General features: G+C 38.5%; 1 protein-coding gene across 1 annotated transcript; it reads right to left on the bottom strand.

Moving 5' to 3' along the window:
- Nucleotides 1–65,390: 65,390 nt before the first annotated feature.
- Nucleotides 65,391–66,002, bottom strand: LOC149248317 (uncharacterized). The gene is given in 1 exon segment (XM_089456025.1): nucleotides 65,391–66,002. A coding segment is annotated over 1 exon segment (597 nt). The 5' UTR covers nucleotides 65,988–66,002.
- Between the last annotated feature and the right edge of the window lie 78,177 nt (nucleotides 66,003–144,179).

Genomic DNA, 144,179 nt, shown 5'->3' with positions numbered 1-144,179 from the left:
ATTGGTAGAGACAATGGAGCAAGAGCTGGAAGAAGCGTTGTAGGAGACAAAGAGGGAGCAGCAAAACGAAGTGTGTCACTCACAGGAAGGTGAACTACAACTCCTAGGCAATGCGTATCGCCACAGCGACGAGTGACTCGGGACGAGTCATGATGATTGTGTTGGGGGCTTGTTGGGTAGCGGAGGTCCCGTGTAACAGTTTTGGGGCTTAAAGCCTATAAGTTAGGATAATAATATTGTAAATCTCCAAAAAATGTGGAGCGCGAAATGTAATAGATCGAGTCAAAGGGTTGTCTGCCCAAGAAATAATATAGAATAATAGGAAGTAAGTCGGCCTGCCCATGGTCCGCGGACCATGGGAATGTATAAATAGAGCGAGGCTCTAAGGGTAGAAAGTAGTTCGGGTTTTGGATGAATCTTAGTGCTATGGGTTTGTGAAGATAGTATTTTCTGCATCTGTAAGTCCAAGTCAAGGGTGTGGGTGAGTAGATAGAGGCTCTGCAACTGTGTGCGCAGAGGCCTGGTAGAGTCCGCAGCTGTGTGCGCGGACCCCTGTAGCTGAGTGCACAGGGCGGATCTAGTTGTATTGAAAAGAAGATCAATAAAGATAAGAATTTCTGAATCATTGTGTGTTTTCTTACGAATCTGTTTATTGCTTATATTCTGAATTTATGCATCATCTGTTATAATTGCGCGCATGGGGTTTTAAGTTTAAATGTTTGCTTAAAGACTATAATAAAAGGCTCAGATCTGTAATAATTTGATTAATAAGAAAGTGTGTCTGCGCAGATCTATGTGAGAACCGATAGCAGTACCGAGTGGCGCGAGGCCACAAAACAGGCCGCGATCCCTCCCGACCACATCAAAGACATCCCAAGGGTGTGGAAACCTGGTTCCAGCACCCTCCCCTACTACCTCAGGTGAGACCTTAGCTTGCACTCCACGGGCTGTTGCCAAAAGGGTCAGTAGCTGTAGGATTTGTTTGGCTAATAACTCTTCCGAACCTAGGTCAGGTCCCAATAAGTAGTATATGATCCCAGATAGACAATTGCAAGTGATACGGATGCATCAGCGGCTCGCGTAGAACAGGTACAGAGGATAGCGACAGAGTTTGTTGCAAGCACAAGCAACACGCAGAAATTGTTGATCGACCTCCGCGCCAAGATTACCACACCAGCTGAGTGACTCGGGACGAGTCGTGATGATTATGTTGGGGGACTTTTGGGTAGCAAAGGGCTCGAGTAATGGTTTTGGGGCTCAAAGCCCGCAATTTTGGGAAAGATATGGTAAGGACTCCGCGAAGTGTGCGGAGCGCAAATTGTAATGAGTCAAGTCAAAGGGTTGTCCACCCAAAAATAATGTAAAATAATAGGAAGTGAGTCGGCATGCCCATGGTCTGTAGAGCATGGGAATGTATAAATAGAGAAAGGCTCTATGGATAGAAGTCAGTTTTTAGCGAAATATTTGTCTTGGATATGGGTATTATGGTTGTGTGAAGACAATATTTTCTGCATCTAGAAGCTTGGGTCAAGGGTGTGGGTGAGTAGATAGAGGCTCTGCAGTTGTGTGCACAGAGGCCTGGTAGAGTCTACAGCTGTGTGCCCAGACCCCTGCAGCTGAGTGCATAGGGTAGATCTGGTTGTATTGAAAAGAAGATCAATAAAGATAAGAATTTCTGAATCACTGTGTGTTTTCTTGCGGATCTAATTATTGCTTATATTCTGAATTTATGCATCATCTATTATAATTGCACACATGAGGTTTTAAGTTTAAATGTTTGCTTAAAGACTGTAATAAAAAGCTCAAATCTGTCATAATTTGGTTAATAAGAAAGTGTGTCTGCATGGATCTACACGAGAGCCCAATAGCAGTACCCAGTGGCGCGAGGCCACAGAATGGTTTGCAACACCTCCAGACCACATCAAGACATCCCAAGGGTGTGGAAACCTAGTTCCAACACCCTCCCCTGCTACCTTGGGTGAGACTTCAGTCCACGCTCTAAGACTTGCCTAAGGGATGTTTGATGTCGGAACACTGGAACCCTAGGAAGAAAGAGCTTGAAGAGTGGTTGGATCAGAAGCTTCATGAGTTTGTGGTTCAGGAAAATAGAAATCTGAAAATATCGGAAGAAAGGTGGTTGGATCGTTACATATACATAGAGATCCACGAGATCTTCTTCACGTCATTCTCAACAGAGTTGTACGAGTGAATCGCAAGGTTAGCTGACAGCATGGGAAGGTCCAGACTAGATCAACCCATTGTGTGGACACTAGAATTAGTGCGCAGGCTAGAAGCATCTGAAGACAAAATTGCACACGCAATAGTTCACTGGTTGGATCAAATAATAGGAGGATTTATCACTGAGTTTTCTATAAACACAACTGTGAGTTGTAGTGAAGCAAAAAGGCACTTTCTCCAAGGACCGCGGGGTAAGTATATCAAATCATTGAATACTTGATTAAAATGTTGTTGTGTGAAAAAAGGATTATGCGCATTCATTAATGTCCAGCGTAACACAAAGCGAAAGAGGATACCGAGGAACTAAAGGACTAGAGAACAATCCTCTAATTTCTATTTTGCTAGAAAGCAAGGAAGAACTCGCATGGTTCTCTCCAAGAAGCGCAGTTTGGTTGATTGGGTGGCGCATCCCGTTGATACCACCACCATCCACGCCATCACCTACTTCTCCTACATCGAATCCATCTTCACTGACCCCACCTCCGGCACCACCGAAGGTTACGATGGCAAGTGCAGTCAAGTTGTTGGTATTTAAAGGTGTAGGAAATGAGGAACTAGGTCAGTTATGGTTTGTGGTAAAGGCTGTATGGGAAGCCCAAGGCATAATGGATGATAACAACAAAAAGGCTACCCTAGTTAGTGCGTTGTAGGACCACGCATTGACGTGGTATATATAGTACTCAAGCAATCATCCGAATGCGGGAATAGCAGCGATCCGGGACGCATTGAACAAAGAATTTGATCGGCAAAAATCAGAGACGTAGTCGGTCATTGGGTTCAAGGAGATCACAATGTTACTTGGTGAAACCCCATGGGATCTAGATCAGAGACTGAAAAGCATAATCCATGAGGCTAACATGACATTGACGGATGTGCGGCACTGCACGTGGTTTGTGGCGTCTTTGACACCACATGTGAGGACCGCGCTATCACAACAAAAGATCTCAACCCAAGCTGAAGCATTAGAAACAACAATGAGGTTACACGAAACTCCAATACAGGATCCGGGGTTGGGAGTTCAGCAAATCCATGCACAAATACAAAACCTATGTCTAGAGATGCGAAGTTTGAAACAAGGACAGGCACCGTGGTCAGAAGTGCGTAAAGAGGTGTGGTGTATCAAATGTAAGGGCCAGGGTCATGATAAGGATCATTGTCCACTCTTCACGAACTACGTACTGGCGGGGGGACCCATACCGTCGCGACCAGAGGTACAAGCAGGGCCAAGTACAACACCTGTACTCTGGTGCGCGATCTTTCAGGTAGGAGAAAAGCATGCCATGAACAACTATCATCTATTGCAGATCCTGAGGCAACCCCTCCTCCAGTGGTTATTTTGCAACTTTTGTAGGACAATGGGCCACAATGAAAGAAACTTCCAAAGTTATGAGATGTTGATGGATTAAACACCTGCTTATAGGATGCAGATAGAGGTGCACAGGTAGGATCCTGCCACAGTAATAGCGTGGGGCGGATTCCAAGGACGCGGACGGGGGCGAGGGGGAATGGGACCTGGACGTAGATGAGGACAATTAATTTGCTATAATTGTGGAGGAGCGGGGCACTACGTGCATGATTGTACAAACCAAACCAGAGCCTATTACCCATATTAATACCAATTTGACCACGAAGCAGTCGATTGACCCATGCTAATTGCTCGGATGTGGGAAAAAGGGGTGCTTCTGGATACTCCCGCTTAGAACGTCCAAATGATGAAGGCTGAACCACGTGAGGAAGAACCTAACGTGAATATGATGCTCAGAAGTGGTGCGACTACAGGAGAAGATAAGGGGAAGCAACCAGAGGAGGATGCATGGGTTCGTAAGGCCCCTACGAAACAACTGAAATTTGATTTGGTGCACGCGAAGGAAACATTTATGGAATCTAAGAAGAGCTTCGCGGAAGCTTCTACTTCGGGTAGCAAGGATTAAACGGAGCCGAAGAAGGATACGTCTATGCTAAGTACCTTCCTTGAAACATGCATGAAGCTACTACGGGATACTAACATGGTGAAAGGATTGCAAGAGTTGATAACTAGGTGTGCAGGATTGGATGAACCTTGGGTGGTCCGGAAACTAGACAAGCATGTGTTGCGCACTGGGTGGGAAATGCGATTGACTGCCCAGATTGGTGACTACAAGATGGATCAAATCATTATAGAATTGGGGTTATACTCAAATTTCCTGCCTAAACAGACCTGGGAGCGCATGGGCAGGCCCACACTACAATGGTCTCCTATCCAATTACGGATGGAGAACCAACAAAAGGTCTTGCCTATGGGAAGACTGTAAGGAGTTACAGTAGACATCGATGGTGTAAGCACACATACCGACTTTGAGGTCATAGAAATTTTGGATGATAGTAACCCATATCCTACATTGTTAGGGATAGACTGGGCAACGGATATGAATGGAGTCATTAACCTAAAGAAACGAAAAATGATATTTGAAAAAAGATCTCTCCGCGTAGTGGTTCTGCTGGACCCAGCCGAAGGGGCGTGCTATACTGAGCCAATGCGTGACGAGGGTAGTGAAAATGAACTGGACTGTATCTACCAGATCATAGCGCAGGACCAGGACCGAGTGAATCTGACAGCGGATGGAAGAATCTCATGGGACTGTCACAGTTCCTGCACATCGAACTCAGATGAAGAAATTGAGCGATAGCAGAACCGATTGCATGAGGTAACGACACTAAATTGTAATAGGATGGTTAGGGAGCGACCAGTTGATGAGGATGCCATGTAGAAGGAAGAGCCAGTCGACCAATGTGAAACGATGAATCTGAGACTTCATTCTGCGCTTCATGGGCTGTTGCCGAAAGGGCCGGTAGCTACGGGATTTGTTTGTCTAATAACTCTTCCTGATCTGATAATCACCCTATGAGTGATATTAGTTAATATTTATTAAATGAAGGTATTACAGACTCATGTGTTGGTGTGTGTCTATGTTATTTAGGCAACAGATCGATCAGATTGCAAATACACAGACACTTGAATTGGAAAGCAACAACGAAATATAGTAAGCAAATATAAGAACACAAGAATTTAATAAGGAGTTCACCCTATCCTCCAGGGCTACATCTCTGGTCCAGCTCTTAGTGGTGGCCTTCTTTTATTGTGTCTTAAAGTAGAGAATTACAATGAAGGAGCTCAATGTGAGTCTCCTGAACAGAATTTGCTTGGTAGGGTGGTTCTTGGATTCCCCAAGCCACTAGAGTGCACAGACTCTTTTCCTCACCAGCTTTTTGACCTCTCTGATCTTTGATGGAAAGAGCCTAGTGTGGTGCTCAGTCCTGACAGTTCCTCTTAGGGATGGCTTGAAACTCTCAAGCTCTCGGGTGCTTGACACTTCCTTCGATCAGCTCGATCCTCTGTCTTCTTTCTTCTGATTTTGCTTCACTATCTTCCTTCGCTTTCTCTGTCTTTTGTCTTCTTTCTTTGGTGTTCTGTCCTCTCCTTTTTCTGCTTTGCCTATGCATGGATTTAAGGCAATTCAAGCTCATGACTATTCGCTTCCCCTTCCACTTCCGTCGGTTCACCTGCTACAACTTCGCTTGGAGTTCCCTGTTCCAGCGTCATCATCAGACTCACTGGGAGTGGCCACATGTCCTCCTGTAGATGTGCCAACTCACTTCGTCAGTTCGGTTTTTCCGTTACGTCATGGAATGAGTCTTCTACCACCTTGGCAGTCAAATCGGACGTCAAATTCTTATAAATTGCAGCTTAATCCCCTGTCGATTCCACTTCTCCCATCGGGCACGATCTCAGCCATTAGATCTGGGGCCTCCAGATCCGACGCCATTCGCACGTTTCACACGGTTGACTTGCTCGACCATTAGCACGCGATCAACGATGGTTTTCTCTCTCCTCCACTTGCCATGCATCGGGCGCTGAGTGGAATCGCTCTGTTTTCACCAATTCCACTTACCGCTTGAGGGTGTCCCCGATCAATACCGCCTGTTTTCAGAGCACGGGTCCCGCCTTGACCTTTAGCCTTTTCCCCACTGTTTTCCCGGCTCTCCATGCAACTGAGCACTCAGGGCCTCTCCTTATCAAGGGATTTTGCCCAAAGCGATAATTGCGCATCAAAATCTACCTCTGTTTCCCAATCTGGGCTTCCCAGGGGCTAGTTTTGCCTCCTTCGCAGTCTCCATGGGCCTCGGTCAGCGTGCTTTGACTGAGGTCCTGATCACTCCACGTTGGCTACTAACTGCCACTGTTCAAAGTTGTTTTTGATCCTTGTTTCTTAATTCTTTGATGTTTGTCCCGACCTGATATAGTCATGGTCCTTCTGACAATTCTTCATGGATCCAATTAGAATCACGACCTTCCCACTCAAAAGCTTTTGGACCAAAAAAGTTGGTTTTCAAGAATCAACAAAGTGAGGGTATTGTTTTCTCACTTGCCCAATCTCAATCCACTTTTCACTGCTTGGCTTTGAACCTTTAAGCCCTACTCTGAGGTACTCAACATTTCCCCTGCGTTTCGTCCTCACCTTCTTGTCCAGCACTGTGTCTTCCTGCAATTCATTAAGATATTCAGGTAGCAGGTCATCGATAGAAGGCATTTGACTCTACTCTTCAGGATCGTCAATCATTTAAGGTTCGAACAATCTCAAGCAATCTGCAATTACGACTGAGTAGATGTGCATGTAAGCTGGTAGATCAAGGAGAAAAGCATTCTCACCAATCTTCTCAAGTATTTTGAAAGGTCCATACCTGATAGGTTTTAGCTTTTTACCTTCACCTTGCATCCTGTCCTTGCTGATATACAGCCAGACCTGGTCACCAACTTGAAAACTATGCTCCATCCGATGCCTTTCATGCCTAACCTTATATTTGGCTTGGCTCTTTTCCAGCTATTCTTGTACTGCCTGGTGGATCTCCTAGATTTGTTCAATGAACCTAGTTGCCCTGTCCACATCACTATGTTCATCAACCATGGTATCTTTACTAAAGACAAAATCCAAAGGAGACCTTGGTGTGAAACCAAAACAGGTTTCAAAAGGAGATCTTTGTGTAGAATAATGTTTTGCTCTGTTGTAAGCAAGCTGCACAGAACACAAACGTTCATCCCAAAGCTTAGGATGTTTGCTACAATATCCTCTGAGTAGCTGGATCACTGTCCTGTTAACTACTTCTGTCTAGCCATCAGTTTGTGGATGAAAAGCTGTGCTTTTTTTTTAGTTTGGTGTCCATCAATTCCCACAGGCTTGACCAAAACTTCCCACAAATTAGGTGTCTCGATCAGATATAATGGAAGTGGGTAATCCAAAATGAACCCATACATGTTCAAAGAACAATTTTGCAGTCTGTTCAGCTGTAATTTGTTTATTACAAGGTATCAAAATACAGATTTTGCTTAACCTATCCACAACAACAAATAGATAATCATGACCTTTCCTAGATTTAGGCACTCCTCCAACAAAATCCATGGAAACACTTTCCCAAGGGTGAGAAGGTACTGGTAAGGGAGTGTACAAGCCTAGTTTTCTATTGTTGGGCTTTCTTTTAGCACACATAGTACATCCTCTTACATATCTAGAAAATGTCTCATTCATTTTTGGCCAATAACAAAATATTTTTAGTTGTGCCACTATTTTACTTACCCCAAAGTGACTTGATATCAGAGAAGTGTGTGCTTCTCTAATTATCTTTACTCTCTCAGTTTGTGGAATGCAAAGTTTCCCACAATGGTATAAGAGTCGGTCATTTACATGATAATCCAATTCTTCTACTCTTTTGCCTTGACTCAAAGTTGCATATACATCTTTAAAGTCTATATCTTGAGCATATTGTTCAATGTAGCTTTCATGTAGCACATAATTATGCTCAAGTATAGTAGATGCATTTATAATAGGTCTAGATAACATGGCTGCAACTTTGTTATGTATGCCCCTTTTATATCTGATGACTAAATGAAACTGTTGTAGAAAACCTATCCATCTGTAATGTCTTGATTGCTGCAACTTAGTTTGGGAGTGTAGATATTGAAGTGGTTGATGATCAGTATGTATTACTGTCTCTTTTCCCATTAAGTAATGTTTCCACTTTTTCACACTCTGAACTAATGCATACAATTATTTATCATATGTAGGATAGTTAACTACTGCAGGATTAAAAGTCTCAGAATGATAACATATGGGTTTATCGTGCTATGTCAACACTGCTCCCATGGCATAGTCACTAGCATCAGTTTGGATCTCAAATGGTCTTTGCAAATCACGCAGTGCTAGTACAGGGGCTGTACTAATCTTTTCTTTCAAGGTGTCGAAGGCTTTCTAATGTTTGCCTCCCCACTGAAACACCTTGTTCAATCCTATTAAAGCATGTAAGGGAGCTGCAATTGAGGAAAAGTTAGAGATGAACTTCCTCCAATATTGTGCTGCTCCTAAGAAGCTTCTCACTTCTGTAGCAGACTTGGGTTTAGGCCAGTTTACAATGACTACCACTTTAGAGGGATCTATCTTCAATTCACCACCCCCTACTATATGACCCAAGTAATTTAGAGATGTTTTGCCAAATTCACATTTTGAGAGTTTAACATAAACTTTTTCTCTTTTCAAAACATATAGTGTCTACTTAACATGCTTTAAGTGTTCTTCCCATGTTTTACTAAAAATCAAAATGTCATCCAGATACACAATAACAAAATCATCAAGAAAAGGTCTAAGTACATCATCCATTAATCTCATGAAAGTAGCAGGAGCATTAGTTAAGCCAAAAGGCATAACCAGCCACTCATACAATCCCTGCTTTGTTTTGAAAGTAGTCTTCCATGCATCTTGTTCTGCAACTCTGACTCGATGGTATCCACTGTGTAAGTCCAGCTTGGTGAAATAAACATCTTCCTTCAATTGATCTATAATATCATCTATGCGAGGAAGGGGATAACGATTTTTGATTGTTATCTTATTCAATGCTCAGTAATTAATGCACATTCTCCACAAGCCATCTTTCCTTCTCACCAAAATGATTGGTGACCCACATGGTGATGTGCTAGGCCTGATGAACCCCTTCTCGAGCAACTCCTGCACCTGCTTCTTGATTTCAGCCTTCTCTAACGCTGACAACCTGTACATCCCAATGTTACGCAATGGAGCATCTTGCAGAAAAATAATATCATGTACTATTTCCTTTTTGGGTGGCAGACCTTTAGGTTCCTGAAAGAAGATATCATTTTCTGAAACAACCTTTTCTATATCAGCTTGTTGTTTAGCATTACAGCCCTCAAATACATTGGTTTTATCAGGTTTCTTTTCCTTTACAACCATCAGTAAGAATTGTTTGCATGAATTTATCATTCTTTTCATCTGCCCTAAGTTTATTAGAGTATAATTATTCTTTAGCTTATGAGCCCTTACAAAGCATTCGATTCCATCTTTAACAAGTAGATACTTGTTCTCAGCTCTATAGAAAATAGCCTTTCTATCATACAAGTAAGGAATTCCTAAAACAATTCCACATATATCCAAAGGAATTATGTCTAATTCCACCTCATCTACAAATGTTGACCCAAAAGAAAATTTGAGTTTGCACTGTCTAGTCACTTGTAGTTGTGCTTTATCATTCAACCATCCTAATTGGCATGGCTTCTTGTGAGGTGTGGTTGCTAATCCCAATTTCTTTACAATTGCTTCAGAAATTAAATTTACTTGTGAGCCACTATCAAAAAAAGTATCAATCTTTTGATGTTTGGAAATAACTCAAATATGGAAAATCTCATGTCTTTTTCTCTCATTTTCTTCATCAATAATAGATTGAGAAGAATTACTAGTAGATGCTTCAGAATTCTTACCTTTTATGCCTGTGGCTGCAATGGTTGTCTCATCTCCCGAGTCTGACACCAAATCTTTCTGAATAGCTACAGCAATCTTCTTCTTCTTGCCCTCGAACTTATTAGGTCTCAGCTCTGGATGCAGAATCCAACAATGCTCATCATCATGCCCATCCTTTTTACAGTGAGTGCATGAAGCTTTTCTTTTCTGTGCAGTGTTAACCTTCCTTGCTTTCCACTTCTGCTTTCTTTTCTCCTTACTCTTGCTTGCAGTGGGTTGGGATGGTCTCCCAACTTCTGGATTTCCATTCTTTCCTCTAGCTTCTAGATGAGTAGCTTGTACAGACACCTCATCTATACTAGTGGGATTGAACATGAGGATGGTATGCCTCATGTAGCTATGTAGACCACCAATGTACTTCAACAAAGTTTCTAGTGAGTCTAATGAAATTCCTAGAATCAATGCTCTCTTTCTAAATTCTTGAGTGTACCCTTGCACACTTTGCCCTTTCAACTACTGAAGAGTTTGCCAACTCATCATGGCTTGTTGCATGTAGGCCAATGGGTAGAACTGCTTTTTGATTGCAGAAACAAATTCATTCCAGACAGAGATAGTCTTACCATGTCTTTTCATATCAGCTTGGGTTCTGCCTTCCCACCAAACCAAGGCAGTGCCTCCTAGGCATAGGCTTTCCAGCTGAATCTTGCTCTTTTCTGAGTCGATGTTCTGTACTCTGCAATAAACATCAATTTGTCTAATCCAATTGTCCAACTTTTCTGCATTTAGCTCTCCATCATATATGGGCAAATCAAATTTAATATCTAATTTTATTAAGGATGCTTTCTTGTTATGCATAGGGCTATTAGGAGGTGTAAGAAAGCTTTCCTCTTTCCCTTTTCCCTTAGAGTGGTCATGGAATTGAGACTTATCTTCTTCTTTGTCTTGTTTAGAGCCTGATGATTCTTCATCCTTATGCTTTCTAAAGTCCCTATACATTTCTTCTACCATGGACTTTATAGCTAGGAAACTTTCTATGAATTGAGGGTCTGGCCCCATAGAACCTTCCTCTGACATTATCTTCCGAGGATAGACTCTCCCAATTTCAGGATTAGTTTCCACCAACTCTCCTTCTCCTAATTTGAGCTTTGATCTAGTGAGCATTCAACAGCTAAACCAACATAAGTTTGTCTAACCTTTACAGCCTAGAGCTCTAATACCACTTGATCTGATAATCACCCTATGAGTGATCTCAGTTAAGATTTATTAAATGAAGGTATTACAGACTCATGTGTTGGTGTGTGTCTATGTTATTTAGGCAACGAATCGATCAGATTGCAAATACACAGACACTTGAATTGGAAAGCAACAGCGAAATATAGTAAAAAATATAACAACACAAGAATTTAATAAGGAGTTCACCCTATCCTCCAGGGCTACGTCTCCAGTCTAGCTCTCAGTGGTGGCCTTAATTTATTATGTCTTAAAGCAGAGAATTACAATGAAGGAGCTCAATGTGAGTCTCCTGAACAGAATTTGCTTGGCAGGGTGGTTCTTGGATTCCCCAAGCCACTAGAGTGCACAGACTCTTTTCCTCACCAGCTCTTTGACCTCTTTGGTCTTTGATGGAAAGAGCCCATTGTGGTGCTCAGTCCTGATAGTTCCTCTTAGGGATGGCTTGAAACTCTCAAGCTCTTAGGTGCTTGATGCTACCTTCGGTCAGCTCAGCCCTCTGTCTTCTTTCTTCTGATTTTGCTTCACTGTCTTCCTTCACTTTCTTTGTCTTCTGTCTTCTTTCTTCGATGTTCAATCCTTTCCTTTTTCTGCTTTGCCTGTGCATGGATTTAAGGCCATTCAAGCTCATGGATATTCGCTTCCCCTTCCACTTCCGTCAGTTCTCCTGCTACAGCTTCGCTTGGAGTTCCTTGTTTCGTCATCATCATCAGACTCACAGGGAGTGGCCACATGTCCTCCTGCAGCTGCACCAACTCACTTCGTCGGTTTGGTTTTTCCATTACGTCTTGGAATGAGTCTTCTACCACCTTGGCAGTCAAATCAGATGTCAAATTCTTATAAATCGTGGCTTAATCCCCTGTCGATTCCACTTTCCCATCAGGCGTGATCTCAGCTGTTAGATCTGGGGCCTCTAGATCCGACGCCATTTGTATGTTTTGCGTGGTTGACTTGCTCGACCGTTAGCGTGCGATCAGCGACGGTTTTCTCTCTCCTCTGCTTGCCATGCGTCGAGCGCTGAGTGGAATCACTTTGTTTTCGCCAATTCCTCTTACCGCTTGAGGGTGCCCCCGATCAATACCGCTGGTTTTTGGAGCGTGGGTCCTGCCTTGACCTTTAGCCTTTTCCTCATGGTTTTCCCGACTCTCCATGCGACCAAGCACTCGGGGCCTCTCCTTCTTGAGGGGTTTTTCCCAGTGATGCGCGATTAGTGCTAGCGCTAATCGCGCATCAAAATCTGCCTTTTTTTCCTGATCCAGGCTTCTCAGGGGCTAGTTTCACCTCCTTCATAGTCTCCATGGGCCTCGATTAGCGCACTTTGACTGAGGTCCTCGTCGCTCCACGTTGGCTGCTAACTACCACTATTCAAAGGGGTTTTTTATCATTGTTCCTTAATTCTTTGATGTCTCTCACGACCTAATACAGTCATGGTCCTTCTAACAATTCTTCATGGATCCAATTCGGATCACTTCCAAACCTGGGTCAGGTCCCAATAAGCCTTCTATGAATGCATTTAAACTTGGAATGTGTTTGTCTTCATTGTTATATCTTTCTTGTTTGCTGGTTCACACAGCTGTGTTGTTCACAAACCACGCGTCCACCAACATGGATCAACCAATGTGCCGGTGGCTGCATTGGAAGTATCACTTCACATGAGCAGACCCATGCACCATTAGCTTAGGAGTAGGAGTAGTGTTTTATTTTGGTTTGTTTTCTTGCATGCATGTTTTCTTATTTCTTTGCATGTTTTTTTTTATCCTGCTTGTTTGCTTACTTGCTTTGCTTATGCATTTACTTCTGCTTTTTCTTTGTTTTCTTGTTTACGTTCGTAGGTTAGTTTCACATGAAATCATTTGCAACTCTTGTGTTGTTGGGAAAAGTATCCATTCAGAACGCCCCTATCCCACTCTAAGGTGTGACAGTGCCTTAGCAACAAACAAGGAAAACTACTTGAGTATTCTTCTTTATGAAATGTAAACGAAGAGGAAGGATAAACTAACCTGTGTCTTGCGCTAGTTTGTTGATCCAATCGCTCCTCTCTTCAATAGCTTCCAGCTCCCTGCTCCCTTACCGGCCCAGCTTCGCCAAATTCCTGCAAGATCACAGAAGAGAGAAACTACACGAAGATATAGATTTACATTCATAAAAAGCTTAGGATCAGATTAAGCTAAACATGCAAATATAACAAAACATCATTGATACACAGCATGTAGGAGAAACTCAAATAGTTTTATTGATATGATAAGAAAGTCCAAGAGGAGATACAACCAAGTGAGTCCCGATCCAGCATCTACCTCCCAGCAAAGGAATCCCTTCCTCACCTCCAACAAAGCATAAATCACCCAATGTACTAATCTCAATCTCAAACCAACAGCAATTCTCTGCAAAGTACAAAATTCCAGCCTCTGGATCTCTGGGATGAAGGATCCATATATAGATGTAAGTAGAGAGGATGAGTCAGCTTATGTTTTGACTTGTGGCTTCTCTTTGTTAGTTCTTGCTTCCACTTGGAGACTGAGAGCCTCTTACTCATCACTGGTCGAATTCAGTGAGGCAAGTGTCATTGGAGAAGATTCTGGAAGCTTCCATTGTCTCTCCACCTCGTTGAATGACTCTGCCACTTGTCATTTCCCGCTCAACGCACCTGGGTAGTGCATTCAAGTGCGTTGCAATGCACCTAGACAGTGTATTTGGGTGCTTTGCAACGCAGGCAGCTAGTGGAGCATCTGAATTGATCCTGATTTGACTAGTTTTGAGCAGTTTCTGGTGGAGAACTTCTGGGAGAAGCTGTCATTGGTTGACCTTGTTCCTTTAGGGGCAGGAACAACACTTTTAGGGAATTTGGATCCCTTTTTTTATGGACATTTCATGCTCAGAGCTGTAAGGCACAAAAATTTCTATAACAGTTGCCCCCTAAAGTATGAGGCCGTTTATCGGGTGAAATGCTTTATTAGGAGGATCCGAAGTTCTTTCAATGCTGGGAGGATACCTGTAATAAGATACAATACAATACATTATTTTCATACTGTTTTCATGATCTAGCTGAGGCGGGCATTCCCATGCTCAGCTTTATAAATTCATTTTTATGTACATAGGACAGACAATCGTCTGATGGTAGACTGATGATTCTGATGAAGTCATCATCCTTTTGGTAGGATGATCATCTGTGCTGCAGTGTTGTACATGTCAATGTCTTTATTTTTCTTGAATATATATCGCAGCCCGGATGGATGAAACCAGATCCGGGGTCTTCAATCTCGTCCGATCTTCACTCGAAGTACAAGTCGATCCATGTGAGAAATGTTCTGAAGTCGAACATGGAAAGACATCGCTTGATTACCAGTCAATGATGTAAACTGCTAACAAGTGCGAGAGGAATCACCGATAAGGATGATGACCCTCAAGGTACTGCAGTAAAATTCACGTGGTGTGAATAAAGGACTTGGCGTCGAACACCACGCAAAATCTTTCAGTCGAAGGTCATTGATGTATACCTGTCGTCGGAAGTGAGAAACTTGCCATTGAGGCATGCAAGCTTCAAAGTACTGAAGGGGGTGTTCCTAGATCAAATTCTTGGATAATGAGCTAATGTCGACAAGAAGCGATTCGTCAAAGGAGGGCCTTGATGTATCCCACATCAATGACATGGAACGGAGCAAATGATTTTGATGGAGGTGAAAACGATCTGATGATATATGGTTCAGGGTGGCGGTCATGAAAGAATGAAGTATAATGTATGGTAGTGGATGGGACACGGGTGACTTCTCTGGATGACTTTTCTTGAACATATTGGCGACACTTATATGATGGATTGGCAACATTCACCCCAAAGGTGGATGGTATGGCGAGACCATGGTGATGTGACCGGTGAATGAAACAACCCAACCCGACTCAGGCACGGAGTGGAAGTGTCATGTTCAAGAGCGACTTGCTACCAATAAAGGTTCTTTGAGTTTCTTCCCAATTTTTCCCCAGTCATTGCTGACCAGTACCTCTTTATTTTTTTCAAGCTTGAGGAGGATAACATATGCTTGTTCTATAATTTGCCCTTCGGGCAAACCCATCGCTATGTTTTAACGAGCCTAGCGATAGTGAAACTCGTTCTCGTCTAAAGACAAGTTTGTCGCTATTAATGTTTTTAATGAGTTTAACGACAAAGATAACTCGGTCCTTTTCCTTTTTAGGGAGTCTGAAAAGGAACGTAAAGGTAACTCCGGAAGTCCTTTTTCGTCATCTAATCCCTTAAGTTCGAAAAAGTATAAAACAATACAGAAGGGATGAATTTTCGATAGTTTTAACGAGCCAAACAAAACAAGCGCTTGATCTTTTTGTGCAATAATCCCTCAGGTCCAAAAAGATTAAAATCTAGAGGAGGGATAGCTCTTCTTGTCGCTTTAACGAGCTGGAAGGCCAAAACTCGGCAATCTTTTCATATTTTACGAGTCAAATGAAAAGAGCTTAAAGAAGACTCGTCTTTTGAGGAACAAGTGATAAAATGAGTAGCAGCTGATTCCAGGTAAGGGTTGGAATTTTCCAAGCACGGCAGTGTCACAAGGATGGCTAGTGAAATCACTCTTCACAGCTGTTCCTCAAAATGGGTAAACAATCATATGGAGGTGAATGATCGACCAATGGAAAAGTGGAGGTGACGGTGCAAACACGACCAAGGCTTTAATGGCTGATAATGTTACATTCACGGTGGTTATTTACCGGAAGATAGTTCATTTTTTAACGAGCTTAAACGCGGATTGAAACACTTGCTCGATCTTATGTTTATTTTTTAACGAGCATGAACTATGTGCTAAAACTGCTCGATCTTATGTTTATTTTTTAACGAGCATGAACTATGTGCTAAAACTGCTCGATTATCCAGTCATATGATAAGAATGTCTCATATAAGATGCCATTTTTTATGGAGCTTGCGCCTTACAAAGCTATGCTCCGCATCCTTTCTTTATGCAAGTTCGGAAACGACTAATCCTACGAGTTTAAAGGGTTAGAGGTCCTAAAAATTTAAAAAATAAATAGCCGCCCCTTGCTTGCACTCCAAAAGGTTTGCATGCCCCCAGGTATAAAGTACGATTTCAAGGTTACCCCTCAATTTGCAGATAAAACATTTGCTCTACCAGGAAAGGCCTACCTCTTTCAGGTTATTCAAAGTCTATTTTATTTGTGGTGCAAACAAAACACTTCTTCGATGATGTCTACCAAGATAAACAAAGGTAAGCGGCGCCGACCCAGCTTACATAACTTTTGACAAGAGAATCTTATTCTAGAATAACCCCTCTTCCAATCACGGACGGGGTACAGACTAGTCATATTCTCCCGCGGAAACCTACCCTATACTCGAAGTTTGTTGGCATTATGATACAAGTGTTGTCCTTGATGGCAACTCACTCAGAAGCAGGTACAAGTGATGGCAACTTAATCAGAGGACAGATCTTAGTACAGCAGGTCAAGAAGGTTCATACACGCTGGTTCACTATATACCAAGTCGCGTATACAAGCAGGTTCACTATATACCAAGTCGCGTATATGCAGGTTTGCTATATACCAAGTCGCGTGTACACGCAGGTTGGCTTCAGTAAAAGAGCGTGTATGTGGAAAAACTTATCTTTGGTCCGTGGCGGTTATTCCTTGGAAGTTGTGCCTATGGTTTTGGACCATGTGTCTCGACGGACGTGTTGATCCCTAGTATTGAGTTGATGGTATTGGGTTACTATGGTTTTGGACCGTGGTATTGTGAAGGGCCTAAAGCTATATAAGGAGAAAGATCATTAGGCCAAATGAAGAGTGTGTGAGTGATAAAGATCTGAGGAAGTGTGCTGGTTATGGGTTGGTGATCTGAACCAAGGTTTCACTCATGTGGAGGATGATGAAGGATGGAACGAGATCTCAAGGCTTGGAATGATTATCTTCATATGGTTTGACTGTGAATAGACTAGATCTATTGACGCATGTTTATTGTTATGATCTGGGTATGTTTTGATGTCTGATATAGCTGCGGAGCGTTAAGTTTGAATTTACAGATCTGTACGCGGGTTGTCTTTGGTAAAAGAGCGTATACACGCAGGTTGGGTTTGTTGAAGTAGCGTATACAATGTGAAGTATGAAGATGGAGTTGGATCTGGTTGTTGTTCTGTTGTCTGTGTTCTTGACAGGGTGTCAGTGATTCAGTATTGGGTGATTCAGAGATTGATGATGCAGGTTGTACTACAATGGTGATTGTTTCATGGATCCAGTATGAAAATGTATGAAACGTGGTCCCAGGAAGATCGTAGGCCGGCACCTACGTACTGGTAAACATATCAGCCAGTACAAGAGCCAGGGGGTTGTAGCTGCCTTCCAGGAGCAGCTGGAAAACGAGTAAAGGTTGTAGCCTTCTGTAGGGTTGGCACCTACGTACTAGTAAATGGATCGGCTAGTACAAGAGCTATGAGGGTTGTAGCCCTCTACAGGTTTTAGCCTGCGTGCTGGTAAAGGACTGCACCAGTACATTGTAAAAGAAGTTTCTTATTAAAGAAGAAAGAGACGAATTGCAGCAGGTGGTTTTCACCCACATTGGGTTTCCACCTTATATCATGGTGTTCATGTGTGTGGCTTTTATGTGATGATCTGTTCTGTTATACTGCACCTGTTTACTGTTAATGTGGTTAATAATGTTCTGATGCATTTACTGAAGATAAGCTAACTAAATCATAAGATCTCTGGATATACACTAGTTGCTTTAGACACAGTAGCGTGTACACGCGGGTTCACTTAACTGAAGTAGCGTATATGTTTCTGAGTATGAAATTGGAAAGTTTTTACTGATCTGATAATACTGATTCACCCCCCCCCTCTCAGTATTATTTCCAACAATTGGTATCAGAGCAGGTCCTTCATAGAAGCTTGATCGCTTGAAGGAGATTCGTAGAACAATGGGGAAGAAAGCGCGTCAAAAGAAGAAGACAGCTCAAAGGAACAATGACAACCTGCCGTTGAGTGGAAGCAAGAATTCAGATCCTGAATCACCTCAGAATGAAGATGGACAAGCAAATGAAGCATCATATCAAACCATAGATCAACAAGATCTACCTAGCAAAATGGAGAATGCCCTCAAAGAAGAAATCATCAAATTAGAAGATCAGTTGGAATGTGCCTCCAGAATTCGACAAATGCTGCTAGCGCTGAATAAAGAGCAATAAAACGAGATCCTCAAACTAAGGCATCAGCTGGATGAAGGAAGGAAAGCTGAAGAGACCTTGAAGAAGCAATGTCTTGAAAAAGAAGAACAACATCAAGTTGAGGTAAATATCTTGAAAAGTAAATTAGAAGAAAAAGATAAACTATTACGATTTCAAGATAGTACTAAGATCTTGGATGATATTATTAGTAGTCAAAGGTCCCTGCTATCAAAACTGGTCTTGGTTTTCATGAGTCTATTGAAGGTGAATCTGGTTCACAAAGTAAGACAAGAATCTCTAATGCAAAATCTGAAAGGCTCAACAAGGAGATGAAAGGACAACTCCATCAACAATCAAGGAAAGAGACTCCTCAAAGAAAATCTTTTACTCCTCCCATGAATAATGTTGAATGCCATGTATGTCATAATCTTGGACATGTTGCAGCCATATGTAGAAGAAGAAGGTTTCAAGACCATCATGCAGAAAGATCATCACATTCAAGGTACTTTAATGGATATTGCTTTTCTTGCAATATGTTTGGCCACAAAGCTGCTGATTGCTATAAGAGGAATATGAAACATGTAAGATGCTATGCATGTAACAAGTTTGGACATAAAGCAAGAGATTGCAGGAACAAAGCTCATGATAAGAAGAAATCATCAACATGCTTGAAGATATGGAAGAAGAAGGAAGTTCAGTCAGAAAAATATGGCACAGCACAGGGTACTCAGCACAGCACAGACATAACAGACTCAGGGGGAGCTGAAGGTGTAAAACTTCAGTGTTCTAATTCTCATACGCAAGTTTCATGAAGGAAAGCCGCGTATATACGCGCGTTTCACACTGCAAAGTCGCGTATATGTCAGTTTGTGAAAAAGCAGTGGGGACAGACTCAGAAAAGGGGTATGATATGATTCAGTCCAGTATATGCTCTATTGGTTAACAGTTACAGTCTGCTGAGGATGTCTGGAAATGTCTTGATACTTATGGCGCAGGCTCAGGGGGAGCATATACTTCAAATAATGCATTGTTGGCATTATGGTTAGAAGTCGTTGATAAAGTCTATGAAGCTAAATGATACATCTTGCTGTTTGATCAAAAGAATGGTATTGTAGGCTGATGCTTATGGTATAGATCATGATGCTTCTGGTGGCTTTCATAAGTCTTGATCTATATATTTCATCACTATGTCATGTATCTCTTTTGTGATATCTCTTTTATGATGTCAAGGTCATGTAACGGCCTATGTTGGTCTCCCCACTATGCCTGGGATGAATGATGTAATGTTCATGTCTTATCATGAGTAAACTCTTAATGTATCTCCACATGGTTAGGTGGATGAGTCAATATTGGTATATCCCCACTAGGTTGGGTGATGAATGTATGTATTGAGTCTTTTGGTGATAGGAAGGTCTTCTATGATGTATAAGTCTTTGTTCTTCTTGAAGAACATCTTTTGCAGATCTTGCCTACAGTCAAGGGGAGCATGAATAGCACAATTCAGCAAGAGCAGGATGGATAGATTGGTACACTTTGGCATACACAAAGGGGGAGCACATTTGGAGATTTCAGTAGGTACTCAGGGGGAGTATTGACAGCAGAAGGTATACCAAAGAAGAGAATATCTTGGTCCGCCCTTTGCCCTTGATGTCAAAGGGGGAGAGTGACTTGGTGTAGTGGTTACCATCAAGTCCAAAGGGGGAGATTGTTGGCATTATGATACAAGTGTTGTCCTTGATGGCAACTCACTCAGAAGCAGGTACAAGTGATGGCAACTTAATCAGAGGACAGATCTTAGTACAGCAGGTCAAGAAGGTTCATACACGCTGGTTCACTATATACCAAGTCGCGTATACAAGTAGGTTCACTATATACCAAGTCGCGTATACGCAGGTTTGCAAGTCGCGTGTACACGCAGGTTGGCTTCAGTAAAAGAGCGTGTATGTGGAAAACTTATCTTTGGTCCGTGGCGGTTATTCCTTGGAAGTTGTGCCTATGGTTTTGGACCATGGTGTCTCGACGGACGTGTTGATCCCTAGTATTGAGTTGATGGTATTGGGTTACTATGGTTTTGGACCGTGGTATTGTGAAGGGCCTAAAGCTATATAAGGAGAAAGATCATTAGGCCAAATGAAGAGTGTGTGAGTGATAAAGATCTGAGGAAGTGTGTTGATTATGGGTTGGTGATCTGAACCAAGGTTTCACTCATGTGGAGGATGATGAATGATGGAACGAGATCTCAAGGCTTGGAATGATTATCTTCATATGGTTTGACTGTGAATAGACTAGATCTATTGACGCATGTTTATTGTTATGATCTGGGTATGTTTTGATGTCTGATATAGCTGCGGAGCTTTAAGTTTGAATTTACAGATCTGTACGCGGGTTGTCTTTGGTAAAAGAGCGTATACACGCAGGTTGGGTTCGTTGAAGTAGCGTATACAATGTGAAGTATGAAGATGGAGTTGGATCTGGTTGTTGTTATGTTGTCTGTGTTCTTGACAGGGTGTCAGTGATTCAGCATTGGGTGATTCAGAGATTGATGATGCAGGTTGTACTACAATGGTGATTGTTTCATGGATCCAGTATGAAAATGTATGAAACGTGGTCCCGGGAAGATCGTAGGCCGGCACCTACGTACTGGTAAACATATCAGCCAGTACAAGAGCCAGGGGGTTGTAGCTCCCTTCCAGGAGCAGCTAGAAAACGAGTAAAGGTTGTAGCCTTCTGTAGGGTTGGCACCTACGTACTAGTAAATGGATCGGCTAGTACAAGAGCTATGAGGGTTGTAGCCCTCTACAGGTTGTAGCCTGCGTGCTGGTAAAGGACTGCACCAGTACATTGTAAAAGAAGTTTCTTATTAAAGAAGAAAGAGACGAATTGCAGCAGGTGGTTTTCACCCACATTGGGTTTCCACCTTATATCATGGTGTTCATGTGTGTGGCTTTTATGTGATGATCTGTTCTGTTATACTGCACCTGTTTACTGTTAATGTGGTTAATAATGTTCTGATGCATTTACTGAAGATAAGCTAACTAAATCATAAGATCTCTGGATATACGCTAGTTGCTTTAGACACAGTAGCGTGTACACGCGGGTTCACTTAACTGAAGTAGCGTATATGTTTCTGAGTATGAAATTGGAAAGGTTTTACTGATCTGATAATACTGATTCACCCCCCCCTCTCAGTATTATTTCCAACAAAGTTTTCCTGCCGAAGCAGACAAGGACGCATGCCCCCTGGGTTCCAGTCATATCCCTCCGAATTACTCGCGCTCATCGGGAGGACGGACCGTCGGTTGAGACATTTCTTGCATGAAGAGACCATTTAGGGATGGTATATGACTATTTGCGATGCATGATCCGGGAAATGAAAGCTGGTCCACGAGCTTGACCACTCTTCCTTCGTGCGGAAAACACATTACTCTAAAGAGTGAGGAGACGATGGCTCCCATGCAATAAATATAGTCTCGTCCAAGGAGTAGGTTATAATCCAAGGGTCCTTGAACGACCATCACGTTCATTTGAACGGTCTTCCCTTTCAATGTTATGGGCACATTGGGAAGGATCCCTAAAGGTCGACTGGTTCCTTTATCGAAGCCTGTCAGATTTCTCATTTCAGGCAAAAGCGACGGCGAACCAAGCGCTTTCCAAGCAATAGAGGAAAGGATACTCACAGATGCCCCCTCATCAATGATGGTGCCAGCCATGACCATTCTGTATATTTGAACGATAATTCAGAATGGTATGCTTGCCGGAAAACGGGGTCTGCCTAGTTGGTTCCAGTCGAAGGATACAACTAGGTTGCTTGGTGGTGGGACCGAGTAGACGGCCGGGTATGGCTCTGACGAACTTCCTTCCTGCGATAAAGGAATGGGTGGATTGCCCCCATGTTCGTCGGAGTCTGTGTTGATGAAGAGAATTTGGACGGTGTCATCCTTATCCTCTTCAATGACTGTGTCATTCAAAGATAAATCCTTTGAAGGCAAGACCGGGTCAACTGCCGCCTCGACCTTTCGACTTTCGTTGGGTATGGATTCAGCTGGTTCATCTTCAATGACCGACATTTCAGCTGACCACTTGAGCGGGCTAGCTGGATTCTCAACTAACGAAGGACTCGGCAAGAGTTTTTTATATCCAGGAGGAAGTCGTAACGGTGAAACCGGATGATCATCCAAAACTCTTTTAGCTTCGTCTAAGAAGGGACAACGGTGGATGGTGTGATTGCCTTCGCACAGTTTACAGGGAGATCTAGCTCTCCCTTTTTGTCCTGGGGCTTCACTTTCGCTAGTTGACGGTGTGCTTTCAACATGGCAATCAGAGGTTGACGCCATCGGATTGTGCAAACGGGGAGACCAGTCCCTTAGTATCCTAGGGATGCAAGGACAATCTCTGTGAAAGTGGTCTCCCTTGCAAATGACACATGGCGATTTAGGCCTGGTCAGTGCAGTGTGTGGATTTTCGTTAGACGACACTCATTTGCCCCCATTCACCTTTGGCTCCTTCTTCTTCTTCTCTTTCTTCTTCTTTTCCGTCTTCTCCTTAGGAACTTGACTTTTGGCTTTGCCAGCCCCATCAAGCGAAAAGGAAGGAGGAGAGGAAGAATTAGAGGAAGTAGAAGGTTGGTGGGTAACTCTGGACTGGTCTAACTGCTGATTCGATTGTTCAGGAATAATGGTGTTCTGAACAACATTGGTTGAGAAGAGCCAGACTGGCAAGCCAATTGTCAGTCCTGGAAGCGACAATGTGGCCATATGGGGCGCACCAACATCTCCCCAAGAGGAGAAGGGACTAGGATTTCCACCAAGGGGAATTCCTTGGTTGGTAGGCTCCATTTTCTCAACCTAAAGATCAACGCGGGAAAAAGGGTATGAATATTTCGTTTAAAATAAATTTTAACGACGCTTGGACACAACTTGCTTTTTCAATTTTAAAGAGTCGAGAAAAAGCAAAAGATGACTCTAGTCTCCTTCGATTTTTAATGAGCCTGAAGTGACAAGTGCTCAGATGGACCTTTTCTGTTAAGGAGTCTGAAAAGGAACGAAAGGGACTGCTCTGGAGTTCTAGGTAGAGGGTGTGCCAAACCAATCGCAAAACCGCAGAATACTTTTTAGGGTACGGGCGGTCAATCTTCCTGAATGCTGTGTTCAGTGCATTGCGATCAGTAGGGCGGCCGACACGGCTTCCTATGGATAAAGGTTTTATGCCTATAGGGGTCTCCCAATATATACTCGACGGTACGTGGGAGCACAATCCGTACTGGCACTTATCGTCTCACAGTGGAGGAATCACCCAACCAACAGTGAGGACAACAGTTACCAGGCTTTACGACGCCGAAACATGTCTCTAGCCTAGACCACTATGTTGTGCATTAAGTTACAAAGCGTTGTTAAGTTCATTCAATTTATTTTAGGTTGATCTTTCTTAGAAGTTTTCCTTTTTGGATCACCACGAGATGTAGATATAATTCCTAAATGCAGTCTAAAGATGATAAGCAAGCTTTTATCTCTTTTCAACAATGAAAATCCTAGCCACAAGGGGAAAAGAAAGACATAATCTTTTCTCAAAGAGCATAGGGCACACTATAAATGCACTTTTCCTAAATCAAGCCATACAAACTGTCAAAATGCAAATGCACTTGTGCATGTATTTGTTTTCACTTTCTTAATATTGATGCCTAAAAAGAAAGTTGTTGTACAAATTTGAATTCGATTTCAAGTGAAAACACAAACAAGTTTCTTTTTGAAATCAAAAAGACGATTACGACACTTTATGATTTTGAAGTAAACACTTGTTTTGCCACTAGAAATTCACAAATTCAAATCAAAAGACAAAAGTAAAAGTGCAATCAACTGTCAACAGCAAACAAATTTACTCCTAAGATCAAAACGACACTTACGACAGGTCTAGATCTAAGGGCGACAGTATGACTAGTTTACTTTTGTAATGGGAAACTGCAAATGATGTAACAAATACACAAAAACAAATACAATTTCTTTTATACAACTGAGGCAGAATTAAGGCAAAGAAAAGGGGTTTTCAGATAGGTACACACACTGATAACAGGCTGCAAAAATCAGAGATAAAACTGAACAAAATGAAGCAAAGGACCACAGCTGCACAGGGCATAGGCTGATCGGCGCACCTGTTGCACAGAGAAACTGAATTGCAGCGTAGGTAGCCCTCTCGGGACCTGTGTTGAAATGCAGAACCTCCTCACAGAGCCTGCGCTGAAGCAGAAACGAGAATTTTCTCTGGGTTTTGGGTCACGGTTTGCAGTTTAATCTATGGTTTTTGGCCGAATAAAAGCTATCAGTAAGGTACAATTAGAGGGATGATTTAAAGGAGGACTAAGAGCTATCACAAAGGGCAATTAGAGCATTTGTGGATCAGCTGTTCAGATCATAAACAGGCCCAGTGAATGGACTAGAGTAGCAGATCTCTACTTTGCATTTGTAAATGGCAAATGCAGTTCGATTCGCCACTCCTAAGTTTATGAGAAGAACAACAATAGAAACACAAATAAACTAACTAGATACGATCCCCAGTGGAGTCGCCATTTTGTTGTTGGGAAAAGTATCCATTCAGAACGCCCCTATCCCACTCTAAGGTGTGACAGTGCCTTAGCAACAAACAAGGAAAACTACTTGAGTATTCTTCTTTATGAAATGTAAACGAAGAGGAAGGATAAACTAACCTGTGTCTTGCGCTAGTTTGTTGATCCAATCGCTCCTCTCTTCAATAGCTTCCAGCTCCCTGCTCCCTTACCGGCCCAGCTTCGCCAAATTCCTGCAAGATCACAGAAGAGAGAAACTACACGAAGATATAGATTTACATTCATAAAAAGCTTAGGATCAGATTAAGCTAAACATGCAAATATAACAAAACATCATTGATACACAGCATGTAGGAGAAACTCAAATAGTTTTATTGATATGATAAGAAAGTCCAAGAGGAGATACAACCAAGTGAGTCCCGATCCAGCATCTACCTCCCAGCAAAGGAATCCCTTCCTCACCTCCAACAAAGCATAAATCACCCAATGTACTAATCTCAATCTCAAACCAACAACAATTCTCTGCAAAGTACAAAATTCCAGCCTCTGGATCTCTGGGATGAAGGATCCATATATAGATGTAAGCAGAGAGGATGAGTCAGCTTATGTTTTGACTTGTGGCTTCTCTCTGTCAGTTCTTGCTTCCACTTGGAGACTGAGAGCCTCTTACTCATCACTGGTCAAATTCAGTGAGGCAAGTGTCATTGGAGAAGATTCTGGAAGCTTCCATTGTCTCTCCACCTCGTTGAATGACTCTGCCACTTGTCATTTCCCGCTCAACGCACCTGGGTAGTGCATTCAAGTGCGTTGCAATGCACCTAGACAATGTATTTGGGTGCTTTGCAACGCAGGCAGCTAGTGGAGCATCTGAATTGATCCTGATTTGACTAGTTTTGAGCAGTTTCTGGTGGAGAACTTCTGGGAGAAGCTGTCATTGGTTGACCTTGTTCCTTTAGGGGCAGGAACAACACTTTTAGGGACTTTGGATCCCTTGGTTTATGGACATTTCATGCTCAGAGCTGTAAGGCACAAAAATGTCTATAACATCTTGAAACAAGCTGGGTAAAGTACAAGAGTACTTGTGAAGTTATCAATAATTGGTTATTTGTCATCCTACATTTGCATGAAGAACTTGTTTTCTTCATTCCATGATACATCAATGGAAAATACGTACTGCTCAAAGTGAACCTTGGTGAAAACACAACACTTGCGTGCTAACTAGTGTCACCTACTATAGTCGGTTGTTTTTGGGTTAACCCTTGTCAGCTCAGTCAAGTAGAGTAAGGTGAGGGGGAAACCTTAATAAGCACATCAGAGGCATATACAAACTACTTCTCTGAAGGAACAACCTCTTCTGCTCTCAATAAGTCGGGATCCCTCTTCCGCCTCTGAAATGAATAAGTGTTATGCACAGTTATGAAAAATGAAAATGAAAATATGAAAATGTGAAAAAAATTCAAAAAAATGAAAATGAATAAGGTGAAAGAAGAGAAAGGCTTCCTGCATAGAGAGGTGACGCAAGTACCTCCATCGGGATACTAACTAGGCTCGCTAGCATTAGAGCGATGCTTGTGTTTCTGTGTGACTCCACCAAGGTACTGTCCAGGCCTGCTCACAGCCGACCAACACTAGAGATGAAACTAAAAATATGGCGACCATATGGCTTGTGCACCAATATACCCCTCATCCCAAATTGAAACAACTATGTTGGCTTGGCTTGGAATGTGTGTCGATCGACCAAGAGCTTGGCAGATGCTACATCTTACAATCAAGCAAGTGTGGAAACCAAGATGAATAGAGAATTGAACAATACTTCTGAAGGTGTTAGACTTGATTTTCACAAACAAGGTTCGTCTAGAGAGTTGGAGTTCTACCAGTGTGTCGCCAAGTGTTGTAGCGGCTACAACCACCCTCAAAATTTTTTCCTTCGATTCATTTTGGAACCTCCCTACCAACTATCATTAGCAGCATGTTTTGCACTGTCAAGTACATAGGCTTCAGCTAAGTTTCAATGGCCCGCCAGCCTATGCATGTCAACTTGTTTGTCTCCCTCCTGTAGGCCGACCTTCTAGACTTAGGCTATTTTCTCACTAAGACACTCCCCTAGAAAATTGAGAAATTCCGAAGGGGAACTAGACTTCCCTCCATAAATTGCGCAAATGCGCTGGGTAGCCTACTGGGCTCCAGAATTGCGCAGAACAGGTAGGCAGTCCTCCTTCAGAAAACTACAGAATCTGACCTAGCACTGGGCCTCAGCCCAGAAATTGCGCAATTCTTGGAGGCAGTGACCTGCCCAGCCCAGAAATTGCATAATGCCTGATAGGTAGCTAGCTCTTCTCAGCCCAAAAGTTGTGTAAAACTGCTAGGTAGCCTATTGAGCTCCAAAATTGCGCAGAACAGTCAGACATGCTGATCCGAATTGGATCCATGAAAAATTGTCAAGTGCCATGACTGTATCAAATAAGACAGACTTCAAATTATGAACACAGAGCGATCAGGAAGACCTCTAGACAGTGGCAGTTTATAGCCAACAAGGAACAATGAGGACCTCGGTCAAAGCACGCTGACCGAGGCCCATGGAGACGGCGCAGGAGGAAAAACTGGCACTTGGGAAGCCCAGATCGGGAAAAGGAGGCCATTTCTTAACCGCGATCACTGGGCAAAACCCCTCGAGAAGGAAAATCCCCGAAGCGCTCGGTCGCATGGAAGCCAGGAAAACCGTGGGGAAAGCGCTAAGGTGAAAGGCAGGTCCCACGCTCCAAAACCAGCAGTATATCGAGGGCATCCTTGGGCGATAAGCTGATTTGGAGGAAAACGAGCGATTCCATTCAACGCCCAATGTGTGGCAGGAAGATGAGAGAGAAAACCACCACTCATCGTGTGCTAATAGTCGAGCAAGTCAACCGCGCGAAATGAGCAAATGTCGTAGGATCTGGGGGCTCCAGATCTGACGGCTGAGATTGTGCCCAACGGAGAAACCGAATTTGATAGGGATTAAGCCGCGGCATAAAGAAATTCTGAAGTCCGATTTGACACTAAGATGGGAGATGAGTCATACCATAGTGTAACTGGAAAACCGAACCGACGAGGAAGAGTTGGCATAGTTCGCGAAAGGACAAGTGGCCACTCCCTGTGAGCCATTGGCGATGATGCAGAGACAGGGAACTCCAAGCGAGCAGCAGCAGGCGATCTGACGAGGGCGGAAGAGGAAGCGTGCAGTCAGGGATAGATTGGCTTTAAGCCATGAACATACACAAAACAGAGGACATGGAGAGGAGAACGAAGACAGAGAAAGCAAGAGCGAAGAAAATACAATAAAGTAGGAAGCAGAAATAGAGTGTCGACCTGACCTAAGGCAACATCAAGGAAACAGAAAGCTTGAGAGGTTCAAGCCATCCCTGAGAGGATCTGTCGGGAATTGAGCACCACATTGGGCTCCTTCCATTAAAGACCAGAGAGGTCAAGATTTGGTAAGGACAGAGTCTGTGCACTCTAGTGGCTTGGGGGATCCAAGAACCACCCTACCAAACACTATTTTGTCTCAGGAGACTCAAATTGAGCTCCTCATTGTAACTCTCCACTTTAAAGACACAATAAAAGAAGGCCATCACTGAAATTTGGACTGGAGATGCAGCCCTGGAGAATAGGGTGAACTCCTTATTAATTTTTTGTGTTCTTGTATTTTCTTACTGTGTTTCTCGTGCTTTTTTCCATTTTCCAGTGTCTGTGTATTTTGCAATCTAATCAATCCGTTGCTAAAATAGCATAGACACACACTAGCACATGAGTCTGTAATACCTTTGTTTAATAATTATTTAACTGAGATCACTCAAGGGTGATTTTCAGATCAAGTGGTATCAGAGCCTAGGCTATTAAGGTTAGACAAGCTTGTGTTGGTTTAGTTGTTGAATGCTAACTAGATCAAAGCTCAAGTTAGGAGAAGGAGAGTTGGTTGAAACTAATCCTGAAATTGGGAGAGTCTATCCTTAGAAGACAATGTCAGAAGAAGGTTCTGTAGGACTAGACCCTCAATTCATAGACAGTTTCCTAGCCATAAAGTCCATGGTAGAGGAAATGTATAGGGACTTTAGAAAACATAAGGAGGAAGATTCATCAGGCTTCAAGCAAGACAAAGGAGAAGATGAGTCTCACTTCCATGACCACTCAAAAGGAAAAGGGAAAGAGGAAAGCTTTCTCACACCTTCTAACAGCCCTAAACACAAAAAGAAAGCATCTTTGATGAAACTGGATGTTAAATTTGATCTACCTATATATGATAGAGAGTTGAATGCAGAAAAGTTGGACAATTGGATTAGAAATTGATGTTTATTGCAGAGTATAGAACATCGATTCAGACAAGAGCAAGATTTAGTTGGCAAGCCTACACTTTGGAGGCACTGATTTGATTTGGTGGGAAGGTAGGACCCAAGCTGACATGAAAAGGCATTGTAAGACCATCTCTGTCTGGAGTGAATTTGTTTCTGCAATCAAAAAGCAGTTCTACCAATTGGCCTACATGTAGCAAGCCATGATGAGTTGGAAAACTCTTCGATAGTTGAAAGGGCAAAGTGTGCAAGGGTACACTTAAGAATTTAGAAAGAGAGCATTGATTCTAGGAATCTCATTAGACTCACCAGAGACTCTGTTAGAGTACATTAGTGGTCTACACAGCTACAAGAGGTATACCATTCTCATGTTTAATCCCACTAGTATAGATGAGGTATCTATACAAGCTACTCATCTAGAAGCTAGAGGAAAGAATGGAAATCCAGAAGTTGGGGGATCATCCCAACCCATTGCAAGCAAGAATAAAGAGAAAAGAAAGTAGAAATGGAAAGCAAGGAAGGCTAACACTGCACAGAAGAGCAAGGCTTCATGCACTCACTATAAAAAGGATGGGCATGATGATGAGCATTGTTGGATTCTGCATCCAGAGCTGAGACCTAAGAAGTTCGAGGGCAAGAAGAAGAAGATTGCTGCAGCTATTCAGAAAGATTTGGGGTTAGACTCGGGAGATGAAACAACCATTGCAGCGACAGGTATAAAAAGTAAGAATTCGGAAGCATCTACTAGTAATTCTGCACAATCTACTATTGATGAAGAAAATGAGAGAAAAAGACATGAGCTTTTCCATATTCGAGTTATTTCCAAACATCAGAGGATTGATACTTTGTTTGATAGTGGCTCACAAGTAAATTTAATTTCTGAAGCAATTGTAAAGAAGTTGGGATTAATAACTACACCTCACAAGAAACCATACCCATTAAGATAGTTGAATGATAAAGCACAACTACACGTGACTAGACAATGAAAACTCAAGTTTTCTTTTGGGTCAACATTTGTAGATGAGGTTGAGTTAGACATAATTCCTTTGGATATATGTGGAAATGTTTTACGAAGTCCTTACTTGTGTGACAGAAAATCCATTTTCTATAGAGCTGAGAACAAGTATCTACTTGTTAAAGATGGAATTGAATACTTTGTAAGAGCTCATAGCTTCAAGAATAATTATACTCTCATAAACTCAGGGTAGATGAAAAGAATGATAAATTCATGCAAACAATTCTTACTAATGGTTTTAAAGGAAAAGAAACCTGAAAAAACCAATGTATTTGAGGGTTGTAATTCTAAACAGCAAGATGATTTAGAAAAGGTTGTTTCATAGTATGATATCCTTTTTCAAGAACCTAAAGGTCTACCACCCAAAAAGGAAATAGTACATGATATTATTTTACAACAAGATGCTCCTTTTCCTAACATTGGAATGTACAGGTTGTCTACTTTAGAGAATGCTGAAATCAAGAAGCAGGTGCAGGAGTTGCTCGAGAAATGGTTCATCAAACCTAGCACATCACCATGTGGGTCACCAATCGTTTTGGTGAGAAAGAAAGATGGCACGTGGAGAATGTGCATTGATTATAGGGCACTGAATAAGATAAAAATCAAAAATTCTTATCCCCTTACTCGCATAGATGATCTTCTAGATCAATTGAAAGAAGCTATTTATTTTTCCAAGCTAGACTTGCACAGTGGATACCATCAGGTCAGAGTTGCAGAACAAGATGCATGGAAGACTGCTTTCAAAACAAAGCAGGGATTTTATGAGTGGCTGGTTATGCCTTTTGGCTGGTTATGCTCTTGCTACTTTCATGAGATTAATGAATGATGTAATCATACCGTTTCTTGATGATTTTGTTATTGTGTATCTGGATGACATTCTGATGTCTAGCAAAACATGGGAAGAACACTTAAAGCATGTTAAGCAGACACTAGATGTTTTGAAAAGAGAAAAACTTTATGTTAAGCTCTCAAAATGTGAATTTGGAAAAACATCTCTGAATTATTTGGGTCATATAGGAGGGGGTGGTGAATTGAAGATAGATCCCTCTAAGGTGGCAGTCATTGTAAACTGGCCAAAACCCAAATTTGCTACAGAATTTAGAAGCTTCTTAGGAGCAGCACAATACTGGAGAAAGTTCATTTCTAACTTTTCCTCAATTGCAGCTCCATTATATGCTTTAACAGGATTGAACAAGGTGTTTCAGTGGGGAGGCAGACAACAAAAATCCTTCGACACCTTGAAAGAAAAGATTAGTACAACACCTGTACTAGCACTTCCTGATCTTCAAAGGCCATTTGAAAGCCAAACAGATGCCAGTAACTATGCCATGGGAGCAGTGTTGACACAGCACGGTAAACCCATATGTTATCATTCTGAGACATTTAATTCTGCAGTAGTTAACTATCCTACATATGACAAATAGTTGTATGCATTACTACAGAGTGTGAAAAAGTGAAAACATTACTTAATGGGCAAAGAGACAGTAATACATACTGATCATCAACCACTTCAATATCTACACTCCCAAAACAAGTTGTAGCAATCAAGACACTATAGATGGATGGGTTTTCTACAACAGTTTCATTTAGTCATCAGATATAAAAAGGGCATACATAATAAAGTTGCAAACATGCTATCTAGACCCATTATAAATTCATCTACTATACTTAAGAATAATTCTATGTTACATGAGAGTTACATTGCACAATATGCTCAAGATATAGACTTTAAAGATGTATATGCAACTTTAAGTCAAGGCAAACGAGAAGAAGAATTGGACTATCATGTAAAGGACCGACTCTTATACCATTGTGGGAAGTTATGCATTCCACAAACTGAAAGAGTAAAGATAATTTGAGAAGCACACACTTCTCTAATATCATGTCACTTTGGGGTAAGTAAAACAGTTGCACAGCTGCAAAGATTTTGTTATTGGCCAAAAATGAATGAGACGGTTTCTAGATATGTAAGAGGGTGTACTATGTGTGCTAAAAGCAAGCCCAGCAATAGAAAACTAGGCTTGTACACTCCATTACCAGTTCCTTCTCACCCTTGGGAAAGTGTTTCCATGGATTTTGTTGGAGGACTGCCTAAATCTAGGAAAGGTCATTATTATCTATATGTTGTTGTGGATAGGTTAAGCAAAATGTGTATCTTGATACCCTGTAATAAACAGATTACAGCTGAACAAACTGCAAAACTGTTCTTTAAACATGTATGGGTTCATTTTGGATTACCCACTTCCATTGTATCTAATCGAGACACTCGATTTGTGGGGAAGTTTTCGTCAAGTTTGTGGGAACTGATGGACAGCAAACTGAAGAAGAGCACAACTTTTCATCCACAAACTGATGGCTAGACAGAAGTAGTTAACAAGACAGTGATCTGGTTACTCAGAGGGTATTGCAACAAACATCCTAAGCTTTGGGATGAACATTTGTGTTATGTGCATCATGCTTACAATAGAGAAAAACATTCTTCTACACAGAGTCTCCTTTTGAGACCTATTTTGGTTTCACACCAAGGTTTCCTTTGGATTTTTTCTTTGGTAAAGACACCACAGTTGAGGGACACAGTGATGTGGACAGGGCAACTAGGTTCATTGAACAAATCCAAGAGATCCACCAGGCAGTACAAGAACAGCAAGAAAAGAGCCAAGCCAAATACAAGGCAAGGCATGACAAGCATATGATGGAGCATAGTTTCCAAGTTGGTGACCAATTCTGGTTGTATATCAACAAGGATAGATGCAAGGTGAAGGAAAGAAGCTAAAGCCTATTAGGTATGGACCTTTCTAGATACTTGAGAAAATTGGTGAGAATGCTTTTCGCCTTGATCTACCAGCTTACATGCACATCTACTTAGTCGTAAATGCAGATTTCTTGAGATTGTTTGAACCCTCACTAATTGAGGATCCCGAAGAGCAGAGTCAATTGCCTTCTATTGATGACCTACTACCTGAATATCTTAATGAATTGCAGGAAGACACAATTTTGGACAAGAAGGTGACGACAACGCGCAGAGGATATGTTGGGTACCTCAGAATTGGGCTCAATGGTTCAAAGCCAAGCAATGCAAAGTGGACTAAGATTGGACAAGTGAGACAGTTGTACCCTCACTTAGTCGATGCTTGAAAACCAACTTTTAGTGGTCCAAAAGCTTTTTTAGTGGGAAGGCCATGATTCGAATTGGATCCATGAAAAATTATCAAGTGCCATGACTGTATCAAAACAAGACAGACTTCGAATTATGAACACAGATCGATTAGGAAGACCTCTTGACAGTGGCAGTTTTCAGCCAGTAAGGAACAATGAGGACCTCGGTCAAAGCGCATTGACCGAGGCCCATGGAGACCATGCAGGAGGCAAAACTAGCACTTGGGAAGCCCGAATCGGGAAAAGGAGGCCATTTCTGATGAGCGCTTAGTGCTAATCGCGCATCCCTAGGCAAAACCCCTCGAGAAGGAAAAGCCTCAAAGCGCCCGATCGCATGGAAGCCAGGAAAACCATGGGGAAAGTGCTAAGGCGGGTCCTGTGCTCCAAAACTAGCAGTATATTGGGGGCATCCTTGGGCGGTACACGGATTTAGAGAAAAACGAGTGATTCCATTCAGCACTCAACATGTGGCACACAGATGAGAGAGAAAACCACTACTCATCGCACACTAACGGTCGAGCAAGTCAACCGCGCGAAATGAGAAAATGTCGTAGGATCTAGGGGCTTCAAATCTGACGGCTGAGATTGCGCCCGACAGAGAAACCGAATTTGACAAGGGATTAAGCCGTGGCATAAAGAAATTCTGAAGTCTTATTTGACACTGAGATGGCGGATGATTCATACCATAGTGTAACTGGAAAACCGAACTGACGAGGAAGAGCTGGCGCAGTTCACGAAAGGACAAGTGGCCACTCCCTGTGAGCCACTGGCGATGACACAGAGATAGGGAACTCCAAGTGAGCATTGGCAGGCGATCCGACAAGGGTGGATGAGGAAGCGAGAAGTCAAGGATAGATTGGCTTTAAGCCATGAACAGACACAGAACAAAGGAGAGAGGAGAACGAAGACAGAGAAACCAAGAGCGAAGAAAAGATAGTAAAGCAAGAAGCAGAAATAGAGAGCCGAGCTGACCTAAGGCAACATCGAGCAGACAGAAAGCTTGAGAGGTTCAAGCCATCCCTGAGAGGATCTGTCGGGAATTGAGCACCACATTGGGCTCCTTCCATTAAAGACCAGAGAGGTCAAGATTTGGTAAGGACAGAGTCTGTGCACTCTAGTGGCTTGGGGGATCCAAGAACCACCCTACCAAACATTATTCTGTTTCAGGAGACTCAAATTGAGCTCCTCATTGTAAATCTCTGCTTTAAAGACACAATAAAAGAAGGCCATCAGTGAAAGCTAGACCAGAGATGTAGCCCTGGAGAATAAGGTGAACTCCTTATTAATTTTTTATGTTCTTGTATTTGCTTACTGTGTTTCTCTTGTTGTTTTCCATTTTCCAGTGTCTGTGTATTTTGCAATCTGATCGATCCGTTGCCTAAAATAACATAGACACACACCAATACATGAGTCTGTAATACCTTTGTTCAATAATTATTTAACTGAGATCACTCAAGGGTGATTTTCAAATCACATGCTTCCTTGAGAAAACTACACAATCTAGCCCAGTACTGCAGCTCAGCCCAAAAATTGCATAATTCTAGGAGACAGTCACCTGCTGACCCCAGAAATTGTGCAATCCCTCAGGGAAAGCCATCCCACCTTAGCCCAAAAAATGTGCAAATCCCCCTCCCAGTCTTGCAGGTTGTTACATGTGCCTTTGGGTTGACCGATTCCCTCCGGGACCGAGCAAAACTGATTTGCATGCATGGCTTTCTCTTCCAAAAATAGAAAACAGTAGCATGCAAAAGGCATTCCTAGATTTAGGGATCTATTTTTAGCAGCTAGAGGTTACATGCAAAGATCATTTTAGAAACCTCTCGCATCATAACCTTGATCTTATCAAAACTTATGAATTGGGCACTGCAGAGCTCATTCCTCACATCGACCTCATAGCTCTGACATCCCACATCACACCTAGGAGTCTTTGACACTTTCATCTTAGTTGTTTCAAGGTAAGTCTACTTCTCATGTCTTGCACTGTGATTTTGTCGCTTTTTGTGTTTCGCTTTGTGTAAGTGTTATCTGCTTGATTTCAATGAGCACTTACTATCGTTTTGATGTATGTTAGCTTGTAGAAGCACTGTTTCAGTTTTTGTTTGCATCTCACTTATGTCGCATGCATGACATTACTTTTGCACCAACGGTCACCATTGCAGTTGCCCGCTTTAGACACATGCATGTTTTCTTGTTTCCTGAATCCTGCACTTATTGTTTGCATGCATGACCGTTCGCACTTGTTTACACTCAATTTCACCATGCTTTCAGACTTCTGATGTTTTTAGTCGCCCGTTGGCGGGTATGGGCTACCCTAGCCCAGACCTTGCCTTGCATGTCTAGCATTGCGCATTTTTGGAAGTGAAGGCTCTGCCTTCCCTCTAGAAATTGAGCAATTATAGCCCAAAACTAACCTCTAGACTTGCATTGTGTAATTCTAGTTTGCATGTCACTGCTGACTGAAATTGCACATTAGGTAGTTTCGATCCTCAGCAGGCTAGGCTAGACTATGCGTTACGCAGTTCCAGTAGTCAGCTAGCCTCCTGATAGCCCGAACTATGCCTTGCACATTTTTGTTAGTTATTCTCCCAGCCTCCCAGTGAAAATTGCATAATCTTCACATACAGTCACACAAGTATGTTGCATTTCAGTCCTCCAGTTTGTTTTGGTTTTCAACTGACAGATTTCTTTCCATGAGTGTTTTTATGTCTGTAGGTATCACAGTTATTTTTCTGCCTCTAAGCAGCATAGGTACAATGGATTCCAGGAGAGCAGAGTAAAATACACCATTGAGAGCGCAACTGGGGATGCAGTCGATCAACTGCTTATGAACTTTACTATCCATGAAGACATCAAGTTGTTCATAGACAAGGATATCAAGTTGAAATGGCAATGGTATCACAATGAGCAACACCATCAACAGCAATAGAAGGTAGTAGACCTGCATGCAAAAAATTCAAGAGGAAGATTGTTAACAGCGCAAAGGCGGAGAAAAGTTGCAAGTTCAAGCAGATCCACCTGTGATGAAAGAAACTTTGGAGACTGAGGTTATCAGGCGATGGCACAACAAGAGGATCACGTGAAGGTAGAGAGAGAAATAGTGAAGGAATTGCAGTAGGAATAGGTACAACAGGAGATGTAACATGCACGGACTGATGAAACTATGCCCATACAAGTTATGGACCTAGCCCAGCAACTTGCACGGAGCAGACAGGGTGAGAAGTGTCAGCAATCACATGCAAGGTTGTTCAGGAGCATGGATGTCATTATGCGCACACATTCAATCCCACCCATTGGGACACTCACCAAGGCGAAGACAACAACCAAGTTCGACTGGGGCTGAACATGTATTTCAACAAGTTGATATGCATGGTCATGTTGTGGTCACCAACAACCCCCCCTTTTTTGTTTGATATTAGCAATAACACCAAGCAAAGGGGGGACCCTGAATAAAAAATCCAAAAAATATTTTTGTTAAAGTTTTTGTGTTTTAGACTCCCTAAGGCTTGATCGCATCGCAAAGAGAAAGTGAAGCGTTTCCTAAGCGCAAAAAACAAGCTACGAAGAAGCGACGCGAAGTTCATCGCGTCGCATACATTCAAAGCGCTCTTAAAAAAGGAAAATCTTAAGGAATCGCCGATCGCCGATATGCGACGTCGCATATCGCAACGTCGCTTGAAACAACATAAGTAACTGAATGAAAATCTGTGATCTGCGATCTGCGATATCAACGATCTGCGATCTGCGATATTGGCAATTTGCGATAACACTTAATGACGTCGCAGTCCTCGATACTGTGATTCCAATCGCATAAAGGACTCATCGCAAGAATTCTCCGACATAAACGGTAAACCCAAGATTGGCACCCACCTTAAGGGAAATTAATGATCGCATGCTTGAATATCCAAGAATGATTGTATCGCGTTTTTCGAAGAGTCAAATCATGATGAGTGTCAGAATTACACATTCATTAGAACTTAATGCTTTCATGTCAATCTTTTCGTCATTTCTCTTCTTCTTTGTGTAAACTGCAAGACATGTAACTGATATAAATCTATATGCAGGAAACATCTAAGGAAAAGAGGAAAGCGCCAATGGGGTAACAGAGAGAAGATGCCTCCGCAAATGGATGCCACATGCAGCAGGACCGCGGATTCCAGAGTATCGCCCAACAGGCGCTGATGAAAATAGACTATCTAAGACTCAGAGTCAAAGGCACACAAAAGCAGCGTGTTTGCAAAAGATCTTGAAGCTCAGACTGGGTAAAGCAAAAAGAGAAACGCAAGAGAAGGAGGACGCTCCAAAAAAGCCTGGAACAAAGAACGGAAGCAATTCTCGACACAGGGGATTGTCCAGACAACGCGACTCCTAACTCATTGAGTCATTCGCACGACCGGAAACCGAAATAGCAACAGAAAAATTAGTTCGAAAGGAACCTGGGTTGTACTAAGTATACACGCCTTGAAGACACTCCTCCAGAAGAAGACTTTCAAAAATATCTTCTAGTTTGTCAGAAAGAGGTGCCAGCTCTTGTTATTTCTAATTTTCAAACTTGAACAAAAGGAAAGGACAATCAGCCGACTCTTTCAAGGCGAACAGCGCATCGCTTACAGCACTAAGGAGCAGATACAGAAATGGTTAGAAATTAGATTCAGTTTTTAGAAATAAATTTGTTTTAGTAAAAGGGCAGTCATTTGAAGCCGTTCCCTAAATTTGTGTAATTAAAATTAGCCGGTTAGTAGTATTTAACTCTTCTCATGGCATTTGGAGAAGGGTCCGGAAATTTGTCAAAAAACTTGTCCTCAGAACATGCACTTTTGCACCCTCAGAGGGGGTTTTTGATGAATGGATGGATCGAGATTTATTTATGTTTACATTTTAATATCTGCTACTGATGTTGCACTTCTGTACTCTTAGTAGATGTTAGAAGTAAGTAGAGATAAATCGTTATTGCTTGAAGTTTGTGAGTGAAGTCAGTCATAAATGGTACTTTTATCTCTTGATTAATTTCTGCTCATATTCTTAGAGTGATATACAGCTGATTTGCTTATATGTTAATGTATGAATGTCTGGATTACTATTTGGCACTTTTGTACGGTGGAATCATTTGTTTGTGCTTGACATATGAACAACTGATTATGCGATATGCTGTTCACAACTGTTTTGCCTAACTTCTTATGCAGAATGGTTCATCTTAATTGATTTATATTCTTATGATAGCTGAATGATCTTTATTACCAGTTATTGTATGAAATCTTTTTAGATCGCATAATGAAAGAATTTTACCCCGGGTTAGTATAGATTAGATGTGCTGTTTTTGTTAGATTACAGTAGCATAGAGTCAGTTTAGAGTCTAGAATTAAATTAGTTTAAAATTACCTTTTCATTAGTATCTTCAAAATCTACACACACACACACATCTTTTAGATTGGGAAGCTGGTCCCATCATCCCCAGTTGGACCCGCTACACCAAATGGGCACGGAGCCACCAACCAGGTTCCCGACCGGGTGGGTATCACCCTTGTTGTTGACCCGATTTCGGGGCCCTCAACATATTTGGCACTAGAAGGAGGGCACGAGCTATGAATGGCATCTAAAGCAATATCTAAATACCATTCTGAGATCAAATCACCCTCACCAACTCCCCCGACTTCTCCGGTATGATTAAACTCGGAGCTAGAAGTCGCTCGAGCATCCCCGCTGCTTCACAACCCAGCGAGGAAATAAGATGTGAATGGTACATTATGGCTTTACCTTCAAACTTGGCTATCTTCGTAGATAGGGCAAACAAGACCACCTTAGTTGACAACTTGACAGAGGCGTTAGCAGTGGAAAAACGCGTGGTAGCCCTAGAAAAGAGATCCGCTTTAGAAGAACGCAAATCTAAGAAAATCTCTTTCAAAGAAGACACCAAGAAGAAGCAAACGAAAGATCCTTTCGATTTGGAAGGATTACAAAAAGTGTTGAAGGCCATGTCCAATGAGATGATGGACATTAAGAAACAAGTAGCAGAGACTTCTTCGAAAAAACCCTATAGAACTTTTAAAAGAAATCCTCCCATGGAGGTAAAGCCACCCAGTGCTGTCTCAAACGTTGAATCTGAAGATGAAGAAGAAGAAGAGAATGCCACTGAAGGGCAGACCGACGATGAAGAAGTTGTGGAACTACAAGGAATGTGGGACTTCATCCTCCCACAAGAAGAAGATCAAGAAGCATTTCCTGTTAGCACAAGAAGCAAAAATCAACTTGATCCTCCCCAAACTACCCCTAAACAGAAGGGCGCAAGCCCTGCAACAAAAGATAAGGTCGCAACAAAAAAGACAACTGCTAAAGCGACCCAGCTTAGCCCAGTCCAATCAGATCAAGCACCTCCATCAAGAACACTGATAGTGTCGGATGAAATGGAGTATAACATCATTGATGACATGAAGAAGACTAGGGCTAATATTACTCTGTATGAATTGAGCAAATTGAAACATCAACAGAAAATAATGATGAAAGAATTACATGCCGTGCCTACTACACCTTTACCTACGGCTGTAGCTTCCCACAATGTGGGAAGACCTCCAATCAACACGATCAATAAGATTGATCCAAATGACATCGCCTTAATTGGAGGAAGATCTAGATCTCATACTCCTCCTTTTCTTCTCACCTATGAAATCTTCAATAAAAACGTGCACAATTGCTTGGTCGATTCTGGTGCTTCAACGAATATTTTACCCAGGTCAATATGTGCCAAATTGAATGTTCAACCTCAAAAATCCGTAGTACGTATAGTTCAACTTGATCGATCCCAAGTCGAAGTGATTGGCGAACTTAATCAAGTGACCATAAGATTGTCGTCTAACCCAAAAGTGTGTCAGGTTATCGACATTCTAGTAGCTGATATCCCTGAATTCTATGGTTTGATTCTTAGCAGGGATTGGTCGGAGAAACTCCACGGATATTTCTCAACCGACTGGTCGCACATGTGGTTACCATACAATGGTAAACCAAATCAGATAAAGGTTGAACGAGAGTTGCACCAAAAATACATAGTGACAGAATTGGAAGGAGAAAATGAAGCCATAACTTACAATAGCAGCATTGTAGGCAATTACTCAGTAGATTCTTTCCTCGGCAATTTCAATGCTCATATCTCACCTTACTTAGAGGATTCAGTTTTATCCCAAGTTGAAAATTTCTCCCAAACTGATGACTCAAAATGTTTTAGTTTTTTAGATAATTCTGTAAATACATCTTTGTTTTGGAAATTATATTTTGACGGCTCTAAATCCAATGAGGGAGCAGGAGCAGGATGCGTTCTGATTAGCCCAGACGGGAACAAGATTATGCTCACATGCAGACTTGAGTTCGATTGCACGAACAATACAGCGGAGTACGAAGCCTTGGTCCAAGGCCTATACAAAGCAATCGGATTGAACGTTAAGCATCTTCAAGTCTTTGGAGATTCTGAGATCGTCGTCAAACAGGTACGTAACACCATACATTGCCTGTCAAGTCATTTAAAGCACTATCAATCTTTAGTTCAAGATCTCACTGCACATTTCATAGCATTCAACATCTCGTCAATTCCAAGAATTCAAAACGCGAGCGCAGACCTGTTAGCTAACGTAGCCTCTAGACTTATTCCCTCCGAGGATTTTAGTCCTGATAGGTTTTCGATAGAATTAATCTTTAGACCATCCATCCCTGACAACATCACCAATTGGAGAGTATTCAACGATGACCCTGACATCGTAAATTTCCTTACTTCTGAAGGATCCTACTCAAATCAAATAATTGACGAAGACCATCATGATCGCCAAATACAACCAAATGGCACTGACAATGCTATACCGAAATCAGTGGTCAAGTTAGAAGATTTATATGATTTGAAAAGTCGGTTTAAAAGGTCCGCCAATGCTAAACTCTACAGTTCTACTTTGAACTATGAATTAGTAAACCTAGGTACCGATCAGAAGCCACAAAACGTTAACCTAGGCCACGGCCTAGCCCCTGAAGAGAAATCAGCATATATCCGTCTCCTGAGACAATACAAAAACGTTTTTGCCTGGAATTACGATGAGCTAAAAACATACAACACTTCTATCATTCAACACGTTATCCCTATGATTGACAATGAAAAACCTGTCCAGCAGAAGCTCAGGAAAATACACCCTAACTTAGAAAATCAAATAAAAACTGAGCTAAATAAGTTGTTGAGAGCCAGAATAATTTTCCCCGTCAGACATTCCAAATGGGTATCCAATATGGTGCCCGTTAGGAAGAAAAACGGAGACATTAGAATCTGTATCGATTTCCGAAATCTCAACAAAGCCTGTCAGAAAGACAACTTTCCCCTCCCACCTATGGAGCAAATATTACAGGCAGTAGCAGGCTCAGAATTAATGTCTTTCCTGGATGGATTTTCAGGATACAATCAAGTACTGGTGCATCCCGATGATCAGTTAAAGACTACGTTCCGAACCAAATGGGGCACTTATGCATATCAGAAGATGCCATTTGGTCTGATCAATGCCGGAGCTACCTTTCAGAGAGCCATGGACATCGCGTTTAAAGGGTTAGTCAATAAATCAGTAGTGATTTACCTGGATGATATAACAGTGTACTCCAAAAAACGAAACGACCATCTCAAAGATTTGAAGCAAATCTTTCAAAGATGTTTGAGGTATGGGATCTCACTTAACCCGAAGAAATCTTTTTTCGCATTAAGTGAAGGGAAATTGCTAGGATTCATAGTGTCAAAATCTGGTATTCACATTGAACCTAACAGAATCAAAGAAATTTCTGAGATATCCATGCCCCATAACAAAAAGACCATGCAATCTTTCCGGGGACAGATCAATTTTGTAAAAAGGTTTGTCCCGGATTTTTCACGTATTATTTCTCCTTTACAAAAAATGATAAAAAAGAATTCAAACTTTAAATGGGGTCTAGACAAGCATGAAGCATTCAACTTGATCAAACAAGCCATCATCAACGCTCCATCTTTAGCAACCCAAAATTTTTCAGAACCTTTTATCTTATACACGTTTGCCTCAGAAAAATCTTATGCTGCGATTTTAACTCAAGCGAATCAAGAAAAGGCAGAAGCTCCAATCGCATTTTTTAGCTCGAACTTACAAGGTTCTGAACTCAATTATTCAGACGTGGAGAAACAGGGATATGCTGTTTTCAAAGCAATCAAATATTTCAGACCTTTCTTGCTAAAATCCCATACCAAAGTCATAGTACCGTTCCCAGCGGTAAGAAACCTCCTGATACAGAAGGATGTGGGCGAAAAGAGAGCGAATTGGATCACCGCCTTACAAGAATACGATCTTGAGATCAAGCCAGCACACATCGTGAGAGGTCAAGGCTTCTGCAAGATGTTAGCTGGAGCATCGCAAATTCCTGAGAACTCGTCTGAAGAGGTACACACGTATGAGGTAAGCCTAAACGACGCAGAATCATTATATGCTGACACCATTTATTTTCTTAATAACGGGTATGCTCCATTTCACCTGGATCACACCAAGAAGAGAGCCCTGAGATTGGAAGCTAAACAATACCAGCTCATAAATGATGTTTTGTTTAAAAGAAATTACAATTTTGTGCTTCTTAGATGTCTTGAGAAAACTGAAGCCGAAAAGGTTTTGCAGGAACTTCACGATGGACCAGCAGGTGGACACTATGCTGGAGAAGCCACCGCTCATAAAATCTTGCGTGCAGGATATTACTGGCCCACGCTGTTCAAAGACTCATACAATTACGTAAGGAAATGCCAAGTCTGCCAGACTGCTGCAGGGAAACAAAAGAAGTCATCCATGCCACTGCAGCCGGTTAACATTGAGCAACCGTTCAGTCAATGGGGCCTGGACATAATAGGTGAGATCGTTCCTCACTCTTCTAAACAGCATAGGTATATCCTCGCGGCAACTAACTATTTTACCAAATGGGTAGAAGCAGTTCCTCTCAAGACAGCTAATTCTGAAAACATTATTGAATTCATAGATCAGTTTATCATCACTAGGTTTGGATTGCCAACGGCCTTAATGTTTGATAATGCATCATATTTTTCTGGAAATGCAATGACTGAGTTTGCGCTCAAAAGAGGGTTCAAACTGAAGTATTCTGCCAACTACTATCCGCAAGGTAACGGGTTGGCCGAATCAACAAACAAGAACCTAATCAGGATTATTAAAAAGACAGTCGACCAAAACCAAAAGAATTGGCACAAAGCGCTGGTAAATGCCTTATGGGCAGATAGAATTACAAAGAAAGCTTCTATCGGCACTTCTCCCTTTAATTTAGTTTATGGGAGAGAAGTGGTTCTTCCTACTCACTTAGTCATCCCCTCTTTGTCCTTAGTTCAATACATCGATGAAGTACCTACTTCCTCCTTACAATTAAGACAAATGGAAATAACCAAACTAGAAGAACGACGAGAACAAGCTAAGAAAACCCATGCTCACCACCAAGCGCTAATAAAATCCTCTTTTGACTCAAACATAATGACCAGAAAAAACTTTCAGATGGGTGATTTAGTTTTAAAATGGGATAAGGCTCATGAAGAAAAGGGCAAACATACGAAATTTCAGAAGCTGTGGCTTGGCCCTTTTCAGATTGTCGAAGTCGTAGGCCCGTCTACATTTGTGTTGCAGGATTTGGCAGGGAGAAGAGATTCTTTACCTGTCAATGGACAGATTCTTAAAGTATATTTTCCATAGAAGAGCGTTCTTCTATTTTTTGTAGGATAGTCTTAGTTTTTATTTTGTTTTGTTTTTCTCCTTTATGAATAAAACCGGTTGTAAATGATCATTTAGAAGGATTCATGAAGGAGCACGCCAATTCTCTATCAGATTTTGATTTCGCTTGTACAAATAGCAAAATTTTTGAAAAATCTGAATTTTATTATTGACAAATAGAGTTAACTTCACCCTGATTACGATATTAGTTTCAACCTCAAAAAACTTTGACGAAAGCAACCTTTGGTAAAGAATTGTTTTTGTATCAGCACAATGAAAGGTATCATCAATAATAAAATAAATATTCTCTGCAAAACTGTTGTTTTCAAAAACTCTATTATTGTCGTCCAGAGCTTTCTTAAGGAAAAACAATGACTTCCTCCCTGCTAAAAGGAAATCGCAGCATTCAGAGAAACAATCCAAAGCAAACACTATATCTCAAAGAATAAGAGGTCTCATCACGAGCCGGCTTATCATGATCACAGATATTATAACTTGCTGACTTTGCCAATACTGTCTATCAAAACAGGGCAACGACTTAAGATTGTTGCAATCAAAAGACAAGAGGTCTCATCACGAGCCGGCTTGTTCAGCAAAAGTGTAAATCAAGTGAATGACTGTGTCATAATTTGGCCACCAAACCAAGACATTGTTCTTTAGAGAATAAAAAAGGAAAAAGTGTCAAAAAGGATTTTTCTCTGGAATGTTGCGAGTAACCTCAAGCAGGAAAAAGGATCATTACTGGATAACGTGGTAACCCTGTCGAGGCTATGGACGCTTGCAGGCAGCAGAGGCTCTACCCACGACAAATGAGTATACTTTTAAGCCAGTACGCAGAGAAGACCTTATTTTATCTTTAATAAAGACCGAGTAATGTCTGGTGTGAATGCAAGGAAAAGCCTGAGGAAACAAACAATTGGAATATAAAAAGGGTTGAGACAAAGTATCGTTGACAGGGTGAGGGGTAATCTACTCTATCTGTCCATAACAAAATTTAGACACGTGAAAATTTTGCTGTTTCGGAAGTGAACGGTCAATAGAAAAGCAGAGATAACTGGTTCTTCACAGTGAATCGCCATTGTTGTGGTCACCAACAACCCCCCCCTTTTTTGTTTGATATTAGCAATAACACCAAGCAAAGGGGGGACCCTGAATAAAAAATCCAAAAAATATTTTTGTTAAAGTTTTTGTGTTTTAGACTCCCTAAGGCTTGATCGCATCGCAAAGAGAAAGTGAAGCGTTTCCTAAGCGCAAAAAACAAGCTACGAAGAAGCGACGCGAAGTTCATCGCGTCGCATACATTCAAAGCGCTCTTAAAAAAGAAAATCTTAAGGAATCGCCGATCGCCGATATGCGACGTCGCATATCGCAACGTCGCTTGAAACAACATAAGTAACTGAATGAAAATCTGCGATCTGCGATATTGGCAATTTGCGATAACACTTAATGACGTCGCAGTCCTCGATACTGCGATTCCAATCGCATAAAGGACTCATCGCAAGAATTCTCTGACATAAACGGTAAACCCAAGATTGAGCGCGCACCTTAAGGGAAATTAATGATCACATGCTTGAATATCCAAGAATGATTGTATCGCGTTTTTCGAAGAGTCAAATCATGATGAGTGTTAGAATTACGCATTCATTAGAACTTAATGCTTTCATGTCAATCTTTTCGTCATTTCTCTTCTTCTTTGCGTAAACTGCAAGACATGTAACTGATATAAATCTATATGCAGGAAACATCTAAGGAAAAGAGGAAAGCGCCAATGGGGTAACAGAGAGAAGATGCCTCCTCAAATGGATGCCGCATGTAGCAGGACCGCGGATTCCAGAGTATCGCCCAACAGGCGCTGATGAAAATAGACTATCTAAGACTCAGAGTCAAAGGCGCACAAAAGCAGCATGTTTGCAAAAGATCTTGAAGCTCAGACTGGGTAAAGCAAAAAGAGAAACGCAAGAGAAGGAGGACGCTCCAGAAAAGCCTGGAACAAAGAACGGAAGCAATTCTCGACACAGGGGATTGTCCAGACAACGCGACTCCTAACTCATTGAGTCATTCGCACGACCGGAAACCGAAATAGCAACAGCAAAATCAGTTCGAAAGGAACCTGGGTTGTACTAAGTATACACGCCTTGAAGACACTCCTCCAGAAGAAGACTTTCAAAAATATCTTCTAGTTTGTCAGAAAGAGGTTCCAGCTCTTGTTATTTCTAATTTTCAAACTTGAAAAAAAGGAAAGGACAATCAGCCGACTCTTTCAAGGTGAACAGCGCATCGCTTACAGCACTAAGGAGCAGATACAGAAATGGTTAGAAATTAGATTCAGTTTTTAGAAATAAATTTGTTTTAGTAAAAGGGTGGTCATTTGAAGCCGTTCCCTAAATTTGTGTAATTAAAATTAGTCGGTTAGTAGTATTTAACCCTTCTCATGGCATTTGGAGAAGGGTCCGGAAATTTGTCAAAAAACTTGTCCTCAGAACATGCACTTTTGCACCCTCAGAGGGGGTTTTTGATGAATGGACGGATCGAGATTTATTTATGTTTACATTTTAATATCTGCTACTGATGTTGCACTTCTGTACTCTTAGTAGATGTTAGAAGTAAGTAGAGATAAATCGTTATTGCTTGAAGTTTGTGAGTGAAGTCAGTCATAAATGGTACTTTTATCTCTTGATTAATTTCTGCTCATATTCTTAGAGTGATATACAGCTGATTTGCTTATATGTTAATGTATGAATGTCTGGATTACCATTTGGCACTTTTGTACGGTGGAATCATTTGTTTGTGCTTGACATATGAACAACTGATTATGCGATATGCTGTTCACAACTGTTTTGCCTAACTTCTTATGCAGAATGGTTCATCTTAATTGATTTATATTCTTATGATAGCTGAATGATCTTTATTACCAGTTATTGTATGAAATCTTTTTAGATCGCATAATGAAAGAATTTTACCCCGGGTTAGTATAGATTAGATGTGTTGTTTTTGTTAGATTACAGTAGCATAGAGTCAGTTTAGAGTCTAGAATTAAATTAGTTTAAAATTACCTTTTGATTAGTATCTTCAAAATCTACACACACACACACATCTTTTAGATTGGGAAGCTGGTCCCATCATCCCCAGTCGGACCCGCTACACCAAACGGGCATGGAGCCGCCAACCAGGTTCCCGACCGGGTGGGTATCCCCCTTGTTGTTGACCCGATTTCGGGGCCCTCAACAGGTCACTAGCACACACTTCGAGATCAGCAGAGACACTATGCATCAGTATGTTGCTAGTCCAGCTGCACTCAAGATGATGATGCACATGCGATCAGATGAGTTGGATAGAGGATCCATATCAGCATACCCAGATGCAACAGACGCAAGAGTTTGCTTACAGCAAGATGTCACCATTGAGCGCGTGGACACCATCATGGACGAGTAAGCTTGGCATCAGTTTTCCACCGTCGACCATCATGATGATGTCAAAGAGTTGGTCTTCACACAGTTGTCCGAGTCTTAATGATGTCTTGCATGGCTTGCTCAAGCCATTTTGTCTCACATGGGTACATGTGCAGATTGTATGTAACATCTTGTAAAGTGGAAGTTCAAGTGTTGATAGTGGAATGTAACAGTAATAGAGTAGTCGAAGAGTCATGAGGGTAGGTGAACAATCACAAAGGGGAATGTCAAGGGTCACCCCACCCTTTGTTATTTATAGTACCTCATAACTCAATGTAGAGGCTTTTGATCATCCAAGTTTTTGATAGGAGTATCTTAGATAAAACTTGGAGAGTATTGTAACGAGCCTTGGCTTCTCCACAGTGTAGAGCTAGTACATCTCTTTGGAGGAGTAGGCGGCAGTGACTATAACATTCCGTTATCGAGACTAGTGGTTGGTCATGGTTGCACTGTATGATTGGAACTTTCACTTCTTAATATAACAAGATCCAACATGTTTCATGCTTATGTTGTTATTGTATTTTAGCTAACTTGTTTACTCTAATGATATATGTATCTGTTTTCTTATGCATGTATGTATAGACTCTTTCTGTATATGTATGTATGAATCTTACTTAAATGTGTTGTTGGATTAACCATCACTTTGGATTGTTGGTTCACCTTCCTTCCATATTGTGATGCATCTTTGCTCGTTTGTTCCCTTCCAATCTCCGTGTTTACACAGGATTCCAAGGGGCACACTCATTCCACCTTATGTGTGTTAGAACCATTCATGCACCTTCCTTGGCTTGCTGCGCATGTCACACCCTTGCTACCAAAACGGAAATCTTACTTGCCTCTGCATGAAACCGTGGTCAAGGTGATACTATACGACCCACTGTTGGGAATCCTACACCAAACGGTCTGAGGTCTAGTTCTGACTTCTTACTGGGGAGATCCCCTGACACGTTGGCGAGTTCAGTACTGTCAACATACATGTACATTGATTTTGATATGATTGTTCATGTACATTATACCTTTTCATATCATGTTTATGTTAATGTTGTTTTATCTATAAAATGTAATATGTTTATGTTAATGATTAACATTATTAATGGTTTCTTTGGTTTTAAACTTAATTTGAGATGTACCATTGACTTTAAGTTGAGATGCCATATAATGTTTAACTCTAGTTATCTGAAATGGAGTTAGAATCATAGTATGTGGAAGAGGGTGCTAAAAATAAAAAGTGTTTCACAGGGAAAATTTTAAGGGCTAATATTATTAGGTGTAATTTCTATGCTTTTTCCAAAAAAAAAGATTCGCTAATTTCAATTTTTTCTAAAAATTATTCGCCCAAATTTTATGGTATAAAATTACTTTACCTCAAGAATCATTAAAAGTTTATATAGAAAATATATAAAAATATTAGAAATTTGAACATTTTTTACAAAAATATTACAAAACATTTTACACATTACATATTATGGACTAGTGATATTCACCAAGGTTTCTAAACTTTAAGACAAATTTCCATCCTTAAAATTTTCCCTGGTGCCTCAAGTTTTAGGGTTAGGTAATGATGGGTTAGTTAGTTCATTTTAGAGTTCCAAGGTAGAATATGACATTTTTTTAGTATCTTTAATGCAATAATTTCCTAGCTAGGTCTATACATGCACCCCTTTAAATATGAAGTCATGGGGAAGCAAAATCAAATCAACCAAAAATGGAAATGGGTGGGTAGGAAAGAACCCAAAGGATGAGGACTCTTATGAAAAGGAGGATCTATAAAAAAAATGTAAGGACAACAAGCTTCAAAATGGATGCCTAAGTAAAAATGAAATCTAATCCAAGGTATGAGGTCACAACCCCAAATATTGGTAATCACATTCAATATATTAAAGACCATGCAGGGATAGGTAAATTCATGGAAATCTAGCCTTTTAAGAAAGACCTATTTGTGTGGGTAAACTATAGATAGAAACCCAAAGCCAAATAGATCTAAAAGTATGATCCAAGGGATTCTTCATGGCCATTTTTTACTATATTAATGACAAAGATAGGATCTTTGAAGAAGGGCCATATTTACTCAACATGGTGGGACTACATTTATGTTATTGAATGAAAATATTTATCCTTAAGAAGGAGTATTTCAATAAATCCATGATTTGGATTAGTATCTAATCCATTCCATAGGAATTCTAGGAGAAGGAAACTGTAGATGGGATGAGTAATACCTTATGATGATTTTCAAAATATCAAAAGTTGTCAAGTATAGTAGGTATAACTCCTACACAAGGATCTGCATTTATATGAATTTCTTACAAGCCCTACTTGAGTTGATAAGCATAATATTTTAGGACTTTGAAAGGATATGGGATTTAGAATATGGACATATCCTATTAGATGCCACAAATTCCATGACCATGGTCACCTATTCAAATATTCTCCACATAATGCAAGAGTGAAAATAGGTAAAGATACATATGTTATAAACAAGGAGAGCTTCATCATGAGGTCTCAATAAAATGTAAAGCAAGGAGAAAATCCATCAACCTCAAAAAACCATGGAAAATTCATCAACAAGCTTCAGATTCTAACCTATATAGAGGATTTAGAGCCACAAATGAGGGAGCTATCAAGAGTTAGTAGCGATAAGGACCTGTTGTTCTATTCAACAAACCCCATTTATTAATAGTAGTGGTTAATATTACATTAATAAATGGGGACCCTTTAAAAAATCCCTCCAAAAATAAACTTAGCATTTAGGCATTTTTCTTATTTAATTTTGGAATAAAGCAAGATATCAATCAAACCCCTTTTTCAAAAGAACTACTAAATGCTTGCCTTCCTGCATATCGCATGATTAAGCATCATCAAAAACCTTGCTAACCCACCAAATCTAGTGAAAAATGATTAAAAGAGGACTCTACACTTTATACCTCGAAACTATCATATTTTTTACATAAACTAGGTCCTAAAGCTTTTCTCTTCAAAAACAAGTCTCGCATCGCATATCGCTATTTATGAAGAGCCCGCCTTAAAAGGTTATCTCAAAACAAGCGAAATGCAAAATTGCGATGGCATCATAACCTTTATCGCATCACATTTCGAGCATTTAAAAGAGTACCACAAACTTACCATCAGTCGATATTGCGAAATGTGATCAAGACCTAGACCCACTCCTTCAATACATCACGAACAAATGTTTAGGTCCACCACTTATTAAAAAATGTCTTTACATAGGAAAAACCTGACAAGTAGCTATGATTTGAGGCAGTAAACTAGCGGCTCGCATCTCACATCTCGCAAAAATGTAAGGGAAGGTAAGAAAAGCGAAAAGGCACAATGTGATATTGCGATCTGTGATATTACTTCGAAAATCACAAATTGGCATTATCGCAATTCAAATGCTTACCAAGCTAGAAGCTTTCTTCCCGAATTACGATGCAGACATTTATGAGCATTAAAGCTAAGGGATAACAAAGCATTAGTAGGCATTTAGTAAGAGTTAACTACATTTATGTGTGAAAAGCCACTTAACGTGATATGATATCTTCTTACATGTGTTTGAATAAAACTCCTTTTATCACCTTTACAAGTTATCCACATTATTTCATTTCACGTTCATTTTCATCTTTGTGTATCCGATAGTTGTTGTTCTTCACTTTTAGGGAAAATCCACAGAGCAAATTGTTGGGAGAAATGGTGAATAAAGGCGAGGCAGTCATCTCAGAGAAGTTAGAAATGACTCCTCTATTTACGAATACTACATGCAGCAGAGAGGGAGGAACCTCTACGTGGGAAGCCATGTATAATATACTGGAAGAAGAGAAACCAAGGATTCTGGAAACAAAGGTTACAGTTGACGAACGTGATTCCTTAGACACCTCCATGTTTGATACAACATGCTCATTTTTGCATCACATAGCTGTGCGTCCAAAGATAATCCCTTATACATACATGGTTAAATGGGTTATTGATGAAGTCAACATCTCAGATAGAGAATTCAAGACAAGAAGCCAAGAGGTTATGGGATCTTTTATGCCAGACAACCTGCGGCTTATGTACCACCTACTAGAGCCACAAGTCATCTACAACAAGCAGTTCATTGAGAAGTTTTCCAAAGAGAATGAGGACCCAACAGATTGCACCTGGACCTAGTCAAATAATGAGGGAAAAATCAAGAAAGAAAAGAACAGTATGTACTCTACTGCATCTATTTGTCCCCCTCATAGTTTTGTAGCGGCCATGCTATGTAGACTATTTGGCAAACCCGATAGTACTAAATTCTCCCCAGAATGACTTCCATTAATAGATGCAGCTGTAAACACAACTATAATGAATTGGGCACAAATTATGTCTGATAATTTAGCAAAAACAATAATGGAGTATAGAAGAAAAAGAAGTGTTGCTTTGAGGGTTTACCCTCCATTTCTTATGAAACAATGTAAACTTTGAAACGGAAACTATAAACTCAAAATGGGAACTCTGGCCCAAAAACCCCAAAAAAACCACAAAAACAGTGCTCAAAACGAAAAGTGTGTATACTGGAACGATGTTTTTTTTTTTAGGTGTCAATTTTGCGGCTGTTTTAAAAATGGCGGTGAAAACCAATTTTTTGCGCAAAAATTATCCAAAAAACACCCTCAAAATGAAAAGGGTTGATTCTGGAAGAAGACTTTTTTTTTTCAAAAGCTAAATTTCAACATCTCGAAATAATGGCATGAATAAAAAAAAAAAAAAAAATTATCATGACCCCGAAAAACATTAAATTTAAAAAAATAAAAAAAAAAATAAAACAATGAAAAAAAAAAAAAACCAAAAAAACAAAACATAGAATAAAATATCTATTAAAAGAAAAATATAAAACAAAAATAAAAAATGAAAAAAAAAAATCAATCATAAAATGTAAAAAGAACGAAATTAATGATAAGAACTAAAAAACTAAAAAAAAAAAATTATAAACAATTAAATAGTAAAAAAAATATTTTAAAAAAATAAGGAAAAAATGAGTAATCTTGTAAACCAAAAAAAACTGGCAAAATAAAATATATATGGAAAAAAAAAAAAAAAAAAAAAAAAAAAAAAAAAAAAAAAACATTTAAAAGAAACAAAAAAATTAGTGGGTGAAAATAGAAAATAAAAATAAAAAAAATAAAAACAAAAAAAAAACAAAAAAATTAAAAATTAAAATTAAAAACAAACTAAATTTCAAAAAAAAAATAGAAAATTTAAAAAATATATATATAAGCTACTAAAATTAAGATGAAAATGTTAATTACTTAAAAAACAAATATAAAAATATATATAAAAGAAAAAAATAAAAAAACAAAAAATGTTAAAAAAATTATCTCACAAACCATAAAAGGATTTGGAAAATAAAAACAAAAAAAACACAAAATTAAAATATATATATTAAGTAAGTAAAAATAGAGAAATAAAAAAAAAAACATTAGAAAAAACCCGGAAAAAAAAATTAAAAACAAACTAGTTAAAAAAAAATAGAAATTAATGAAAAAAATTTAAAAACTAATAAAATTAATATTAAAAAAGAACAAAAAAAGTTTCAAATTATAAAAAAAAAAACCAAAAAAAAAAATATTTTTTATTAAAAAAAAAAATGTAATTAATTTTTATTAAACATAGATATTTTGTTAAAAAAAAAAAATCAAAATTTAATTTAAAACCAAAAAAAACGTTTTTTATTATTAAAAACAAATTTAACTTTTATTTATATTTTTTATTTAAAAATAAAACTATTCAACAGATCTTTTATATTTAAAAAAAAAAAATAAACCTATATTTTATATTTAAAAAAAAAAAATACATTAATTTTTTTTTAAACAATGTTTAAAAAAAAAAAAAATATGATTTTTTTTTTTTTTTAAACCATTATTTTTTGCTATAATTAAGAATAGTTTTTTTTAAACCATTTTAAATTTTATTTTTTTTTTTAATTTTAAAAATTATTAAAAAAAAATTAAAAACTTTAAAAATGAAATGGGTTTTTTTTTTTATAAAATTAAAAATTTTAAAAACTAAAAATTTTAAAAATTTTAAATTTTAAAAATTAAATAAATTTTAAAAATTTAAAAAATTAATATGGTTTTTTTTTTTTAATTAAAAACTTTAAAATTAAAAATTTTAAAATTTTAATTGTATTTTTATTAATTTAAAAAAAAAATTGGCGCCCCCGGGCGGCCCGCGGCAGCGCAGCCCGGGGCGGAGGGGCTGCACGCAGGCCCTCCGCCCCGGGCCGCGCCGCCGCGGGCCGCCCGGGGGCGGAGCGTCGATTCCCGGAATCGACGCTCCACCCCGGGCCGCGCCGCCGCGGGCCACCCTGGGGCGGAGCTTCGATTCCTGGAATCGACGCTCCGCCCCAGGGCGGCCCGCGGCGGCGCGGCCCGGGGCGGAGGGCCTGCGTGCAGCACCTCCGCCCCGGGCCGCCCGGGGGCGCCAATTTTTTTTTTTTTTTTTTTTTAATTAATAAAAAAACAATTAAAATTTTAAAATTTTTAATTAAAAAAAAAACATATTAATTTTTTAAATTTTTTAATTTTTAAAATTTAAAATTTTTAATTTTTAAAAGTTTTAATTTTATATAAATAAAAAAAACTATTTCATTTTTAAAGTTTTTAATTTTTTTTAATAATGTTTAAAATTTTAAATAAAAAAAAAAAATTAAAATCGTTTAAAAAAAAAACTATTCTAAATTATAACCAAAAATAATGGTTTAAAAAAAAAAATTTCAAATTTTTTTTTTTTTAAACATTTTTAAAAAAAAAAAATTAATGTAATTTTTTTTTTTAAATATAAAATATAGGTTTATTTTTTTTTAAATATAAAAGATGTGTTGAATAGTTTTATTTTTAAATAAAAAATAGAAATAAAAGTTAAATTGTTTTTAATAATAAAAAACGTGTTTTTTTTTTTTTTTTTTTTTTTTTTTTTTTTTTTTTTAATTAAATTTTGATTTTTTTTTAAACAAAATATCTATGTTTAATAAAAATTAATTACACTTTTTTTTTAATAAAAAATACACTTTTTTTTTGTTTTTTTTTAATTTGAAATTTTTTTTGTTCTTTTTTAGTATTAATTTTGTTAGTTTTTAAATTTTTTTCATTAATTTCTATTTTTTTTTTAACTAGTTTGTTTTTAAATTTTTTTTTTTTTCGCGGTTTTTTCTAATGTTTTTTTTTATTTCTCTATTTTTACTTACTTAATATATATATATATATATATATATATATATATATATATTGTGTTTTTTTTTGTTTTCCAAATCTTTTTATGGTTTGTGAGATAATTTTTTTAAATATTAATTTTACTATTTTTTAAATTTTTTTCATTATTATTATTATGTTTGTTTTAGTTATTTTGTTTTTAATTTTTTTCCCTAGTTTTTGCTCATGTTTTTTTATCCCTCAATTTTTACTGACTTATATATATCTATATTAATTTTGTTTTTTTTTTCCAAATTGTTTTATGGTTTATAAGATATTTTTTTTAACATTTTTTACTTTTTATTTTTGCCTTTTTTTATATATAATTTTTTATTTGTTTTTTAGAGAGAATTATTTCATTTGGATTGAAAATTTAATTAACAATGTATAAATATGTAAAATATCGAAAATGAAAAATATCGACCTTCTTCTTTAAATATACAAATCAATAAAAACCTCACTACAACAAAAAAAAAAAACAAAACAAAAAACTATGAAGAGGAAGACCACTTCCAAAATTATTAAATTTACAAAATAATTGTTTACATTTCATACATTAGAAAAGTTAAAGTCAAGAAAACAGGCTTTTTAAAAAAAGGGTCTGATGCAGAATAACCATTTTTTTAAATCGACATGAAAATCACTACCATTCTAAAACGCAATGTACATAACAAGAATTTAAAAAAATTAAAGTTCCAAAAACCATGTTCTAAAAAAAACATGTGTATTATGCATCACCACTTTTGAAAATCAGGTCATTTTTTTGCCACCTCTACGAAACGGGTAACAGTATCAGTTCCCGTTTCAAAGTAAAGTTCCAAAAACCATGTTCTAAAAATAACATGTGTATTCTGCATCACCACTTTTGAAAATCGGGTCATTTTTTTGCCACCTCTACGAAACGGGTAACAGTATCAGTTCCCGTTTCAAAGTTTACATTGTTATGAGCGCCTATGTAATGGATGCAATTTGTTTTGGTTCGAAATTTCCCATAATGGGATGGAAGTGGACTATCCAAAATCCACTTTGCATTCACATATACCATAAAGACATGTGGGAATCTCACTTTCAACCACATTTTTACAAAATTTGTCATGGAGTTATGCTCCCTATCCACAAATAGATTTATAACCGAGATGCCCCCAGGTTTTCCAAAGAAGTCGAGGTAGATATTCTCCCAATCGCCAGATGGTTTGGGGACGAAAAATTTACGTATATCAGGGTATTTGGCAGCATCACCTCCCCCAATGTCCTCCAATACTATGTTCCAGACAAACTGATGGCTAGAGAGATAGCCTATCAAACAACTAGTGAGGGAGGGATGAGAAAAACATTAAAGGAAGCAAAAAAGGCCATTTGGCCTACATTCCCTTTACAATGTGGAGCATTTTCATTGCACGACCTGGGGCATGCATTTAAAGAAGTAGATATTATGTTATCTCTGCAATTACCTAAATTCCCTGGAAGGCAATATGACCCATTCGGCACTGTCAAAGACTTTACCACCATGGTAAAAATAAAAGTATTCAGTAATGAGGAAGATGCATTTGATGACATCTTTTTGCAGAAGAACACCTTCACAGAGGTGAAGCATATGGCACAATTACTTTTTGACCATGAAGATCTTGAAACCTTTTACGAGTACAGAGAAAGGAGGCTAACAAAGGTCCCATTTGACCAATTATTGATTGAACCAATAAGGGAGCCTACTCCCACTGTAAGTCTATAAGGAGATTCCAAAGAAAATTCTAAAACTAATTCTGAAGCAGAATCCTAAGAGAAATCTACCAGGGATTCAGAGAAGTCGTCACAAAATGGGAAAAGCAGAAGCAGGGAGTTGGAAAAAGATACAGCCCAATATACAAAAAAGACAACTAAGCAAACTTTAGCTAACAGACAGGATGAAATCCATTCCACCTCCACCCAGCCAATAAAACCCCTAGTGATTGATTTGGAGGAAGAATTGGACAACTTTAATAAAAGGATCCATACAAAGCAACAAATGCCAGAGTTGCAAACTCCACAACAGAAAACAACTCAAGAAATTACAGCAGAGGAGACTGTAAATACTCAAGACGTAGAGCATATCCCTGTTACTCCCACCTCTGAAATTATTTTGAGAATTAAGGATATTCCCCCTCTAGATGTGTTTTATAGCCCAAAACACAAAGAAATTGTTAAAAGACAAAGGAAGAAAATGAAGTTGGATTCTATAGTTGTTGCTACCCCTGATAATGAACCGATGGATGTCATCTGGAAAGACTCACCCATCGACCCATCCACCAACCTTACTAGACTGTCACAGTTTGCAAGTTCCTATGCTATAGCGACCATCGACAAAGCAATAGAGGTGAAAATGTTGCTTAAGGAAAAAGAAAATAAAATTTTGTCGCTTGAACAACAACTACAACAAGCAAAATCTGACCAGCAAGCTTCAACAAGAGTTTGAGCAAATGCAAATAAACATCAAGCCAGCTTAGCAGAGAAGGAAGCGCAAATACAAGGAATAATTGATCTACATAAATGATCCAAAAATTGATTAGTTTATTACTGAAGCGCTCAGCCTTAACTCCCAACTGATGCACCAAAAAGAACGATTATGCCAGAAGATTTCGCAATGGAATTGTTATTGCGAAACAAGCAACAAATTGACAAGTTAAGTCGTGGAAATGAGACTTGAATATGATGAAATCTTGAAAAAGATCTCCGACTTCATCACCTGGCAGAATTCAAAATATGGGAGAAAATCCGACTTCCCTAAACTAGAGGAGTCACACAAAGAAATCTTATTTGCAAATCAGGATTCTTGGCTTAGAGAGGCAAAAAAGGCAATAGCAGACGCGGCAGCAACAACAAACATTGTTATCGAAAATATTAATGAAAATTTACATAGCGCCAACCTTGTGGCAGAGTCCATTTCGGGTTTTCTTCCTAATGTAAAATAGCTTGAGCTACAGTGGAGACAGGCAATAGAAGAAAAAGTAGAAGCAATTAGGCAAATGACTAGGTTAAACTGGGAATCATATTGGCAACATTTAGTGAAACCTCACAGCCAGTGAATGACCCTGCGATGCCTAACCACTTCTACGAAGAAAATGGTGCTAGCAATGACCGATGCCATGTTCACTAGGAAGTTGAAAGTTGAAATCGGCCAACCGACACAGCTCAAACCCATGACAGACATTTGCGATCTAAAGGATCAAATGTAGAACAGTTAGTCACCATGCTCATTTCTATTTTTGTTTTATTTTTGCATAATTTGAGGAAGGTCATTTAAACCTCCTTAACTATTTTTGTAATAATCTATTTTTAGTTTTATAGTTTAGTATTTAAACCCCTCTCATGCATTTAGAGAGGGGTCTAGATATTTTATAAGAAACAATCTTCAAAACATGCACTTCTGTCCCTTTGAGGAAGTTCTGGTGAAATGAATGGAACAAGATTTATTTTTATCTTATCTGGCATCTTCTACTGAAATTGCACTTTTGTACTCTTAGATGGTGTTGGATGGATTGAAGGTAGATCAATATTGCTGAAGCACATGAGTAAGACGTATTATAAATGGTACTTTTATCTCGTAATTCTTTTTACTTATGTATCAAGCAATAATTTCTCTTCAAATTGTTTATGTATGAAAGTTTGAATCTTGGTTAGCATTATTGAACTTCTGTATGATGATGGCCTATATTTTATGTTGAATACATAAATAATTTCTTATGTGATATATCTTTCACAATCGTTTCGGCTAACCTTTTATATGAAATGATTATTCTTAAACGATTTCATTTCTCATTGCAATTGAATGATTTTTATTACCAATTGCTTTTGGACATTATTGTAGATCACATACTTCAAATTATTCCCAGGTATAGTCATAGTTAGATAGTGTTTAAATTAGGATAAAATGCATGTGATTATTAGTGTAGATTAGATTACTTTTAGCTTAAACATTACTCCAAAAATATCACATATCACCCCATTAGCACAATCATAAAATAGATTGGGAAACTGGTCCCATTATCCCTAGTCAGAGCCACTACTCCAAATGGAAAAGGAGTTGCCAACCAAGGTCCGGACCGAGTGGTTTTTCCCCATGTTGAAGCAATGATTTTCAAGGCTTCAACAGGACCTTGTAACATCCATTTTTAAACCCCAAGTTTTGCATTTTGTAATTAAGATTTATAATGTTGGGATGGATAGAATGGATAGCTTAAAAAACATTATGGCATGCACTATGTATTTTATTTGATATTTTTCTGAAATTTGAAGAAGAGAGAAGCCAACATGGATCTCAATGCCTAAGAGGAAGCTATGAGGAGGAAATGGAAAGTTTCCTCTTACCCTAAATTAAATGTCCAAATTTCATATTTTGTAGTTGAACTACCCAATTTCAAACATATATGGGAAGGGATGTGGAAGTGGTATTGAACTTCTCTAGAGGTATGGGATACATACCCATTATGGAGACTTCTAAATTAATCATGTAGGTCGAGAAGGGACCTTGAATTCTTATGCAAGAAAATTATCGTGCGGAGCAAAGGAAGTAGTGTCAGGCAATTTATTTTAATAAATTGTGTAACACTTATTATCAATTTATAGTTCATAAACTTGTGAAATGAAAACATTGTATGTGCATAATTATATTGTTTGTAGTAAGATATATATATAAAATGCTTAATTCTTATGCTAGATTATGAAATCAACTGCATAAAATAGAACACACTACACTTCATCAATCAAAAGAAATTTTAATATTGGAAGGAACTAATCTCATCAATCTAGATTACTCGACCTTACAATGGAAAAATTTCAGGTTGTGAGGTGGAGTATGCCTTTCAATGGTGAAAATGGAAGGACCACACAATTGTTTCATTAATTGATGTTGGTTATTGATTGGATAAAAATATATAGCATTTTTTTTACATTAAAAATAGGGCACACAACTTACTTAAAATCTTTTGGAAGATAAAGCATGCACTAGTGTCCCACAAGTTGTATTTTATTTGGATTCAAGGGCTTATAATTGTCGACTTCTTAGACTTTTACTTATCATTATGGTTGATTTAAAGTATTAAAATAAAAGGAAATAGTAAAAAATGGAAATAATGTTTTAGTAATCCTAGTTTGGTGGACATTGCATGCATTAGGGCCTTTCCCAATGGGTAGATACTTCTAAATTTTTACCCAATCCCTCAATAATTTAGTTTCTAAAGGAATTGATAATCTATGGAAAGAAATACCTACAATTATTGACACAATACTAGTTTGATATGTTATGCATGTATTAGAGCCTTTTTTAATAGATAGACTCTCCTAATTGATTACCCAATCTATTAATAAACTTGTTTCTCAAATGTATTTACTATTTTATGGGAAAAAAAACTTAGATTATTCATGGACACTACACCATTTCAACTATGATAAAGAAGTAACAAGGTTATGACTTAAATAGAGAGTTTATGAACAAAGGAAAATACAACAATTCGTATATAAACAATGATTTATGAAAAATAAGAATAAAGAAAATAAGCAAAAGTATTTACAAAGAAATAATGGACAAGAATGAGATTGCATCAAATAAATAAGAAAATATAAAGTGAAATAAAAGGACATTGTGTTCTATTTGGAGTGAGAATAATTCTCCTAAGAACAAGATAACAAACTATTACATCATTGTTGAGTCTGTCGACAGTTTTTTGTCATTGATGTCAAGTTTAGGGGAATACTATTGAGTATATTCATAGTATTCTAATCTTATGATGTCATTTATGTCTTTGTTTCTTACTAAGTGTTCGTAGTATAGTTTGTTTGTTGAGTGTTGGATGTGTAGCATAGTAGGCTATCTTTGAAGGCATTTTTCTCGTAGGTACCTTGTTCAAAAGAGCAAGAAAAGTGTTTGGTCAAATAACCCTCTTGGAGATATTTCCAATGTTATATGGAACTTAGCCTAATTCCCAAGGAAGAAGAACAAACATGCATTTTAAGTCATGTAGTCTAGGCATGGTCCCCAATGTTCAAGATTTCATGGTATCTGAGACTTTTCTAGATATCTTAACCTCACGAATGTATCTATACATCTGGGCATATAGGGTTGCACCTAGGAAACCACTTAAGACGTGGTATAGATCTAAATTTCTCCACTGAGAAGTCCAAACGTTGTTGATTGAGCTACTTGGGTAGATCAATGATGGGAGGGGTCCTAAGTTTATCTGAAATTTGACAGAGAGGTACCCCCCCATAGTGGAAAATACCATTATTTACTGTTAGTGATTTTATAGCAAGTGATTGGTTATGTCCTCCCTTGCTCCATATCAAAACCAGGATGCCCCCCTACATTACCAATAGTTTTCTAAGGCACACAGGCCCCTCACCAGACCACTCGATTTAAACGTTTTGCACACAAAAACATCAACAATCACCAAAGCAGTGCCCAACACACATGGAAAGACAGCTGGAACCTCCACATAAATTCCAAGTGGAAATGACATGGTGCAAATGACATGGAAGATGATGTTGCAAATAGATGACATGGCAGCCTAAGGTGATGGAACATGGCAAGTGAATTTGGCACTTTTTAAGGCCCAAACTAATAGTTGGAAAGTCATACATAACATGCACACATGTCTAGGAGGACACATGGTTATTCCTCATAGGTTGAAGCAGATTATGTGTGTGATGATATGGAAGATGAGGCGGCTTGTGGGTCCCTCATCAGACCATCAAGATAGGGTTTTGTAACCATTGAGTGACAGGACGATGAGTGGTGGCCAAGAGATGAAATAATTATTTTCAAGTCCAACATTAGCAAGTGAAGGTATTATCTATAGAACTTCCAGTTGGAGGGTAGTATAGCAAGCAGTAAACTTGGTTAGAAAATGATTACTAACAGACGAATAATTTCTCATCATATATAACAAATGGGTTTAATTACATAAGAAGCTTTTGTTAATTAGAGTGTCTGGTTGGAAGAGCAATGAGAAATGACCAATGGCAATTAAGAAATTTTTAATCCATGGTCACCACCAAGATTGTGATGACCTTGGTAGTAAGCACCCAAAGGACTTCGGTCTCGGAGTTTTGGAATTTAAAGGGTCCAAAAGGATTCTTGATAAATGAGAGCCAAGAACGGATTAATCTAATGCTCACAACCCTCAACCACATGGGGCATGGCACTAAACGTCCAAGGGTCTACCATCTACCAAAACCCTAGCTTCATATCATGGCACTCAAGCATTGAAAATCCACTAATCTACGATCCAACAACAATGATAATGGATAAAGTTCCATAATGCAAGCATCATGTGAGAAACAAAGCTCAAAGGTCAAGGATGAAAATTTGAGGTCTCGAGCACCAAAATTTAAAGAAAAGTTAGAATAAGAACAAGTAAGAGGGCTCGGTGAGTATAAATAAAACATCCAAATACAACATAAGAGTTTTAATTGTTCCATGAAAGCTAATGATGGAACTGCTAATAATTAATAAATAAATATTTGTAAATATTTCTAAATATATTCTCATGAATACTTCCAAGATATTTGATAACAAATATTCCATGATTCTTCTTCTTCCAAGATACTTAAGTGATCCTTCCAAATATTTAAAGGTTGAAGAAGAGATTCAAATTTGGACTTTAATAGTAAAGTTTTGCAGTTGGAATCTTTAGATATGCATACAATCATCACCAAACTCACCCAACTTTCAACTATAAGTGAAAAAATGTTATTTTTCTAATATTTAATCATAAACTCACTCAAAATAATAAAATAAATACACTAGAAAATATTTAGCCTAATCCCACATATAAGTATCAAAATGGAGTATAACAAGGTTATGGAAGAAAAAAAAATGATGAAAGTAAAGGGAAAGGTTCTGAAAAATAGTAAAAATGTTATGAAAATATATTCATTTTCATGACTTGAAATCCCCCCCAACTAAATATTTTTCATGTCCTCATGCAATCCTTAACTTGAATTTTCTTGAACTATGTGACTAGGTCTTCCTTATCTAAAAAGTATCTTAGTGGCAACTAAGTTTCTTGTGATTGGTTCATGTGTGGCAACCACAAGTTTGGTAAGTGTTGGTTCTTGTGTGACAACACTTATCCCTTGGAGTTTAATTTTGTTTGAGAATTTTGTAGTTTGTTATTGTGTGGCAAACCACAAGTTTGTAAGTGTCAGTTCTTGTGTGACAACACTTACTTTTTATTCTCCCCCTTGTTGCCTAAGTGGCCTTAGAAACATATATGCCAAAACTTGTATATGTTTCCTTTTTATAAAGTAATACATGTTATTCAAAGCTTATCACCTTGTTGAAAATCCCAAACTTTTAAAATTTTCCATCTCTTCTTCATTTATTTCTACAAAATATGTCAAGTTCACAATTTTTATTTTTTTGCTCATTTTTTCTTTTACAAGCCTTTGCACAAAATGCATGCTCGAGGCTCATTTTAAGGCCGAATTGAGTGATTTAAAAAGGACAAGGTGTGTTTCCTTATTTACCATTTTAATGAACATCTATAGTTTCAATTTGATGAAGAAAAGTGACTAGTATACAAAAGAAAAGACTTTTGGCTTGCTTTTCACAGTGACAAAAGTTTGAAATCTTCCTTGGACACACAACCTTCCATATGAATTTTCTAAAAAAAATTGCAGACATGTTTATTTGAGTGGTTATATTGAGCACAAAACCCATTTCTTAATTTTTCTTGATTTGGTCTCAAATGCATGCAAATGGCATGCAAAAAATGCCCTTGGAGCATATTTTCTTTAATTGCAACTATCATATGTGAGAAAACCATTCATTTCACCATTTTTCATAGGGGAACCTCTTAAGGAGTCAAAAATGCATAATGAGACTATAAGACATGTCTTATAATGTGCCATGAATATGTTCCCCCAACTAAAGGTCCTTTTTTTTATCCTCAAAAGATTTGACAAATAAAGAAAGGCATATGAGAGCAATAAGAGGAGAACTTTTTTAAGTACACTTGTTCTAGTATTGAATAAATTAGTAATTAGAAATTAGAAAACAAACATACCTTCATCTACCTAAGAGATCCATGACATAACAATTTGAGAGGAAAAAGAGTTGAGTTGGTCCACAATGGTGATTTGAACTAAACTAAATGAGAAAGAGCAACATAGAACCTCGATCATGTGGTACTTCGTAGCTTGAGATCTAGAAAATATGGAACTTTTAACATAATGGTTGGTAAATTGAGATTTGGAATATGAAATTTTGTTAGAGCAACAAGTTTAGAAATTTATGTAATAAGGAGTAATGGGATTAGATGAAATTTTAATCTCTCTCTCTCTCTCTCTCTCTCTCTCTCTCTCTCTCTCTCTCTCTCAAATCTTGTATGCTAGAAAGCTTTGTTTCTCTCTCTCTCTCTCTCTCTCTCTCTCTCTCTTAAATCTTGTATGCTAGCAAGCTTTGTTTTTCAAACAAGAATTTTCCAATTGTGCTAAAAAGGATTTCTCTCTCTCTCTCTCTCTTGTAAATCTTGTCTGCTAACAAGCTTTGTTTTTCAAACAAGAAGTTTCTAATTGTGCTAAAAAGGGTTTTCATAGTAAAAAAATTATTAATACCAATGAATTCCTACCAACAAGTTCATTTCTAAGTACTCCAACATCTAATGGTGCTTAAGACAGGTTTTCACCATTAAATTTTAATTGGGGAAAAGATATGACAATGAGGTAACTCGACGTGGTAAGTGAGTTGAGTTATGTTATTGTATGGATTAGGGAGTAGGATGGTATGTGTTGGACACCTAATCCTCTAAGGGTTGGTGTGGAAGCTGAATAGTCTAAGGAAGTCCAAGAGACCTTGGAATATGAAACCAAAGGTCATGTGAATGTACTATAAATGTATATCATTTTCAGTAATAAACACACACTCATGTTTATCATTTACACTTTTTGTTTGCCATGTGTGTGTTTTAACATGGTATCAGAGTTGCTGTTAGGCCTGGGCATTTTCAGAGATTGTCAGCGCTGCATTCTTTCCAGAATTTGTCTGCCATTTCCCTATTTATAGAAATATACTAATGCTACTCTGTTGCACCTGGGCGCTCTAGCAGACCGTTTCATTTTGTGAATGTATATGTGTTGAATCTATTTACGTTATGTGTGCTAGTTCATATGCTAAATGTATATGCATTGTATTCATGTTTGTATTCAAGGTTGTTTCTCTGTCTATCAGTTTCTCCTACCCTATCAGAATTCTTCTATTCTAAGCCCTGTCAAAATTATGCTATTGAGCGTTGGTTGAATTTGTTGTGCATTGTGTTATTACCACAATCGACCTCGGCTCCTACACATAGTTCATACCTCGAGCCCCTCGCTCTCCCCACTGCGCAGCTCTTCGGGCCTCGGAGTTGGCATCCCTGGGCACCTCTCAAGTGGCTCCATCCTCCCGCACTGTATATGTATATGTTAAAGTTTTGTATTGTATCAAGGTTTCAAGGTGTATCTCCCTGAACAATTGACACCCGCAGAGTTGGTTCAACTCCCATACCAGTCCTCACTATCCCGTTCGACTCCTTACAGAAGCTGTGTCACCCCTATTATAACACATTCTTTCATGTTCAATCCATAATCGAGTTTATAGAAGTTAAGGTACAATATGTGAGTGGTCACAAATGCTATCAATGGGCCAACCACCATAACTCGAGCAACCTCATCCCTAACATTTAAGGTCCGAAGGATGGCAACAATTAGTGAGTAGCCCACTAGTGCCACCGCTGATGAATAATCAAGTTTTTCTGTTAACTCCACATCCCTACTATGAAAGAAGGCACTCCAAAACCATGCATTCATGGATAAAATGCCATATATATTCCATAAGCCAGTAAAGTCATAGTATGTACTTATGTTTTGAGGCCTCAATGGTAGCTTGTAATATACAAGAATTAAGAATGAGAGCCATCCATGGAACTGCAAGGAAAGATTAAAGACAGAGAATGCCACTGACACTGGCTCCTAGAAGTCAAAAACTCACTTGAAAGGCCATTTTCCATGATATTTTACAGGCTTTAGTCCTATACTCTCCCTATCTGCCTCCCTTTTAACCATATAGTGGTAGAGATAGTTGCTTGTACAGACCCATTCTTTCCAACGCAAGTACATAGGTTCTTGCATAAACCAGGCACCTTCCACAGAAGCACCGTTTACAGGAAGTTTGCAATACTTGAAACAAGTTTTTCAACACAACCAGTTTTCTCACAGTTCTCTACACATGACTTGTAAACAGGATTAGCATGTCCAGCACTTGCGTAGGAAGACACCACTGAGCTGAGGAGGAGTACCTCCATCTTGAAAATTTAAATCCTGACCATTGTTGGTCTCTGCGAGAGCTTTTGTAACAAAGATTGTAACAAAGAATATTGTCAACGAGGCTACCGGTATTTGAAATCTTCCTATGTTTCTGCACATGTGGGAATCATGCTCCATTAATGAATGGTCGGCGAGAGTCATTGAATTTAGAACTATTTAAATTTTTGAATTTGGTCTCATATATTGCAACCTAAGATATTAATTGTAAGATGCAACAAGATTGGCTTGGTTTTGATGCACTAAATACATTTGACTGTACCAAGAATTGTGGCAAGTTTTAGAGTGATCGTTGGTTATATTACCAAATTTGAGTGTTTTTTGGCCATCGCGCAAAATTATCTTTGTGCATTTGTCCAACAGGGTATCTTTGTTTATTGTTGCAACCATTTTAGCCATATAATTCGAGAGACTTACCTGATTTTTCAATGAAAATGACCAGAATTAATGCAATATTGGAGTTCTTAAAAACTCTGATACTATCTACTTCTAATGACACATTCCAAATCAGCGAAGGCTCTCTCTCACAAATTCAAACTTGTCTACAATATGCACAAGAACAGATTTCTTTTTTGTGGCTTGAATCTCAACTACAACAGGAAGAATTACAGTAGTGGAGTCATCATTCTGAACCTGTTTCTGTTTAGAAGATTGAAATAGACTCCCATAAATAGCAAGACAATAATGTTACAATTGATTCAGATCCAGTGCCCAATAAAGCAATAGAGTTACATGCAGATGAAAAATTTCAGTTTGCACTTCCCAAGCTATTTCCAGGAAAACTAGTGTCCATTCAGAGCTGCTAGTCCCACTAAGACGGGTAGCTATCTTAGAAACAAACAATTCAAAGTAACTAGTGTTTTCCTTTATGAGAGATAGATGAGAGAGAAGTATAGAGTACCAGCCTCAGTCTTTCGCTTGGCTCCTTACTTGTTTCCTCTCTCCTTTGATAGAGCTTCGCCACTCGCTTCTCACATGTCCCGCTTCAAAGAACACCTGTAGAGTCAAAGCAACAAAATACCATCAAAGCATAGAGATCTATAACCATAAACAATGTAGAATCAGATGTACATTAACCATACAAATGCATACACAAATAAAAGATTCAGAAATATACAAGTATATGGAGGAAAACTCAAATAGCTTTATTGATAGAAGTAGTAGAAGAGAGGATTACAACCCAGCTGTTTGATCCAGCATCATTCTCCCAGCATGAAGCCCTCTTCACCTCATGAAAAGATAGATCACCCAACAATACAATGTCTCAAAGAGAAACCAACAGCACTTCCTTACAAATCACAAAATTCCAGCCTCTGGATCTCTAGGATGAGGGATCCATATATAGATATTTGCAGGGGGGTGAGTCAGCTTCTGGGATTTTGATTAATGTCATTTCACTAATAGTTCTTAGTTTCACTTGGATATTTCATGATCTCTTACTCATCCCTGGGCGAATTCAGAGAGGCAAGTGTCATATGAGCAACTTCTAGAAGATTCTCTGAGTTTCCACCTAGAAAACTACCTCTACCATTTGTCTGCTCTCACTCATCGCACCCTACATAAGGGATTTTTAGTATGCATCGCACCCTTTGTGTGCTTCAGGTGAGATGCATCACACCCTTAGCATGGAGCAGTCTGTATGGTCCAGTTTTGACCAGTTTTGAGCAGTTTTTCAGGGAGAACTTCTGGGAAATGATGTAATCAATTGACCTTGATCCTTTAGGGTATGAAACAACACTTTTAGGGGTTTGAGAGCCCTTGGTTTATTGACATATGTGATTGGGGTTGCAGTGCCCAAATATGTCTATAACAGTTGCCCCCTAAAGCATGAGGTCGTAAATCTTCTGATGTCGGGTGAAATGCTTTATCATGAGGATCCGAGGTTTTTTGAACTAGAAGGTGACCTGTAATAAGATACAATACAATACATTATCTTCATAATATTTTCATGATCTAGCTGAGGTGGGCATTCCCATGCTCAGCTTTATAAATTCATTTTCATGTACATAGGACAGACAACCGTCTGTGTGGTAGACTGATGATTCTGGTAGAGCCATCATCCCTTAGCTTGGATGATTATCTGTGCAGCTATGGTGTACATTTGATGTCTTTATTTTCCTGAATATATCATAGCCTGGATGGATGAAACTAGATCTGGGGTCTTCAAACTCATTCAATCTTCACCCGAAGTACAAGTCGATCCATGTGAAAAGATGTTTTGATGTCGAACATGGAAATACATCAGCTGATCACCCGCCAATGATGTAAGTTGTTAATAGGTGCGAGAGGAATCACCGATAATGATAATGACCCTCAAGGTACTGCAGTACAATTCACGTGGTGTGAATACATGAGTCGATGTCAAACACCACGCAAAATCTTTCAGTCGAAGGCCATTGATGTAAACCTGTCGCCGGAAGTGAGAAACTTGCCACTGAGGCATGCAAGCTTCAAAGTACTGAAAGGGTTGTTCCTAAGTCAACTTCTTGGATAATGAGCTAATGTCGACAAGAAGTGACCCGTTGTAGGAGGGCCTTAATGAATCCCACATCTACGACATGGAATGGTGCAAATGATTTTGTGGAGGTGAAAACGATTTGATGATACAAGGTTCAAGGTGGCGGTCATGAAAGAATGGAGCGTGAAGGTATTGCAGCGGATGAGGCGTTAACTGGGTTGGTGAATACTCTGAGCGACTTCTCTTGAACATATCAGTGACACTGGAATGCATTGGTAGTGTTAACCCCAAAATGGATGGTACAGAGGACCAATGGTGATATGACTGGTGAATGGAATAACCCAACCAGACTCAATCATGGTGATGGAGTGAAAGTTTCATGTTCAAGAGCGACCTGCTACCAATGAAGTTCTTCAAGTTTTCTTCCCTTTTTCCCAAGTCATTGCTGACCAGTACCTCTTTATTTTTGTCAAGCTTGAGGAGGATAACATATGCTTGTTCTATAATTTTCCCTTCGGGTAAACCTGTTGCTATGTTTTAGTGAGCCTAGCAATAGTGAAACTCACTCTTGTCTATATGGACAAGTTTTTCGCTATTGTTTTAACAAGTTTAATGACAAAGATAACTCGGTCCTTTTCAATTTTAGAGAGTCTGAAAAGAGATGGAAAGGAAACTCCAGTAGTCCTTTTTCGTAGTATAATCCCTTAAGTCTGAAAAAGTATAAAATAATACGAAAGGGATGACTTTTCCGATCACTTTAGCGAGCCGAAAAAGACAAGTGCTCGATCTTTTTGTGTAATGATCCCTCAGGTCCAAAAAGATTAAAATATAGAGGGATGGAACTTCCAATCACTTTAACGAGTTGGAGAGGCCAATTGCTTGGCAATCTTTTCATATTTTACGAGTCTAAAAAGAGCTTAAAGGAGATTCATTTTTTAGGAAAGAGTGATGTTTTCGGATAGCAACTAGTTCTAGGTAAGTTTGGAACTTTTCAATCACGACAATGTAAAGAAGGTGGCTAATAGAATCACTCATCACAGCTGTTCCTCAAAAGGGTAAACAATCAAGTGGAGGCATATGATCGGCTAAAAAAAAGTGGAGGTAATGGTAATAACACGACCAAGGCTCAAAAAATAATAGTTATGCATTCACAAAGTTTATTTACTGAAGGTGGGTTCATTTTTTAATGAGCTTGAACTTTGGGGAAACATATGCTCATAGCTAGGTTTATTTTTTAACTAGATTGAACTTCACGTAAACCTACTCGTGCCAGTCGTATATTAAGGATGTCTCTCATCAGTAGGTTCATTTTTTAGGGAGCTTGCCCCATGCGAAACTTTGCTCCGAGCCTTTTGTATGTAAGCTAGGAACGACCAACTACTGTCCTAAGGGTTAAAGAACTACTGAGGTTAGGTAGGATAATTTCCCGATGGGAAACATTTCCTTTTCTTTGTCGTTTCTGTTGGTCCCGGTAAAGGTGAATGGTGGATCAGACCAATAACCTAACTTAAGCAGTTGAAGTTAGTAAAAAACTACGGGGTTAGAGTTACGCTGGTTGGTTTTCACTTGCGTAAAAAAGGTTTGCATGCCCCCAGGTATAAAAAGAAGTAGAGTTTCCAGGTTACCATATGGAAGTTCTTGCATTAAAGCAAGGTTGTTCCATCCACGTAGTAGCCAAAACACTTCCTTGTCCTTGTCCATTGAAATAGACAAAGGTGAATGGTGGGAGCTTCCAATCACATAACCTTCAACGAGGAAATATTATTCCATACTGATCCCATTTTCCTAAATGGACAGGTGTGTCAGACTAGTCATATATCCTACGAGGAAACCTACCTTATATCTGGGGTTTTCTTGTCGAAGCAGACCAGGGCACATGCCCCCTGGGTTTAGTCACATTCACCAAATCACTCATGATCATCAGGTGGATGGATTGGAGGTTGATGAGACATTCCTTGTGCAAAATGACCATTTAGGGATGGAATTTGACTAGTAGCTGTGTTTGAACCGGGGAATGAAAGCTGGTCAACAAGCTGGACCATTCTGCCTTCATACGGGAAACACATCACCCGAAAGAGTGAGGAAACAATAGCTCCCATGCTATAAATGTAGTCACGCCCAAGGAGTAGATTGTAATCTAGAGGCCCTTGGACTACCATCATGTTTAGATGAATGGTTTTCCTTCTCAAAGTTATAGGCAAATTTGGAAGGATCCCTAACGGTCGACTGGTTCCTTTATTGAAGCCTAACAGATTTCAAATCTCAGGTAGAAGCAATGGCGAACCAAGCACTTTCCAAGAAGTTGAGGAAAGGATACTCACAGAAGCCCCTTCATCTATGATAGTACCATCCATGATCATTCTGTAAGCTTGTACTATGATTCGGAATGGTACATTAGATGGTAGGCGGGGTCTCGCTAGTAGATTCCAATCAAAGGAAACGACTAGATTGCTTGGAGGAGGGACCAAATAAATGGCTGGATGAATCTCTTGAATTGAAGAACTTCCCTCCTATGGTAGAGGAATGGGTAGATTGCACCCATGTTCATCAGATTTTGTGTTAAAAAAAATAATATGAACGATGTCATTCTCATTCTCTTTGGAGACTGTATCATCTGAAGATGGACTTTCTGAAGACAAAACTAGGTCGACTGTCATCTCGACTTGTTGACTTTGGTCCAGTGTGGAATCAGAAAGTTTACCTTCAATGATAGGCATTTCGACCGAAAACACAGGTGTGTCAGTCAGATTTTCAACTAGCGATGGACCTAGCAAGAGTTTCTTGTATCCAGGAGGAAGTTGCTGCGGTGAAGCAGGACGGTTATCCAAGACTATTTTAGCTTCGTCCAGGAAAGGGCAACAATGGAGGGCATGATCGCCTTCACACAACCTACAAGGAAATTTAGATCTTCCTTTTTGTCCACTAACTTCATTTTCACTAGTTGACAGTGTACTCTTAACATGATCGACAGAGGTTGAAGACACCGGATTGTGCAAGCAGGGAAACGAGTCTCTCAAGATCCGTAGGATGGAGGGACAATCTCGATGATAGTGGTCTCCTTTGCAAATGACACACGGAGATTTGGGTTTGGATGGTGCAGTGTGTGGATTTTCGCCAGATGATGCATGGTTGTCCCCTTTCGCCGTTGGCTTCTTCTTCTTCTTCTCCTTCCCCTTCTTCTTCTTTTCAATTACTTGGTTTTTAGTGTTATTAGTTTCACCAAGCGAAGAAGAAGAAGGAGAGGGAGAAACAAACGAATTGGAAGGTGGGGGAGCAACTTTAGTATCATCTGGTTGCTGATTTGATTGCTGAGGAATTATGGTGTTTTGAACGACAAAGGTCGAGAATAGCTATACTGGCAGGCTAATTGTGAGTCCTGGAAGGGACAATGTAGCCATGTGTGGAGCACCAACATCTCCCCAAGAGGAGAAAGGACTAGGATTCCCCCCAAGGGGAAACCCTTGATTGGTAGACTCCATTTTCTCAACCTAAGACCAACGAGGGAACAGTGATGTTATTCTGAATTAAAATAAATTTTATGATGATTTGACACAACTTGCTTTTTCAATTTTTAAGAGTCGAGAAAAAGCTAAAGATGACTGTAGTCGCCTTCAATTTTTAATGAGCCTGAAGTGACAAGTTCTTAGATGGACCTTTTCTTTTAAGGAGTCTGAAAAGGAACGAAAGTGACTACTCTGGAAATATAGATAGAGGAATTACCAAACCAATCGCAAAACTGAAATATACACCTCGGTGGTAAATTATAGAGAAATTACCAAGGACTTTACGTACAGCAGTCAATCTTCCTGAATGTTGTGTCAGTGCATTGCAATTGATAGGGCAGCAGAAACGGCTTCCTAAGGATAAAGGATATCAGCTTATTGTGGTCTCCCAATATATACTCGACGGTACGTGGGAGCACAAGTCCGTACTGGCACTTGTCGTATCAAAGAGGAGGAATCACCCAACCTACGATGAAAATGATAGTTACCAGGCTTTACGACACCGGAATACGTCTCTAGCCTAGAGTTCTAGATGTTGTGCGTTAGGTTCCAAAGCATTTTTATGTTCATTGAGGTTTATCTTATAGTTGATCTTTATTAAGAAGTTTGCCTTTCAAGTTTCACCGCGTGATGTAGATGTAAAACTCCTAAATATGCAATCTAAAATGATAAACAATCATTTATTTTCTTTGAGCAATGAAAATCCTAGCTACTAAGGAAAGAAGATAACGATTTTTTCTTTCAACAAAGAGCATAGAGCACACACTAAATGCATTTTCCTAAATCAAAACAAGCAGTCAAAATGCAAATGCACATGCATGTATTTGTTTTTTCTGTTCCCTTAATGTGAGAATGACAAAAAGAAAACTAAGTACAAATCTGAACTATTTTTCTTCAAAGCGACACTTTAACAATTTCTTTTCACAAAATGAAAGGAAGACTAAGACGACACTTTCTCTTTCGAATGGAAAATTGTTTTCGACACTTCAAAGAATTGATAATTCAAATAAAATACAATGGAAAAAGTTTAATCGACTATCTAAAAGAGGAAGACTTTACGACACTCTTTTTCTTGACTGAAAACGACAGTTGCGACACTTTCAAATCAAAAGATGACAGTTCGATTAAGCTACTATTTGCAAAGGAGGACTGTAAATGATGAAAAATACATAAAAAAACATTCACAATTCCTTATCAATGGAGGTTAAATAATGTGAAGGAAAAAGGTTTCAACAGTGATATACTGATCATATACAGCAAAACCATTGAATAGAACTGAAAACAATGAAGAAAAAACCAAAATATGGAGGCAGAAACAGTCTCATTCAATCATCTCACCTATCCTTAACGGAAACAGGGATGCATCTCACCTACAGCACACAGGAGGTGTGATGCATCTAGACTGCCAATGAAAGACAGTGCAATGGTCCACGGACGCGATTGAGCTTGATTTTCACCCACAGTTTGCAATAAGTTCAAGGATTTAGGCCGAGCTAATGATAGACAGTAAACACAAAGTATAAGGGCTGATCTAATGAGGTTATTGAGCTACCACCAAGGCACTTAGGATGTTTGCAAGTCAGATGTTCAGTTCATAAACCAACCCGAAGATTGACTGAAGCAGTGTTGATCTACTTTGCAGTTGCATAGCAAAATAAGTTCGAAGGCTAGCTGGCTTAACTTCAGGCTCCGTCTGTAGTTTATAAAGCAAACAACAGTAACAAACAAACAAACTATTCACTCCCCAATGGAGTTGCCATTGTGTTTCCGGGAAAACTAGTGTCCATTCAGAGTTGCTAGTCCCACTAAGATGGCTAGCTATCTTAGAAACAAACAATTCAAAGTAACTTGTGTTTTCCTTTATGAGAGATAGATGAGAGAGAAGTAGAGAGTACCAACCTCGGTCTTTCGCTTGGCTCCTTACTTATTTCCTCTCTCGTTTGATAGAGCTTCACCACTCGCTTCTCACATGTCCCGCTTCAAAAAACACCTGTAGAGTCAAAGCAGCAAAATACCATCAAAGCATAGAGATCTATAACCATAAACAATGTAGAATCATATGTACATTAACCATACAAAAGCATACACAAATACAAGATTCAGAAATATACAAGTATATGGAGGAAAACTCAAATAGCTTTATTGATAGAAGTAGTAGAAGGGAGGATTACAACCCAGCTGTCTGATCCAGCATCATCCTCTCAGCATGAAAGCCCTCTTCACCTCATGAAAAGCTAGATCACCCAACAATACAATGTCTCAAAGAGAAACCAACAGCACTTCCTTACAAATTACAAAATTCCAGCCTCTGGATCTCTAGGATGAGGGATCCATATATAGATATTTACAGGGGGGTGAGATAGCTTCTAGGATTTTTATTAGTGTCATTTCACTGATAGTTCTTGGTTCCACTTGGAGATTTCATGATCTCTTACTCATCCCTGGGCGAATTCAGAGAGGCAAGTGTCATATGAGCAACTTCTAGAAGATTCTCTGAGTTTCCACCTAGCAAATTGCCTCTACCATTTGTCTGCTCTCACTCATCGCACCCTACAGAAGGGATTTTTAGTATGCATCACACCCTTTGTGTGCTGCAGGTGAGATGCATCACACCCTTAGCATGGAGCAGTCTGTATGGTCCAGTTTTGACCAATCCTGAGCAGTTTTTTAGGAAGAACCTCTAGGAAATGATGTAATCAGTTGAACTTGATCCTTTAGGGTATGAAACAATGCTTTTAGGGGTTTGAGAGCCCTTGGTTTATTGACATATGTGATTGGGGTTGCAGTGCCCAAATATATCTATAACACAAGCCCATCATCAAACCTTGGGAAGAGCTTGTTCATAACAAGCACAGAACATGTCTTGGATATGACAAGGAGGTTTCCTTTCATATTCTAGATTACTCAAAGCCCATTCAGTTTCAGAGTGTTGGATTCCTTCATGACAATCCACCTACAACTATTCCAGATTTTTTTCCTCTTCCACATCAGCCACAACAAGTTGTTAAATGCCAACACTGTGACGGAGTTGACCACATGAAAGATCATTGTTTTGATCTTCACCCCTGTAAGCACTGTCATAAAACTAGTAATTCTTCAAATAGATGCTTCAAAAACAAGCCAAGAACAAAGATTCATCCTGGATGGATCACTTCTTGGAAATGGGCATCAACAACCAAGAAGATATTTCAGTCATATGTCCAAACTTGTTCAAGAGTATTAAACAATCTTGCAGTTGCAGCTGAGTTTTCTCCGTCATCTCACCTTGTATCTGATAGGGGGGGAAATCATGATCATCTACAAGATTCAAAGCCACATCAAGCGGCTTGGGCCACAACCTGCCATACGAGATTCAGAGTTGTAGCCTGAGACAAATATGCCCCTGAGCATGCCTTCAGTCGGTGATACCTCTTCAAAGAATTTGGGACACTTCCTCTAACAGAAGACTTCAGCTTCCTGGAAGAGTTCCAAGAATTCCATTAAGCATTCCAGAGTTGTTGGTCATTATTAAACCATCACAGGTTGAGACCTCCCTTTTCAAGTTGAGATTCTTCCTTTTATGCGGGGTGAGACCTCCCTTTATTGGTTGAAGGTTTCCCTCTTCAAAACATCAGGATCACTTCCTCTAGCAGAAGACCTGAGCTTCATTCCAAACTTGGAAGAGTTCCAGGGACTGCACTAAGCATTCTAGTGTTGGTGGTTATGCTTAAACCACCCCCCTTATACCAACATTTCAGAGAGCACATTTAGCCTAGTGCTGCCATGCATTTTTTTTGCTCATTTTTTATGACAGCTCTCTTCTTGGACTCATACATACCTCTTTGGATTAAGGGGGGGAATTTTGGACACCTAATCCTCTAAGGGTTGGTGTGGAAGCTAAATAGTCTAAGGAAGTCCAAGAGACCTTGGAATACGAAACCAAAGGTCATGTGAATGTATTATAAATGTATATCATTGTAAATAATAAACACACACTCATGTTTATCATTTACACTTTGTGTTTGTCATGTATGTGTCTTAATAGTATGGAAAACTCATGATGGTAGTACTAGTATCATGAAAAATTTATGATTTGACTACATAAACAAATAAGAGTTTAGACTTCAGCATGCATGGAGTGTTAAGCTTAGAATGAAATAGAAATAGGCATACCATGGTGAATAAGTAGCATGAATAATGGATATCTTGATAAGACCTCATTTTTAGCAATGGTATGGTGGATGTGACAATGGGTCTTAACATTTCCTTCATAGTAGTCTTAACTTGGTCTTCATATCATTCTTCATTTGCATTGATTTATCTCTATCTTGGAAACTTTTGGGGTTTTTTGTGTTGTTGGTTAACAACCATAACACTTTGTAGAAAGCTCTAAGGAACTAGTGCCTCAACATCTCATGATGCCACACATTCTTAGCTTAGATGCTTGCACATCATACCCCGATCCATAATTCTTCAAATTTTGATTTTGAGAATTTCTTGTTCATATTTTAACATTTTGGATCATTTTGTGACCTACAAAAATTTAGCTCTTGCTTACAATAAAACACGAAATTATTGATGAGTAAATGTCATCAGTCTTCCTTCATCCAAGAAATACACAAAATAATCATAAATAGTACATGGAAAACAAATCCAAAAAAAATTAAACAAAGACAAATACTTTTTTACCTACTAAGGAGTGGTGATCACCTAGACAACCCAATAATGTTTTGTTGATAAAATATTTGTTTGATCTCCAATTCAAGTGATTATAATTCCATAATGAAGTGATTTTAGAGGTATATCTCTAGTAAAAACATGTTTTTAAAATAATTTGAATTGATGTGTGAAATCACATTTTATGAGGTTGTGCATGAATTTATGTTTAGACCATCAGTTAGTATTTTTAACCTATATTTTTCATTTGTTAATGGATTGATGTATTTCCACTTGGAGATTAAAATAGATTCTATTATATATCTCCATTAAAAAAAAAAAAAAAATTGATTTGGAGAACAATTTGCAAGGTAGCATTGTTTGTGACTTATAATTTAGACCTATAATTATTCTTTTTAGCATAACTTTTCTATATGAAGTCTAGTGAGCATGATTTTAGAGGAAGATTAAATTGTATTCAAGTGGTTATCTCTTAAATAAACACATTTCAAAATTGATTTTTTTGAATAACTCAAATTTTCAATGAACAGTGAAGGAGGGAAAGTTTTTATTATGTTATTTTTAAAATAGGTAGTCACTTAATTATGAATAATTTTTTCAAACGATGTCCAAATGAAGTAATTCAAATTTTGTTTTAAATAATACTTAGATATATCTCCCTTATAAATAGGTTTAAAATATATAATGTTTTGATATTCCAAATATACTAATGAACAATCCAAATGCAGATTTTCCACAAATGTTGATTTTATGACCAACAATTAATAATTTGGGCATAACATTTTCAAATGAAGTTGGATTGAGGTGATTCAAATTGATTGAAAACCAAATTCCAAGGGCTATCTCCCATTGAAATATTTTTTTTTTAAATCCTCTCCTTTATTACCTTAAATACCAACTATCCCAGCTCTATTTTTAAGGGGTTTCTAAAGTCAATTTGCTACAAGAATCAAAAGTCATGTGATTTTTCCTAAATTAAGCCATTAAGTGTATCAAATACTTGGTGGAGATGTTTATGATGATGTAAATAATTCCTCTACAAAAAAAATTCAAATCCCATTTTGTGGATTTTAAGGCATGGCTTTTAGAAGACTTGAAGTTGTTTGATGAATTTGCAACAATAATTTTACATTGTCACTTTGTTATACGTATTTGTAGAAGAAAAATTTTTAGCTCCTAAATTTGATGGCTTACCTTGAAGTATTTTTTTCCTTCGAGATGCTCCTTATGCTTCATTTTCTTCCTCCTTCATATGGATTTCTTCTTCTATAGATATACTTGCCAATAGGTTAGTAAATGGAGTGGTTCTTACTGTACCACAAATGGAAATTATTGAAACATGTTTATCAAAATTCATTTTTCTATCCTAGAGTTTATTCATGTATATGGTACCAAAATAATTTTACCTTAAATTTTTTCTCAATTGTTGATCGAAATGATGTGAAATCGTGCAAACTGAGATATCCAAGGTTCAATCTCTCGGTCATGACCCGGTCACATGAGTATGATATTAACCTAGTTATCGAATCTTTTGGGTTAGCAAAAAAAATTACCTTAAATTTTTGTACATCTACTTTACCAACATGATGTGGTCTTGGACAAATTCACTAAAGTGAATGTGCAGGTTCTTATCTCTTGTTGTTCTGAGGCTTCTGCGATTAGTTTCTTGTGTAGTGTTTTCTTCTTCCGGGATTATCGCATCCATGATTTTTTAAATCAACGTTTCGAGCCATCCATTGTGGCTCATCATCAGGATAGATCAAAAAGATGTGTAAGCTAGATCTCAACAAGATGTATAAGTAGAGAATGGGAATGATGGTGGCCGACATGTTTTTAGGTTTAGGTTAATTAGTAATTAATAATATTGATAATTATTATAGTTAGTCCTCTTATCTCTTGTCTTACCATTTCCCCTCCTCCAAGTCATAAATGTTGGTGCAACAAAAATCAAATGTTTCTAAAATTACTAGCAATTTTTCAATTCCTTTAGCATTCCATTTGAAAATAATGCCAAAATGTCAGACAATTTATTTGCGGAAATTATGTAACACTTATTATAAATTTGGAGTTCGTAAACTTGTGAAATGCAAGCACAGTGTTTGTAGAATTAAATTGTTTGTAGCAAGATATATTGTAACAACCCTAGTGAAAATTCAATGTAATAAAAGTTAATAAAGGAAAAATAATAACCACGTTGATGGGACACTTATTCCAAGCTGAATGTTGGGAAAGACATCCTAGTCTGGGTGTTCATTTGGTTATTAATGGCTAAGGAAATTGGAAAAGGCATTGCTAAGGCTTTGGAAAGGAAAAATGGCATTTTGGCACATTTATTTATGAAAATAATGGAAATTGGGAGAAAAGGGAGGTGAAAGGTCACAGGTTTCATGTGAGGAGGAAAATGAAGGAAAATAATGGAAAATGAAGAAAATAGAGGCATCATTCATAAAAAGGCTTCTAAGGATCAGTACACAGACTTTTTTCAGTTCATTTTTGGAGCTTTCTCCTTATTCTCTCTCTCTCATACTCTTGGATACTTAGAGTTTTCTTGGATCACTCTTGGAGGGTGTGGTATACGTGGAGTTTTGGAGCAAGAAGGAAAAGGAAAAGCAGGAAATCATAAGAGGACATCAGGAATAGTAACCACCATAGGTTTTTCTTGTAGGTACCAAGTTGCATGTATGTTTTCCTCACTAGTTTTGGCATGCATGGCATATGCATGTGGTTTATTGGTCATGATCTGTCATTGGCATAGAGGATGGATGGAATTGATAGTGGATTTTCCTAGGCTTTCCATTTCCTAGATAGCCATGGTGATTATAGATTTATTTCCTTGTTTTGTTTTGGTTGGTTCTCATGTTTCCTTAGCTATGGGGTTGAGTTACTAGTCTTGGAAGCCTAGGTTGGACAAACGCTCTGGAAGCTCTGTAATAGCTTGGGTTGAGTTACTAGTCCTAGAAGCCTTGGTTGGATAAACGCTCTGGAAGCCCTTGGTGGTTTGAGTTACTAGTCTTGGAAGCCCTGGTTGGACAAACGCTCTAGAAGCTTGGAATAAGTTGTGGGTTGAGTTACTAGTCCTAGAAGCCTTGGTTTGACAAATGCTCTAGAGCCCTGGAAGGCTTGGATAGAGACCAATATGATGATGTTTTTTTGATGTATGACCATGAGGTGGAATCATTGTTTGATGGATTGAGGTGGATGGCCTCTCAAAGCCCTGGATGATTTTGGATTGATGTGTTTTATGAGATACCACATTCATTCTTGGAATACGGCACGGGGGTGAATGACTGAAGAGAGATCTGGCTCAGCCATTCTATGTATGGGTGGAACGTAGAAGTCTCGTCCCAAGTTTGGACATTGCATCATCAATACGAGGTTACTTCTCCTTGTATTTCTATTAGTATTATATTGGCTTATGGATGGATTATATGGCTATGATTTCCTTGGTATTTATGTTGTTATCATGCTAGTTATGTATATGTTTCATGGCAATAGCTATGTATGCCTCTCATCATGTTTCTACTTGTAAATGAATGAACAATGTATATATGACCTAATGGATGAAATGGCAGTTAATGTGTTGAGACATCAATGCTTCTTAGCGATTCTCAGCTAAGTATGAGACCCTTATGCTTAGATCTGTTATTTACTTCTATAGATTACATATCCATGATATGTTTGACGAAATGTTTATCATGGCTAGTAGGGGTCCAGTCAAGGTCTTGTTCAAGTAATAGTATTTGTACTGTCATTTCCCTGGTATCTTACTGTTTTGAATGTGTCATTCAAGTCTGGGCAGTGACCTGGGCTTTAGGCCTAGAAAAGTGGCTCAAATCCCAAGGACACTGGCACAACACTAAGAAAAATAGTCCCTAAATGCTGGCATGCCTTGTCATGAGAGCATATAGAGCCTCTTGGATGCTAGCAAGCCTATAACATGGGAGAGTTTGGGGATCAAGTGGTCCAAAATCTCAGTGGGACCCAGGGTCTAGTTGGTTGAAAGGTTGGGGTGGTTCCTAAGGTTACTAATGTTGGTGTTGAAGGTATTTATTGTGTGTTTCTGTCGACTCCACTTCCTTAACGTAACTTAGGAGGTCGAATCATATCATAGTGGCCTCTCGTCGCATGTTTACCCTGGTTCACCGGTTACTTGGGTAGATGTGGGAGGAGGGTGTTACAGAGTGGTATCATAGCATGGCTCACCCCTCATACTAGATGGGTTGTGTGTCTTGTTCATGCATTCATATCGATTGCATGTGAGTCTCTTATGCTTGTATTTCATGTTTTTGTTGCATTTTCATGGTGTTGATCGTGGTTGTAGTGATGTCGCCATGTGGAAGTTGATGTACTTTTTGTAGAGTGCATCATCATGAGTGTATGACTGGTTACATGTTGTTCTATGTCACTTACATGTATCATCCTTGTATGATTGGTTACATGTTGCTACCTGTTGTTACAAGTATTGTTCGTTTATGCTTGATTTTATGTGTTTATTCTTTTGTGTCATTCGTGTATGTGCTAGTGTATCATCTACCTTTATGGTTGTGCATTGTCCACATAAATTGGTACGGTTGATGCCTTCATGCATGAGGTCATAGTATGTGTGGTTGAAATGGTCATGCATCGGTGATTGGACTCTAGCTAGAATGATGGTTGCATGGTTATATGCTTATGTGTTATGTTTCTATATCCTTTCATGATTATGTTATATATGTATCATGTTGATTTGTTGATCTTGCAAAAGAGGCAACCTCCCCGAACTATACTAAGGTACGTTGGTTTATTGTGATTTGGTTTAGCTGACATGATATACCTTGCAAGAAGAAATATCAAATGGCTAGCAAGATGGTAGACTACGAAGACTCTCCCTATGGATTAGATGAGCAATATGGTGTTTGGAATTCTCCTGATTTGGTATATACACTGAGGGGCTTAAAGTGAGAAATAAGGAGTTGTGAGGTAGATAATGACATAATCATACAGGCATAAGGGAAGCTAGTAGAAGTAAATGCAGTGATACTTTAGAGTTTGTAAGATTTGTAGTGACAGGGACCACTGTGGATCAGCCATGAGCAGGAGGACAAAACTAATGGGGCATATGGTAGTAGGTCTCATGGTGGTCACCGTTCAGATAGAGATGACACAGTCAGAGATGGCAGATTCTTGGACACTCCAGATAGGAAAGATGATTGATATAATTATCATCCTTATAGTAGGAGTGATAAGGGGTATTTTCTGGATGATTTTAAGAAAGAAAAGCCACCTACATTTGACAGAGAGGTGAAGAAATCATAGGATGCAGAGGCATGGTTGCTTGGTATGAGGAATTTCTTCAGGTTATGACTATTCAGAGAACATGAAAGCCAGAGTAGCTACATTCAGTCTCAAAGTTAAATCAGACATTTGGTGGGAAGATATGAAGAATGTCAGAGGTATACATGAGGAAGACTTGACTTGGAGTGGGTTTGAGTGACTATTCAAGAAGAAGTATCTATCAGAGAGATGATTTGATGACAAGGAAAAATAATTCTATCAAGTTCTTGGAGCTACTGAGGTATGTGCCTTGCCTCAAGGGCGAGAAGGCGAAGATTCAGAGATTCACTAGTGGGTTACCGATGGTATTCAAAGACATAATTGAGTTCGATGAGCCTAGATCACTAGAGAAGGCCATTCAAAAGCTAAAGAATTGCTATGAACAATCAAAGCACAGATCTGAGACTAAACTAGATTGTAAAGGAAATGCAAAAAACAAAGGAAAATGGGGAAAGAAGTGAGTAAGACCTCAGGGCATAAGTAATAAAGATAATTAAATGCCATCAAATAATTTCAATGCATTTGACAGAGGATAGGGATTTAGATAAGAAAAACAGAATAAGGATGTAGGTTGGAAGCCTATAGAGTGTTGGACTTGTGGAAAATATCATCGTAGCAGATATTATCCGTAGAATCAGGGTGGTAGGCCTCAGATATATAGTGCGCAAGAGGCACAGACTGTTGGGGATGTTGGTTAGAGCATTCCTCATATTTATGTAGTTGGATAAGAAACAGGTATACCATCAGGCATTTATCATTGAGATGGATGTTAAGCTTTGTGATCAAGTTATTTCTATTTAGATTGACCCTGAATCTAATTAAAGCTATGTTAGTCCTGACTTGGTGGATAAGTGTGGTTTGAGTAAGAAATTGCATGCAAAACCTTGGTTAGTGTAGTTGCTTATAGGTACAAAGAAGAAAGTTCACCATTGGGTAAGAGCTTGTGCATTTGATTTGAATGTTATGCCTACCATAGCACATTTGAATGTATTACCATTGGGATCATACAGTATGTTGTTGGGCATGGATTGGTTGTACCTTCATAGAACCAAGGTGGATTTTTATGACAAGGCCATTGTGTGCTTGGATGACAATGGAGAACCAAGAGTCTTACAGGGAAAGAAGAAATTTACATCAGTTAGGATGGTAACAACGATGTAGGCAAAGCACAGATGCAGGAAAGGGTGTATGTTATTCACAGTTCACATTTTTAGTGACAAAGGTAAGGAAGTTCAAGATGCATATGTTTTGATAAGGTACCCAGTTATACAGTAGTTTCAGGATGTATTTCCTGAGGACATTTCAGAGTTTCCACCTCATAGGGAGGTAGACTTTTCTATTGAGTTGGTGCTTGGGGTAGCTATGGCATCAAAGGCACCTTACAAGATGATCACACCTGAGTTGGTAGAGTTGAACCTGTAGTTGAAGGAAATGTTGGAAAATGGATACATTAGGCCAAGTGTATCACCATGGGGTGCATTGGTCCTTTTTATGAAGAAGAAATATGGTACTCTCAGATTATGCACTGACTACAGGAAGTTGAGAAAAGTGACCATCAAGAACAAGTATCCGTTGTCAAGGATTGATGACTTGTTCGATCAGTTGAAGGGAGCTGTAGTGTTCTTGAATATTGACTTGAGATCCGGATATCACCAAGTACGCATCAAAGAGGAGTACATTTACAAGATAGCCTTCTAGACCAAGTATTAGTATTATGAATTTGTTGTACTTCCATTCAGTTTGACTAGTGCTCCAGCTACTTTTATGTGCTTAATGAATAGTGTGTTTCATCTGTACTTGGATAATTTTGTTATGGTGTTCAATGATGACATATTGTTATATTCTAAAAATGAATGCTGAGCATTTACCAACAGTGTTGAGGTTGCTGAGAGAGCATCATTTGTATGCTAACCTCAAAAATTGTAGCTTCTTTCAAACTGAGGTACATTACTTGGGACATGTTGTCTCCAAGTAGGTCATTGCAGTATTTCCAGAAAAGATAAGGGCCATCATGGAGTGGGTAACTCCCAAGAATGTATATGAGGTGAGGTATTTCATGGGGTTGGAAGATTATTACAGAAGAAAGGTAAGAAGTTTGAATGGACATAGGAGTGTGAGGCCAATTTTGAGCAACTTAAGTAGTTGTTTCCACATGCACAAGTGTTAAAGATTGCATATCCAAACAAAGAGTTTGTAGTATGCACAAATTCTTGCAAGAAAGGACTTGGTGGAGTCCTTATGCAGGATGAACAAGTGGTATGTTATGAGTCATGAAAATTGAATGAGCACAAGAAAAACTACCCCAAACATGATCTTGAGTTGGTAGTGATAATACATGCATTGAAGATGTGGAGGCACTACCTTATGGGAAGGATATTTTTGTTGATGAGTGATCATAGTGATTTATGGTATCCATTTGACCAACTGAACCTGAATGGTATGTAGGATCGGTGGTTGGCCACGATCAGTGAGTTCGATTTCGAGATCAGATATATCAAAGGTAAAGAGAAAAGAGTGGTAGATGCTATTAGCAGGTAGATACAAGTAAATCACTTAGCAGTTATGAGCTCCTATGGGATAAACTTACATGATAAGATTTTGCAGGCAGGTCAGCAGAATGTCAGGTATATGAAGATTATGTACAGTTTGCAGCAGAGTATAGGTGGTAGTATAGGTAAAGATACACATTATGGTATAGGTACAGGTACAAGTGGTAGTACAAGTACAGGTATTAGAACAGGTATAGGTATACATAGTGGTACAGGCAAATGTGTAGGTGCAAGTGCACTAGATGTGGACTATTTCCTTACAACAAATGGATTGGTTAGATTCAAAGATGGGATATATTTCTTAGATAGCAGTGAGCTCAAGAAGGTGATCTTGAGATATTTTCATGTGAAACCATATTCGGGTCACCCAGGTTATTAGAAGACATTGAATGCAGTATATAATTTTTATTATTGACCGAATCTGAAGAAGGATGTAGTGGAGTTTGTGGTTAGGTGTTTCAAGATTCAGTGTGTGATGACAGAGTGTAAGCATCAAGGTGTACTGTTACAGCCGATTGTGATTCCAGAGTGGAAATGGGAGGTCATTTCCATGGACTTTATCATAGATTTTCCAAAGATAGTGAGACAACATGATTCCATCATGGTTGTTGTGGATAGGTTGTCAAAGGTTGTGCACTTCATTCCAATGAAGTATACATTCTCAGCTAGCAATTTTGCATAGGTATTCATTAGAGATGTGGTCATATGGCATGGTGTTCCAAAGAAGATTGTGTAATATAGGGATGCAAAGTTCACTTCCAAGTTTTGGAAGGAGTTGTTTGCAGGTTTGGGCACAGAGTTGGCCTTCAGTGCCACTTATCATCCGCAGACAAATGGATAGATAGAGACAGTCAACAGGATATTGGAGGACATGTTGAGGATGTATGTGATGCACGAGCATCGAAAATGGGAAGAGTATATTCCAATGGTAGAGTTTGCTTACAACAATGGGTATTGAGAATCTTTGAGGATGATTTTGTTTGAGGAATTGTATGGGTGGAGTTGCAATACTCCTATCAGTTGGAGTGATGTAGTTAACAAGGTGTTGATTTGACTAGACATGTTGGTGGATATAGAACAGGAAATGCGGGTAATCAAGAAAAATCTAAAGGCAACACATGATAGGCAAAAGAGCTATGCATATCGAAACAAGTTGTTCAAGGAGTTCTAGGTTGGGAAACTAGTGTACTTGTGCATCAAACTGAAGAAGATCTCCTTATATATTGGATCATGTGCCAAGATGGCACCCCGGTTTTGTGGACCCTTCAATATTATTGACAGGATTGGGCCAGTATCATATCGACTTGCACTACATTCGATAGTGAAATTCTGTGATGTTTTCCATGTGTCTTTGCTTAAGAAGTATGTTAAATACGTTGATATTTGATTGACTAGTTTATATTGTAGGTGGAACCAAATGGAGAATTCCAGTAGGAGACTCAGTGTATATTGCAGAAAAAGGTGTTCATGCTCTAGAACCAAGCAATCGAGTAGGCTAAAGTGCAATGGAAACACTTTGGGCCCGATGATGCTACATGGGAGATGGAGGATTAGATGTGAGTTATGTATCCTTCCTTGTTTTTTAGTTGAGGAAAAGAAATTTTGGTATGGTGTTTTGGTATATGTCTTGGTATATGTTTTGGTACATGTTTTGGTGATGTTTGGTATATGTAAATATGTATATGGACGTAAATACCACCATGAGCTCCATTATAAAGCTCCAATAAGCGGTATGGATGTCATGTAATTATGATGTTATTTTTTCATGTTGGGTTGCTTCTGAATAGGTTGATCATTGTAAATATTGCATTGAGCTAAGCTATAAAGCTCCATCGACATTATATTTTTCTTACAACATTTTTGTGGTTATAGGTGTTGTTGAACACCAAGGATGGTGTTCCCCCAAGGGGAAGAATTATGTAACAACCTGTTGTGTTGTACAACAACCCCCCATTTCAAAAAAAAATTATTGAAAAAGCATAATATGAAATGGGTCCTTTTTAAAACTTAGATGTGTGAATAAATTGGTATTAACCCATCTTTTGAAAAATCCTCATCAAAAGGTCCAACGGAAATGATATATTCTAAAATAAACCTTTTGAACAATAATAAAATAGGTCTTTTAAATAATTATAAATCTCTTTATTATTACAATAAAGCGATCACAAGATCGCATATCGTAATAATAAGAAAACATATATAAAAGACCCATTGACTCACTCGAATCCGAAAAATGAAATCGCTATCAGATATCAGGAAAGGCAAAAGTACATAGTATAGAAAAAAACGCCTCCCCCATTTCCCTAATGTCATAAAAGGTATCGCCATCGGCAATCGGCCATAACAACCCAATACATGAATTGTGACACTTTCAAATCCTCTGATGCGATGAGACGTATTGCCATCGGCAATCGGTGATTTTGCAATGACATAACTACCATGACCCGAACCCATCCCCGATTGTGATACATTAAATCAAGGCACGTGTTTCGAAACATATTTGAAAGGCTTGCATGCATTGTATCACCTTTTGGTGATCGAGGGATATTTTGGACTATTATTAAAACCTTCTCGTTCACGTTACCAATCATCGATTGCAATTTAATTCTAATTATCTGCCAGAAATCTAAGCCACGCTTGAATGGATCATTCATCATATAAACGTTATGATGAGTATTTAAAGGCTCCTTTACCATGATTGACAAGTTAAACGACCAATTAATGGAGTAGTTATACCGAGATTTTCCACTTAGATTCTATCTGCAACAGTTTCACTATAATCTTTGATTATTCTCTAATTGATATAATTCTTTCATATTGGCTCATACTACCTATTCTCTGTATCACGCTGGTTTCATTCCTTGTGCAGAATTCCGCCGAAATAACAAGTTTTAAACAAATGGGAAAGAAATCCAGGAAATCCGCGGCAGCAGCGGCCCCTGCAGCAACAGTGCAGCCAACCAGTGATCCAGGACCAAGTAAAAAAGGTTTAATTTCAGACACTACATGTCTCGGCCTTGGAAATACAAGTTGGCAAAGTATCTATAACTTAATTGAAGTATAGGATCCTGAGAAAGTATCGGAAGAAGCTACCACAGACTCAACTAATAAATCTGAAGCTTCCCTAAAAGACTTAGCCGACTCATATTTGCACAGGATAGCAGCACAGGAGAAAATTCTTCCATACACTGATGTAGTCAGATGAGTGGTTGAAGAAATCCCAGTTTAAAATAGAACATTTTGCACAGCAGACGAGAGAATTTTTTGTTCATTTCGGCCTGATGACTTAAGGAAGATGTACCATTTACTTGAACCCGAGAAGAAATACAACAAAGCCTTTCTGGAGAAATTCGCAGCAGAGAATGAGACTAAGTCGGCCCCAATCAAGCAATGGAGACAGAATCCCGCAAAGCACAAACATGAATCATCGGGTAAGTACTATGTGGTTTCATTATCATCTCCTTACTGTTATGCTAGGATAATGATGTGTAGGATGTGAGGAATGCATGATTCAGCAAAGTTTACTATTGAAATGGTTCTTTAATGGAAGCGGTGGTTCATAGTTATGTGATGGATTAGGAAAACATATTGTCCAATAAATTAGCCACTGCAATTCTTGACTTTAGAACATATGCACGTAAAACCACCAGAACCATTCCCCCTTTTTATTATAGTGCTTATATTATGGATACTCTTTGCTTTAATTCTGAATACCCAGTACTCGAGTGGAGATGGACTACACAAGACTCTAAGCCAATCCACATTTATCATCAGATGTTATGGAAGGCATACTATAAAGACCACTTGTACCAAATCTGTAATGGTTTCATGTTACCTATCTATTATGCCATTTTTTATAAGCCTGCCCCAAGGATTTCCGAGGAGGCAGCGATTGACTTGACTACTGTAGGGAATTGGTTTGGGGAAGAAAAATTCACATATATAAGGGTTTATGGTAGCCTCGCAAAACCCCATGTCCTTCCTTTGTATATACCTGATAAGCTGTTGGTTCGAGAGTTGACCTACCAGATAACCACAGCAGGAACATCAAAAACTCTTGGGAATTCTAAAAAGTAGTCATGGCTTACATTTCCTTTGAGGTGCGGTGTTTACACTCTACATGATTACAAACATGCGGAGAAAGAGACAGAAAAAATAAACATGCTCAATCTTGCAACCATCCCTAACAAGCAATACGACCCAAGGAAAGTTGCCTATAATGTACTTGAACAAGCCAAACTTACAATGTTTGACCACGAAAAATATCAATTTGATGACTTGTTTTCTTCATCAGAATAATTATTTCAGGTAAAAACGTTGGCCAAAATGAAATATAAAGATGAAGGACTGGTAGAATTCAATAGGCTCAGAGAACAGAGGTTGCAAACTCTGCCTCTGGACTTATTAGCTACTACCCTGACAACTCAGTCAAGCGAACCTGAACAGCGAATTATTGACAAACCTCCCACTACAGAGAAAATCCCCGAAAAGGGAAAAAATCCAGAACAGGAGACAGAGCAGGAGAAAGAAAAGAAACAAGACAATGAATATATTGATCTAGATACTCAGATTGATCCCAAACTCCTCAAAGAGTGGCAACAATTTGACTCTATTATAAGCAATCCCAAGACTTCACAAGGGTTCGGCACACCTCAAGTAACAGTCAGTCAAGAAACAACAACAACTACGGTTCCAATTGAAGGGACCAGCGGCCTATCCATCAGCAAAGATGCAGAAATAATTCCTAAAGATCCATCCAATCAGATTGTTTTGCAGATAGAAGACATACCACCATTAGATGTCTTTTACAGTCCCAAACACAGGGTTGTGGTGAAAAGACAGAGGAAAAGGAGGAGACTTGATCAATCTTCCCTCTTACTAGAACAAACAGAGATGGCTAATGTGGTGTGGAAGGAAGAATTTAACCCTTCCGATGACCTTACAAAACTTTCTCAGTATGCCGAAGCTTATTCGGCAGCCACCATGGATAAAGCCTCGGAAGTAAGAAATCTACTTAAGGAAAGAGATCAAACAATTGTTTCATTGCAGTCACAGGTGTCCGAAGCACAACGAAAAATAGAACAATTAAAACAGCAACTATCCAGACAGAAGCAGATGAATAATCAATTAAATGAGCAATTGCTCAAAGAAAAGCAAAGGATAGACTTAAGCACAGTACAGAAACAAAAGGAATTATTCGAAGCATTAGCCAGGTTGAAGACAATGAACGAACAAATGAGTAAGACTAAAGATGAGCAAATCGCTCAACTGTCACACCAAGTAGAAAAATTCAAGAGTCTTCCTCAGCTAGCAGAGTTCAGGTCCGAAGCTCTCCAAATCAATAAAGCATTGATTACACAGCTAAAACTGCTATGTCATAACATTTCTCTGGTTGAGCCCCTTTGTGAGATTACGGCATCAATAGTTGACAAATCAGTCGATGCCAGACAGGATTTAGAACAGGCCGATGAGACTTTAACCAACTTTCTTGCTTGGCAAGACACCAATGAAGGGCAAGCCATGAATTTGCCTAAAATTCTAGAGTCACACAAAGAAATCCTTTTTCTAGAATGGCAGTCACAACTGATGAAAGCAGAGAGAGAAACCTCAAGATGCAAATTATCAACCAGTAATTTAATTGAGTTAATGAATGACACTATTTATCTATCTAACATGATTTCACAGTGCTCTCCAGGTAAATTGATGTCAGCCAAAGCATTCGAACAAACATGCAATCAAGAATTGGAGAAGAATGGAAAATTAATCACCGGCAGCCAAAGTTTAACTTGGGATACCTTTTGGATTTTCTTAATTAAACCATACAGTCAGTGAGCCGCACTCAAATGTTTAACCGATGCCATCAGTTGCATGATTCCCAAAATCCATGATGCCACATACTCATCTCAACTACATTCTCGTCTGAGTTGCCCTCCAGAATTGCAACCGATGCTTGCTATCTACCAGCTCAAGCCAAAGGGAGATCATTCAAAACAATGAATCATGTTGCCCACTGTAAACAAGCTGATTTTGAGGAGATACTCATAATTTAGTTGTACCAATTAATAGCATTTTTATTTTGTGATTAGTTAGCCTAATTAGTATTTATAGGCCCTTTCATGCATTTAGAAAGGGTCCTCAGTTTTTGTATGAACTCAAATCAGTAAGTCACACTATTGTGCTTCTGATATATTTTTATAAAGACTGGGCTAGTATTCTTAATTTTAACGAAGAAAGCTTTGATGAAATGTGCACTATTGCCTTATTGTGGAAGTGTTTCTAAGTTAGAAGAAGGAATTTGAATGTGATTGATATTGGGAGTGATTCAAATAACATATGGTACTATTATCTATGCTCTTGCCTCATTCTTGCATGTGAATCAACATTTATTTAATCTTGCTATCATTGGATATATGTATGTGTTTTAACAAGAAATCCTTATACTTATCACTATTGAATGTCTAAGGAGTGTTATTCTTTCAATCATATTTCTGTCTATGACATATATGAAGAATAGTGTAATAATGTTTTCTTGATTACTTTGTTCAACTAATTGAACAAAGTAATTATCATATGAATAAATGTCTTTGTTTACCAAAAGAGTCATCTATATGCCTGTTTGTGTATAAAGATCATCAAAAGTTACACTAAAGTAGAAATTTCCCAGGATAGGATAGTTGTTCATAATTTTACTTTTAGATTAAATCATTCATCCGTTATCATTAGATATTAGAGAATCAACCACTTATCCATCCTATTTACCAATCATTGGGAAACTGGTCCCATTATTTCCAGTCGGAGCCACCACACCAAACAGAAAAGGAGTTGCCTTTAAGGTCTGGACCGGGTGGTTTTCCCCAATGTTGTTGCAACGATTTTCGAGGCATCAACATTTTTGGTGCTAGAAGGAGGGCATGAACTGTGAATGGCGAGAAAATCCAAACCTATAACCCATTCTGAGAGTAAATCTCCCTCCACCTCACCTCGGACCTCCCATTTGCATACTGAAACACCAGTATTCAAACGAGAAGGAGAGGAGTCAACCACAACTGCTCAAACCCATCATACTTCAGAACAATTAAGTCCTGAGTCTCCTGAAGTACAGTCTCCTATCCAGAAACTTCAAGGCTTTTCAATATCACCATAGAAATTTAAGGTATCTCAAGGCAGTGAGACTTTGCAATTCAATCTACCTCACCCTCTCACCAGACTTCAAAGCGGAAAGCTCGGTATTGAACCTACTGAGTTGCCTTTACCCAAAAGGAAAATGGAAAAAAAGAACACTGAAGGATCTGACAGTGAGACTTTCTCATCATCATCCTCCATCTCATCTTCTCTAGTGCGAAGTCAGCCATCCACCCCTCCATTACACATTGTTGTTCAACAAGGATCAGGAACTTCAACATCTCAACCTCAGACCTCAATATCAACTCCTTCCCGAACATCTGGAACTTCATCGGCAATATCATCTGCTATTAGTTTTACAATGGCTCAGAATCCATGGAGTAGTCATGGTGCGGTCAATATGCCTGCACCACTACACCAATTGCCAGATTCTCCTGAAAAATGGTTGCCGAAATTTAATCCAGATACAGGGACACCAGCCGAGGAGCATATTAATAATTTCATGTTATCAGTTAATTTGAAAGGAGTAACAGAGGAAGATGTTGTCATTAGGATTTTCCCTTATACCTTACAAGGATCAGCTAGGTCCTGGTATTTTTCCCTGCCCTCTGGATCCATTACTAGTTGGAACATTTTCCAAGAACAGTTTCTGACTAAGTATGGCGATGATAGATCTTTAGCAATGTTAATTAATGATCTCTCGAATCTTAGGATAGAATCTAAAGAACCTATTAAGGAATTCAATTCACGATTCAATAAACTCTTGAATAAGATTCCAACCGCCTCTAAACCAAGTGGGAAAATTAGAAGTGAACGGTATATAACAGCCCTACCTTCAAATATAGCTATTTTTGTAGATAGAGCTGCTAAACCAACTTTAGCTGAGAACATGAAAGAGGTGCTTGCTGTAGAGAAATGCATTATTTCTTTAGAAAAGAAAGCTGCTCTTGAAGATAGAAAATCCAAAAAAGTTTCTTTTAAGGATGATTCAAAGAAGAAAACCCCTAAAGATCCATATGATATGGAAGGTTTACAAAAATTCCTCAAGACTATGTCAAATGAAATGGTTGAAATCAAAAAACAAGTAGTTGAAACTTCAACAAAAAGGCCATTTAGAAATTTTAAGAAACCTGAATCAAAACCACCAAATGCCATATCTAATGCAGACTCAGATCCCGAAGAGGAAGAAGAAGATGAAACAGTCTTTCCATCCGAGGAACCAGAAGAAGAAGAGACTGTTGAATGCCATGGGATGTGGGATTTTATTTTACCCAACTCCGATATAGAAAATGAACAAGAAGCTTTTCCTGTGACTACTAGAAGTAAAGGTACTCCTGAACCTGTTCAGGCAACTTCAAAGAAAAGGAATGCAAGTACCACTGCTACCAAAGAAAAGGTTTCCACAAAGAAAGCTGCAGCAATACCATCCCAAAATCAGCCATCATCTTCAAATTCACCTTCAACATCTAAGACATTAGTAGTTACAGATTCTATGGACTACAATATTATCGAAGATATGAAGAAGACTAAGGCAAATATTACTATGTTTGAACTTAGAAAACTCAAACATCAACAGAAATTACTTCTTAAGGAGCTAAATGATGTACCTTCTTCACCTCTCCCTAATGCTGTATTGTCCAAAGCTGCTAATGATTCAGGTCGACCACCCCCTAGTAGGGTAGAAGCTATTGATGCAGTTTTAATTGGGGATATATCAAATTCTCATACTCCTACTTTCCTCTTGACCTATGAGATCTATAATAGGAATCTACACAACTATTTGATTGACTCAGGGGCTTCCTCTAATATAATGCCAGCTTCAGTTTGTTCCAAACTGAACATTGAACCCCAAAAGTCTGCAATTCATATTGTACAGTTGGATAGAACTAAGGTCCAGGTTTTAGGGGAAATAAACTCAGTGACTATCAGGTTATCAGCTGATCCATGAGTGGTTCAGAGAATTGATATTTTAATCATTGATATACCTTAATTCTATGGATTGATTTTAAGTAGAGATTGGTCTGAAAAACTCCATGGTTATATTTCCACCAATTGGTCCCATATGTGGTTACCTTATAAAGGAAAGCCAAATCAGATCAAAATCGATCGGGAAAAACACATGACCCATACTGTTACTGAATTCGAACAGGTAAATCAACCAATAGCATTCAATAACAATATTTTGGGGAAATACGCATCTAAATCATTCTTTGGCAATTTCACTGCCCAACCATCTCCTTTCCCAGTTAATAACTTCACATCTCAAATCGAAAACTTCTCACAAATAGATAGGTCAAGATGTGTTAATATCGCTGAGGAAACTGTAAATAAAATTGTTAATAATTCTTTATTTTGGTCACTATACTTTGATGGGTCTAAATCTAGTGAAGGTGCAGGAGCAGGATGTATTTTAGTTAGTCCTGAGGGAGAAAAAACTATGTTATCATGCATATTGGAATTTGAATGCACAAACAATACAGCTGAGTATGAGGCCTTAGTTCAAGGACTTTACAAAGCAATTGGTCTTAAAGTTCAATATCTGAAGGTGTTTGGTGATTCAGAAATTGTTATCAAACAAGTTAGAAATTCAATTCATTGCCTTTCTGGTCATCTCAAACACTATCAGTCTTTGGTACAGGAACTCATCTCTCAATTTTTAGCATTCAACATTTCTCCCATCCCTAGATCCCAGAACGCAGCAGTCGACTTGCTAGCTAACGTTGCCTCCAAACTCCTACCATCCGAAGATTATAGCCCAGACATATTTTCAGTAGAATTAATTTTTAGACCATCAATTCCCGATAATGTCACCAATTGGCGAGTGTTCAATCACGATGAAGACATTTTAAATTTTTTGACTTCAAATAAGTCCTATGATGATCAAATCATTGATGAAAGTGATCATGACCTTCAAATGAATGAAAAACAAGTAGAAAACTCAATACCTAAACCAGTGGTCAAACTTGAGGATATTTATGATATTAAAGACAGGTTTAAACAGGTAACCAATTCAAAACTCCAGAGTTCTACTTTAAGATTTGAATTGATAAACCTAGGTACTGAGGAAAACCCTCAGAACATTAATTTGGGATTAGGAATTTCTTTACAAGAAAGAATAGCATTCATTAGATTGTTGTGAAAAAACAAAAATGTCTTCGCTTGGAAATATGATGATTTGAAAACATACAATGCATCGATCATTCAGCATACTATTCCAATGCTTTCTGAACAAAACCCAGTGCAACAGAAGTGAAGGAAAATTCATCCTAATCTAAAGAGTCAAATAAAGGCTGAACTAAACAAACTCTTAAAGGCTAAGATAATTTTTCCTATCAGACATTCAAACTGGGTGTCTAATATGGTGCCAGTTAGAAAGAAAAATGGCGACATCAGGATTTGCAACAATTTCAGAAATCTTAATAAGGTAAGCCAAAATGATAAATTCCCTTTACCTACCATGGAACAGACACTCCATTCAATAGCTGGTTCTGAGTTAATGTCCTTTTTAGACGGTTTTTCAGGATATAACCAAATCTTGGTCCATCCTAATGACAGGCTTAAAACTACCTTCAGAACCAAGTGGGGAACTTATGCTTATCAAAAAATGCCTTTTGGACTTATCAATGCAGGAGCTACATTCCAGAGAGCAATAGACATAGCATTCAAAGGATTAATTAATATATCAGTAGTTGTCTATTTAGATGATATTACTGTATTTTCCAAGAAAATGTCTAATCATTTACATGATTTCAAACAAATCTTTGAACGCTGCAGAAGGTATGGTATTTCACTTAACCCAAAGAAGTCATTTTTTGCTCTTAATCAAAGAAAGCTTTTAGGCTTCATTGTTTCAAAGGATGGTATCTATATTGATCCAGATAGAATTAAAGAGATTTCTGATATTCCATTCTCTCATAATAAAAAATCCATGCAGTCATTTTTGGGTCAAATTAACTTTGTCAAAATATTTGTTCCAGACTTTTCCTAGATTATTTTACCATTGCAAATGATGATTAAGAAAAATTTGGTGTTTAAATGGGGACCTGCAGAAAAAGAGGCATTTGATTCTATCAAACAATCAATCATTAATGCCCCTGCTTTAAGCACTCCCAATTTTTCAAGTCATTTCATATTATATACCCTCGCATCCACTTCGTCTTATGCAGCAGTGTTGACTCAAATTAATGATCAAAACTTGGAAGCACCAATCTCATTTTACAGTTCAAATCTTCAAGGTGCTGAACTAAATTATTCGGAAGTTGAAAAACAAGCCTTTTCTGTGTACAAAGCCATTAAACACTATAGGCCCTTTCTCTTAAAAGCTCACACAAAAGTTATAGTTCCTTTTTCAGCAGTAAGACAATTATTAGTTCAAAGGGAATTAGGAGAAAAGAGAGAAAATTGGGTCACAACATTACAAGAATACGACTTAGAAATAAAACCAGCAAAGATCGTCAAAGGCCAAGGTTTTTGCAGGTTGTTAGCAGGAGCATCCAACATTCAAGAACCTGAAGGTACAGAAGATACTGAAGAAATCAATCAGATAAGTATCACAGATTCTAAATCACAATATGCAGATCTGATTTTCTATTTAAAAAATGGATACACTCCTTCTAATCTTTCCTATAAAAACAAACGTGCCATCAGATTGAAGGCGAAAAACTTCATAATTGTAGATGATGTATTGTTTAGGCGAAATTATGATTCAATTTTATTAAGATGCTTAGAAAAACCTGAAGCACAAAAAGTTTTGCAGGAACTACATGACGGACCAGCAGGAGGACATTTTGGAGCTGATACAACAGCTCACAAAATCATTCATGTTGGATATTATTGGCCCACCCTATTCAGAGATACTCATGAATATGTAAGGAAATGCCAAAGTTGTCAAACATCTAGTGGAAGACAAAGAAAGCCAGCTTTCCCTTTGCAACCAGTCAACATTGAACAACCTTTTGAGCAATGGGGATTGGACATCATTGGAGAAATCACTCCACATTCATCCAAACAGCATAAGTATATCCTTACCGCCACTAATTACTTTACTAAGTGGGTTGAAGCAATTCCTTTGAAGACAACGAACTCTGAGGCAATCATGGAATTCATAGATCAATTCATTATTACCAGGTTTGGTGTCCCAAACGCTCTTGTTTTTGACAATGCATCTTATTTCTCTAGAAATTCTATATTTGAATTTGCTATCAAAAGGGGATTTAAATTGAAGTATTCTGCAAATTACTACCCTCAAGGTAATGGTTTGGCAGAATCCACCAATAAAAATATTATTAAGATTATTAAGAGAACTATTGAGCAGAATCATAAAAACTGGCATAAATCTTTGATATTTGCACTATGGGCTGACAGAATAACACAGAAGGCCTCCATAGGCACTTCACCATTTAATCTAGTATATGGAAAGGAAGCTGTCATACCAACAAATTTAGTACTTCCATCTCTAGCTTTAATACAGTTTATTGAAGAAAGTCCCTCATCTTCTATTCAACTAAGACATGATCAAATTTTAAAACTAGAAGAAGAAAGGGAAAAAGCCAGGATTATACATGCAAAACATCAGCAAATTATCAAGTCATCTTTTGATACAACTTCAACCAGTTCAAAGCAATTACAAGTTGGTGATCTAGTTTTAAAATGGGACAAAGCCCATGAGGATAAAGGAAAACACACTAAGTTCCAGAAAATGTGGCTTGGACCATTTCAAATCAACGAGAAGATAGGCCCTTCTACTTTCATATTGCAAGATCTATCAGGAAAGGGAGATTCTCTTCCTGTTAACGACCTTATCTTGAAAAAATCCTTCAATTGAGGAGGTAACCCCTTCTCCCTTTGTAAATATTTAATTTTCAGCAAAATTTGTGTACATAGTTTATTTGCTAGAATTTTAGGAAAATAAAATTGTATGAAGCCTTCCATTGGTTTTTACTATATTGAAAAGTTACTCAAAAGAAATAGTTCTGATATTTACTTTTAAAAAAAATGGAAGCCTTAAACTAAAGGAAAATTTCTAGGAAATTAGGTATATTTAGATTCTGAAACCCCATTCTATTTTTGTGAAATCTTCTCAAGATTTAGAACTACTGTAAATCATTTTAATGTTTTTAAGCAGCCTGAACACGGTTATCAATACAAAATAGAAACTAATTCAATCTTAGCATCTTCAACTCTTACCCTGTCATCCATCTTCTCTTAAGGAGAAAATTGTTCATCCCATTCGTCAAAGTTTATAATTACTTAGAGTGTAATTCTAAAATATGTATGATATAAGAGATAAGAGGTCTTATTACAAGCCTGCTTACCATGATCATTAGGGGAATAATTCAACTGACATTACCAATACTGCATATCAAAACAGGGTAATGGCTTATAATTATAAGACAAGGGGTCTCATCACGAGCCAGCTTGTTCAGTTAAATTACAACCAGTGAATGGCATTGTCAAACAGCTGGCCACCAAACCAGGACAATGGCTTTTTATCTTACAAAATAAGGAAAAAGGAAAAAGTAATACAAAATATGGAGACATATTTATGGATTCATTCTTTTTAATTATACTCTGAAATGGATGGGATAATGAATGATCAAACGGTTAAAAGGTATCCCTGTCGAGACTATAGACGTTTGCTGGCAGCAGAGGCTCTACCTATGACAGAGGAGTCATTATAAAGCTAAGTTGGAAAAGTTTTTGTTTTATTATTATCAACCAATTAAGGTTAATTTAAAACATAGAATGTATTTAATTTTAACACGAGAAGAAAATAGCAGAAATAGTTATCATTATATTCAGAATTTATGATTGCCTAGTTATATTAGAATTTTTCGCTAGTCAAGATTTCCAGATTCAGAAAGTTTAAGTATTTTAACATTTCTCAGAGATAATTGTTTCTCCCAGTGAATCGCCAATTGTTGTGTTGTACAACAACCCCCCATTTCATAAAAATTTTCTTGAAAAATCATAATATGAAATGGGTCCCTTTTAAAACTTAGATGTGTGAATAAATTGGTATTAACCCATCTTTTGAAAAATCCTCATCAAAAGGTCCAATGGAAATGATATATTCTAAAATAAACCTTTTGAACAATAATAAAATAGGTCTTTTAAATAATTATAAAGCTCTTTATTATTACGATAAAGCGATCGCAAGATCGCATATTGTAATAATAAAGAGCTTTATAATTATTTAAAAGACCCATTGACTCACTTTGATCCGAAAAAGGAAATCGCTATCAGATATCGGGAAAGGCAAAAGTACATAGTATAGAAAAAAACGCCTCCCCCATTTCCCCGATGCGATAAAAGGTATCGCCATCGGCAATCGGCCATAACAACCCAATACATGAATTGTGACACTTTCAAATCCTCCGATGCGATGAGACGTATCGCCATCGACGATCGGCGATTTTGCAATGACATAACTACCATGACCCAAACCCATCCCCGATTGTGATACATTAAATCAAGGCGCGTGTTTCGAAACATATTTGAAAGGCTTGCATGCATTGTATCACCTTTTGGTGATCGAGGGATATTTTGGACTATTATTAAAACCTTCCCGTTCACGTTACCAATCATCAATTGCGATTTAATTCTGATTATCCGCCAAAAATCTAAGCCACGCTTGAATGGATCATTCATCATATAAACATTATGATGGGTATTTAAAAACTCCTTTACCATGATTGACAGGTTAAACAACCAATTAATGGAGCAGTTGTACCAATATTTTCCACTTAGATTCTATCTGCGGTAGTTTCACTATAATCTTTGATTATTCGCTAATTGATATAATTCTTTCATATTGGCTCATACTACCTATTCTCTGTATCACGCTGGTTTCATTCCTTGTGCAGAATTCTACCAAAATAACAAGTTTTAAACAAATGGGAAAGAAATCCAGGAAGTCCGCGGCAGCAACGGCCCCTACAGCAACAGTGCAGCCAACCAGTGATCTAGGACCAAGTAAAAAAGGTTTAATTTCAGACACTACATGTCTCGGCCTTGGAAATACAAGTTGGAAAAGTATCTATAATTTAATTGAAGCAGAGGATCCTGAGGAAGTATCGGAAGAAGCTACTGCAGACTCAACTAATAAATCAGAAGCTTCCCTAAAAGACTTAGCCGACTCATATTTGCACAAGATAGCAACACGGGAGAAAATTATTCCATACACTGATGTAGTCAGATGGGTGGTTGAAGAAATCCCAGTTTCAAATAGAACATTTTGCACAGCAGACGGAAGAATTTTTGGTTCATTTCAGCCTGATGACTTAAGGAAGATGTACCATTTACCCGAACCCGAGAAGAAATACAACAAAGCCTTTCTGGAGAAATTCGCAGCAGAGAATGAGACTGAGTCGGCCCCAATCAAGCAATGGAGACAGAATCCCACAAAGCACAAACATGAATCATCGGGTAAGTACTCTGTGGATTCATTATCATCTCCTTACTGTTATGCTGGGGCAATGATGTGTAGGATGTGGGGAATGCATGATTCAGCAAAGTTTACTATTGAAATGGTTCCTTTAATGGAAGCGGCGGTTAATAGTTATGTGATGGATTGGGAAAACATATTGTCTAATAAATTAGCCACTGCAATTCTTGACTTCAGAACATATGCACGTAAAACCACCAGAACCATTCCCCCTTTTTATTATAGTGCTTATATTATGGATACTCTTTGCTTTAATTCTGAATACCCGGTACTCGGGTGGAGATGAACTGCACAAGACCCTAAGCCAATCCACATTTATCATCAGATGTTATGGAAGGCACACTATAAAGACCACTTGTACCAAATCTGTAATGGTTTCATGTTACCTATCTATTATGCCATTTTTGATAAGCCTACCCCAAGGATTTCCGAGGAGGCAGCGATTGACTTGACTGCTGTAGGGAATTGGTTTGGGGAAGAAAAGTTCACATATATAAGGGTTTATGGTAGCCTCGCAAAAACCCATGTCCTTCCTTTGTATATACCTAATAAGCTGTTGGCTCGAGAGTTGACCTACCAGATAACCACAGCAGGAACATCAAAAACTCTTAGGAATTCTAAAAAGCAGTCATGGCCTACATTTCCTTTGAGGTGCGGTGTTTACACTCTACATGATTACAAACATGCGGAGAAAGAGATAGAAAAATAAACATGCTCAATCTTGCAACCATCCCCAACAGGCAATACGACCCAAGGAAAGTTGCCTATAATGTGCTTGAACAAGCCAAACTTACAAAGTTTGACCACGAAAAAGATTAATTTGACGACCTGTTTTCTTCATCAGAATCATTATTTCAGGGAAAAACGTTGGCCAAAATGAAATATAAAGATGAAGGACTAGTAGAATTCAATAGGCTCAGAGAATAGAGGTTGCAAACTCTGCCTTTGGACTTATTGGCTACTACCTCGACAACTCAGTCAGGCGAGCCTGAACAGTGAATTATTGACAAACATTCCGCTACAGAGAAAACCCCCGAAAAGGGAAAAGAGCCAGAACAGGAAACATAACAGGAGAAAGAAAAGAAACATGACAGTGAATATATTGATCTAGATACTCAGATTGATCCCAAACTCCTCAAAGAGTGGCAACAATTTGACTCTATTATAAGAAATCCTGAGACTTCACAAGGGTTCGGCACACCTCAAGTAACAGTCAGTCAAGAAAAAACAACTACGGTTCCAATTGAACAGACCAGCGACCTATCCATCAGCAAAGATGCAGAAATAATTCCTAAAGATCCATCTGATCAGATCGCTTTGCAGATAGAAGACATACCACCATTAGATGTCTTTTACAGTCCCAAACACAGGGCTGTGGTGAAAAGACAGAGGAAAAGGAGGAGACTTGATCAATCTTCCCTCTTACCAGAACAAACAGAGATGGATAATGTGGTGTGGAAGGAAGAATTTAACCCTTCCGATGACCTTACAAAACTTTCTCACTATGCCGGAGCTTATTCGGCAGCCACCAAGGATAAAGCCTCAGAAGTAAGCAATCTACTTAAGGAAAGAGATCAAACAATTGTTTCATTGCAGTCACAGGTGTCCGAAGCACAGCGAAAAATAGAACAGTTAAAATAGCAGCTATCCACACAGTAGCAAATGAATAATCAATTAAATGAGCAATTGCTCAAAGAAAAGCAGAGGATAGACTTAAGCGCAGTACAGAAACAAAAGGAATTATCCGAAGCATTAGCCAGGTTGAAGACAATGAATGAACAAATGAGTAAGACTAAAGATGAGCAAATCGCTCAACTGTCACACCAAGTAGAAAAGTTCAAGAGTCTTCCTCAGCCAGCAGAGTTCAGGTCCGAAGCTCTCCAAATCAATAAAGCATTGATTACACAGCTAAAACTGCTATGTCATAACATTTCTCTGGTTGAGCCCCTTTGTGAGATTACTGCATCAATAGTTGACAAATCAGTCGATGCCAGACAGGATTTAGAACAGGCCGATGAGACTTTAACCAACTTTCTTGCTTGGCAAGACACCAGTGAAGGGCAAGCCGTGAATCTGCCTAAAATTCTAGAGTCACACAAAGAAATCCTTTTTCTAGAATGGTAGTCACAACTGATGAAAGCAGAGAGAGAAACCTCAAGATGCAGATTATCAACCAGTAATTTAATTGAGTTAATCAATGACACTCTTTATCTGTCTAACATGATTTCACAGTGCTCTCCAGGTAAATTGACGTCAGCCAAAGCATTGGAACAAACATGCAATCAAGAATTGGAGAAGAATGGAAAATTAATCGTCGGCATCCAAAGTTTAACTTGGGATACCTTTTGGATTTTCTTAATTAAACCATACAGTCAGTGAGACGCACTCAAATGTTTAACCGATGCCATCAGTTGCATGATTCCCAAAATCCATGATGCCACATACTAAGCTCAACTACATTCTTGTCTGAGTCGCCTTCCATAATTGCAACCGATGCTTGCTATCTACCAGCTCAAGCCAAAGGGAGATCATCCGAAACAATGAATCATGCTGCCCACGGAAAACAGGCCGATTTTGAGGAGATACTCATAATTTAGTTGTGCCAATTAATATCATTTTTATTTTGTGATTAGTTAGCCTAAATAGTATTTATAGGCCCTTTCATGCATTTAGAAAGGGTCCTCAGTTTTTGTATGAACTCAAATCAGTAAGTCACACTATTGTGCTTCTGATATATTTTTATAAAGACTGGGCCAGTATTCTGAATTTTAACGAAGAAAGCTTTGATGAAATGTGCATTATTGCCTTATTGTGGAAGTGTTTCTAAGTTAGAAGAAGGAATTTGAATGCGATTGATATCGGGAGTGATTCAAATAACATATGGTACTATTATCTATGCTCTTGCCTCATTCTTGCATGTGAATCAGCATTTATTTAATCTTGCTATCATTGGATATATGTATGTGTTTTAACAGCAATCCTTATACTTATCACTATTGAATGTCTAAGGAGTGTTATTCTTTCAATCATATTTATGTCTATGATATATATGAAGAATAGTGTAATAATGTTTTCTTGATTACTTTGTTCAACTACTTGAACAAAGTAATTATCATATGAATAAATGTCTTTGTTTACCAATAGAGTCATCTATATGCCTATTTGTGTATAAAGATCATCAAAAGTTACACTAAAGCAGAAATTTCCCGGGATAGGATAGTTGTTCATAATTTTACTTTTAGATTAAATCATTCATCCATTATCATTAGATATTAGAGAATCAACCACTTATCCATCCTATTTACCAATCATTGGGAAACTGGTCCCATTATTTCCAGTCGGGTCCACCACACCAAATGGAAAAGGAGTTGCCTTTAAGGTCCGGACCGGGTGGTTTTCCCCGATGTTGTTGCAACGATTTTCGAGGCATCAACACAACCCTGGTGAAAATCCTATGTAATAAAAGTTAATAAATGAAAAATAATAACCACGCTTGATGGGACACTTATTCCAAGTTGAATGTTGGGCAAGACATCATAGTGTGGGTGTTCATTTGGTTATTAATGGCTAAGGAAATTGGCAAAGGAAATGGCTAAGGCTTTGGAAAGGTAAAATGACATCATGGCACATTTATTTATGAAAATAATGGAAATTAGGAGAAAAGGGAGGTGAAAGTTCACAGGTTGCATGTGAGGAGGAAAATGAAGGAAAATTAAGAAAATAGAGGCCTCATTCATAAAAAGGCTTATGAGGATTAGTACACAGTCTTTTGTCAGTTTAGTTTTGGAGCTCTCTCATTATTATCTCTCTCTCATAATCTTAGATACTTAGAGTTTTCTTGGAGCACTCTTGGAGGGTGTGGTATACATGGAGTTTTGGAGCAAGAAGGAAAATGAAGAGAAGGAAAGCACAAGAGGAGATCAGGATCAGCAACCACAGTGGGTTTTTCTTGCAGGTACCAAGTTTCATGTATGTTTTCCTCACTATTTTTTGCATGCATGGCATATGCATGTGGTTTATTGGTCATGATCTGTCATTGGCATGGAGGATGGTCGGAACCGACAATGGCGTTTCCTAGCCTTTTCCATTTCCTGGATAGCCATGGTGATTGTAGATTTATTTCCTTTTTTTTTTTTGGTTCTCATGTTTCCTTAGCTTGGTTTGAGTTACTAGCCTTAGAAGCCCTGGTTGGACAAACGCTTTGGAAGACTCGTAATATCTTGGGTTGAGTTACTAGTCCTGGAAGCCTTGGTTGGACAAATTCTCTAGAAGCCCTTCATGAGTCGAGTTACATGTCCTAGAAGCCCTTAGTGAGTTGAGTTACAAGGCCTAGAAGCCCTGGTTAGACAAACGCTCTAGAAGCCAAGAATAAGTTATGGGTTGAGTTACTAGTCCTAGAAGCCTTGGTTGGAAAAACTCTCTAGAGCCCTAGAAGGCTTGGATAGAGACCAATCTGATGATGATTTTGTGATGTCCGACTATGAGGTGGAATAACTATTTGATGGGTTGAGGTGGATGGCCTCTGGAAGCCCTTAATGGTTTTGGATTGATGTGTTCTATGATATCCCATATTCATGCTTGTAATATGGCATGGGGGTGAATGGTTGAAGAGAGATTTGGCTCATCCATTCTATGGTTGGGTGGAATGTGGAAGTCATGTCCCGAGTTTGGATATTGCATCATCAATATGAGGTTATTTCTCCTTGTATTCCTATTAGTATTATACTAGTTTATGTGTGGATTATATGGTTGTGACTTCCTTGGTATTTATGTTTCTATCGTGTTGGTTATGTATATGTTTTATGATAGTACCTATGTATGGCTCTCATCATGTTTCTACTTATAAATGAATGAATAATGTATCTATGAAATAATGGATGAAATGGAAGTTAACGTGTTGAGGCATTAATGATTCTTAGCAATTCTTAGCTAAGTATGAGACCCCTATGCTTAGATTTTTTATCTACTCTTGTAGATTACATATTCATGATATGTTTGACGAAATGTTTGTCATGGCTAGTAGGGGTCCATTCAAGGTTTTGTTCAAGTAATTGTATTTTTATTATCATTTCCATATTATCTTACTATTTTTAAGGTGTCATTCAAGTCAGGGCAGTGACTTGGGGTCTAGGCCTGAAAAATTTGCTCAAATCCTTGGGACGCTGACACAACACTGAGAAAAATAGTCCCTGAACGCTGGCATGCCTTGTCATGAGAGCATCCAGAGCCTCCTAGACGCTGGCAGGCCTATAGCATGGGAGCGTCCAGGGGTCAAGTGGTCCAAAATCTCAGTGAGACCCAGGGGTTGGTTGGCTGTGTTAGAGTCAGTATTTTCATACTTCCATCAATGATCAAAACTCCTCTTTTATACCATATTAGGGTCCCATTTTGAAATTTTTGTCATTCCACCTAGGTCCTCATTCAAAAATTTATTCATTGATGGTAGCCCTAGTCAAAAACCTCACTCTCCCTCAAAAATCTATAGTTTTTGGCCCACCTTCATGCCTTATTGAGCATATATCAATTAGGAAAGTTTATTTCATCATGTCTCTATGTCAGTCAAGTCACCATGAAGTTTGCTCACTCAAGGTTTTCATTGGGTCTCTAGGTTTTATTTTTTCAAGGTCCAATAAAACACCATTTCACTGCATAAGGCCAGCAAAAGTATGAGAGTGAACACCAATAATATCCATTTTTCATTTAAGGAGGATTTGAAAACATGTGAAGATGCTTGCCAAAGTTCTAATTTTGATTTCAAGTATGAGTGTCATCCCAAATTGTAATTTTATTCCAAAAAAAGAGATGTATTTCTATTTTTTTAATAATTATGTAATTTTATGTCATTATATGTAATAAGTAACTTTTCCCAAAGCTGTCAACTCAATTCCACATGCCAACTGGACATTAAATGTCAAAACAAAAAGTGTCTACTCCAGCAATTGATCAATCTGTAAAGCAAAAGCACAAGGTAAAGGGTATTAGTGCAATGTTTCAAAAGCACTTTCAAAACATTAGCAAATGGGTTTTAAATCAAAAAAGTAAAATGCTATCAAGTATTTAAAGCCTTCAAGACATCCATTTGCCCTTCATTTTCTCTTATCACGGTTGAATAACCTCAACAAAGTAGAAATTTTTGAATTTGATAGGTAATACCAGCAAAACAGAGTTTTCGCTGCGCATTTGTGCATTACGTTGCACATTTCAGTGTCACGCTACGCATTTGACCAGGAGGGCACGTTCCTGTTATATGCTGTGTGTTTGACCAGTGGAGGGTGTGTTTCAGTTGAGCACTACACGTTTGACTACTGCTACTCTCTGGCCTCTAAAACCAGGTGCCATTGCCTCTGAAGCTTCAGTTCGGTTGTTCTCTTCCTCCAGCAGGTAAGTAGCCCTAAAATATACTCTCATTTCATTTCATGTCTCACAACTTCATGGTTAAGTCTCTTGAATGAAATTTTGAGTCTTCAAACCTGCAAACCCTAGTTTCATTCCCACAGCTCTAATTTCACACCTTAATACTTCTATCCCTTTCCCATACCCCTATTAAACCCTTTCCCAGCCCTCGTGTCATCTGACTATCTCCCAAAGCCTTCTATTCCCAAAACCCTAAGACCTAGGTGTTCTATTTACCTAGGCTCCCAAAACCCCTAACCTGTAATAAAATTCCCTATCCAAAATCCCTTTACATTCCCACTCCATGTTACTTCCCTTAAACCAGAAACCCCTTCCCTCATCTCCCTGAATTTCCTCACACCATTCCTAACTCCCTGCAACTACATTCCACTTAGATCATTTCATCTTCCTAGGGTTTTAAAATCAAGACACCATGTCAGAAGAAGAACACAGAAGTTCTAGTGAAGAGGAAAGAAAGGGAAGGAATTCAAACAAAGGAGGAAGAATCCTTAGATTTGAGCCAAGAAATAATAATGAACTCATGGCATCCCCCATGACTGTGACATCTTTCAAACATCTAGGATGTTTTGAATTCTGTGAGAAAGTACAAAAGGTCCAATATCATCCTATGTTGAGTAGACTGTTCATCTCCAATCTCCATGATAACCAGGTAACCCTTGCTGGTGTCACTTTCACTGTATCCACTGCCATCATATCAACTGCCACTGGAATCCCAAATGTTGGGGAGAAATGGTTTAAACAAGGTGATTTGGAGGAGCATTACTATGAGCCCTATATTAAACCTAGATACAAAAATGATAGAAAGAGGATGTTTCCTTTCTCTTACCTCCTAGATAGATATGTTCCCATGATGAAGGAAGGTTTTCCAGACTGTATACCTATCATATTTGGCTACTCATGCATTTCACAAGGGTTAAGATGCTCAACATACCTTATTATCTCTTCCAGAGCATTGATAAGATGGCCTACATTGCCCAGAAAAGAGAGTATAAAGATAAAATGAATAGTCTCTTTCATCATTCCCTCATTAAAATCATAGTCCTTCATCATCTCAAAGAGCTCAACATTGCATGGAGTACCTTCATAGCCAATCCCATATTTACTTATTCATCTACTCAGCATGTTCAAGATGTGCCTTCATCATCTCATCCTTCCACCTCCATTCCTCCATCTCAGCCCATAGATCATTCATCATCATATGATCAGTCACTCTCACCATCAACTCCATCATCACCATTTCATGAGCATATTCATATACCTAGCAGAGATGAAATCAAAGAGCAGTAGCAGATTGAACAAGTTACAGTCATCAAGCCTAAAGGGGCTGATTTGGGAAATTTGACACACACTTATCAGAGAGGCCATAGGCAGGTGTTTTCCCCACAGATTGTGGGAGGGGCCTTGCCTTCTTCATCGGAAAATCAGGTACAGAAGGGCAAGGAAAAGATGACAGAGGCAGAGATCAAACATGAGGAGGAGGACCTCCATGAGACAAAGAAGGATTTTGACTTGGTTGACCTAGGTGAGTATGATGACAGTGAGAGCACAAGCATTGTCATCAAAGAAAAGGATGCACTCATCAAGGAGCTCTAGATCAACCTGCAAAGGGAAAACTACATCATTTCATATTATGAGCAGGAAAATAAGCAGCTTGAGGCCAAACATGAGGTCATGGAAATTAAGCTCATCAAGGCAGAGAGGGAAGCAATGAAATCCAAGGCATTGCTTAATGAGGCCTACGATAGGTATAGTGAAACTGAAGAAGAGAAAGAACCTAGAAGAAGACCTAGGACTATAGGGCTGAAAAGAGCTCTAGAACTAGAGAAAAAAAAGGAGGTTGGGCTTGCTAATAAGATCACATGGAATGAACAATTTTCCATCTTGATCGATGAGAACTAGGAGCACTGGCTTGATAAGGTCAATAATCATTTATAGAATCTCCTAGACAAAGCCAATCAGCAAAATGAAATTTAGAGGAAGATGGAAAAACACTATGCCAACAGAGAAAGGAATGCAACGGCAAAGCTTAAGGCTACAAACGAAAAAATTAAAGCCCTAACTCGCCAAAAAGAGAAGGAGAAGCTATACATCCTTGTTGAAGCCTCACTCCATGCACAAAACACATGATCAGCAATCATTTCACCAATTTTGAGAATTTATGGGGTAATTTGAAGTTTTTGTGCTTTTCAAGTAATTATACACAGGTTTTTACAGCTAGAATTCCAAGGGCGCGTTGCGCTTTTGTTTGGGTCATTTTTGGACAAAAGAAGACCCCCATTACATTCATAGCAGGGAAGACATGTAGGAAAACAACTTTACAAGCCTTGTTTTGCACAACTGGCAGGTGAAAAGGTGAAAAAACACCTAAAAAATCAATGTTCTGCCTCCTTTTTCACCTTGACGCTGCATGTTTGACCAGTCTTGGGAGAATCCATTTTTTGAGGGTCAAATGCAGTAGATTTTGAAAACTAAAGGTAGATATGGAAACCAGACAGTAAAATATTTCCAACAAGATATCCTAGTCTCAATTTGGACACTGGGAAGGCAGGAAAACGTGTGTATGAAGATGGCGTTGCGTGTTTGACCAGTTGCCTAATTTTTTACTGTTTTTCTCCAGATTTGATTTTCCTCTTAGGAAATCAACTTTTTACTGATGTAATTGATCATGTAAATGTAATTATGGTATTTTTACTATTACCTAGGGTAAATACATTAGGTAAATAGACTCTATTAGGTGTAATGAGTCAGTTCATTGTAATTAGGGATGAGTCACTTTGACCACCCTACACTCTAGCTATCAGTTCATATTTTGGTGAAACTACTCCTCCTCTCATGGATTCAACCCCTGATGGCTGGGAGGAGTTTGTTTGAGGCCTATATCTTGTATTTTTTAGTATTTTCAAAGGTTGGACTCAGCTGAATTTTGTAGTATTGATCAAAGACACTAGTGTAATCAGTGTTTGGCAGAATATAATCAATGAGTTGCAGCTATTTTGGTGGAATACATGTGGTATGGAATTTTGACATAGTTTCTTCTTATGTTGCATATGTTTGAATGTTTTGTACTCCCATGTTTCATTTCACTTCTATGATATGTTGATTTTCCAGTTGATGAGCAGAATACATCTTACATGCTCTGTTTTGGGGAAATCTTCATAGTTTTTCCATTTTCTTCAGTTTAGAAAGAATACATGCTTGTCTTGCTCTTTCTAGAACCTCACCAGTCTTATCCATCTCACTTCATAACCTTAAAGTGTTTGAGTGCCTACCTACCTTGCTCCATCATATGTCTGCAATCATACCCTTATTTTCCCTGACCTAGTCTCTTTGACCTAATTGTCTTCCAACAACCCCATCAAATCAAATCAAACAACCTCAGCACTTTATACCTAGCCTAAAACCCTAATCCATCCATCCCTCTTGGTTGTGATTCTTTGGAGAGAGCCCTCTCTGGCCTGGGAGGGCTAGCTACCAAGTCAAAAGATTGGTCTATGGTTACCTCAGCTAGACTCTTCCTCAGCCTTGGAGTTTCGGAGGAGTGATAACATACTGGCACCATTTTCGGGGAAAAAAATATCATTTTCCTTGGGTTTACGACAAGTTTTCATTGGAATTTGGTCCTTTGGATGATGGGACTAAGTTTCATCAAGGTTGATCCCATAATTGCAATGTCAAGATTGTAGAGCTGGCTTCGAGGAGACAAACAAGACAAAATTCCGCATCCTGATCTAGTTGATTCAGTCGAACATATTCATAGCTTGTTGAAAAAGCGAAGAAGGTTACAGATCACAAATCCAATCAAACCTCATTACATTGGTAAGCTCTTGATCGTTACCAATTTAAATTTTTCTCTTGAAGACTTTCCTTTGCTGAGAATTTTGAAGATATCTTTTTTCCGCTAAATTCTGAAGTCTTTTACCTTACATAATCTTTGACTCTGTTAAGATATTGGCTTTGAAAATATATACCAGGTCAAACCCTGACCCAAATCCTCCTTCTCCGATTGATGATCCTGAAAGATTGTTAAGAAAACCTAAAGTTCCTTTCCCCGGGACTGAAAGCACAAAATTGGAAAGGACCACTTCCTTGCCAAATCAAATACGTAGTATTGAGGATATTCCTTTCGACATTAAATTTGATTTATCCCTATTTCATTTGAAGTCAGAGTCTTGTCTTACAAAGGAAATATTTTATCCCATAAAGTTTGATTCATACCTACCCACCTCAAAGTCTTTTCTTAATCAACCATCTGCTACATCACAATCTTCAAAACTTGAGCACGAGGTTTGGTCTAATTTTGAGAAACTTCAAAGCCTAGCTGATCAATTAGAAATTACTACAGAAAAGTCCTATATTCAGTATCAGCTTGAAATCTTATCTTCTACCATACCCCCTACAGCACCTCAAAAAACAACCGTATCCACACCTCCATCTTCATCCTAGCCAAATCAACCCATTGTAGTTCCCATTCACCATCCCCCAGCAGTCATGGAAATATTTGCACCCTTAGTATTACCTAGTCAGTTGGGAGCTTTACCTCAGACCTATGGCCAGAGACTTCCTCTTTTTGATGGCAGCCCAGGAGTCTCAACACAAAAACATATTGACAAAATGGTTGATTTCATTGACTTAGAGGAGGTTGATGATGACGATGCCAAAATGAGACTAATGGCCCAAAGTTTTTCTGGAGACGTGAAAAAATGGTTCTGTGGTTTGGCAACAGGCTCCATTGATACTCCTCAAAGGTTAAATGAGTTGTTCTTAGCCAGGTGGTGGGAAAAGGAGAATCCATTGCAGATCTTGGCGGCATAGAATACATTGAAAAGGAATCCTAACGAGATGGTTCAGGAGTTTATTATAAGGTTCGATCAAATTTACAATTCCATTCCAGATAACATGAAACCTCCACCTGATTTGGCACTTCAACATTACCCGGATGCCTTTGATCCGAGATGGCTTATCAACTATAGGAAAGAGATCCTGCCATTCTGGAAGAAATGAAAAATGCAGTGAGTGTGGAAGCAAACTTGATGATTAAAAAGTCTCAGTTAAAACATGAGAAACCAGAAAAGAGAGCTACCCAGAATTCCTGTCCTAACCCAGCAACACTGAGCATGCTTCTTGCCCTTTCCATCAATGTCTTATTCATCTTTATGCAACTCCATTTTGCTGAGGTGTATATGGAGTAGTCTTTTGTCGTGCTATACCACACTTCTTAAACTCTCCACCATTATCTGTCCTCATTACCATTATCTTCTTCTCTGTATGGTTTTCCACCAGAGCCTTAAATTCTTTAAAGCTGTCAAAGACTTCAGATTTCTTCTTAAGGAAATATATCAATGTATTTCTTGAGAATTCATCTATAAATGATGCATAGTACACAGACTTACCCAGTGATGGAACCTTCAAAGGTCCAAACACATCACTATGCACAAGTTCTAATATCTGTTTCACCCTCTTACTTCCAGAGGGGAACTCACCCGATTCTGCTTTCCATATACACAATTTTCATAGAAATCAAAATCCAGAGAGCTATTACTCATACATTCTACCATACCTTTACCATGAAGTATCCAAAGGCCCTTTTCTCCAATATGTCCAAGCCTTTGATGCCACAGCATGGTCTTCTCTCTAGAGACCACTAGATTTTCTGCTCCACTTTCAGGAACCACAGAACTATTGCACCCATCAATAACAGTGCTACCTTACAGCTTGTACAAAGTTCCAATCCGAACTCCCCGCATAAATACCAGTGCTCCTCGAACCATCTTGCAGGTTGATGAGCCCCAAAAATGGCTAATTATATGGGCTCATTCAGCCTCCTAATTCGACTTAATCCATCATTCTCATTAGTTTATTGCATGTTTTTTATTATATTTATGCTAATAGAGTGAATTGGGTTAGTCATTATGCCAACAAGTCTAATGGGTGCTTTGTGCATATTTTTAGTCAATTTTGAGACAAAATCAAAGGTTTAAATGAGCACTTGGTAGCCAAATTCGTGGAAAGGATTTTTAGGAAGGTGTCCCCTTCATTTATGGGCCCTTACCTCGAATTATCCACCATCAGCTCGGAGTTCAAGGGCCACCACATCAATTATCACAAGGGCAGTCGAGCTCCTAAATTTTAGGAGGGTTGTTGGGGTCCTCAATTTGTATAAATAAGAAGGTTTAGGGCCCCATTTCAGTTAATCACTTTGTAGGCAGAAGTTAGCTAGTTGGTAGTTCGATTTTAGTCATTTTTTTTTAGTTAGTAGGTTAGCACTCTAGTGCTACTCTGTTTTTGCTCATTTGTGGAGCCTTTGCTGTAAACATTTCTATGATATGGTTATTTTCTGAATAATGGAGATCAGTTGCATTTTGCCTCAGTTTTGAGCTTCTTTTTGGGAGCCTGTAGCTCTTGGGGTTGGGCCCAACCCAAGTGCCAAGACCTCATCTGTGCACTGTTATATGTTTTTCTGCTGTCTTTAATTAATTTCTGCTAGTAGGTTACAATATTGTTTAGTTCATTTTTGCTGATATAAATAGTTGCTTATGTTTTAAGTTGATTTAATAGGTTAATAACAGAGAATATCTTTAGAAAAAGGCTATCAAGCACCTCTGATCTCACCTCTCCCTCAGTGGGACCATGAGCTGGGACCAAGGTGTCCTTACTGCCACCAAAAACACTGTTTTTGCTTCATCATGCAATTATTAGTTTTAGATTCTCATTTGCAGAAGTTGATAGCAGTTGTGATTACATGCTCAAGTTCATGATTGCTTAGTTTTCATAGCTACTTCACATGATTTCGTTGCAAATAAACTGTTGTTCATTTTCTTTGCTGTTATTTAGGACAGATTAGGTTAAAGTAGCTAGGTCCTTGATTTTCCGAGTCTTTGTTTGTTCAGTTTTAGAAATACCTTGCAGAGCACCTATGATACCTCCTCATCTATCCTTACCATCCTTACCCCATCCATGCAACCTGCTTCGTCCTCTAACTCAAATTCTTGCCTTACATTTGCTACATTTTCTCGTTTTTCCCTAATTTCTACATTCCTGTGCATCATTTCTCCCTCCATTCTTGAACGAATCCAATCACTCCTTAGCCTCATTCACCAGGTCCTAGACCACTTAACATCCTTATCCAACCTCCATTTCCACTTTCCCACCGTTTTTCCTCCATCAACCCTCCAAAATCCTCTTTTCAGAACATCCTATAGAAATTTCAAAACATCCCGTAGAACCCCTGCAGACTTCCTGTAGAAGCTCACAAAAGCGGTTTCTTGAGATCCGATCAATGTGAAACTCTCTGGAAGGGTGCTAGGGACCCTTAGGCCCTTTTCTAACCTTCCCGGCCTCCTGCAAGCATTTCCTTTCGCTAATCCACCTCTGCATGGTAAAAAACAGTTAAAGCACATGCACAATAATTCTGCCACCTTACTCAAAAATACAAAAAGATATTTCTTTTTAGATTTCACTTCAGAAGTAGCTTAGTCACATGCATTTTACCTTTCTAAGAGTCAATGGCATTCATTTCTATAGCTTTCATCATTTTTCTTGCACCAGTAGGGTTAGTCGGTAAAACTAGGGTTTGCTAGGGTTTGCATTTCCTTTCCGCTTTCAATTTCTTTATGCAAGTAGATTAGCCTCCTTTGAGTTAGCTTTCATCCATCAGTTAAAAAGCTTCTTCTAAGAGCTCATAGAAGTTGGCTTAAGCTCCTAGTGTACTTACGCCAGCTGATCAAGTGACAGTTGCGGCAAGAGCTAGTACTTGTGCATACAGCACCGTCGCTTCCAAGTTTGTTACGAACTACCGGGTTGATAAAATTAAAGAAGGGAGTTCCAGGAGTTGCAGCATTATTGTTGCAATACTGGGGCCCACCACAGGTATCCTTCTCGAACACTGTTTTTACACCTGCATCATCCAGCTTGCTAACAGAAATCAGATTTTTGGCTAATGTAGGAATATGTAGAACACTTGAAAACGTTCTAACCCTTCCACCTTGCAACTCCAACTTTACTTTTCCGCAACCAACGATTCTAGCCTTCTTGTCATCCCCCAAGAAGACATCACCACCATCATATTTCTCATACTCGCAGAACCACTCTCTATGGGGTGTGAAGTGAAAGGATGCACCTGAGTCAATCAACCATGCCTCATGATCTACATGTGTACTTGAAGAAGCCAAGTACACATCCCCACCTTCAGTTGAGGTGGTTTTCACCTCTATAGAAGGAGCCTCATCAGATCCCTTTCCTTTGTCAAGAGCTTTAGATCTACATTCCCTTTTGTAGTGCCCTTCCTTTCCACATTTCTAGCACACCACCTTTACAGGTTTTCCTGGAGATTTAGATTTCCCTTTAGATTTAGATCTCCCACTCGATGACTTATTTTTGTTTCTGTTCTGGGTCCTCCCTCGTACAGACAAGGCATCACCATTTTGGCTCTCCATATTTTTCCATCTCATCTCCTCCGTCAGCAAGGATGAGACTATTTCATTAAAATGCAAGGTAGTTGCATTGCTACCTATTGCAATAACCAGACTATCCCACGAATCTGGTAGAGAACACAACAAACTGATGCACTTGTCTTCATCTGAAATTTTAATATCAACATATGCTAACTAACTTACCACAGTATTAAACGCATTCAGATGCTCTGTCACCGAGTTTCCATCTTTGATCCTCAGGTTATAGAGATTTTTCCACAGGAATAGTATATTCACCAAAGACTTAGATTGGTACAAAGTCCCTAACTTGTCCCACAAAGCCATTGTCATAGCTTCCCCTGATACATTCAGCAATACTGAATCTGAGACACACAATCATATTTTGCTCTTTGCCTTCCGATCCAACTTCTTCCATTCTTCATCGGTCACTCCTGTTGGCTTAGTACCTGGATCTACCATGATCCACTGGTCTTTATCCACCAACAGATCCTCCATCTTGAGTTTCCACAACTCAAAACTCTGACCATTAAATTTCTCGATCTCTATCTTTCCACTACTCGCCATCTTCTTTCACCACCAGAATCGATCTCACAGATCTCCCACTGAACAGAGTCTACCACAGGCCCGAGCGAAACCCCTCAGCAACAAAGGTGTCCCCTTGAAGCCAAAATAGCTCTGATACCAAATGTAGGTTTTAACCCCGTACAAAAATTACCTGCATACGAAATCTAAAACACTGAAAAATAAACAATGCGAGAGCATAACACATAAAACACATATACACAGAGATTTTCCCACTAGATCCCAAAACCGGGACTACCATCTTGATTTTTCATTATGTTCCTTTCAATGTTACAAGACATATTTATACATGCTGAAGCATCCAATACCATGGACCGAAAACTATCGTGTCTAATACCATGGACCGAAAACCATCGCATCCAAAAAACATGTGTGAAAATCATGCACAAAACCATAGGTGGGTCCGCCCAACCTAACATAGGGTCCAAAACCAAAATTTTCTGGGGCGCTGCCCCGGACCCCATAAAGTGGGGTTACGGGTGCCCTTCGAACCCCCTGTTAACTACGTGGAAGGAATATACCACAACCCAACATCTTGACGGCATACAATACATTGAAAAGGAATCCTAACAAGATGGTTCAGGAGTTTACTATAAGGTTCAATCATATTTACAATTCCATTCCAGATAACATGAAACCTCCACCTGATTTGGCACTTCAACATTACCCGGATGCCTTTGATTTGAGATGGCTTATCAACTACGAGAAAGAGATCCTGCCACTCTGGAAGAAATGAAAAATAATGCAGTGAGTGTGGAAGCAAACTTGATGATTAAAAAGTCTCAGTTAAAACATGAGAAACCAAAAAAGAGAGTAAACATCAAAGAAGAACCTTCTTCTTCCACCAATCTTAAACTAGATGCACTGATGAGAACCATGGAGAGGATGGCTAACCAAATGATAAATTCAGATAGACCTCAGGAGCCACAAGTTAGAAATCTAAACTTCAGAAACCAGGAGCAACCTCAGTACAGGATAAAACAAAGAGAGAAGAAAGCTTCTGAAGCATCGACATCTCAGTAGCCAATTCAGACACCCTTGTAGTATAATTATGCTCAAGGAGATTTTGATGGTGAAACAAACCCGATTATCGAGGAAAAACACTTATTTAGGGAAGATTACCATCCCATTTTCTTGACTGAAAATGAGAAGTATGTCGAGGAGATGGACGATCCTAAGGATGAAGACTACATACTGGTGAATGACAATGCATTGGAAACTCAATCCAATGATTATCAAAGAGGATACTTAAATGCACTCAGCTCTCAGCATAAGCAATATTCCTTGAGAAATAGAGATGTCTTGATAACTCCCATTCAAAAAAGGACATTGCAGCAGAAGGATACTCAACGAAAAAAAAATCCTCAAGGTAATCAAAGCAAAGGTAAAGAGCTGGCAGCAACTAACCAAAGCAAAGTTAATCAACCATCTACAATCAATCCAAATGAGGACCATGACAGTCAGAAGAAGAATCAGACACCAAGAGATCTGCTTGAGAAAAGAGACATCATCCAAAAAGAGGTAGACAAATCCAGCTCATTCAATTTAGAAACTGAAATTTCAAAGTTGAAAGTGTCAATCCCTCTTACTGAACTTGTCAAAAATATCCATTACAGTCTGATATATTTAAAATGTTCTGACCCTGTGTACAACATGGTTAATGTTGAAGATGACCAGCCTGAATTGATTTTTAGTCCAGCCATAGATGGTCAGTCAGAAGATAGTGAGGTTCCTCCATTTTACCTAAGTTTAAGAATCCATCAGTCCATTCTTCATAACTCCATGCTTGAAACCAGAGCCTCCCATAATTTAATGCCCAAGGCCATCATGGAAAGGTTGGGTCTAGATATAACTCGTGAATACCATGACTTGTACTCTTTTGATTCTAGTAAGGTCCATTGTCTTGGTCTAATCAAAGATTTGGTAGTATCCCTAGACCAAATCCCGGCAAAGAATGTTTTAATGGATGTGGTGGTAGCTGATATACCACCATGGTTTGGTATGTTATTGTCAAGATCCTAGGGAGCGAAACTAAGAGGCACACTATAGTTAGACTTCTCCTATGCCACCATCCCAGTTTTCGGGCAATTGAGGAAATTGTACCAAGAAACCAAAATGAAATTCATGATAACTAGCAAGGAGAAGCCCAATAATCATCCTATAAATGTTGTACATACAGATTTAGAGTCATTTATTTTATATAATGATAGTGGACTGAACGATGTAGATAGTCAGCTTATGGAAATTAAATATGTACCAGATATTTCCAATTGTATAAGGACAATTTCATATCAGGAAAAAGAAAAGCTGCCAAGTTCATCCGAATAGCCATCGGACAAGGTAGAGAAAGGCTCAGAAAGGCAATCAGAGAAGGAAATGGAAAATTTAGAACGGTCTGAAGGGAAAGTTCAGAAAATTGACCCAAAACAGAAACAAGATTTACAGCCTTTGGAAGAGGAACATGGCCTTTGGACCGTGGACTTTGATGGTGCTCTTGGGAAGATGGAGTAGGTATTAGAATTTGGATTTGAAGTCCACATCATCAGCAAGGTGAGTTCCCTCAGAATGTTAGATTATGCTCATACAAGTTATCTTTCAAGTGTACTAACAATGAGGCGGAGTACGAAGCACTGATTACAGGTTTAAAGATCTTGAAAAGATTGGGTGCACGAAAAAACTATGTGTATGGTGATTCAGATCTTGTGATCAAGCAAGTTAAAGGTGGATATCAAGCTCACCATTCACGAATGATACAATATAGAAATGTTGTATTAGATGTTTCGAGGATTTTTCTTAAATATACACTTTCATTGGTACCATGGAGTTAGAATCTTATGGTGGATTCATTAGCTACAGCTGCAAGCAATTTCAAATTCCCCATTTTTTCCAACAAGAAATTTGAGATTCATGTAAAGCATCGGCCCTCTGTTCCTGACAACTTGTGATATTGGCAAGTATTCTGGGATGAAAAACAGGTGAATAATTTTCTTCAGAGTGAAGGAGAGTTTGAGAATTTTTCTATGGATGAAGTTTACAACAAATATGATCAAGTCATTGAGGTAGCTCAAGTTGATATACTACAGCTGAAGGATAATGATATTCTGAAAGGTCTTATACCTTTAGAAGATTTGTTTGATCGAGATGATGTAGCAAGGAAGCCTACTTTGGTTCCTACAGAGAAAGGTGTCAAAGATGTGAACATTGGAACAACAAACAAACCAAAAATGATCAAGTTGTCCAAGTCATTATCTCCCGAGGTAAAAGAGAAATGCATTCATTTATTGTCTAAATTTTCTTTTCACATGGGATTATGCAGACTTGAAGGAGTATGATAAGAAAATAATTCAGCATACCATCCCGATCAAGCCCGATCAAAAGCCCTTCAGAAAAAAGTTAAGAAGGATTAACCCAAGACTACTGCCATCCATAGAGAAAGAAGTTAACATACTTTTCAAGGTGGGCATCATTGTTCCTATCAAATTTTCTGATTGGATATCAAATCTAGTTCTGGTGAGAAAGAAGACTGGGGAAATAAGGCTCTGCATAGACTTCAGAAACTTGAACAAAGTATCTCTGGAAAAAATTATCCACTTCCCAAAATGGACCATATCCTTCAGAGAGTTTTTGGCTCTTCCCGGCTCTCACTTTTGGATGGCTACTTCGGTTACAATCACATTTTAGTGCATGAAGATGATCAGGACAAGACAACATTCACCAAACCTTGGGGCACATTCAAATATGAAAAATGCCATTTAGTCTCAAAAATGTAGGGGCCACTTTTCAATGTGCCATGGACATAGCCTTTTCCAATGAAAAAGATGTATGCTTGGTTGTATACTTAGATGGTGTAATAGTGTTTTCACATTCAAATGATGAACATTTGCATCATTTAAGAGTCATTTTCCAGAAATGTAGAAAGTTCGGAATCTCTCTCAATCCGAAGAAAAGTTTGTTTTCTATGGAGGAAGGAAAACTTCTCGGCCACATCATCTCAAAGGACGACATCCATATTGACCCTTCATGAGTAGAAGTCATTCAGAAAATTCATTTCCCTCACAGCAAGAAAAAAATCCAAGAATTCAATGGTAAGATGAATTTCTTACGCAGATTTATTCCTAATTTGGCTGAACATCTTAGAGAAATGACCAATATGTTGAAAAAGGATAATGATGTAAAGTGGTCTGAAGAAGCCTGCAAGTCCTTTCATGCAGTAAAGCTTGCCTTAACCACTGCCCCTATTTTAATCAGTCCCGATTACTCCAATGATTTTATTATATTCTCTTTTTCTTCTGAGCATACCATGGCAGCAGTATTAATGCAGAAAAGGGATAAAACTGAGCTTCCAATAGCATTTTTCAATCACAACATCAGGGATGCAGCCCTTAAGTACAACATCATTGAGAAACAAGCCTTGGCTTTGGTAAAGGTGGTGAAAGATTTCAGAGTTTACATTTTACATTCACATACTCTTGCTTATGTGTCTAATGCAACGATAAAAGAATTTCTTGTGCAGAATGACCTGGAAGGTAGAAGAGGTAGATGGATAGCAGCATTATTAGAATATGATCTTGAGATCAATCCTACCAAGCTGATCAAGGGTCAAGGCTTAGCCAAACTCATGGCTGAGTCAAATCTCCATGCTCTAGATATCAACCTTGTAGCAGCATTGTCCGACAATCAAGAAGAAGTAGATCTCATTTAGGTTTCTGATATCTTTCTATCATCTCCATGATATTTAGATATTATTTATGTTTTGCAACATCTAAATCCCCCTCCAGGCATGTCTAAGGCTAAGAGTAGGTCATTGAAGTTGAAGGCTTCAAAATATTGTATTATGGACAACGCACTTTATTGGAAGGATCCTGGAGGTGTGTTGCTGAACTGTTTAACCGAAGATGAGTCTAAAGATGTAATAAATGACTTCCACAAAGGAGATTGTGGGGCCACTTGTACTAGAATACCACAGCCAAAAATGTACTGAGAGTGGGTTACTATTGGCTTACACTTTTCGCAGATATCTACAAAGCAGTGATGAGTTGTCATGAGTGCCAAGTTTTCCAAGGTAAAAGAAAACTTCTTCCTTTTCCTCTACAACCTATTTCAGTTCATGCACCGTTTTAGCAGTGGGGCCTAGATTTCATAGGCGAGATTAACCCATCATCATCTGCACAACACAAGTGGATATTGATAGCTACAGACTACTTTACCAAGTGGATTGAAGCAATTCCTACCAGGCAAGCAACAGATTTAGTTATCATTCAGTTTTTAGAAACTAATATCTTGTCCCATTTTGGTTTTCCTAATAAGATCATCACAGACAACGTGGCAGCATTCAAGTCTAAAAATATGACTGAGTTTTGTGACAAATACAACATTAAGTTGGGACATTCTACAACATACTATCCACAAGGAAATGGTTTGGCTGAGTCCTCCAATAAATCCTTAATCAACATCATCAAGAAAATGTTGGAGGCCAACAAAAAGAATTGGCACAAAAAGTTTATCAATGCATTATGGGCAGATCAGGTGAGTAGTAAGAAATCTCTTGGACTTTCTCCTTTTCAAATTGTGTATGGAGTAGATATTGTTTTCCCTTCATCATTAGCAGTCCCGGTCATGAAATTGTTACAAGAAGCGGGAAGTGAAGAGAATGATATTCAGCATCAGATCAATCAAATGATTCACCTACAGCAGACACGGGATGAGGTATTTCATAACACCTCTAAGCTTCATAAGAGGATAAAGAGAATCTATGATCGGAAAACCAAGGAATATGATTTCAATATTGGAGATGTGGTGCTTCGTTGGGATGCCAGAAATGAAGACAAGGGTAAGCATGGTAAATTCGAAAATCTTTGGAAAGGCCCTTATCAGATTTCATCTTTCCGAGGACAAAATGCTTTCTTGTTGGATGAGATGAATGGAGAACCATGCTTAGGAGGACCAGTAAATGGTAGGCTCCTTAAGCACTATCTTTTCTAAAATAGGCCGGTTTCATTGTACATAACAGTTTAATTTTCTGCAAGTGTGAAGTAGAGAATCGCTGGAGTTTGGAGCCCGAAGTGAAGGCCATGGAGCTTCATTGATTTTCTACCATTTTCAAAGTTCAGTCGTCAGATAAGTAAGTCATTTTTGAGTCAGTTTGTGTTATTTTAGTTGTCAGAATTCAGTCATGCATTTCAGTTTGATTTTTTTACCGTATTGGCCCACATGGTTAGGCACTTGGTCTACGGTGTTCTTGACACCTCCAAGGAGCTGCCATCCCCAAATAAGGTCGATGTTAGATTCAGTATTTGCATACTGCCATCAGTGATCAAAAATCCTCTTTTATATCATATTAGGGTCCCATTTTGAAATTTTTGTCATTCCACCTAGGTCCTCATTCAAAAAATTATTCACTGATGGTAGCCCTAGTCAAAAACCTCACTCTCCCTCAAAAATCTATACTTGTTGGCCCACCTTCATGCCTTATTGAGCATATATCAATTATGAAAGTTTATTTCATCATGTCTCTATGTCAATCAATTCACCATGAAGTCTGCTCACTCAAGGTTTTCATTAGGTCTCTAGGTTTTATTTTTTAAAGGTCCAATAAAACATCATTTCACTGCATAAGGCCAGCAAAAGTATGAGTGAACACCAATAATATCCCTTTTTCATTTAAAGAGTATTTGCAAACATGTTAATATGCATGCCAAAATTCTAATTTTGATTTCAAGTATGAGTGTCATCCCAAATTGTAATTTTATTCCAAAAACAGAGATGTATTTCTATTTTTTTTATAATTATGTAATTTTATGTCATTATACGTAATAAGTAAATTTTCCCAAAGCTGCCAACTCAGTCCCACATGCCAACTGGACATTAAATGTCAAAAAAAAAAATTTCTACTCCAGCAATTGATCAATATGTAAAGCAAAATCATAAGGTAAAGGGTATTAGTGCAATGTTTCAAAAGCACTTTCAAAACATTAGCAAATGGGTTTTAAATCAAGAAAGTAAAATGCTATCAAGTATTTAAAGCTTTCAAGACATCCATTTGCCCATAATTTGATCTTGTCATGGTCGAACAAACCTCAACAAAGGAGAAATTTTCGAATTTGATAGGTAAAACCAGCAAAATAGAGTTTCATTGCGCGTTTGTGCATTATGCTGCACGTTTCAGTGTCACGTTGTGCGTTTGACTAGGAGGGTGTGTTTCTATTATACGCTGAACATTTGACAAGTGGAGGGCCTGTTTCAGTTGAGCGTTGCGCATTTGAAAAGGGTTGCTCTCCAGCCTCTATAACCAAGTGCCATTGCCTCTGAAGCTTCAATTCGGTTTTTCTCTTACTCCAGCAAGTAAGTAGCCCTAAAGTATACTCTCGTTTCATTTCACATCTCACAACTTCATGGTTAAGTCTCTTGAATGGAATTTTGAGTCTTCAAACCTGAAAACCCTAGTTTCATTCGCACACCTCTAATTTCACACTGTAATACTTTTATCCCTCTCCCATACCCCTATTAAACCCTTTCCCAACCCTCGTATCATCTCACTATCTCCCAAAGCCTTCTATTCCCAAAACCCTAAGACCTAGGTTTTCTATTTACCTAGGCTCCCAAAACCCCTTACCTGTAATAAACTTCCCTATCCCAAATCCCTTTACATTCCCACTCCTTGTTACTTCCCTTAAACCAGAAACCCCTTCCCTCATCTCCCTGAATTTCCTCACACCATTCCTAACTCTCTACACCTACATTCCACTATCATTTCAACTCCCTAGGGTTTTAAAATCAAGACACCATGTCAGAAGAAGAAAACAAAAGTTCTAGTGAAGAGGAAAGAAAGGGGAGGAAGTCAAACAAAGGAGGGAGAATCCTTAGATTTGAGCCAAGAAATACTAATGAACTCATGCCATCCCCCATGACTATGACATCTTTCAAACATCTAGGATGTTTTGAATTTTGTGAGAAAGTACAAAAGGTCCAATATCATCCTATTTTAAGTAGACTATTCATCTCCAATCTCCATGATAACCAGGTAACCCTTGTTGGTTTCACTTTCACTGTATCCACTGCCATCATATTAGCTGCCACTAGAATCCCAAATGTTGGGGAGAAATTATTTAAACAAGGTGACTTGGAGGAGCATTACTATGAGCCCTATATTAAACCTAGATACAGAAATGATAGAAAGAGGTTGTTTCCTTTCTCTTACCTCCTGGATAGATATGTTCCCATGATGAAAATAATCACGAGATACTTTACTTGTGAAGGAAGGTTTTCCAGACTGTATACCTATCATATTCAGCTACTTATGCATTTCACAAGGCTTAAGATGCTCAACATACCTTATTATCACTTCCAAAGCATTGATAAGATGGCCTACATTGCCCAGAAAAGAGAGTATAAGATCAAATGAATAATCTTTCATCATTCCCTCATTAAAATCATAGTCCTTCATCATATCAAAGAGCTCAACATTGCATGGAGTACCTTCATAGCCAATCCCATATTTACTTATTCATCTACTCAGCATGTTCAAGATGTGCCTTCATCATCTCATCCTTCCACCTCCATTCCTCCATCTCAACCCATAGATCATCTGATCAGTCACTCTCACCATCACCTCCATCATCACCATTTCATGAGCATATTCATCCACCTAGTAGAGATGAAATTAGAGAGCAGGAGTAGATTGAACAAGTTATAGTCATCAAGCCTAAAGGGGCTGATTTGGAAAATTTGACACACACTTATCAAAGAGGCCATAGGCAGGTGTTTGCCCCACAAATTGTGGGAGGGACCTTGCCTTCTTCATCAGAAAATAAGGTACAAAAGGGCAAGGAAAAGATGACAGAATGATGACAATAAGAGCATAAGCATTGTCATCAAAGAATAGGATGCACTCATCAGGGAGCTCCAGATCAACCTGCAGAGGGAAAAATACATCATCTCATATTATGAGTAGGAAAATAAGTAGTTTGAGGCCAAACATGAGGTCATGGAAATTAATCTCATCAAGGCAAAGAGGGAAGCAATGAAAGCCAAGGCATTTCTTGATGAGGCCTATGACAAGTATAGTGAAACTGAAGAAGAGTAAGAACCTAGAAGAAGACCTAGGAATAGAGGGCTGAAAAGAGCTCTAGAACTAGAGAAATAAAAGGAGGTTGGGCTTGCATATACATAAATTAATTAATGTTTATCCTAATTTTTGAAATCAACTACGTAAAATGAAACGCACAATACTTCATCAATAAAAAGCAATTTTAAGACAAAGATTAAATAATATTACCAACTTGGACTACTCGAGCTTACAATCGAAAAATAGCAGGTTGTGAGGTGGAGTATGCCTTTCAATGGTGAAAATAGAAGGCTCGCACAATGCTACTTCATTTACTGACATAGATTATTGGTTGGACAAGAAACTCTAGCCATTTTTTTGAATGTAAAAATAGGGCAAACAAATTACTTAATGTTTTCTGGAAGATGAAGCATGCACTAGTGTCCCACAAGTTATAGTTTCTTTGGATTCAATGGCTTGCAATGTTTGACTCCTTAATCTTGTACTTATCATCATAGTTGATTTCAAGTATTAAAATAAAAGGACATACTCAAAAATGAAAATAATGCTTGAGTAAGTCTATTTTGGTGGACTTTGAATGGATTATGGCCTTTCCCAATGGATGGATACTCCTAATCTTTTAACCAATCCCTCAATAAGCTTGTTTCTCAAGATATTTACTAATATATGGAAATAAATACCTACAATGTTTGATTTAAGGCTAGTTTTATAGATTATGCATGAATTAGGGTATTTTTTTGATAAATAAACTCTCTTAATCTTTTATCCAATCTATCAATAAGCATGTTTTTCAAAAGTATTGACTATTCTATAAAAAGGAAGCTTAGCTTTTCATGAACACTACAACATTTAGACTATGATAAAGAAGTAACAAGACACTAACTTAAATAAATAGTTTATGAACAAAATAAAATACAACAACTAATATACATAAAAAAGTGATTTAGGAAAAACAAGAATATAGCTTAAATAATATAAAGAAAATTATTTACAAAGAAATAATATACAAGAAATGAGATTGAATCAAATAAATAAGAGAATATAGAGTGAAATAAAAGGCCACCAAGTTTTATTTGGAGTGATATTAATTCTCCCAATAACAAGATAGTAAACTACTCTCTAATATCATAAACTAAATCAAAGCATACTACATCTAAAAGTAGAGAAATTAATAATATTTTTCAAAGGAAATATCAATAACTCTATTTTATTCCATCATAAGTTGGACTTATTCTCCAAGAGTCTTCCCTTTGGAATGGACAAGGCACTCTTATTTATACAATAACTTACTTTGAAACTAAGATATACAATGATGAATTCAGATCCGCATATCTCTCATATGGTTACAACCATTTGCTAATAATTAATAGATAAATATCTCTAAATATTTCTAAATATATTCTCATAAGTATTTCCAAGGTATTTGCTAACAAATCTTTCATGATTATTCTCCTTTCAAGATACTTGAGTGATCCCTCCAAATCTTCATCAAATATTTGAGGGTGGAAGAGGAAATTCGTATTTGGACCTTAATGGTAAAATTTTGCATTGTCAGAATCTTCAAATATGCCTACAACCATCACCAAACTCACCCAACTTTCAAAGATAAGTTAAAACATGTTATTTTTCTAATATTTAATCATAAACTCACTCAAAAATAATAAAATAAATGCATTGGAAAATATTGAGCCTAATCCCATATATAAGCATAAAAATGGAATAAAACAAGGTTATGGAAGAACAAAAAATAATGAAAGTTAAGGGAAAGGTTATGAAAAGACAATGAAAATCTTATAAAAAGATGGTCATTTTAATAACTCAACAAGAAGCAAGACGAAAATCCATGCTTTTGCATAGAGGAATAGAGAGTGTATAAGTGTATCATAAACATAGTAACAAAAAGTGCAACGAACTAGATACAACCCACGAAAAGAGATATAGAGCCACATGTGGGCGTTGGTAGCATGTCTTTGAATAGAAGGTGATAGAAATCCTTTTGGCCACAAATACTTTTGTGGAGTTCTAAATTTACTAAATTGGGTAAAGAAGTTAGTGTTGAAATATTAAGCCTAATTAGCTAGAGGGTCAGAAGAATTTATGCTTAATTTTCCTAAATTGAGCATAAAAGGCATTAAGCAAGGGAAGCACTGAGGAATTGTTGAATTGGAGGAGGGCTCCCTTTTAGGATTTCTAGCCCCATTGTGGAAATACTACGAGTGTTAATAGGCCCTGGCTCAATGGTTGAAAGGAAATATACTAATTTTTGTGTGTAAATTAGAGTGGCCTTCATGTTCTCTACCCTAATTTGAACCTTGTTAATCCCTAAATTATTTTATTCTTAAGGCATTAGATTTGGCTTGAGGTTGTCAAATTGTAATAAAATTGTAGTCTAGCTAAGTGTATAAATTATGATATGTATTTGCAATTTCTCATGAAGTTTTAATCAAAATCACAAGACACAAACCTACTCTACTGCTTTGTGGAAAGTAATTCACAATCTAGAACAAAAAATTTAGACATGCAATCAGAAATAACACACGTGCAATAAGTATTTTTCTCGTGGAAAGAAAATTACTAAAATCCCCAATGCCTGCTTGCATTAAATTATAAGAATTGAGATGTATTACAATTTATGTACTCAACTTAGCACAACCTACAAGTGCATAACCTAACTCTCTTCTCACTGAGAAGATCTGACCTAGAATTATTCAATTTGTACCTCTGCTTGAGCCCCTATTTGCTTGCACAATTCCTTGAGAAATTGAGCCCCTATTAACTTGGAAATTCCTCTAATTCATTGCAAAATTCCTAAGGATGATCCACCTGACCTCATGTAACACCTGTACACTCAACTAGTTTACAATTCTTGGTTAGCTTCCTTAGAAACTCCACCACAACTGGGAAGCTCGTATTATTTGCATGCATGAGCTAATTATTAGTTGATTGATCAGTTAACTAGATGATCTATAAGCTAAACTAATGTCCACTACTTAACTGACCACCAACTATTTCTATTAATAGTTAGAACTAGTTTAACTGGTTACAACTGAAATTAACTCAACCTAGGCTCCTAAAATTTAGGAATCACTACATACAACTGAACTTCATGCCCTTAACTCAAATTAACTGAGCTAGAACCATATAAAATAGCAATCATCACATGCAAATTGAAACTCAACTCATTAAATTGAATTGAGTGTTCTTAACTGAGTGACAAGAGCCATTTCACCTCAGTTAACTCCTCTAAGTTGTCTGCTGATGTGGAATTTCGAATTTCCTTAATTTTATTAAGGAAAAATCAAATTGAGAATTTCTTGTTGCATTTCTCAACACTCCCTCTTAGCAAGAAATGGATTATCAACCACCGATATCATTCACCTATGGAATTTACTGCATGCAAGACCTCTCATTGTTTTTATTGCTACTTCAACATCTACAACTGAGAAGCATCCGAAAAAGCAAATTGAATCAATTGTGTCTACAATTGTCTACTAGGAAAAATGTGTTGTTGTTGACTCTGCTACTAAGCCTCCTACTCTACTATCAACACTCCTATTCACTCCTTAATATATGACTGACACTGATCCTCTTGCTACTAAATACTATGGACCCCCGTAGTAAGGTAATTATCCATGAGGAGAATGCCTTAATGGACCCTGCCCAAATTTTTGTGACTCTTGAACTAGGGCTTCACATCAATCCTAGAGTTATAGCTGCATGTGTTCCCTCTACCCACTTAGCTCGAACTCTCCTCTTACTAGATGTCTCTAACTAGTCCTCTTCATCATCATCCTCCTAGTTAGCCCAATTTTGAACTGGCTGAGGCTCCATCTTTAGAGCTAAATCATGTTCCCTCTCAACCAAAACATCTTACTAATCCATGCCTTAATCCTCAAGGTTGTGCATGCATCTTCCTCTAATGTGTATAGGCTCTCGATCCTGACACAAAATTTATTGATTTGACATGAAGAAATATTCTTGAGGTAGGCCTTCCCATCTCTAAAGGCTACCTCATGCCCTTTGTATTCAATCCTCAATTTGTTCATCAAATCAAATTTCCTAGCTTCATTTATATTTTCAAATACCTCATTAAAGATCTTCCACATAGAAAAGGTGGTCTCTTTTCCATGTAATTACTAGACTGTGTGGTCTCTCACACCCTCCGAAATGATCCTCCTGGTTCTAGCTACATCTTTCTTCCATTGAGCAAGGTTTTGGGCATCAAAATACAGTGGTTTTGCAACATCTATCTTGATGTATTCTAGTAATCCATTGTCATCCAATACCACCTCCATACGATCCTTCCATGCAACAAAATTAGAGGTGGCTTCTAAGGCATACTCTAGCCTTAGCCCATTGAATTCCATCTTCTCAGCTCTTAAGATATCCTGCTGCACTAAACTCCAAATTCGAACCTCCTGAGAAACAACTTCGAAATTCCTGCTCTACTATGAAATCAACTCTCATACCATGTAAAATTACGATGTATATTTGCAATTTCTCATGAAGTTTTAATCAAAATAACAAGACACAAACCTACTCTATTGTTCTATTGAAAGTGTAGAAATTCCTTGTAGATCCAAACTGCTTATGTAATTTGCTAGAAAAAAAGACTTGAATCTACTCTACTCATCAGCGAAAACAATTAAATGATCGAGAAATCACAACATAAACATGAGATAATATTTAATCACATATGCTCAAATATTTATCTAAGGGGAAAGAAATTGTTCAAAACCCCTTCCTATATGTATTGCATTGGTCAGAAAATAGAGAAGAAATACAATGCTTGCTCAAGCCCGAGCAACCTCTGCACTAGTATCTTTCTCACTGCTTCCTAGAAAAGCTATGGTCAATACTTAACCAAATCGAAGCCTGCCAAAGTCCCTATTTCCTTGTGTTGTTCCTCAAGTAATTAGCCTCCTATTAATTATGGAAAATCCCAATTAGAATTGTGCAATCCCTGTACGCCCTTTCTCTAACTGCATGCACCACATGTACAACTTGGATAATTATACAATTGATATTACACCACCCTTGAACTCCAATCTCAATTGGGTAACTCGAATTTCATGCATGCATGAGTTAATTAAGGTTGATTGATCATTTAACTGGTTGAACACTAAAGCTACATGCCACTGCTAAACCTCCTACTAGTTCTTCCAACAGTTTGAACTAGTTTAACTAGCCTTAACTCAATTTAACTTAATTAAATTGTTACAACTAAAATTGACTCAACATAGGCTCCTAAAATTTAGGATTCATCATACACAACCCAAGTGAATCCCTTAACTTGAATTAACTAAGCTAACTGGGTGATAACAACTCATTTAAATCATTTAAGTTGTCTTCTGATGTGGAATTTTGATTTTCTCCTAATTTAATTCAAGGGAAAAATAAATTAGGAATTTCTTGTTGCATTTTCAACACTCCCTCTCAGCAAGAAAGGGATTATCTGCTACCCCAATCCTACCTCTATGGAACTCAAATTTTCATCTTAACAATGCCTTTGTCAAAATGTCTACATCATGTTCCTATGTGGGAATTTACTCCAACAACATGATTCTCCTCTGCACACAATCTCATAGATGGTGATACCAGATGTTGATATTCTTGGATCGATCATGAAAAATTGGATTCTCATAGAGTTTGATACAAATCTAGTTTTCACAGTAAATCTATGTAAGATTTATCATCTGACCAAATAACCCAACAAGGATCTTTCTCATCCATATAGCCTCACATATTGCATGGCTAGTAGCCATGTACTTTTCCTCTGCTGAGTTGAGTGCAACATATCACTACTTCATGTTGTACCAAGAAACCGTACCTGGCCCAACACTAAAAATTCCTCCTGATGTGCTCTTCCTATCTGATGGACCACCTGACCAATCTTCATCTGTGAAGCCTTGCAACTTCAATCCCTTTGTCCGCCTATACCAAAGACCAAACTAAGTGGTCCCTCTAAGGTATCTCAACACATGCTTTACTGTCTTCCAATACAGTTTGGTTGGCTTAACCATAGCTTGACTAAGATGTTTAACTGCATAACATATGTCTGGTCATGTGTTCATCAAATACATAAGTGAACCCACAAGCTTCCTATAGATGGTAGTCTCCACTACTTCACCTGAAGTAGCATCTTCCTTCCTCCAATTCCCTGTTAGAGGAATTTCCATGGGTTTGTTTCTCTCCATGTGGAATTTATTCAGTATGTTGTAGGCTACTTTCCCTGAGAGGCAAATAGTTTCCCATTTGCTTGTCATATTTCCATACCGAGGAAATAATGCATGAGCCCCAGGTCCCTCATCTCGAATTCTCTTGCAAAATCCTCTTTGCAAGACTTGATCAGCTTCTCATCACCGGTCAAAATTAAATCATCAACATATAATACTTTAATCAATAATTTACCTTCAACAACAATATGGTAAAGGTTTGCATCTACTTCTCTTTTGGTGAATCCCAACCTGGTGAGCGAACTATCGATCCTAGTGTACCAAGAATAGGGTGCTTGATTCAATCCATATAGTGCTCGCTTGAGTCTGTACACATGTGACTCTCTGTCGAAGGTCTCAAATCCTTCCAATTGCTTAATGTACACCTCCTCCTCAATCACACCATTGAGGAATGTTTTCTTCACATCCATCTAATGTATCTTCCATCCCATCTGCATTGCAAGAGCTAGAATTGATCTAATTGAAGATTACCTTGCAACTAGAGCAAAGATCTCCTCATAGTCAATTCCCTCCACATAAGAGAACCCCTTGGCCACAAATTTGGCCTTGCGTTTCTCAATGCTTCCATCAGCTGCTTGCTTCACCTTGTAGATCCACCTAGAACCCACCACTGACTTGTCTTCTCATCTTACGACAACTTCTCAAACATTGTTTCTGATAATGTAGTCATACTCCTCTACCATGGCATCAACCCATACTATTTGTTGCACTAATTCCTTGAATGAGGATGTTTTAGTCTCTACAAGCTCACTCATGAGAGCCATGTAGCCAGTGTACCGATTCGTTGACCTCCTCTACTTGTGTTTTGATGTGGGTGCTCCTACATTCACTCTAGCATCATGCAATAATCTGTCATCTTCTCTCATGTGCTTCCTTCCATCTCTACATGTCTCTTCTTGAGTGGAAGTATCCACTCTCTCTACCTCTGCTTTTGGATGCTCCACAACTTCCTGAGGTTCCTCCTTTGGAGCCAAAATCTCCTGCTTTGAATGCAACTGAAGCTCCCTCTCAAGGGAACACCTCATTGCCTTCTCCTCATCAAACTTCACATCTCTTCTAACAACTGTCATCCTAAGAGATGGAAATTACACATGATAGTTGTGAGGTGTATCAATGTACCCCACAAATATGCCCAACTCAACTGTAGGCTCTAGCTTTTTCCTTGCATCCTTGGAAACATGACAGTAAATTGATGATCCAAAGATCCTGAAGTGTGACACATCTAGTTTCTTCCCTAAAAAAATCTTCCTCTGGTGTACTCATGCCAAGAATCCTATGAGGACTCTTGTTCTGCAAATAAACAATTGTGTTGCATGCTTCAGCCCACAAGTGCAACGGTAGGCTTTGATCATGCAACATGGCCCATGCAGCTCCCACAATACTTTTTTTCTTCCTCTCAGCCACCCCATTCTGTTGTGGGTTATGAGGTGTTGTCAACTCCCATTGAATGCCTTCTTTTGCACAAAATTTCTTAAATTCATTCGACACATATTCTCCACCATTGTCGCTCCTGAGAGCCTTCACTTTCCTGCTAGTCTCTTTCTCAACAAGTGCTTTAAATTCAACAAATTTGGAGAATGTTTGATCTTTCTTTTGCATGAAGAAGATCAAACACTTCTCTGAGAAATCATCTACAAATATCACATAATACATGTGCTTGGTCGTGGACGCTGTCGAGAAATGTCCACACACATCCGAGTGAACTCTTTCAAGGACCAATTGTGATTTATTATCCCACTCATTGAAGGTGGTTGTCGTGTACTTCCCCAATGTATAACCTTTGCATGTATCTTTCTGCTCCAGTGGACCCTTGGGAAGTCCTGTAGAAATTTGTTGCATGATCTTCAAGGCTACATGGTGCAAATGGCCCAATCTTCTATTTCATAATTCACCAATGTCTTAGCTCTGCACCTTCTTTGCTTTTGTGCTCAATGTTGCACAATCTTCTACATCCAATTTGTAGAGGTTCTTCACCCGAACCCCAATCTGCTTCACCTGTCCTATGGCGATGTGTCTAAGGAAAGCCTTTCCTTTGCTAAATATCACATCATAGCCACGGTCTTCTAGCATAGAAACTGAAACGAGATTATTCTTCAGACCTAGAATGATCAGATGCTCAATATTTAGCTCAAAAATCAAAGTTCACAGAATCACCTGAAACCTGAACGACCGTGTCCGTCTCGGCGAAACGATCCCAATGCAACTCGTTTCACTCAAAACCGAGTTCGTATGAGGAAGATATCGCGTTCTGTCTGCTTTGCCAAACAGAGGAATTTTTGAAAAAAAAATGTACAATCACTGCACAGTCAGCAGTCCATACTGCTGATGTAGTAGGTGGCTAGGCAGGGTCAAAGGTCGATCAACATTCAATCATATTATGCCAAGTGTCATATTTTTATTTGTCTATAGGAGTGGTGAGGTGGCTTGATTTTATTGGTTCACGAATGGACCAATGAGGAGGGGACAAGTGGCAAGCCCAGAGGCCACCACATGTCCCTCCCCAAAGGACCGGTGTCAATGTTGCGCTTTACCAAAATTTTTGGGCAGGTTGACGGAGTCAAACCCACAACCTCACTTGAGCAACCCTCGTGCCTTACCACTACACTGCAATCTTGTTTCTTAACTGTCTATGGACTCTGATTGTATTTCTTGTGTAACGGTTTCAGGTTTGGGGGTTAGGAGGGAGCCAGCCCCCTCCCATGTGAACACAACAATGTAAATTGGTAGCTATGGTTATCGGTTAACCAAAAACCGCAACAACAATTATAACCACTACATTTGTGCTACATATGTGACCACTACCGCATAAACCGCATGCTAACTGTTTGCCATTAAACGCACAGTATTAGTGCTAACCACTAGTTTATTGTTAATTAAACTCCACTTAACATTTAATTAATCCAAAATTAACTTGGTGGAGTTTTTGGCAGTTCCTCCAATTTCGGATATTCCTCCAGTTTTAATGAGACTAACTGGAGTTCCTCCAATTTTAGAGGAGGCTTACTAGGGAAAACAGTTTCTGTCATAACTTTGGAAAAATTCAACCAAATTGGGATCAGGAAAAGGTGTTCCTAGGTGATTTGGAAGTTGTGAGCACATTAAAGTAGGTTTCAGGAGTAGCAGAGGATTGTAAATAACACTTTTTCCATTATTGAGCTAATATAGAGGCCCAAGCCATGGAAGTTGGCCCAAGGAGATGTAGCCCAGGAGGGGTGAACTCCTTCATCAAAACACTATCTTAAGTGTTCATTTTGATGGTTTTTTGTACATTTGATTATTGATGTTTAGCACTTTACTTTTATGCTATTTTGCTCATGAACTTAACATAAAACTTGATAAATTTACCTGTTATCATTCACAAACACCCTAAGGGAACCTATGCACTTGAAGAAATTGATAAGCATCTTTTTTTAAATCTGAAGTTGAAATTAGCATAGCAAAACTAACATTCGAGAATAGATCAAGTTGGTATCATAACAAAGGTTGTTTTCTTGATTGCTTGAGTTTTGTGCAAGTAGGGTTTTTAATGGTTGCAAATTTGTGATGCTTACAAGGTTAAAGTTGTAGAGAGGAGAAGGGAAACTATTGGTTGCAACTCCTGAGCTAATGCCCAAACGAAGGAGAGCCACAAGGCCACAATATCCACCCAAAGTTTCAATTCCAACTGCACTTGAAGCACCTTAATTTTTACCTCCAATTGAGATTGAGGAGGTACAAGCAGTACCAGAAGCTGAGCTTGAATCCAAAGCCATCATGTCTGGAGCAAGAGAGACTGAAGGTATTTTAGAAGAGGAAGCATTCAAGAAAGCTTTCTATGACTTAACTGACATGGTTAGAGTCCTCTATGAAGAGAGGAATACTAAAATGGTTGGAGAGATTTCTAAGCCTCCACATGGAAAGGGAAGCTCAGGAGATAAAAAAGATGAAAAGAAGGATTCAAAGGGTAATGGAAGAAAGCCTCCTCCATCTCCACCATATTCATCTTCCTCATCATCTTCATCATCTTCATCATCTCAAACAACATCATCTTCCACATCCACCACAAAAATTGTTCATACTCATTCAAAAACCCCAAAGGAAAAAACTCCCTTACTCAAATTGGACATTAAGTTTGAACTTCCCGTGTACGATGGTGAGGTGAATGCAGAAATGTTAGACAATTGGATTCAAAAATTGGAGGTTTATTGCAAAATTTAGAATCTTCAAGAAGATGACATAAAGATCCAGTTGGCTTCACTAAGGCTAGAAGGAGAGACATTAGTCTGGTGGGAAGAAAAGACTCAAGAGGAAAGGTGAATTCATGGTAAGATATCAATTTCTTGGGTTGAATTTGTTTCTGAAATTAAAAGATAGGTTTATCCTTTAGCCTATATACAAAAGTCCATTATGAGTTGGAAAAATTTTAGGCAAATCAAGGGCCAAATAGTTCAAGACTACACCTAGGAGTTTAGGAAGAGGGCTTTGTTGTTAGGTGTAAACTTGAATTCCCAAGATACATTGTTGAAATATATTAGGGGTTTACATTCCTACTTAAAACATACTATCCTTATGTTCAATCCAATTAATTTGGATAAGTTATGTGTGCAAGCCACGCACCTTGAAGCAAGAGGAATGAACATTCAGGAAGAGGGTAGTAAGAAGAAGCCATTCAAGGGTAAGGAGAAAGAGAAAGCTGGAAAATGGAAGGGAAGAAGATGCAAGTGTGACGAAAGAAGGGGAGAAAACTATATGCCAACATTGTTCCAAAGCGGGGCATGATGAAACCCATTGTTGAAAATTACATCCCAAACTAAGGCCTAAGAAACCAAACAATAAGGGAAAAAAAAAGACGACCACTAGCACACAACATTATCTTGGATCAGATTCTGGTGATGAGACCAAGATTTCATCCATGGTTACAAAAGGAAAAGAATTTGTTGCAAGCAGTAGTTCCTCACATAGCCAGAACAACACTCCAAATGAAGAGTCAAGAAGAGAATTGTTCCATACAAGGGTAATTTCAAATCATACAAATATTAATGCATTATTTGATAGTGGGTCATAATCGAACTTAATTTATGAATACTTGGTCAAAAAGCTTAATCTTGAGACTGTACCTCATCATAAGCCATATCCATTGGGTTGGATAGTCAATAATACAAATTTACAGGTTACAAGGAAGTGATTATTCAAGTTTTCCATTACTAGAAAATTCATTGATGAAGTTGAGGTAGATGTAGTTCCACTTGACATCTCAGGAATCATTTTGGGAAGTCCTTATTTATATGATAGGAAAGAATTATTTATCGCCATGAGAACAAATATATGTTGCTCAAGGATGGAGTAAAGTATATTGTGAGAGCCCATCGCAAAAAGTTAAAAAATTCTTTGGTTAATTTAGGGAATATGAAGAGACTCGTAAATGCAAGTAAAAATTTTGTGCTTCTCATGATCAAGAAAAAGAATGATATTGATTATGAATATTTTGAAGGTTTTGATGACAAATTAGAATCTGATTTTTTTGATGTGGTAAGCAAGCATGGCAAGATGTTTCGAGAACCAAAGGGGTTACCTCCCAAGAGGGGAATTCAGCATAAGATACAACTACAGCAGGATGTTCCACTTCCAAATATTGGCATGTATCGCATATCAATTATGGAGAGCATGGAAATCAAGAATAAAATTCAAGAATTTTTTAACAAAGGTATCATACGCCCATCTACTTCGCCGTTTGGTTCACCCATTATCTTAGTGCCAAAGAAGGATGGGACTTGCCGCATGTGTGTGGATTTTTGTGCACTGAACAAAATAATAGTAAAGAATCGTTATCCACTCCCAATAATTGATGATTTGATTGATCAATTGAGGTATGCAAATTATTTCACTAAGTTAGACTTACAAAGTGGTTGCAAATTATTTCACTAAGTTAAACATACGAAGTGGTTATCATCAAGTTAGAATAGTTGAAGAGGACATTTGGAAAACCGCATTTAAAACTAAACAAGGACTGTTTGAGTGGCTTGTTATGCCTTTCGGTCTTACAAATGCTCCAGCTACTTTCATGAGAGTTATGAATGATGTATTGAGACAATTTATAGATGACCTTGTCATTGTTTACTTATATGATATTCTCATATTCAACAAATCCAGAGATGAACATGTCATGCATGTGAACAAAGTACTTGATGTCTTGAGAAAAGAACAGTTGTCTTTAAAGATGTTAAAGTGTGAATTTGGCAAGACTTATTTAGTGTATTTGGGACACATTGTTGGAGGAGGTGAGCTGAAAATAGACCCCTCTAAGGTTGAGGCCATTCTAAATTGGCCCAAGCCCAGTACAGTTATAGAGGTAAGAAGATTTCTAGGGGCAGCACAATATTGGAGGAAATTTATTGCTAATTTTTCTTCCATTACAGCCCCATTACATGCATTGACTAGTGTCAAGAAAGTCTTCCATTGGGGATATGTACAACAGAAATCATTTGATGCTTTAAAGCAAAATATTAGTTCAGCACTAGTATTGGCTCTTCCGGATCTTAGACAGCCATTTGAGATTCAAACGGATGCTAGTGATTACGCCTTAGGAGCAGTTCTTATGCAACATGGTAAGCCCATTTCATTTCATTCTGAAAGTTTTAATGGAATTGTGACTAACTATCACACTTATGGCAAAGAACTTTACGCATTGGTACAAAGTGTCAAAAAAATGGAAACACTACTTGATGGGGAAGGATACCATTATCAATACCGACCATCAACCATTGTAGTACTTACAGTCACAGTCAAAGTTGCAGAAATCACGACACTTTAGATGGATGGGTTTTCTTTAACAATTTCATTTGGTTATCAAATAAAAAAGGGAATCTACAATAAGGTAGCTAATATGATTTCTAGGCCTATTGTAAATTCATCTATTATACTCAAGCACAATTTTGTTTTACATGAAAGTTACATTGAGATATATGCATATGATAATGACTTTCAAGATGTGTATGCAAGCTTGACGCAAGGAAACCAAATTGAAGAGTTAGATTACCATGTACATAACAGTTTGTTGTGTCACTTGGGCAAGTTATGTATTCCACAGGGAGAAATAAATAGTATCATAAGGGAGGCACACAGTTCATTTATTGTTGGAAACTTGGGTGTAGGCAAGACAATAGCGAATCTCCAAAGGTATTGTTTTTCGCCACGCATGTTTGATAATGTATCTCGTTTCATTAGAGGATGTTCTTTGTGTGCAACAAGTAAGCTTAGAAATAGGAAACTAGGATTGTACACTCCACTTCTGGTACCTTCACGTCCATAGGAGAGTATCTCAATGGATTTTGTAGGAGGTCTTCCATTGTCAAGGAAAGGTCATGATTACTTGTATGTAGTTGTAGACAGGTTCAGCAATAAGTGTATTCTAACACCATGTAAAAAGAAAATTATAGTTGAACAAACAACTCATATTTTCTTTCAAAATATTTGGGTTCGTTTTGGTCTTCCTACTTCCATTGTAAGTTATCGAGATTCTCGATTTGTTGGGAATTTTTGGTCAAATTTGTGGGACATCATTGACACTAAGTTGAAGAAGAGTACAGCCTTTCATCCACAAATAGATGGACAACCCGAGGTGGTAAACAGGACATTCATTCATCTTCTTAGAGGATATTGGAGCAAACATCCCAAGTTGTGGGATGAACAGTTGCATTACATACAATATGAATACAACGGGGCAAAGCATTCTTCCACAAATACATTTCCATTTGAGGCAGGTTTTGGGTACTCTCCAAGATCGCCATTGGACTTCATCTTTGAGAAAGATGTCACCATCGATGGCCATAGTGACATCGATAAGGCAAGGAAGCTCATTGAGCAAATTCAGTTGATACATCACACAGTGCAGAACAACTTGATAGAATTCAAAGCAGCTACAAGGCAAGGCATGACAAACATTGTGTCGATCATAAATTTCAAGTTGGAAACAAAGTTTGGTTATATATTAGAAAATAGAGACTTCAAGGGGAAGGTAAAAATCTTAAGCCAATCTATTATGGTCCTTTTAAAATTCTGGAAAAGATTGGTAACAATGAATTTTGTTAGAGTCAGTCTTTACATCCCTCCGTCAGAGACCATTTCTCTTATTGCATTTAATTTTTTAGGTGTCTCATACAGTTCATTCATCTACATTCCGTTAGGGGCATGCCATAATCTGACGGAAGGGCCTTGTCACTTATTCCCCTCATGTTATCTACCTGCTAGCGTGTTCATTTAAAAAAAAAAACATATACAGTCTTTTTATCTTGAAAATTGCAAAAGTTGTCTTTAGGGTTTCATGGTCACTTAGGTCTAGGGTTTTATTAGGGTTTCGTCAAAAAATGTGTCAGAGTGTTCAATAATTGCCAGCAGGCCATGAGGATGTTTCAACATCAATAAATTTCATCACCAAGTGTTCACAAATGTGTTTTTCCTCAAAACTCTGTTTTGAGGAAAAAACAGAGTATTTAGCATTTATTGTACAAAATCATGAAAGTTTTTGTTTTCCTCATTGTAAATTCATTCATCTGCACCCTGGTTTCTTTCCTTAGCCTAGAAGCTCCAACACCTACAAAAACAAGCAAGCTCGGGTCATTAAATTCATCACAAAGTGAAAAAGCAGTGAAAAATGTCCAAAAACAGAGTTTGTAAAATGAAGTCAAATACAAAACATTATAAAAGTGGGTTTCATAAGCCAAGATTTCAAAAGCTCTTTGTTTATAAGTGATTCCTTCATGTGATAAGCTCATTTGCAAAAGAGAAGCAAGATAGAGCAAATTGGGTGAGTGAGTGTAAGCATTGGGCGAAAATCTTTGTAAGAAGACCGGCGCGGCACACTGAGCAAGAGGCGCGGCGCACTGGGCTTCAGAACACAGTGTATTTTTGCATAGGCACAGCGCACTGGGTATGTTGTGCGGTGCATATAGTCAGAGGACCCGAAAATCACTAGAACGACCTCCAATCGCCAAAATTGCACGAGTTCACCTTGTTCCAAGTAGGTTGAGCTTCACCTCTATTGTTTATCCAAGTTTGGTGTTGATGTTATGATGGTTGATGTGGTGAGTGTTTAAAAACAATCAAACCCTATCATTTCAAATTCCTCAAACAAAAATTGCTGCCTAGGGTTTTGAAAATCTATTTTGCTACCAATTCATCTTCCCTCCATCATTCCCTTACCCCATTTTTCCCTGTTTCATGGTTCCCTAAGTTCCCCTACCCCCTAAATTCACTAATCCCCTATCCCAAGTTCCCTTTCCCAAATTTCCTATTATAAAATCCTAAACCCTAATCCTATACAAAAACCCATAACAGCCCTTTTTTCCCTAGCTAACTCTGTCCCAACAATCCCAAATTTCCCATTATTTTTCCCTCTCCTAACAGTCCCTTGTTTCACTGTTTTCCCTTGGTAGCAGAGGTCAAACAATCTTCAAAGGCAGTCCAAACACAGTTTGACATATCAGCACCTATTTCTTCAAGGTAGTTTGTTCACCAGTAGTTATGGCATCAGATCCTTCATATGATTATGAAGAGGAGACCCAAAGTGATTCACCCACGGAGGGACATGCACCCTGGAGGCATCATAGAGGTGGCAGACATATCAGAGAAGAACCCACCACTCTTACCGAGTTGCAGGCCTGTCCTCTTGCCATGTTTTGTTTCCAACATTAGTCATGCTATGAATTTTTCGAGAAGGTTGCTCATATTTAGTATCATCGTGAGTTGGCCCGCTTATTTGTGTTGCATTTGCATGGTGATCAAGCCACTCTTTCTGGTGTTACTTTCACATTAACACCAGAAACCATTTCATTGGCAACCGGCATACCAAACATTGGAGAACCATGGAATAAGAGACAGAAGATTGACTGGAAACACTATGAACCATACATCAAACCTCGTTTTCTAAGGCAGCTTAGGAGAGTGTTTCTTTTTCGGTTTCTCAAGGATGAGTATGCTCCTTTAATGAAACTCATCATGAAGTATTTCACCTGTGAGGGTCGGTTCTCCCGCTTGTATGCTTATCACATCAGGCTGCTAATGCATTTCAATTGGGCACAAATGATGAACATTCCTTATTTCATATGCCGAAACATAGAAAGGATGACCACCCTTGTGCAGCACAAGACCCCTCAGCAGCAGCTTAACAGTGTTTATCATTTTGCTCTCATCAAGATTGTGGTTGTTCATCAGCTTGGATTACAGGGCATCACTTGGGATGACTTCATCTCACGTGAGTTTTTCAGAGCTTCACAGGGACCATCAGAGGTTAAGCATGAGACAGGTGGACCTTCTCATCAGTATGAGGGCCATGAGACCGCTAGTGTGCCGGTGTTCATCTCTTATCAGAGAGGCACTAGATGGTTGTTTGCAGTAGCGAAGCGAGTGTTATCTCCACCCAGGGTGGAAGGGGCCTTGCTTCCTCCATCAGCACAGCAGGTTCAGGACCGAGGCAAGAGGCCTCTGCAGGAGGAAGGACCATCAGGTGAGTGAGAGACTGATTTCATCCTCATTGAGGGTGATGATACTGACATGGGTCCACCGAGTGCAAAACTTAGAGAGATCATTCAGGAGCAGCAGGCGGACATTGATGCCTTGTCCACCAACTTGGATAGAGCCCAGTGGACTATACAGTATTTGGAGTAGAGGAACAAGCAGCTTGAGGATCAACAGGTGGTGATGGAGTTACAGAACATTCGGCAAAACCGCCAAAGTGCCCGAAGGAGGAGGATGGAATTCACTTCCTTGGAGCAAGAGATCAATGCCGATAGGGAGTCATGGCTCGAGAGAGTCAATATCCACTTGGAGAGGAAGCTGGAGAAGGCAATAAATGAGAATAATATGCTTAGAAACTTGTCATATCATTACTTGTCCCAAAACTTGGTGTGCCAAGCAAGAATCAGGAATTTGAAAGCAAAGCTAAAGAGAGCATCAAAGAGGCAAAAAGAGGATGAAGGACTTCAAATCTTGGCTGAGGCTTCCTTGGCCCATCACAGCACTTGATAAAGATGACTCAGCCCAAATTTCAAGAAATTTGGAGCAATTTTTGTATTTTTGAAAATTTTTGGCACAAAAAACAGAGTTTTCCTCCCTATGTGCCGCGCCACGTGGCACTCGCTTTTGCTAGGGACCTCTAAATCACAAAAAAATTGCATTTTTGGATTTGGCATGCAAAATTACACTTTTATACCTATGGCCAAGAAATTTGGGCAGGTTTTGGGCCCTCAAAAGGTCAAAAAACACTCAAAAATGACCTCACTGCCCCTATTTTGACACACAGGAAGCAGTGTTGGGAAAATGGACTTTTGGAGGGGAAAATGGAGGCCAAATTGAAAAATTCCACCTGGGTTGGAAAGTAGACAGGTAGACCTTTCCACAAAGCACACTTGGAGCTCAGTTTGACATCGGGAAGTCCTCCAAAAGTGGGTCCAAACATGCGCTATGCGTAGAGAATTAGGCGCTACGCATAGAGGAAAAATTGCCAGTTTGACCAAGTTTTGCTCGGTTTTTCGCCCAGTTTCGCCTAGTTTGACTTTTTCACTATCCTAATGGAAAATTTATGATGTAATTTGATGAACATTGATGGATTATGATGTAAATATGTTTGATTTTCACTTGTAGAGGTAGATTCTTCAGTTTAGAGGTTGTTTCAAACTGAATGAATCAGTTCCCATGTTTTTAGAGGCATGTTGTTATCTTTCCTAGTTTCTAGTTCTCAGTTTAGAATCAGTTGGATCAGCTCCTAAACTCATGAACTCGACCCCCCGAGGCAAGGATGAGCTATGTTTGTCTATGTTATGTTGTTTTTGAGTCATTAGCATGGTTGGACACTTGGGATTGCTTGGCATTCCATTGTACATCTGATTTCTGCATTTTTGGCAAAGGAAAGACCAGGGTTTTGCATCACTTGCTGGGATCCTTGTGGCTCTGTGTTTTGATGGTGTGTTTCTTCATGTAATTTTAAGTTCATTGATGTTTTATGTATGCCATTTCCATTCTCTTTGCTTCTGAAATTAAACAAATTGAGTGACAAAGGTAGAATTCATGAGTTTGTTGTGCTCTGCCTTAAATTTTGTTTAGTTTTCAATGTTTTCTCCAATTTGAAGAGGATTCTTGGTACCCTCTTTCCCTCTTCAGCTCCTCAGTGGTCTTTTCCATCCATTCATTTAATCTAAAGCATCAAAACTACTGCCTACCTTGCCCCAACTAGAACTCTACGAAAATTTGGCCCCATCCCTGGACCCAAATTTGCATTTCCCTTGAATCCAACACAACTCCATAAAAAAATCAAATCAAATCTTTGCACTTCATACCTAGCCTAAAATTAGTTTGTATTTCAGTCATCTCAAGCCCCGTCGATTATCTTTTGCTGAGATTGACCCGGAGAGAGCCCTCTCCTATCCTCGTAGGGCTAGCTACGAGGCTGAGCGTGGTTTGATGTGGACCTAGAATCTTACCTTTTTAGCTTAAGGTAAATCTAGGCTATAACGCATTTAAGCTAGATTTGCCTCCTTATATGCAAATATAATCTATTGTTAATTTTGCGAATTTGAGATTGTTTGAGCCTCCTTTGATTGATGATCAAGGAGAGCATGTTCAGCTACCATCAATAGATGATTTCTCGCCAGAATATCTTGATGAACTTCAGCAAGATCTCATATTTGTCAGAAGAACCAAAACTTCAAAGAGAGGGAATGTCGAATACCTAAGATTGGGACTCAAGGGACAAAAACCTTCTAAAACCAAATGGTTGCAAAACGAGAATGTGAGGGAGTTGTACCCTCACCTGTTGAACAATTGATAGTATCTTTTGGGGTCCAAAAGGCTTCCAATGGGGAGGAATGATCAGGTGCTCAGTATTTACTCAAAAATCAAAGTTCTCATAATCACCCAAAACCTGAACGACCCCATCCATCTCGGTGAAATGATCCCAATGCAACTCAATTCACTCAAAACTGAGTTCATATGAGGAAGATATCGCGTTCTGTCTTCTTTGCCAAACAGAAGAATTTTTGAAAAAAAATGTACAATCACTGCACAGCCAATAATCCATACTGTCGACATGGCAGGTGACAGCACAGGGACAAAGGTCGGTCAACGTTCAATCAGATTACACCAAGTGTCGTGTTTTTATTGGTCTGCAAGAGTGGTGACGTGGCTCGATTTTATTGGTTTAGGAATGGACCAATGAGGAGGGGACAAGTGGCAAGCCCGAAGGCCACCACATGTCCCT

The sequence above is a fragment of the Pinus tabuliformis genome, chromosome 7, assembly GCF_031772625.1.
Source record: "Pinus tabuliformis cultivar Carrire ecotype Pingquan chromosome 7, CPIR1, whole genome shotgun sequence".
Taxonomy (NCBI): Eukaryota; Viridiplantae; Streptophyta; class Pinopsida; order Pinales; family Pinaceae; genus Pinus; species Pinus tabuliformis.
Note: the sequence above shows the minus strand (reverse complement) of the source record. Positions and strands in the feature narration are given on the sequence as shown.